At 42.8% G+C, this 106996-nt stretch overlaps 4 protein-coding genes and 1 long non-coding RNA gene across 17 annotated transcripts; 3 read left to right on the top strand and 2 right to left on the bottom strand.

Moving 5' to 3' along the window:
- The first annotated feature begins 2750 nt into the window (after positions 1 to 2750).
- Positions 2751 to 22196, top strand: C3H16orf46 (chromosome 3 C16orf46 homolog). Of its 8 annotated transcripts, none has more exons than XM_070612358.1 (4): positions 2751 to 2979; positions 14658 to 14727; positions 16090 to 16337; positions 19985 to 22196. In XM_070612358.1, the coding sequence occupies exons 3-4, from the start codon at positions 16128 to 16130 to the stop codon at positions 20990 to 20992; spliced, it is 1218 nt and encodes a 405-aa protein (XP_070468459.1). In that variant the 5' UTR covers positions 2751 to 2979; positions 14658 to 14727; positions 16090 to 16127; the 3' UTR covers positions 20993 to 22196. The 8 variants fall into 8 exon arrangements, with proteins under 8 accessions (XP_070468459.1, XP_070468464.1, XP_070468460.1 ...); XM_070612363.1 differs by having other exon boundaries at positions 2785 to 2979; positions 16066 to 16337; XM_070612359.1 differs by lacking the exon at positions 2751 to 2979 and adding an exon at positions 3049 to 3152.
- ATMIN (ATM interactor) lies at positions 12129 to 40798 on the bottom strand. Of its 3 annotated transcripts, XM_070612356.1 has the most exons (5): positions 40422 to 40798; positions 32440 to 32616; positions 31492 to 31617; positions 30522 to 30721; positions 26077 to 29866 (listed from the first exon to the last, which is right to left on the bottom strand). In XM_070612356.1, exons 1-2 carry the CDS (start codon positions 40746 to 40748, stop codon positions 32563 to 32565), a joined length of 381 nt encoding a protein of 126 aa, XP_070468457.1. In that variant the 5' UTR covers positions 40749 to 40798; the 3' UTR covers positions 26077 to 29866; positions 30522 to 30721; positions 31492 to 31617; positions 32440 to 32562. The 3 variants fall into 3 exon arrangements, with proteins under 3 accessions (XP_070468458.1, XP_070468457.1, XP_070468456.1); XM_070612355.1 differs by lacking the exon at positions 32440 to 32616 and having other exon boundaries at positions 40422 to 40779; XM_070612357.1 differs by lacking the exons at positions 26077 to 29866; positions 30522 to 30721; positions 31492 to 31617; positions 32440 to 32616 and adding exons at positions 12129 to 13052; positions 13473 to 13697.
- Positions 40729 to 58421, top strand: LOC139082224 (uncharacterized). Its single transcript, XR_011538020.1, has 3 exons — positions 40729 to 41041; positions 54409 to 54508; positions 57841 to 58421. It is a non-coding gene; the product is annotated as an uncharacterized lncRNA (long non-coding RNA).
- CENPN (centromere protein N) lies at positions 43431 to 68940 on the bottom strand. 4 transcript variants are annotated; one of them, XM_008525824.2, is made up of 11 exons: positions 68427 to 68940; positions 64810 to 64990; positions 62770 to 62815; positions 58156 to 58215; positions 57778 to 57854; positions 51500 to 51676; positions 49291 to 49392; positions 47939 to 48002; positions 46857 to 46969; positions 44350 to 44476; positions 43431 to 44099 (listed from the first exon to the last, which is right to left on the bottom strand). In XM_008525824.2, exons 2-11 carry the CDS (start codon positions 64978 to 64980, stop codon positions 44017 to 44019), a joined length of 1020 nt encoding a protein of 339 aa, XP_008524046.1. In that variant the 5' UTR covers positions 64981 to 64990; positions 68427 to 68940; the 3' UTR covers positions 43431 to 44016. The 4 variants fall into 4 exon arrangements, with proteins under 4 accessions (XP_008524046.1, XP_008524045.1, XP_070468468.1 ...); XM_008525823.2 differs by having other exon boundaries at positions 68315 to 68914; XM_070612367.1 differs by lacking the exon at positions 49291 to 49392 and having other exon boundaries at positions 68427 to 68796.
- CMC2 (C-X9-C motif containing 2) lies at positions 68813 to 85108 on the top strand. Its single transcript, XM_008525825.2, has 4 exons — positions 68813 to 68953; positions 75578 to 75690; positions 80103 to 80174; positions 84734 to 85108. The coding sequence occupies exons 2-4, from the start codon at positions 75610 to 75612 to the stop codon at positions 84818 to 84820; spliced, it is 240 nt and encodes a 79-aa protein (XP_008524047.1). The 5' UTR covers positions 68813 to 68953; positions 75578 to 75609; the 3' UTR covers positions 84821 to 85108.
- The last annotated feature ends 21888 nt before the right edge of the window (positions 85109 to 106996 follow it).

The following is a 106996-nucleotide window of genomic DNA, read 5'->3' as shown; positions in this document are numbered from 1 at the left end:
GTATGTGGGTTGCCGCCACAGCATGGCTGCTGATGAGTAGTGTAGGTGTGTATGCAGGAACTGAACCTGGGCTGCTGAAGTGGAGCGCCCCAAACTTAACCAGTAGGCCACGGGCCTGGACCCGGAAGTTATTTTTTAAAAGGAAATTTAAGCCACAACAATGAAAGGTTCCAAGAAAATGTTTCCTTGTGTCACGCATCTGGTTTTTCTTAAGATCTAATTACCTGATAGCATAAAGCACTGTCGTCTTTAATATAATATAAAAGAAATAACTGACTTGCTTTTTTATCATGCTAAGTTAGAGAGAAGGAAGAACAAGGAAAGGTGAAAGTTTGATCAGCGTATAGCACATGCATCCTTAAGAAAGTTGAAACACATTCAGACTTCCACTTGAGTAATGGGAATAGAAGTGAACACAGTGAAACTTTATGAGCTCAGACGCTGACTTAGTGAATATTCTTTGAAGCTTAAGCATATTCAGAGTGCCAAATGGTATTTTTAAGTGGCCAATATAGCATACTCTCTAATTAAGCCAACTGTAGTATGGTGATATTTTGAGGGGTGATATTATATATACATATATAAATAAGTATAAATATATATACACACACAGCAAAAACAGACAAGCTCCTCTATCATTTTCCCAGTTACTACAGGAAAAGGGAAGTATTCAGACACTACCAGCTTCTGATAGTGAAGAAACAGCAAATAAGAGAACCTATTTCTACTTTGGAAATAAAAAGGGATGAGTAATAATTACATAGATTTACTCTTGGTCTGAAAGTACTCTCATATGACCTTCTTTGATCTTCACAACAATAGCCAGAGCTAGGTACATATCTATAACTACCAGCATTTCAAAGATAGGAAAAGTAATGGAGAGAATAAGAAATTGTTAAAGAGCAAGACAGTCATGGTTAGAATTTTCACATTTCCTGGTCTACTCTTCGTCAGTTCCTTAGCAGATATTACTATAAAAAATATTAAAATATTTAGGGTCTGGCTCGGTGGTGTGGTGGTTAAGTTTGCACCGTCCACTTGGGCGGCCTGGGGTTCGTGGGTTTGGGTCCCAGGCACGGACCTCCACACTGCTCATCAGGCCATGCTGTGGCAACGTCCCACATATAAAATAGAGGCAGACTGGCAACAGATGTCAGCTCAGGGCAACCTTCTTCATACACTCACACAAACACCCTAAAATATTTAAGTGGGAATCTTGGAGGTGGAGAGGATGAATGTTCTAAAGGTGGGAAGCAGAAATGGCCATTCTAGAGTGAAAGTACATCGGTGACTAGTGTGAAAGAGACGGGCAGTTTTTTTATTCTCCCGTTTCCCAAAGACACGCGCACACACACTTGCTCTGTTATATCCACCGTTTTTTCAAAGAACAAAATATGGCAGTCATTTCAACCCTCATTTCTATTCTAGTGCTGCCAAAAACAATAGACATTGAATGGCCTTGGACTAAATAAACAGAATTTAATTTCTCAGACCTCATATTCCTTTTGAATGGTTTTGGTCTTAATAGAGCAGCTTAACAAGGGTTTTGAATGACACTTTCTAATAATTAAAACTCAAGAAATGGAACAGGTTACCCTGGAAGTGTTAAACATTTTTTTATATCACCTCCCAGGTAGCTTAAAGAAGTTGACCATTAAGTTTTCACAAACCACTAGAGGGCTCTGCATAGGCATGCTACTGTGAAAATGAGGCTGCTATTTCAGATCAACTCTTCAGCAGCAAAATTCCTAAATTTCTGCGGTTTTCTGAGGCTGCTGAAATGTCAGAGTACTATGCACCTTTAGTTTAAAAAATTCTGCTAATTATAATTGTACCCTCATTACTATCAACAATCACTGTTGTTTCAGACCTAATCACACACCTGCGTTCCTCAGAGAGGGCCCTCACTACACCGAGGTTAGAGAGATTTTTTTCCTTCCCTGCAGCTTGGCTTTACCACTGACCACCTACCTCCATCGGTCTTGGGGTATTTTCCCCCTTTTAAATAGAGTACTTTTTAGAGCAGAGCAGATTCAGGTTTAAAGTGAGCAGAAAGTACAGTTTCCATAGACGTCCTGCCCATCTTTCTGTTTCTGAAACACCCCTTTGCAAATTCGAAGATCCTACTCTTCCAGAGCTCCTGAGATCGTGACTCAGCCTCTCTACTGGCTTCTTGAGGTTCAGCGCATGCTCGTTGGTACCGCCAAGTGGATTCAAACTGCTATCTGCTCAAGTGAGCAGGTGCCGAAAATAAAAGACCAACAAATTCTACGGAGTTTTTGGCCTGCATCACCCTAACACACTCGCTCTCATGGGGAAGGGACGCTTAGGGCGACAGGTGGCAAAGTCGGGGACATTTCTGGTGGTCTGGCAGCTCGTGGGTGGAGGTCGGGGATGCGCAGTGCGCAGCTCTCCCCCCGCCCCCTAGAACCATCGGCCCACGGGCAACAGTGCGGAGGGTGAAGGCCCTGGGTCTGGCTTTCTAATCCCAGAGCCCGGCGGGGAGCCAGCGTCTCCGTCTACTTCCCCGGCCGGCGCGAACCGCTGCCTCTTCCTCGCAGTGCGGCCCGGACGCCCGCAGCGGGCGGCGGGCTCCTCGCTCCTCACGCGCGGCTGACAGGGCCGCGCGCAGCTTGCCGGGAGCACACACCCACCGACCGACGTCCGTCAGCGTCGCCTCCCGCGCTCAGCTTTGTTGCGCGGGGTGGGCCCTACGTCGCTTCCGCCGCGCACCGCCCCCTCGCCGGCCCGCCCCCAGCGCGTCCGTAACCAGGGGCAACTGTCGCCCTCGATCGCCGGCGGGGACTACGTTGTCCCGGGCCTTCCACCCCGCTGGCCCCACAGGGAGGGTGTGAGCGGCCGCGGCCGCTTCCCGGCCTCCGGGGCAAGGCCCCAGACCACAGCACGGGCGGCAGAGCCAGAGGCCCTGCCCAGTGCGAAAGGAAGCTGCCCTCCGAGGCGGGGAGGTCAGAGGAAGAGGTAGTGCGGGCCTGGGCGAGAATAAGAGAGGGCGGGACCCGGCTAGGAGCCGCGCGGAGTGGGTGGGGCAGTGGGAGGAGCCGAGGGAGGAAGGGCGGGGCCTGTGGGCAAGTGGGGACGTCTTGCTGGAGGGGACAGCTCTCGAAAGACGGGAAGGCGTCTTTTGTGGCGCGGTAGGAACTGCTGGAGGAAGGGGAGGAGCCAGATGAGGAAGAAAGAGGGATCACGGGAGAAGGGGCGGAGCCTGGGGTGAGGGGCGGGGCCATTAGGGGGAGGGAGGGGCCAAGTGTGAGTACCCGGGCGTCAGGAGCGACAGGTGGAGTGTGTTCGATGACTTGTACTTTTGCGTAGAGCGTAAGCTGTGTGAGCTGGGATGACGGGCGTTGCGTTACCATTTTATTCCCAGGGCTAGTCATCTAATACGCACTTAGTGAGTGAATGAGTGCGAGTGGAAAAAGCAGAAGAGTTGGAGTCTGGGATTGGAGTAGGAATGGCCTGATCGGGAGGGATGGTTCGTGTAGAAACCGGCTCCTAGGAATCAGTCTCTGAGTAATCAAAGCCGCTGTGCTCTTTGGGCGTTAATAAGCATGAGGCACAGATAACTAACATGGGGAGATAAGATTTATACTCTTGAATGTGTGAACAATTGTGCAAGTTGAGTGCTGCATATGCTTAACTTTGAGATAAAGGTTCAACTCTCTGCGGAGTTGTGTTCCAAACTGTAAATTAGATTGGAATCCCAATGTAATTTTCCTTTAGAAACTATATTATCGGTGATGAGCATGCCCAGGCCAATCTTCAAGACCTATTTAACCAGTTCATATGCGTGAAGCTTAGCTCTGTATTAAGAAACAATTTCCACCATGGCTAACGTTTCTATTCATTGATTTCTTTGCTCAACACATGTTGATAAGGATCTACAGAAACATCCATTCAGAATTCCAAGTGAGGCTGCCAAAAACTCATCTTTCCCTGGCTGAAATTCTGACGTAGATTCCAGATTCCTTTAAACCTGAGACTTCCAGGAAGGTGGGAGTAGGTGGAGGGGGATGCTGTAGAGCCAAGGAGGTGGTAAGGCGTTTTGAGGGAGTGTAGCCTGCTTTTGACTTAAACACTCTGTGTTTTTCACCTCTCCTGGTCCATCAGCATGGCCCCCACCATTAACTGATTAGGAATGTGCCAAGGAGGTGTAGGAATCTAGGGTAAGGCATTTGTAGTCTGACTATATAGACAGGCAATGGCCAACATGTGCTACCACTGTTCCTTCTTTATTCTCTGGCAGACATCCTTAATCAATCACAGAACTTTCTCCTGTGGTAGCCAAGTTTTAAGATCCTTCTCAACACAATGCTCTAGGTAACCACTACTTGTTTGGAACTGACAATTTGGAACCCATTCTTCCTCCCTAATATTGACAATGAATATTTTAAAAGTTAATAGACATCAGTGTAAATGTAAACTTCCATAACTTGTGGTAAGATTCCTTTTTGTTTTCATTACGATTACCTAAATTGACAGATCAGGAATCCCATAAGTGAGATTTAGAAATGTAGGCCAGATAATTGTATAGCGAGGTGAATTTGCAGCTGGTTAGATAATTAGTAAACACTCAAGTACAAGGGCTATCTGCAGGGCACTGTCCTTTACCCTCTTCTTGCCAACGTTTATATCAATGAGTTTAGATGTAGTTACAGAAGGTATGTCCATTGAATTAATAGATTCTTAAAGTGGGAAGAAATGGCCAAACCAAAGGATGTCAGATTCAGACTCATCTAAGCACTTTGGGATGTTGGTCCAAAACCCATAAGAGGAAATTTTAGAAGGATCTGATACATTTGGGTGTCTACATCTAGCTAAAAAGAAGAAGAAAAAAGAAAAAAAAATTAAGGAAATTAATACAATGGCTATGGAGTCAAGAAGACAAGGAATTATTAACAATTCATGTGAAAAAAATCTAGAAGTTGTAGTTGACATCAAGCTCAGTGTTAATCAAGATTGGGATATAGCTTTAATAGCAATGTTTGTTGACTTAATAGGTATACATTTCAGGTCAAAGGGAGTCAGATTTCAAAATAGACACTTCTAGCCAGACCACATTTGAAGTATTGCCCTCATTTCCAGGTACTACATTTTAAAGACAAGCAACTGTGTGTTCTCACGATGAGGGAATTTGAGATTCTTATCTGAAGAAATTATAGCCATTTTCAGGATTATTGTGTGTTGCTTTTGGGAGGAACACCAGGAACTGAAGAGTAAAATTTGCAGGTTTGCTGATGTCTTGATTTGAGAACATTCTAATCTTTAAAGGTGCCACTGGAATGAAAAAAGTAGCTTATGAAGTAATGAGCTCTCAGTTATTAAAAATACTTCAGAAATATTTAAGCCAAATTAATATTGTATTAGTTTTCTGTTTATGCTGTGTTCTTTCTTTAGGATCTCACAAGGCTGAAATTGAGGTGTCACCAGCCTGGACTCTTGTCTGGAGGGTCCAGGAAGAATCCTCTTCCAAGATCTTTCATATTGTTGGCTTGTTCAGTTTCCTGTGGTTGTAGGACTGAGGTCCCCATTTAATTCCTGTCAGCCAGGGGCTGCTCGCAGCCTCTAAATTCTACCCCATTCCTTGACATGTGACCGCCGCCTCCTTCAAAGCCAGTAACCTGCCTCAGATTCCTCTCCTGCCTTGAATCTGACTTCTGCTGCTGCGGCCAGCCAGAGAGCACTCTCTGCTTTAACGGGCTCTTACATCAGATTATGCCCACCCAGATAATCCAAAATAATCTCTCTGTCTTCAAGTCAGCTGAGTAGTACCATGGTTACATCTGCAAAGTCCCTTTTGCCATGTAATGTAACAGTCACGGACGTTATATCTCATCATGTTCATAGTCCCAGGGATCAGGGTGGGAAATCTTGTGGAGAGAGGATTTGTAGAATTCACTTTACCACATTATCTTTCAGGAGTATTGTAGAAGAATTATTGCAACAGGTATTTTTTTAACCCGTTTTTCTCTATAAACTTATATGCTATTAATTCTACCTCTAATTAGAGTTTTCTCTTTCAATGACTCAGGCATACTCTTCCATAGACATGGAGCTTGTACTCCTGATCCTTTCAGTCTTTTCATCTTTTACTCTGATTTTAGGATACACACCAACCTGGCTTTGCACAGTAGAACACTTATAGACATCTGTTCCTTTCTGTAGTGCTAATGTGCTTTATTTTTAATATTTTCCCACAGCAAAACTACACATTTATTTTCCTTCCTTACCTGAAGCTAGTTCTCTTTTGCTAGCATCGTGTTGTTTCATATACAATAGCTATAATTTAGAGGACTAAATAGCTCTCTAGTCCCTTTAATATGTAACTCTTCATCCAGTTACTTAAAAAATTATGTTGTAGCTAGTTTCTTCTTTTGCTTCAGGTGTGACGGTAAATGAATAAACTCTAGAGTCAGGAAGATCTGGCCTCGTCATCTCAGCTCCGACACTAACAACCTCAGTGACAGTGGTCATCAGGAAAGGACAGGCTCTGCTGCAGTAACACCAGACACTAAAATCTCAATGGCTTAACTCAGGAAGTTTTTTGTGCTTTGTGCACAGTCTGACAAGGACTGATGAGGGCTTGCCTCAAAGCTGTGTCTCAGGATCCAGGCTTCCTACGTTTTGTCATCCTACCAACTCAGCTTGTGACTTCCAAGGTCACAGTGGGAGGAGAAGAGAGAACTGGAGGGGCACATAACCTGTTAACTGCCTCATCCGGGGAGTGATTCTCATCAGTTCCGCTCGTTCTGCTGGCTAGACTGGTCACAAGGCTCTAACCCATCTGCAAGGGAGGCTGCAATGGAGGGAAGGACAGTGGCTTTTTGGGGAGCACTAGCTTTCTCTCTCACAGTGATGTTGAAAAGATTCCGAACCTTCCCGCGTATGTTTCCTCACTTATAAAATGGTACTGATACCAGTAGATATGAGTTATTCTCTTTCAGAGGTTCAGTGTAGGTACCAGTTGTACATATATATTGACTTTTATTTTCCCAACATTTATATATGAATTGAAACGAGTGTTTCTTGTATTTGTCTTTGTCTTGGAGATGTTCATTTCCAATATAATGACTTCTAGTCCCTTCCAGCTATTATATTCTCTTCCAACCTTGACCACAGACAGTTGGTGGCTCTTACTGATTAGTATAAACCTGCCACATTTGCCTGAGCCATTTTGAGCTGCCCCTTCCCACCCAGAGTGAAGCTTTCACACTGAATGAACTGTGATCTCTAATAAGGAATAGTCATGTCAGGGACCAGGTATAGATGTCCCTTTCTCCCTTCTCACTGGGGCTAGACGGAGTCTCACAAGGCCGGAATAAATATAACCCCCCATACAGCTGCTTTCTGACTTGTATTGGATTCCCAGGAACAAGTATTTCCACACGATATAGTGAAGAAAAGCATGCGTGGACTTTGGAGTCAGAAAAAATGGTGGTTTCAAAACATGTCTGCAGATTCATTGATTCTTCTCCCATAGAGAAGCAGGGCATGCGTCTCCTCCGCTGGAGTGTGGGCTGACCTTAGTGGCTGGTGAACCAACGGAATCCAGCAAAAGTGAAACTATGTGACTTCTAAGGCCAGGTTGTAAAAGGCAATTCAGGCTGTTCTAATATGGTAATGGTTCTGATATGGCTCTCATATGATAATGATATCAGGCATTTGGTAAGTGTTAGTTGTCCTTCTTTTCTTCAAGCTTATCTTTTTTTAACTCAGTTTCCTCAGAAATGAGACTGAACTCTGAGATGCTATGGCAGCCTAGCATCTCTGAATGCACTTACTGCATTTTGGTCATATATACCATATTATGAGTACCCTCCTTAAAGTAGAACAGAAAACTCATGGCCTCTGTACTACTTTGTGACAAGGATTCTGGCATGGGACCTAGGTTCCACCAATTACACATACCCTCCCAATACATGCATTGAGCAGTGAATAACAGGAAGAAATGGTCGTTTGCAATGGGGTGAAAGAAAATTCTGTCCTGATGGTGGCCCAGGCATTTGATGCTTTTGGGCTAGGGTGGCGGAGCACAGGAATCCAGTCCTAAGTGTCATATTGCTGAAAGCTGAGTCAATTACATGTTTAGAACAAGTAGTATGGGTTGGGCATTGTTCCTGACTTTATAGCTTCAAACTCTGCCTTTCTGACCCATTCCTCCTTTGAAAATTCTGTAGGCTACGTAATACGGTCATGTGCCACATGAAGACATTTCCATCAATGATGGACCGCATACATGACGGTGGGCCCATAAGATTAGTACTGTATGGCCTAGGTGTGTAGTAGGCTCTACCACCTAGGTGTGTGTAAGTGCACTCTAGGATGTTTGCACATGACAAAATCGCCTAATGATGCATTTCTCAGAACATGTCCCTGTCATTAAGTGACACATGACTGTAACTTCTGATAATTTTATCTTATTAAAAATCAATGAGGATTCTCTCATTTACAACAAAGGCCCCAACTAATAAAAATGTACTCATCAAATTTGAAGCCTCGGATCCAATGATTAATGTACCAGTTCTATAAAAGTAATGTCTCATAGTTATATGTGCTTTGTAGTTTATAAAGAGCTCTCATGAGTTATTTTTTAATGTAAATGTTCATCTTTAATGCCTAACTCTTTTTCCAAAGTGTACCCATTTATTCTCCTACCAGCAGCATTTTATAGGTATTAATAGGTTTTTTAACTTTACCAAAATGTTGGGTATATTGTGCTACCTTATTATGATTTTCGTTTTATTTTTTAAAAATTATCACACAGTAAACTTGACTTTTTGTTGGTGTAAAGTTCTATGAATTTTAACGTATGTATAGACATCACTCTGTTTACCATCACTATCGCTTTGTCTTTTCGAGAATGTCTTATAGAGTATGCGCTGCTGTGTACTGTACAGCACGCAGCATAATATTTTGAGACTGGCTTCCTTTACTCAGCGCAATGGCTTTGAGATTCATCATGTCGTTACATGTATAAAGAGTTTGCTCCTTCTTCTTGCTGAGTAGTGTTTCATTGTATGCGCACACCACTGTTTGTTTACCTGTTCACCTACTGAGGGGTATTTGGGATGTTTCCAGTTTGAGGCGATTATGAATAGAGTTGTTATAAATACTCGTACACAGGTTTTTGTGTGAATATAAGTTTTTATTTCTCTAGGATAGATCACGAATAGGATTGCTGGGTAGTATGGTGAGTGTATGTCTACCTTTATAAGAAATTCCTAGATTGTTTTCTAGAGGGGCTTTATCATTTTCCCAGCAATGTATGAGAATTCTAGTTGCTACTGTCCTTGCCAACAGTTGGTATTGTCATTTTTTTTTCGGTGAGGAAGATTCACCCTGAGCTAACATCTGTGCCAGTCGTCCTCTTTTTTGTATGTGGGATGCCTCCAGAGCATGGCTGATGAGTGGAGCAGGTCCCTGCCAGGGATCCAAACCCACGAACCCCGGCCGCTGAAGCGGAGCATGCAGAACTGTAACCACTCGGCCACCAGGCCAGCCTCCTCATGTTTGTTATTTTAGTAATTTTAATATGTGGTTTTAATTTGCATTTCCCTAATGGCTAATGGGCTGAATGTCTTTTCATGGGCTTGTTTGCCTTCCTTATTATATCTTCTTTGGTGTAATGTCTGTTCAAGTGTTTTGTCCATTTTTATCTGGCAAAATTAATTTTTCAATTTTTTATTTGCTGTTCTTTTCTCACTATTGAGTTTGCAGAGTTCTTCATATATTCTGGATAGAAGTCCTTTGTCAAATAAGTGATTTGCAGACATTTTCTCCCAGGCTGTAACTTGTCTCTTTTCATTCTCCAACACAGCGTTTGGCAGAGTAAAAGTTCTTAATTTTGATGAGGACCAATGTATCGATTTCTTTCTTTTATAGATCATGTTTTTGGTGTCATTCTGAGAACACTTTGCCCGACCCCAGGTCATGAAGATTTTCTATGTTTTTTTTTTTAAAGTTAGATAGTTTTATGATTTATATTTAGATCTAGTATCCATTTTGAGGTGTTTTTTTGCATATGGATGGCCAATTGTTGCAACAGTTATAGTGGAAAAGACTCTCCTTTCTGCATTTAATTATTTTTGCATCTTTGTCAAAATCAATCTTTGTCAAAAATCAATTGACCGTGTTTATGTGGGTATATTTCTGGACTCCCTATTCTGGCCAATTGATCTGTATGTCTCTCCATTCACCAATACCAAACTGATTCCTACAGCTTTATGGTAATTTTTAAAACTGGGTGTGGTGATTCCTCCAGTTTGTTCTTCATTTTCTTGTCAATATCTATAAGAAATCCTGTTCTAGATTCATATCTTGATATTCAGCAGTTATTCCTCCAACTTCTGCTTCTTTAACATTGTCTATCTATTCTTGGGCCTTTATATTTTCATTTGGATACATTTTAGAATCTAAAAAACTGAAAAAAGTTTTAAGAAAAGAATTATAATGTTATAGGCACATAGTCTTATGTTCCCAAGATTTAGGACTTCCCACTCCCAGGGCCCTGGACTCTATTTCAAGGACCATAAATGTCCACATTTTAGGTGATGACATTTATAGTACACAAAGGTCATTTGCTTTGTACGTCACCTCTGATGATACCAGACCAGTGTGGTACCAAGACATTACTACTGGTCACCAAAATCTGGTTTCCTTCTCCTTCTGGAAATACAGGAGGAAGTATCCCCACTTCTTGAAGTTAGGCCGTACCGTGTGACTTGTTCCAGCTACTGACAAGGGGTCTGAAGTCATATGAGTCACTTCCAGGCAGAAGCATGTAAGAGCCCGCGTGTGATTCCCCATGTTTGCCATCACATTCTGCCATCACAGTTGGCTGTGGTTTCCCATGATGGTGCCCCCATCACTTCAAGTTCCAGAGCGGGGATAATGTGGAGCAGAGTCCATGACATCACACAATGGAGTAGCATGAGTTAGAAATAAACTTTTGTTGTTTTTTACCACTGGGGGAAAACAAAAGTCAGGATTGCTTGTTATTGAAGCATAATCTTGCCTATCTTTACTACTGCTAGGTAGCTGAGGCTAACAGAGACTATGCCAAACTGAAGTGTACCCTGGTGACTTTTTCCAAAAAGAACCTGAGAGCTGAACCCTATCTGGGGCAAACAAACAAACAAAAAACAAAACAAACAAAATTTTAGAGTTTTATGGGGATTTTTTAATAGATCTATTTCTTACTTCACTTTCATTAAAATGATAAAATAACCATATTATCACCTTCTTGATCAAAGAAATACAAAGGCCCTTTCTGTACTAGTATGGCCTACTTCTGTCTGTCTCTTCCTGTCTTCTGCTGTCCTTTTTCTTAGCTTCTCTTCACTACTAACCTTTTGGAAATTTCTTCATGTTCTTGGTCAAGCAGTCTCTTTTTTTCACGTAAGTTTTTCTTTGGGCAGCATTACTTATTTGCAAATAGTAGATATTCTTCTCATTTTACATTGATTTCAACCTCTCCCAGCCCATTTTAACTTTTATACAACACATCCATTAAAATAGCAACAGAAAATGTGTCCTCTTGCTGGATTTGATTGTAATATTGGTGTGCCTCTGCCACTGACAGTTGGTAGCTTAATGGAAGTCTTTGTTCATTTCAGGAGCAGGGCACTTAGTATGCTAAGTTACAGACTGGTTAGGGTGTTAAAGCTACAGTGATTTTGCCAGATGTATAACAGAGGCATTTGGTAGTCTCTGTCCTTCTCCGTTTGTTAACAAACTGCGTGATCATAATACAGAGTCAGAGATCCAAAAGGTAATGTCTGTTTTTTCTGCATTTCCAACCCTATATTTTGCAGTTCAGTAAATTCAATGAGAAGGCTTTGAGTACTTTGACTTAAGAGTAATTGGACCATTATTTATGGAGTTTCTCTAAATCGCCTTCATAAGCTCTCTTCTCTGATTTTTTATACCTTTGTTGTACATCAGTTCTTTTTCAATAAGCCCTTGTTCAAGGTCTCTACTCTAACTTAAAATTATACAAACCACGTTATCTATTCTTTATACATTTATTTCATTTTCCTTAAGGTCAAAATTCATGGGATGCTCACCTCCACCGTTATTCCACATTCTATTTCTCGAACAACTCTGATAACATGATGGCTTAAAATAACATTTTATTATGAAAAATTTCACACTTACATAAAAGCAGAGAGAATAGCACAGTTAACCTCCCACCTACAACACTGCCCAGCTACAACGAACAGAACTTGTGGCCACTTTTATTTCATTACTCTCTCTCTCCCCACAACCACCCACCTCCCCTTGCAGGATTATTTTAAAGCAAATCATAATGGCTTATATTTAATTGGTAAAGTAAAATAAAACTATTTTACAGTTTTTTGGCTGATCATTTCCTTTCCATTTCTGTCTGTAAATGCTACTAGAAAAGATATTTTCTGGATCACAGTGAGTTTCCATAGGCTCTGTTTCTTAGATTCTCCATTCATCTTTATTTCATTTCCAGATATCTTAGTTCCTTGATCAGTTTTCCTTTGGTTTATTCTTGTTTATCCAAACATGTACTTTGGGGGCTGAGACCTCATTCACCTTCTTTGTACATTTCGGTTCTAGTTGGTTCAATAACATAAGTCATTGGGTTTAATACCTCCTGGCCTACATCTGCGTGCCTTCCTGCTTTGCACTCCGGATTCAGTTTTCTAGTTGCATCTGCAAATGCATTTTCCCATGGTAGCAGTTTCCTGTGATCTTTGTGATTTCTTGATGCGATTTTCTTGGAAAGCCTTACTGTAGACTTTGATCGTGCTTTATAGCAGTGGTGCTTAAACTGAGTCAGGCTGTAAAGCTCCAGGCAAGTCCAGTGGAATAGCATGAGCTAGATTAACTTCAAATCTGTAAACCGGGCATAATTTTACTATCAGAAATTATAAGTATTACATCAGTGCAGATTTCTGCATTCCAACTTAAAAGTAAAACTGCGTACAATTTGTAAGAAATCACATATCCACTCTTTTGGTTGAGTTTGCTTCTTGTGCATTTCGATTTGTCATCTCTTATATGATCTGGAAGACAAAAAGGGGCAGTAAAACTTGAAGGCACGTTTATAGGAGGAAAACTTAAAATTAAGACTATTCTTTCCACTAACTGATTTTTTCCTAATTAGGAAAAGACCACCAATATTCTGTTTTAGTAGGGAACATCTCGGTCCAGCCTGAAGAGCACCAGCGCTCGGGGAGCGCCCAGCAGTCTGGTACGCAGTCACCTGGCCGTTTGACTAAGAACATTGCACTCACTGACTCACAGATGATTCTTAGTTTTCGGCTGTAAAGAGTCAGTTGCATTCCCATGATCTCCCATTAAATGAGTAAAATACTTATAAAGATGTAGTATTTATAACAAATATGTAAAGTGCTTATACCCGTGCCTGGCACATGGTTAGAGCTATGTAGCAGTAAGTTCTATTATTAAATTATCATTGTTACCTGTGTTTCTTTTGCCACTTTGTAATACACTATGACTGGAACCTCTCCTGGTGCCCTTGGTGGGTCCAACTTCTACTGACTCCAAAATAGAGGCCCACCCAACATCGCATCTTTGGCCTCTGTTGTTCCTCTCTCGATGCAGAGATAGAGGTAGAGGTGTCTTCTTCCCCTCAGATTTCACATATTCTCGTGACACGTGAGAAATAGTTGAAGGAGCGGGTTAACCTGAAAGAGAGAGGAGGACAGGGAATTTTGCCGTGGCGCTGTAGGGAGGCTGAGGCAGTGGGCCATCTCTGGATCAACGATTCTTCAACCTTTTGTAGTGACAGCCTGCTTTGTAACTCCGATGCAAGCCCTGCCCTGAAAAACGGATGGAGCATTTTCAGAGGTGTCATAGACCTCCTGAAGTCCGCCCACGGACGGGGAGACTTCCCATCTCAGAGCCTTGCTCTGGAGGCAAAAACTAGAGCCAGGGAGTCGAGGATGGTGATGGGCAGGGAAAGCAGTGTTGGTTCAGTATCAGGGAGAACTTTCTAACAGAGCAGTAGTTCTCCAACTTTGCTGGATTTTAGTAGCACCTAGGGTGATTTTAAAAGTCCTGATGGCCAGGCTGTGCCCAGACCAAATCAGAATCTCTCTGGGTAGGGTCGGGGCATTTTAATTTTTTCTAAAGCTCCCCAGATGATTCCAAGGAGCAGCTGAGTTTGAGAACCAGTAAGCTGGAGTGCTTTGCCATGGAACAGGCCCTCTGAGTAGTGCGTGCCTTGTCGGTGGAGACACTTCAAGCGCAGAACGCTTTTCTTGCTGATTTGAATATCCTAACTATACTTAATCTCTCCTAAACAGTATCTATTTCTTTGCTATATTAACCTCACGTTTAAATTTATTTTATTATTTAGTAAGTCCTTTTGCTTTTGATTCTCTGCTCTTTTCCTTTCAAACTGTGTACTTGTTAAGTCTGTGGGGTGCCGTGGTACAAATGTATCTGTAATTCAGGAGAGAATGAGCTCTGAGTGTACATATAGGAACTTCTCTGGCCTGGGCAGTGACTGACGTGGAATTTCACAATATGAAAGCATCAGGCTGGTTTGCACAGTCTGTCTGGTCCTTAATCATGCTCCTGTTTGTAAACAGAATAGCACTTCTAGTTTTTAGTCACTTGTAATATCATTTTTTTCCTTTCAGATTTCATTCATTTCCCGTGATGTCATATTGGAGAAGATTAGGATGTCCACAGATATTTGACCTTCCATAGGTAAATGGAATTTTATTACCATAAAAATGCCACTTTAAGCCTGTGTGAAGAAGCTGAAATGGTAATTAAACAGATATTGTTCTAAGAAGTTATTGATCTCTACTTCAACAGAAAATGAAAAAAGTGGATTTCTGGCAGGGGTCATGTGTAGCGAGAGAAAGCAAGGTGTGTGGTCCCCAGTGGCCTTTGTCTCATTACAAGCAAGGAATTCCTCAGGAAGGCACTGGCTGTTCACCCTCCCTCAGTTGGACCATTGGTGGTCACTATGTAGGCCTTAGAGTTTATCTGTGCAGCTTGAGGGGTCCCCAGGAAGAGCCCCTGTCTGTAGGAAGGTATTATAATCATGCCCATGTTATAGACGAGCAAACAGACCCAGAAAAGTAACTTGCCCAAGGCCACACAGCTAGTAATAGGATTGGAATCCTGGTTATTTGGCACCTGAGCCTGTGCTCCTGATCAGGATTGTAACTTTCCTAACCCTGTGACTGGATTATAAATGCCAAGTCCCATTTTTCAACCTGGAAAAGCATCAGTTAAGGATAGATAGTATCATCATCATTACCATCACCACCACCACCTGCTGTACTGGTTTGCTAGGGCTGCCATAACAAAGTACCACAGAGTGGCGCTTAAACAACAGGAATTTATTGTCTTGCAGTTCTAGAGGCTGGAAGTCCAAAATCAAGGTGTGGGCAGGGTTGGTTCCTTCTCAGGGCTGTGAGGGAAGGATTCATTCCAGGCCTCTCTCCTTGGCTTGTAGATGACTATCGTTTCCCTGTGTCTCTTCACATGGTCTTCCCTCTAAGCATCTTTCTGTCCAAATTTCCCCTTTTTATAGGACACCAGTTATGTAGGGTGGATTAGGGTGAATCGACTGACTTAGCCTAGACCACGTGCTCCACCAGCTTCCTCAGAAGCCTAAGGATCCCCCAGCTGATATCCAGAGTTGCTGGGAAGAGAAAGAGTTGGAGGCTGGGGCGCCTCAGTCGCACATACCCATGACGGTTCTCTTGATATGAGCACAATACCATCTGGATGTTTTTGGAGTGGAGGGTAGGGATGCTTAAACCCACATTCCTTAAGGCACTCTGTACCCCATCACAAGGGACAGAGCCTGTGCTAACATCGTCCTGTCCTCTTTCCTTCACTCCCAACTTTGGTCTTTAATCAAATCCATTAGTCTTTAAAATCAGCCTTTTCCTTTATAATGTCAATAGTTGGCAATGGATGGTTTTGTAATACTTCTTCTCAGTCTATTCCTGAATGGGTCTTGAAGATATTTCACTTGAGTTATTGCATTGCTTTTTTTTTCTTTCTTTAAATCAATGTGAAAAACAGTTCAACGTGCATTTCAAACTACAGGAAGAAGATGTTAAAGACTCTAAGCAACCATCACAGACATGGATCTTGCTCAGAAGAATGAGACTGAGTTAGAAAACAGTGAAAGTAATGAAATTCAAAGCACAGAAGAAACGGAATTAACCTTTACTTGTCCAGATGAAAGAAGCGAAAAGAATGCTATTTGTTGTCTTCTCAATATCAGTGACATTACACTTGAACAAGATGAAAGAGCCCATGAGTTTGTCATCGGCACTGGGTGGGAGGAGGCGGTGAGTATCTTCCTGAGTTAGGTATCTTGCATGTCTGAGTTTTGATGCTAGCCTTAGCCTTTTCTTTGACTTTTTTCAAAAAAATACTTACTATTACCAAAAAAATGTGTTAATGAAATATAGAAACCTTTAGAACAGAGGTAAAATGTAAATGACGATAAGAGCAGTACCTTTTATGGAATATTTATGGCCACTTAGTCTTGGCAGGCAGTCAGTGCTTCACATGTCTCAGTTCGTTCAGCCTCGCAATAGCCCTATGAGGCAAGTCTGCTGAACAGCCTCACTTTTTGGACAAGGACACTAAGTCACCCAAAAAGTGAAATAATGTGCAAAGATCACCCAGCCAGTGGCCCACGCAGGGCTCGACTCTGGGTCTTCAGGACTCCAGACCCTGAGCTTCTTAACTGCTGTGCTAAACTCCCTGAGAGACCTGAGATTTCTGTCTTACTGGTTCCACTCAGAACCCTGCGGGTTTATTAAACTATTCTTAGAATCAATAATAGAATCCTAAATGTAGAATTATAAAGAAATTTGGTCTAATCCGGTAATTCTCAGGTGACAGTTGGTAATGTCACAACTCAGGGTGAGGGGAAGGGGATGTCACTGGCATCTGGTGGGTCAAGGCCAGGGTGCTGCTCTACACTGCCCAGGATGGTCCCCACCCTGTCTTAGTTCCAGCTGCTATAACATAGACAGGGGGGCTTAAACAACAGTCATTTACCGCTCACAGTTCTGGAGGCTGGAAGTCCAAGATCAGGGTGCAAACCTGGTGGGGTTCTTGGTGAGGACCCTCTTCCTGGTTGTGTTCTCCCATGGCCTTCCTTGGTGTGTGCAAGCAGAGAGGTCCCTTATCTCCTCCTCTTCTTATAAGGGCACTAGTCTCATCAATGAAGGCCCCACCCTCTTGACCTCATCTAACCATAATTACCTCCCAATGTACCACCTCCAAAAACCATCACATTAGGGGCTAGAGTTTCAACATAGGAATTTTGGGGGGACACAAATATATAGTCCATAACAAGCTCCAAATGTCAGTAGTGCCAAGGTTGAGAAACCCTGATCTAATTGGTTTATTTTATAAATATGGAAACTGAGGCTAAGACAAGGCAGAGTGACTCACCCAAGTCCACTTGAAAGAATCACATCTTCAAGAGCCCTTCTCTAGTCCTCTGTCTGCTGTGCTGCCTACACCGCTGCCTTAAGCGTTTGTGACCTTCCACACATGTGCACCCATGCCACATAAATCAGGCTTGTAGACAGTTCTATTTACAGATTTAAAATGTTCGAAGTTTAGAAGGTTCAGTTTACTAGTAAGGCAACTACTTTGAAATGTATATGTAAGGGCTGTTGGAAAAGAATTTGCTTTTACTTGGAAAAAGTGCTCCACATGTCCCTTGCGTGGAGTGTGTGTGCTGTTCACACTCTATCCAGGGTGGTCCTGCCATGTCACCTCCTGCCTGCCGCTCTTCGTTCTCTCTGTCCAGCCCCCGACCCGTGCCCACCAGGCCTGCCTCGCTTCCGCAGGGCGCCTTGCTTCAGGAGAGGTGATGGAGGCCTGTCCTGCCAGATGCCAGCTTCCTGCGCTGGCTTCTGGCCCTTTGACGCTTTCTGTGCTGGTGCCAGGGAGCCCTGGCCAGCATTTGAAGGCGAACAGAGAACACCTTGCTGGCAGCAATTTGTGCGAATTTCCTATGCTTTCAGAGCCAAGAGACAGGAGATAGACGATGCGCTGCCTCAGGGGCATACGTTCTTGACCCGGACTGACTGGACACAAGGAGCCTTTCCTGTCACTACCTTAGTTTCCACTGTAGCTGCTCAGGTGGCTCTTAGGGTCAGGCAAGTGGGGAGCATGTGCTGGCTCGTCAGGGGAGCCTGTTGAATAGATCCAGAAAGACGGAAGTGCAGGGGTTGCTCCAGAACTTAGGTTCCCCTCAATAAATACACAATTAAGTAGAAGTTGCCTTGCTACACAAACACAGCCTGAAGACGAATCCCCTGGCTGGAGGAGGGCCTGGGGGGCTGCCTCCTTCCAGCTGGAGCCATCATCTGTAGAGAGGACCTCATCTAAGGACCTGTCACCTAAGGACCTGTTAGCTAGCAGGCTGGGATTCTTGCCTTCCTGCAAAAGCTGGAGAGCCACCTGCGGAGCCAGGATAGGGAGGAGTGAGGTTTGAGGCCAGCAGCGTGGTCCCAGAAGAACCAGCGCCGCCTGGGCAGCACGTGAAGGGACAGGGTTCCTGGAAGAAATGCAGAGGGACGAAGAGGCCGGGCAATGTGTCCTTCAGTGGACTTGGTGTGCCCCATGGGGCAGCAACCCTGAAGCCCCTGTATATAATTGCCATCTGACAATTGGGACTTAACTATAGAAGGAAAACGGTCCTTTCGGTTGGAATGTATTCGAGGTTATCAGGGTGGCTTTGGGAAGAGCTGGGACCTTGGAATAAGAAAGAACTGGATTCAAATCTGCCACTTACTGGCAGCTAACCTTGGGGAAGATTCCTGTCCCTTAGCTCCAGGCTCTTCATCTGCAAATTTGGGCCGTAGGGGTGTAGTGAGGACACAAATGCCTAATTCGGTGCCAAGCACACGCTAGATTTTTTTTAAAGTGATGCTTAACACTTAGGAATTTTTAGCTGGAGGAATTTGGGGAGCTGAGCACATGAAGTGAGTGGGGGAGGGTGAGGAGGGAACGATGGTAAGGGGACGTTTTGTGTAGGATGACCAGAGGCTGACCGCATCTTCCAGGCCTGGAGACACTGCCGCCCCCCACAGCCTCTCTTTGTCCTCTGTGTGGGACTGCACAGACCCTCTGAATGTGCCAGAAATAGCCACTGGCTGTAACAATGTTTCAAGCCTCAGTTTCCCCCTCTGTAAGCTGGGTATCAGAATGTTTGAATTGTAGTGCTACAAGGAGGATTGAATGCAGGATGCTAACAGATCTTCAGCTCAGCCCCTGGAACATGGTAAACGTGTGGGAGCTATTTTTGCTTTTCTTACACGTAAGGTTGCCAGATTGAGGAAATGACAACAGAGGACACCCAGTTAAACCTGAATTTCGGTAAACAGCACCTAATTAGTTTAGTATGAGTGTGTCCCAAATGTGGCCTGTACTTTTATATGGCACTCTATTTAACAGGACCTCTGTGGCAAGGTCAGCCAGGGGCTCCAGGCATGGACAAGGGCGCAGGTGTGCCTGGGGTACGCCACCGACTCCAGCACCTGCCTCTGCTTGTCCGCTCTCCCTCCAGCCCCTCCACACAGCAGCAGTCTCCGGGGGATGGGAACAGCCTGGAGGTACAAGAAAGCCTGGTAGGGAGGACAAGGACGAACAGTTTTGATTTTATTTTAATAGTTCTGAATGTATTTTAATGTGCATTTGAAAAAATATCTAGTCAGCACATCAAGGTGGCCATTTACAGATACTACTGCTCAGTATTTTAGCATTAACAATTCCTTTCACTATTTCAGATTAACAAATGCTATTACAAATACTATTGCTTAGTATGAGGCTAAAATAGGTATTAAAATTAAAAAAAAAAGGTGAATGCATTTTAAAAAAAATCTGACTTCAAATAGGAGGGCCAAACTGGAGATGTGGCCAAAGTTGGGGCAGCTTGGCTGAGAGTAACGTGCTACTTTATTTGCAGGTCCAAGGCTGGGGAAGGACTTCTCCGACCGCCTGCATCTGGCCCAGAAAGAAGCTTAAAAAGGCGAGGGTGGGAGAAAGTGCCGGCAGCTGCTTACTCTGTGTCAGTTTGTCCCAAAGGAGCTCTGAGGCCAGGCCTCAGTTGGAGGCAGGGAAGTTGGAGTCGGGGGCACCGGCTGAGGTGGGCCCGGAGAAGGATCAAGGCAGCCTCTCCCAGACTCAGGGGCCCCCCCGAGACCCCCCCACTGCCTCCAGGGAGATTAGCAAGATCTGCTTTCCCACCTACAGTCAGGGAGAGAAAAAAAGTCTGCAAATAAAGGAGTTTATTTGGTGCATGGAAAACTGGGCCATCCCGGAGACTGGTAGGGGCAAGGACCCCAGAAGTCCCATCAGAGGCGCTAACAGAGGTCCCTTCACCTCAGACTCCTTGACTTCCAAGGCTCTGTTAGTTCTACCTCCCCTGAAGTCTTCATTCCCAAATGGCTTGGATGTTCTGGGTAAGAAGAGTAAGAACTTTTTCTGGCAGCCGGAAGAGAAGATTCTGTGTGTGGAAAAGGATGAGTGTGTGGCTTGTGAATATGGATTGAAAACAGTTGACGGGAAAGGAGAAAAGAGACCCACTGAGCTGGCCAGTCACCTTAAGGTCAACGACCTGCAGCCTTTCCCTCCCCCAGCTGCCCGGACATCCCTGCTGGCCAACCCCGAGCCGTGCTGCCTGCCCTGGTCCCTCCTGCCTGAGAAAAACCTGGTGTGCCCTCCCAACCCCAACAGTGTTCGATATCTCGCCACCTTGCAGCTTTTGCAGAAACAGGGAGTGCAAAACCACAAAGCCAGACTCAAAGCCAGGGAGCCAAGACCTCCCGGGAACACCCAAAAGCGCGTTCTCACCGAGGCCAAGCAGGAAACCAGGCCAGAAACGGTGGAGACCAAAGTGTTGTCAAGCTCTCTCCTGCCGTTCCTCACAGTGAGCAGAGTTTTTATCCCCGTCTCCGCTCACAGGCTGCTCTGAGTCGCTACAATATACCTCCCAGGGAATGAACGCTGCTGGAGATTCATTCACCCCTCTCCTGTCCCCACCCCGTGCCCCTTGGCGCTGGCTCTGTCACCCTCTCCTTTTCATGTGCTCTCCCATACTCGTCCCTCCCTCCCTCCTTCCCCTTGTCCTTTTTTTGGACTGGTCCAGAGGAGATTGAACCTCACTGTATGAGTTTCGATTGATTCTGAAACCCCTATATTTATGTTACCTGCTTCTGTTGCTTAGTCATTTGCAAAATGCAAACTGGTAATGCCAGTCTCCTCAGCCACTGCTGCCTTCTCTCTCCAGTCCCACAGGAACCCAAGCGGACGGTGGGCGATCCGAAGGGCCTCCCTCAGGGATGCCCCCATGGCGGCTCCAAGCCACGTGTCCTCCCCCAGTGCCTTCAGCTAAGTGGACTGGGCTTGTTGAGACCAAATTGTTTCCTGATCTTTTGAACCAGGCAGATCTGCTGCCTCATTTTCTCTTGCGACAAAGATCTGAAACATTGCTTTAATAGAAAACTCCGGCGAATATCCTTGTGTCCAAGGTGACATTTACTTACATTGTAGCATCATGCTCGTCTCTGTGTCTGGGAAGTTTTAGCCACAGCTCTACAAAATCCTTCTTCGGAAGAAGGTTAAGAATAATTAATTATTTGAAAAGAATTTCACTGTGATTATTGTCACCCCACATGCTTCCTCCAGCCTTACCTTGCGTCTAGTATTTGGGAACTCTACGACCCCGACAGACACTTATGAAATGGGGCTGTTACTTTCTCCCTTCTCCTGTCCCCCTACCCCCTCATTTTACCTCAATGTGTATTCCCTGAAGTTGTATATAAATTAAGCGTTTGTAAATGAGTTATACTTTAAATGCCAGGTGACAATGCTATGTAGAGTAATGCTCTGAAAAACCGTTTTGTGATGTGAATAACCATTTAGCGGCTCTGTAATTACATAGTTTGCATTTGCTTAAGATAGGTTGTACTTGAACTCTGAACTTTTCATCTCCTAAATGATGGGCAGACAGAATATATGACTGTATTTGTAAATATCTGCTCTCCATGATTGGTCTTTGTAATATCTTGTCTGTTAGTTTTTTTTGTTTTGTTTTGTTGGTTTGTTTTTATGAAACACTAGAAATACAGGAATGCTTATAGGACAACAGTCATTAAAAGGTATATTTTGCCCACTGAGGTTGAACACTTCTTTACAGCCTAGAAGCAATTCTTAGGTTCTGCCCCCTCTTTCCTCCCTGAATGAAGAAATCATCTGGATTCTGTCCCCAAGAGGAGGCCCAACTTCCCCCGGTGTCTGGACAGTGGGGGAGTAGGACCTGGTACTGTCTGAGGACCCTGCAGCTCTGGCAGCCTGCGCACCTAAGCCAGTGGTTTTTCAAGCCCTCTTTTATAAGCAGCAGAATAAGAAGCAGCTCGATATATAAAGCAGTCAAAGTGTTTAATTGGGAGGGAGGGCACTGAGCAGTGTGAGGGAGGGACCGAGCCCCACCCGCTCAGCCCAGATGTACTTACCTTGTGAGATCTTGAGGCAGTTTGAATACACTGATCTAAGATACAACAGAATAGAGGCCGGCCTCGTGGCCGAGTGGTTAAGTTCGCACACCCCACTGCAGGCGGCCCAGTGTTTCGCCGGTTTGAATCCTGGGTGCAGACATGGCACCACTCATCGAGCCATGCTGAGGCGGCATCCCACATGCCACAACTAAAAGGACCCACAACTAAGAATATACAACTATGTACCGGGGAGCTTTGGGGATAAAAAGGAAAAAAATAAAATCTTAAGATACAATAGAATATATTTTTCTTAAGAAAAACTCTTTTGTCGAGATAAGGGTTATAAATTCTATAGATTTGGAGGTAAACATATAATAATTTAGAATTAAGAGGAGAGTACAAAGTTTGAACAAAGGAAGGGTCCAAATTTAAAGTATCCTTCTTCTTGAGCAAATAATTAATTTGGCCAGCAAAATATTGACCAGAGGGTTCCTCTGTGAATAGGTAAGAATGTTTTGCGTTCGGCATCTCTTTGTCTAAATAATTAGTCAAGTGCCAACTAATAAATAAAGTTGCTCTGGGATCTTATTTGCATTAGCCCAGGTTTAGCTTGTTTCTTGGCGGATAAAGTCACTCTAGGCCTTGTTCCAATGTCCACTCAGATTAAATCAGGACATCCAAACTGGTCCTTGCGTTCAAGTCCAGACGAAGGCTGAACGTTACTAGAATACAGTCCTCATTAGGTTCTAGGTCCCTGACAAGACTTTCAGGGGAAATCCTGCCGTTGAAAGGAGCTAAGCATGTCGTAATGTAGGTGCCATCGGCCCTCTTCCTACCGCAAGATGATGCTCTCAATTCGGTTTGAGTTCCTCTAGTCCTCGTCAAACCAAGCATGGAGGACTCTGTGTTTCATCCCTCATTCTGCTATTTTTGGATGTCTCATTAGTAAAACTTTCCAAACTCCTATTGTTCTTGAAACCCTAAAAAATCACCAAGTGGAACTGTGGCAGCACCCGACACAGGGCTCGTGCTGGGCTGAGGCCAGGGGATGCTGCTGAGGGTCTGGGGGAGGCAAGGGAGACACTGGAGGGAGACCTCAGAGACAGGAGAGGTAGCACTCCTGAAGGGAAAGGGGAAGGCTCTGTCAGAATAGGGCCTGGCTACATTTGGACAAGTATGTAGGACTTCGGCTATTCAGGGAGACTTGCCCTAATTTTAGCTTTATTCTTTATATTCTGGACTTTGCCCCTCATTGTGAAATTTACCTGTACTTCAAAGACCATGCGATAAAATGATTTGAACCCAGAATCACATTTGCCTTCACTCTCCCTCCCTCTCAGTTCCGGAGCTTCAGGACCCAGAGGGCCCCCAGGAGCCCCAGCCCCTCTCTGTGGGAGCCCCTCGTTGACCAAGCAGGCAGAGCTGCATGACTGGAGGCCTCCTATCTAGGGCTTTTCGGGGTGTCTGGGCTTGGGTCCAGTGTAACCTTGACACTAGTAGGGGCTCCTGAGAAGCAAGGTGGGGAAGAAACACTGGGGCTCTTGTGTCTGACCAAGGGCACACAAGGGCAGCCCTGGGACCACAGGGAACACTCTCCCACCATCTGCCAGGCTACCTGGGACAGTGGAGCCAGGACGGATTCAACGCTGTGCTCCCGATGCCCAGGCTAAACCCCGAGTCCTAAGCAGCAGCATGTTTGAGATGCAATCACAAAACCAAATATTTCACCCAGGACATGGAAAAAGCATGGATCACCAGAAAGCAAAGAGTAAGCTACAAGCAGAAGCAGTGAGGAGACGCCAAGCTTGGAACAAGGTTTTACTGAAACATACCATGCCAATGTGCTCACTCCATTGGGCCCCCAGTTTTTTTTCCGTTCACATTGAGGTAACATAGGCACTTTTGAGAATAAGAACGTCACCACGGGGATACAAGTTTTCCAAAATGTTTTCATTTTCTGAAATATTTGACTGTTTCACTGATAAACTAAAAAAAGAGTATCACTTGTCTTAATTTTGTTGTATCTTTTTTGCAGCCTTATGTCCTGTAAGATTAACTTGCTTGAGAGTAAAGTACCAAAAGTTAATGGAGGGGCCTTACGCAGTAAGTTTCTCCTACGCCAACCTTCGCTATTTTTGAATTTGTGGATTTAGAACAAAGTTACAAATGTGTTTGTTATTTATTAGTAAGGCACTATAAAATTTAGTTTTTTCTGAAGTTTGTTGAAAGAACTGAATGGATATTGGTACTCTTTCAGTTCAAGCATTATAGACAATGCTTTTATTCATCTACAATTTGGGCAATTGCTTCTTTCAAACATGTCTATTTTTAAATGACTTAGTGCCCACATTTGTTAACGTTTAAAACACTGACAACGCGCGAATCCTCTCTATCTGCTCTTTAGCCCGCTCTCTCGATATGTAAACTAAGCGATCAGTGTATCTGCTAATCAATACGGTTCACACAACCGAGAGAACTCTTTGGATTTGAACACTGCAGAACAAGGGTATTGAGTCAACTCTTTTTGGCCATAAGAACATCATATTAGCCAGCATCTTGCTGAAGAAACTAGATTAAAATTCATGTCATTTAACAGTCTTTTAGATGTTGGGAGTGAGTATGAAGCCAAAAGATTAACTATCCTCTCCTAGTGTCAAATTTAATCAGTGGCACTTTAACACCCTTCAGATGAGAACACACACACGTTGTGAGATAGAAGGAAAATAAAAGTGCATGATTCGTGAGATTTCAAAGCCTTGATCCCTAAAGTTACATCCCCCAAAGTTACATGTTGCTCCTTCTCTTTAAGAGCCTTCCAAGGACGAGCTGGAGAAGCATTGCTTTAAACATACCAGATAGTAAGTGCTCTTCAGAGTCAATATTAGATAGCAGACTTTGATGAGCAGGTTTGGACTGGAATTGAGATAAATATTCTAAAATTGAGGCTGGAAAGGATTCCATGAAAACATCACCCTGTTATTTGCCACTATTACTAAAACAACGTCACAACTAGACTGACAATGATACATTTTCCCCTAATCAAAAGTAGCTTCAAACCTTACTCAGCATCTTTCAGGTAAGTCTACAAAATTTTTCTACTGTAATTTTCCCTTTTATGGCAAGGGAATCAGAAACACACAGATTTGGCTTTCCTGCAAGTTAGTGACTGAGCAAAGAATGACTCATACTCTAACACTCTTATTTTTGCTCTTAAACCAGAACCACATTATTTACAAAGATAAAAGGCCTATTATAAAATGGTAACATTTGGCAAATGCATGAATTAGAGTAATTTCCTTTAAATAAATTTTCCAAAAACTTAAATCCTAAGGTGTAGAGTTTTTATCAAAATAAAAACTTCACATCAAAATAGAAACTTTGGTAATGGAGTGTCTTTTCATTTTCTATTAGAAAAACTGTCAGCATATTTTATGAACAAAGATAAAACAATAATGAAAATAACCAGGCACTGTGCGACTTTCAGAAGATGACGCGTTTGTGAAAAGTTAAGGAAACAAAATAAGTCACATTATGAGTATGTTGAAGAATTCACACAAAAAAGTAGAATTCTCACTTCTCTTTAATCACTGAATTTCAGTTTTTACAAATATCTTAGAACAATTCAGATAACTAAGGTTTGGGGGGAACAGTTCTTTCTTGTAAATGAGGAACTATTACATGCTCCATTTTTCTGTAAATAACTCTATTGGCTGGATTAACAAACATGGCCACAGAAACAATTGTTTTTAAAGCCGCAGATCACTGCATTTATATTTACAAAAAACATAAACAGACATGCATTTCTCCTTTACTAGGAGGACTTGAATAGATGTTTGAACATTAAGGCAGTGACAATTCTAAAACAATGAAATGCTAAGTTAAGGCTTTATGTTTGTTTTGAAACCCATATTCATAGGCAACTGTGACCAAAGCAAACGTTCATCTACCAGGTTGAGTTCATCTGCCCAGGATATGTTATTTACCCATCTCAGCAATGCTCCTACGGGATAGGAATTAGTAGCAACACCATCAGCTTACTTTAATGAATTATTAGTCCTCTCCTTAGATTTTATTTTGAGGATTTAGTCTTCAGCAACACAAGCATGCGCCACAGAAGGAACAGAGCATTTTTTTCTTTTCGTAAACTTAGAAAACTTACAGGCTGTACTGATTTTTACTTGCCTGAAAGTTGGCCAACAATCAAGAATTCAGGATCTCCTAAATAAAGAAAACCCCAAAAGGACCCTGACCATACGCCCATCTCAAAACACAGATGTTCTTGATTATTGAAGCAACTGGTCTTCACCTCGTTTTCCTTGAAGAAGACTGTTTGGTATCAGCCTCTCTAAACAGACAAATAAATAAAGCAACAAAATGCAGAATAGCCTATTTTACATGAATCTATTCTATAATTGCTCTCAAGGCACAAATACCCTTGCTAGACCAATGTCCTTCCTTAAGAAAACGATGAGAGGTGGATGGAGGGAAGATTCACTTTAATTGTTGATTGCACTCTTGCCCTATCAAGCTTATGCACAGCAGTGAAATTTAGAGGGGAATGTCCTTTTCTCTTTGCATTATTTTTTCTAACATTGAGAGCGACAAAACTCAGATCCAGCCTGTCGGTGTCCTTTGAGAAGCAGCTCTGGAGCTGCACCCTGGCCTACTGCAGAGAGCATGAGGGACGTTTGGGGGCACGCTCCCTCCAGCAGGAGCTAACAGGCATGATTCCACAATCCAGCATTTCCATGGTTGGGAGGACTTACTCTTATTTAGACCAGAAGGATCGCTATTTACGCTAAGCGCTTGCCACTACTTCTTTAAGCAGTAATTTTACAGCAACATGTGCCTTGTGAGGAAGGTACTGTACACTTACATGGGTATCAATAATAGTTCATGTAAAGAAGGAATGGCAATGAGTACATGAAAGCTGTCTCAAAAGCTAAAGATGGCTGTAGTTTTCCTTTGTGTCTTCAAATCAGAAAAGAGTGAGATGTCAAAGCAGATGAAGCTGCAGGCAGCATGAGTCTCAAACCATCTAAGCACTGGTGTTTCAATCTGATGGTGCAGCAGCAGAAGTCTCTAGATACTACTATCAGAAAACAGGAATTTCTCACAAGCACTGTCAAAAATATTTTAGGTACAAATTTAAGTTAAGCAAGTCACACTTTGACTAAAATGTTTTGAAGATTTGAAAAGTTTGTACCCTAGTACCTGGTAAGCTTGGCTTCAGATAAATAGTTAGATGGGTTTTAAAGGTGAAATACATTTTTTTTTTAAGATGAGAAGACTAGCTGTGAAACGGCAAACGTCGGCAACACAAAAACAATCATTTTCAGGTCAACATCTTACATTTTATAATACACTCACATTTATACACAAATTTCATGTTTACACATACAAAAGGCAAAGAACCTCGAAGAATTGAAGTAACTGCGTCACAGACTACATTCAATAGAGTTAATACTGTTGTCCCCATTCTCCAGTTTCTAAATCCAGAAGGAAATCGTAAACGCCATCCCACACGTGGCCTCCGTTGTTAGAAGCTGGAGACTGTGTGTAGTTCTGCACACGTCTGGGTTTCCACAGAACTGAACTGAGATTCCATTGTGTTCCAGGCCAAATCGGCCAGAAGAAAGTCGTCCATTGCCGTTTGAGTTTCATTGCTGGTGCAGAACAAGCTCCCCAGGGCTTCAAAGCCAGAGCTCATGGTCTGTGTTTCTGTGCTGTTCAACTGAACTTTGCTCTCCAGAGCAGGCATGTTTTTAGCAGCGGAGATTCCTTCGGTTTGGGTCTCTGTGTCAGATGAATCAGTACTCATGGAAAAGCCGGAGTGTTTCAGAATACTTCCCAGAGGCAGATGAGGGCTACTGTCTAAAAAGAAGTTTAAGTCTGTCTGTGTCTGCGTGTCAAACATTTCAAGGCCTAGGAAGTTAGAAGTCCCCCTACAACCGTAGGACTGGGCAGAGGTGTCTGCAAGCAAGAAGTCAGTTTGGGTCTCTATGTCCAGCGATTCCAAGACTGGCTCAGTGGCCATGGTGCCAAGCTCACTCTCTTCAGTCTGAGTCTGGATATTTGAGGCCGAAAAGAACTCTTCAATATCAAAATCAATTGCAGGATTCTGTGTTGGGCCAGACGGGAGCTGGGTGTCAGGTCCAGTACTTGTGTCAGACAAAAGACTACGGTTGTCCAGTGTTTGACCAGGCAGATTACTTGACAAGATGTTTTCTAAATCACTTAATAAATCTATGGTTTGGGTCTGGTTATCTGTCATGTTCTGTGAAGGCAGCATACTATTCTGCACACCGAAGTTTACAATTGGTGTGGATTTCTCACTATCTTGATTTAGAGTCTTAGGCTGGCTCTGCGCTAACAAACCGTGAGTTACGGTCTCTGCTGCTAAGCCGCCGCTTACAACACTGTCTGTAGAAACACCGTATGAGGAATGCACGCTCTCAAAAATGTCTCCACACATTACAGCTTGGGCCATCTGTACTCGCTCATCTGCTGGACTTTGCATTCCACTGGTTTGAGTTTCTCTGGAGATCCCACCTGACTGGAAACAGGCATCTACAAATGCATCAGTCTGAGCCGCTATAGATGAGGTTACTTTAGAATTGGGCAAAAATGTTTGAGTATGAACACTAATGGGAAGGGAAACTTGAGAACCAAACGTCAAATCAGTTTGAGAACAAGACGATACGGAGGAATCAGGGCTGGCCCACTGTGCAGAAGGTATGAAGTGTTGTGTGGCATAAGATAGATCTGTCTGTACATTGATTGAAGAAATGCTGTTCTTTTGACATGTGTTCCCTGGTTCCTGTAAAGGATCAGACGGACTTTTACCCAAGTTCACTTGAACACCTATACTAATTGGCTCAACACCAACAGGATTCACAATTTTTGAAAGAGGGAGGCTCTCCTTAAGAGAGCAAGCCTCTGAATCTAGGCCAAGGATCAGGGTTCCTATTGACAAGGGCAGTAAGTGCACGGCACCCGGGGCAGAGCCCTGATGATCGACACCGAACACCACAGGCTGGCCCGAGGAGTCGGCTGTAGGCACAAAGACAGGCAGAGGAGAAAACTGCATAATGGGGAGTTTAATCAAAGCCACTTTGGGCTTTGGTAAAAGCAACTTCTGAGGATATCTCGGAGGTGTTGTAAGAGGCTGCTTTCTGGCATTAGAGCTGCAAGAGTCTTCAAAGGAAGCGACTAGCTTTATTTCTGAAGTTTCTAGTTCTTGAGCGTCTGGTCTCGGGGCTGGTTGGTTGTTCAAGGACTCAAGGGTCTTACTGGACAACTTCTGGTTGTGCAGACAGTTTTCCATTTTCCTTTTCTTACTAGGTGGATCCCTGAGAACAATGACAGAGTAAAAAGAGAAAAGCAATTTTAAACTGCAGCTTTCTTCAACCCTGGCACTGTATCTTCACTTACAAATGCTATTTTCCACATCTACAGTAGCGGTCAGATTCAACCCAGGGAAGAGAAATCCATTCTTCCTAACTCTTCGAGAACTGGGCCTACTATACGGAGGTAGAAGTTCAGAAACATGCAAACAGGGAAGGAGGAAGCATACCTTCTTTTGGGTAAAGCTCTAAGTACTAGAACTCAACTTAGATCTGTAAGCATAAGGAAGCTAACAGATTATACAATGCAACTGTTATCATTTCTAAATGGAAGTTATTACTCCAAATATAAATTTCATCTTTAAAATGAAGTAGAGTTGCACTGATAAAACTTATCTCTTCAACAATCTAATATCTCTCTAGTAGAAAATGCTGGAAGTTGAGATTTTCAGTTGGGAACAATAAGAGACCCTCAAAAGGAGTTAGGAGCAAGAATAGGGAAGAACAATTGGGTCAAGAGATGCCGAGCCCTTGCTAGTGCTGCTGCCATTTCTGCAAGCTCCCTTCTTCCATATCACCTTTGCTCCATTACTCCAGGCAGGTCCACTTGAAACTCTCCCCACAGCTGTTGACCTTTCGGCCACCGTTTCTTCCCCTTTACCTGTGTTCTGCGGGGATCTCATGGCCAGTTCGGTAGACGTGGGACTGTAAGGCAGTTCTGCTGGCATAGGGACAGCCACACGTGCACTGGAAGGTCTTGCCGCAATCCTCGGCGTGCCTTTTCAAGTCCCATTCAGTGCCATAAGAATTGCTGCACTTACTACATTTATGCTTCTTTTCAGCATGCATTTTCATAAAGTGCTAGGAAGAACACAGAAGAGACTAAAACGAAAAACTGCAAATGCTCAAAACATTTAAAAAACCATGAATATAACCAAATTAACAATGATTTTACATGATAAAATATAGCAGTCCAAATCAAAAGAATGTAAAAGCAGGCAAATTGCAGTTGATCACAGGCCTCTCCTCCCTATCACTCTCACTCTGTGAAAGTGAAGAGACTGTTCTGGAAACAATCCCTCGCGCCCACCATTCAGGTTTCCATCTGCTGCAGGCAGAAAACAGTTTGCCATGCTCTGTCCAGGACCCTCCAGCAAACCCTCAGGGAAGATTCAAGCTGCCAATTTCTTCCAGTCCTGAGCCGCCTCTGTCCCTAGTCCCTCCCCTTAAGCAGCTGCTTCTGAAATTCTTCTTGCCCAAATTCAGGCAGTTTCCCCGCTCCCCTGGGAGAACAATTCCTTTGTGCCTTTGCTCTCTGACCTTGGAGGCATACAGATTCGCCCTGAGATCTGGAAGTACACATGTTCTCATTCTTTGATGAACGGGTCTCCTTTTCTTTGTCTCTGAATCCACTTCTGGACATCTTCCCCTCCAGAACAAGCCCTGCGGCTCCTTCCATTGTATGACACCCTACTCACTTTTGCCCAACTGAGGGACTCTTGGCTGGCTGTCCTCACAAGCAGCTTTCTGTTCAATTCTCTAGTTACGTTTGTTAAGTAATTAGAATGCACATTAAGTTATAACTTCCTCATTTCATCCTCAGAGAAGTATACTTAAGACAAGTAAAATACCTGTTTTACGAGAGAAAATTGAGAAAATGGTCTGTCAGGGCCTCTAGGGCATCCTTCAATTGGACAACAGTAGAATTTCGGTACAGTTTTCAAATCTTTTCTTATTGTTGGATTTACTATGCCATCCTGCAAAAGAAAAATTACTTTAAATAATTATTTTCAAAAACCCAATAGAACAGGCTGGGAGAAGAAACAAGGAGTGACTAAGACAGGCACAGGAGATCTGTTTAGGGTGATGAAAATATGCGAAAGTTGGATTGTGGTGATGGCTGCACAACTATGTAAATCTACTAAAAAGTAATTGAATCATTCACTTAAAACAGGTAAATTTTATGGTGTGTAAACCTTAGCTCAATAAATCTGTTAAAATTTTTCAAAAAAACAAAAAAGCAAACGACGTTATTTAAAAAATCTTCTATGTATTCCTTTAAAAGTTCTCCTTCTAAACTTAAAATCTCTGCCCTTCAAGCCAGCTTCTCTATTTGTAAGCGGTATATTTACAGTTTCTCAGGCTCAAGATTTTGGTATCATCCTTAGGTCTTCCCTTCCCTTTGAGCCCACCCCCAGTGAATTAGTGTGAGCCCTGGAAAAACCTCCTTTGACTATGGTCTAGGCCTTCCTGATAAACAGCATTGTGACTTTCTCTCATCATCAATCACATTACCCCCTAAAGTAGCTAAAACTTGTCAACACAACTTTTATATAGCAGCTTGAATACAGGCACCATGCTATGTCTGAAATTTAATAATCCTTATAGTGGCCTGCACTGACAGCTTTCACGACTGTGTCAGGCACTGTTCTAAGCACTTTATATATATTAACTCATGTAACTAACAATCCTTTGTTATTAGGCATGTGATTGACTTTTTGGCCAGGAGTTTTAAAATAATTAGTGAGTTAATTTAGCTTGATGTGCTCTGTCTTGTTACCCTTGATGAGCCCACATACCTTAGGTGTGAGACACCTATGACCTCCAGTTTAATTCTTGTCTGGCTACGCCCAGCTGGCCCTAACGCAAGGTAGGGGGTGACGGACCTCTCTACAGGTGACTGGAAACAATTGGACATGCGCTCAGGCCTCAGCTGTTGCCACAGCAGCACGCAGATATTCTGGTCCTCTGGTGTTCTGATGAGAAAGGATTCATTACTTTTGGAACACGCCCACCTCCTTCTCTACCATCAGTGTGTACCCAGAGAAGTGAGAAATTCATAACCATGTAGCTAACACTATCTCCCTTTGCTTTTCCACTGAATCTCAAGAGGAACCTGTTGATCTTGTTGAGTCTGTGCCCACTCATTTAGAGGGGAAAATAAATTATTCTTGTTTTATTTTTAAAGAACAGAATTTATCATTCAATGATATCATATTCAGTCAGCTATTCCTCCATGTATTCCACACTGGTCCCTCCTTTTACAATCCTTCCTCTTCTAATGTTATAACAAATTCAACAATCCAAAAAATTATTTGTATGTACGACCTAATGGTATTTTTTAAAAAAGGTATGTATACTAAAATCCCAACTCCTCATTATGCCTCCAATCTACAATTATAACCACATCTTTTTCTGTTCCCTTTTCATACCCTACCCTACTCAGCCTAACACTCTTCCCACCTCCAATTCCATCCTCCACATCCATTCTTGGATGACCGTCCTTCTTGAAGGCCCAGTTTGTCCCACATCCTCTCATCTCCTCCCTTCAGGCAGAATGCAATGGTGGAAACAGCATGTATGAAAGACCTGTAAGCCATTTCTACCACTGACTAGGGGTGTGGCCAGGGACAAGGTATTTAACCTCTCTGAGCCAGCTTACTCATTTCTTTGTTTTTTTAGCTAAGGAAGATTTGCCCTGAGCTAACATCCCTTGCCAATCTTCCTCTTTTTTTTGGGTTGCTGCCACAACATGGCTGATGAGTGGTATAGGTCCGTGCCTGGGTTCCGAACCCAGGAACCCATGCCGCCAAAGCAGAGCATGCTGAACTTAACCACTATGCCACGGGTCCAGTCCCTACTCATTTCTAAAACAGAGAGAACAGTTAACTCTCAGGATTATCTTGTATTGTATTAGCATAGAGCCTAGACCAGATCACATTCTCAATAAACCACAGTCCCTTGTTCAGGCTCACTACCCACATCTATAGATCTATTCCTTGTCTAAATTCCAAGACGGTACCTAACTTAAGCTATCTTAAATACTATCATTTTCTTCCAGAGTTCTTATTTCCCTAAATTTTTTTTTCCCATAAGAAAAGCAAATAACTCTGTTAATCAAAGACGGTACCTAACTTAAGCTATCTTAAATACTATCATTTTCTTCCAGAGTTCTTATTTCCCTAAATTGTTTTTTCCCATAAGAAAAGCAAATAACTCTGTTAATCAGTATTTATTTACTCTCCTCCCCAAAGCCCCAGTACATAGTTGTATATCCTAGTTGTAAGTCCTTTTAGTTCTTCTATGTGAGCAGTGCAAGAGCACGGCTACTGACAGACGAGTGGTGTGGTTCTCTGCTTGAGAACTGAACCCGGGCCGCCAAAGTGGAGTGTGCTGAACTTTAACTACTAGGCCGTTGGGGCTGGCTTCCTAACTAAATTTCTTAAGGGTAAAGACTGCTTTATACACCTCTTGGTATTGTCTTCACGCTTAAAGAGAACAATTGCACACTAAACGCGGAGCATTTTTACAAAGGCAGTCCAGTGTAGGGCAGTGGTTCTCAACCCTGGCAGCCTATGAAAATCACTTGAGGCACTTAAAAAAAAATACCTATGCCTGGGCCCATCCTCAGGTATTCTGATATAATTAGTTTTGAGTAGGGATTAGGGATCCACGTGTTTGGTTTTAAAATCTCCCTGGATGAACCCAATGTGTAACTTAGCTTAAGAACGGTGGTCTAGTGGTTAAACCATGGGTTCTGGAATATGGACTGCCAGTTTGAACTCTCCACCTTGCCACTTTCCCGTGACCTTGGGAAAATGAACTGTCTTGGTTTCCTTATCCGTAAAGTAGGCATCGTAATAGGATCTACGTCAGGGTTCTTGTGAGGACCTGGTAAATAACGTCCGGGGTTTAGAACAGTGCTTATCGCATAGCTACTCAGTTATTACAGCTATTAGTTATCTGCTATGGAGATTTTTGTTTCTTCTTTTGCTTTTTGCCAACCAACTTAATGCCAATAAGCTAAGCTAAACTAGTACTTTACATTAAATATTGTCTTTGTGAATGTCTGATTGAAATCTGCTTTTGAATCTTCTAGCTTTAATGACAATTGACACTGCCTCTCATCACCAAACTCATCTCATTCACCAATTCATCTAGTGTTTTTTAAATTTTTTAAATTTTATTATTTTTTTTAAGGAAGATTTGCCCTGAGCTAACATCTGCCGCCAATCCTCCTCTTTTTGCTGAGGAAGAGTGGCCCTGGGCTAACATCTGTGCCCACCTTCCTCTACTTTATATATGGGATGCTGCCACAGCATGGCCTGACAAGTGGTGCGTAGGGCCACGCCTGGGATCTGAACTTGTGAACCCCCAGCTGCTGAAGCAGAGCACATAAACTTAACTACTATACAACTGGGCCGGCCCCCTAGTGTTTTTTGTAATGAAATACTTTTAAGTAACTTATATTTTTTCCACCTAGTGTTATTAGCAAGAGAAAATGAAATGTGGGGAGAATATTAAGGAAGATTGTAAAATCCTTCATTGACTTAACCATTATCAAACGCCTCTTTAGTTATATGCCAGAAATGGCCCCCTTTTATGTTCTAGGCTATCCAATGTTACATAAACTCTGCCTGCAGGGTCACAACAAAATTCACGCTCGCTTCTGATACATCCTCAGTTCTGCTTAGCAATCCTTTTTATTATCCCTTTTCAAACTCCCTATCACGATGCTGGCCCCATGGCCGAGTGGTTAAGATCACATGCTCTGCTTCAGCAGCCCAGGGTTTCTCAGGTTCGGATCCTGGGCGAGGACATGGCACCGCTCGTCAGGCCACGATGAGGTAGCGTCCCACATAGCACAGCCAGGAAGACCCACAGCTAGAATACACAACTACGGACTGGGGGCTTTGGGGAGAAGAAGGAAAAAGAAGATCGGCCACAGATGTTAGCTGAGGTGCCAATCTTAGAAAAACCCAACAAAACAACTCCCTATCAAGTTCTCATATACCTGTTCACTTTTTACAAAATTAAGAAACCGTATGTTTTAAGAGAAGTTTTAGGTTCACAGCAAAACTGAGTGAAAAGTACAGAGAGTTCCCATATACCCCATCTCCAAACATGTACAGCCTGTTCCACTTCTAACATCCCCCACCAAAGTGGTACATCTGTTACAACTGATAAAACCTACACTGACACATCATTACCACCCAAAGTCCACAGCTGATATTCGAGTTCACTCTTGCTGTTGTACATTCTATGGGTTTCGACAGATGGAGAATGACATGTATCCAACGTTCGAGTATCATACAGAGTATTTTCACTGCCCTAAAAATCCTCTGGGCTCCACCTACTCAGAACATCCTTCCCCTTAAGCCCTGGCAACCACCAATCTTTCTACTGTCTCCACAGTTTTGCCTCTTCCAGGATGTCATACAGTTGGAATCATACAGTGTGTAGCCTTTTCAGATTGGCTTCTTTCACTTAAATTGCATCTAAATTTCCTCCAAGTCTCTTCATGGCTTGATAGCTCATTTCTTTTTAGTGCTCAATAATACTTCATGGTCTGGATGTGCCACAGTTTATTCATCCATTCACCTCCTGAAGGACATCTTGGCTGCGTCTGAGTTTTCGCAATTAGAACGGTGACTTCTCTTTTTAAGTGTCTTCTACCACTTGCTCGCCTTTCCTTTCTCACTGCTGGCATCATTAGTTCAAGTCCTCCTGACTCTCCGGACTCTGTCATTAACCTCTTAACTAATTCCTAGACTTTCAATCTCTTTTTCATTCACCCTTTGCCAGATTCGTCTTTCTAAAGTATAGCTCTGATCATGTCGTTACTCACTCGAACGCTTTCAGTGGCACCCCAATACTACTCCAGTCCAAATTTCCCTAGCCTGGGACATTCAAAGTCCCCTGCCATATACAAGGGTTCAAACTACCTTTCTCTTCTGTTGTTTCTCTGTTATATCTAATGGAACTACTTAAAATTCCCCAGACCTTTTCAAGGGGAGGAATATATTTGTATCTTCTATTGCATTTCTGAATATTGTGAATGGAGTAAATGGTCAATAAAAATTGTGGCATTATACTGAACATGTTCAAGCAGCAGTCTAAGCCAAAACTATATCATGCACCCGGACGAGACACTAAAGACAGCCACCCTGGACAACAACAATCTCCTTGTTGCTGTTGTTACAGGCATGGCAACAATCTGACACTGTGCACTTTCCTGCTTTCCGAGGGCCAACTCCTCAGCCCTCCCCATCCCCACCACCCCACGCCAGTTCCTGGGCCTTCTTCCCATTCTTGTCCTGAGACAATAAGGCTCAAAGGGTAGGCTGGCTGAGAAGAGAACAGGGCAGATAAGAAATGGTGATGGCACAAAAAACAGGAACTGCAGTGGGAAAGTGATGTTTTGTTCGGAAGTTCTATGTACATCCAAGAATAAAATTTGACAGACTGTTTGTACTTTATCTTTTGTGTGCATAATCACAAAAAATATACACGAAAAATACTTCGTGTTCGTTCTACTTTTTTGGGGTAGCTGTTTACAAAACATTTTAAAATAAAAAAAAAACTTCATAAAATGTTTATGAAACATTTTAAGTAAAAGAGTGAAAAAGAACCTATGAGAGGAAACAATCGAAAACAAGATGGAAAAAAGCAAAGATACAGAAGAAGAGAAAAGTAAGAGGAAGGACAAAATTGAAGAAGAGAGAGGAAAAGGAAAGGATTGTAAGAATCATGGCAAAAATGGGAAAAAAGGCATTACAGCTCCTCTAGCGCCTGACTGTGTTCACCGAAAGCACCCAAGAAGAAAACTACTTCGCTTTGTTGACTACTGACTCTAAATTTAAAATTAGAAGCTCTTGTACAATATGGTCTAAAGCAACTTGGAACATTTCTTTTCCTTTGCTTTTTAAACAAACTTCCCGGCAAATCATTAAAAGCAATCCCCTGGACTAAAAATAATACAAAATCTTCTAAGCTATGTTTCAAAAACATAAATGTTGCTGGATAAGAGGTTACTTAAGGGCCCACGTGTCCCCTTCACTGCTTTCAAACATGAGGAATAAAAGAATCTCTAACAATCAAGAAATGTCCATTTACTCCTATTCTTCCTCTCCCTGAATCACCAGCTTTCATTTTTCATGGATTTCTCTGTGGGCAAGGCCAGCCTAGGATACAGTATTTCCAGACTTCCTTACAGGATATGGAATACAGACATCTACCTTAAGAACCTACACAAAGCCAAAAAGCAGTATGTACCCAAACCCTTACAGTTTAATCCCCACTCTTACCCATTATCCTTTGGAAGAGTTTTTTAATCATTTACGTTAAGAAGGGAATATTTGGTTGGAAACGGGGTATCTTGTTCAGAAAGATTAGAATAAAATAAGAACCATACAGCAACAAATGGGGAAGGGAATAAAGATGATCATCATCTAGAAAAAATAAAAACCAGGAAAGAAACTAGAATTATGCAAGTATCTGTAACCAAGAGAACGAAATATTCCACTGAGTATTATGCAAATCTGCCGAGCAGAGAGACTCAGACTAGCTCACGGGCAGAAAGTAGGCGTGCGCTCCACTGGTAGTGGAGTCTCTGGTCTAAACACAGACGGCTTTCAAAACCACAGGGAGCTCCTAGTCTGCTCGTGTCCCCAGGCCTCTTCCTCCTCCCTCCGTCTTTCCAATACTTGGAGAACATCAAGTGTCAAGAGTAATGTTTGAAGTCAAGAGCCTTCTACTCGGGATCCAGATGGAGAGTACAGATTCACCATACTGCCCCCCCACCATAGAGACACACTACTTTGTCACATATGCCACCTTCACTAAAGAAAATGAACTCCCTTTCCACCAAGACAGCAGATGCTCAGGGAGTACAGGCCACCAGGTTAGAACGGCAGAACAAAGCAGGAAAGTGAGCCTGTCTGACAAGAAAAGAATAACGACGGTTCTGGGTGAGGTTTCTTTAATTCCTGCTGAAACAGGGCTCCCCAGTGACCTAGGAAGGAAACTCAAGAGAGTCCATTTCTTCATGGTTAACGTTTTCAGTTCAGAAAGGGATCTTGACCACATCATGCTGTCTTCAGGCAAGAGAAATCCGAAAAATGACTAGAACTGGAAGCATGCCTTCACACCATTAACTCGAGGGAAGGGAGGACACTGATACCCTGAAACGCTGAGGTCCAACACAAGATCTGTCTGCCAACATTTGTGTCTGCTTTAAACATATTCCTCCTTCTCAGGCTTATTATATTTTATCAGGATCTTCGGAATTCCCGAACTTCACATATTTTAAAAACCTAATTCGAAATAAACCTACTGTCTACTATCAAACTAGTCCTGTCGAGTAAATGGTATCTTTATGCTTACAGATGCTTCACAAAGTCCTGAGACAGAGAGCTCCAGACAGCAACTCCAGGGAAAAGAACAGTATAAACTGTTCAGGCCAACACAAGGAGGGGCCCGGGCAGACTGACAGCTTCATCTGTGCTCAGAGCTGTCTGTGGCTCAGGGGAGGACAGAGAAGGGAGTGATGGCTGTCCTACACCCGCTAGAGAGAACCAAGGGATCAGGGGGTGGAATTCCTACAGATAGACAGTTCACCCACTCAAGATAAAATACGGATAAGAAAAGGAAGGATTCAGTTAAAATTCAGTATGAAAGAGGAAACAGGAGATTGAAGACTATTCCCAGAGTTACTGCACTCGGGTCCTGGAAGAAAATCAGAACTATTCGGAGGAAGACGGCAGACGCCCGCAGGGTCCTGCTCAGCCCACCTCCGCGGACATCTCCGGATCGGGCTGGGGAATCCTCAGCGGAACGCTGCCGCGTCTCGTCCAGGCGGGGCTGGAAGGGGACTGCCCTTCCCGGGCGACCCGTCTGCCCTCCTAGCCACCCTCAGCTCAAACTTTCTGCTGTGAAACCCTTGTGAGAGCCTGACTCTAAGCAAGTCTCCCAGGAGGATGCACCCGGAGGATGCACCCACCCGGAGGATGCGCGGGACACGCGCCGCGCCGGGCGACTTCAACTCGCTCCTGAAGCAGCTCACACCGTCGAAGCTAGTGTCCACCAAAGTGCTTTCGCGACACGCTTTGGAATTACGTCACCGTTGGCACAGAAAGACTCAGAAGTGGTGGAAGGAAACTTCCTATTGTAAGGACTGGGAGACGAGGCCTGAATAGGTCTTGGCGGGGGTGTGCTGGACGTCTGGCTTTTCTTAAGCTGTCCAGGGATGGGCACTTCACACAAGCTGCACGGGATGTTCGGACCAGTGTCATGTTAGCACACCGTGTCCCCTCGGAGACAAGACCCACGGCAGAAACGTCCCCTCGGCTGCCCGCCCGAGCGCCGCTGGCTTCCCGGCACGGTGACACCTGCGCGGACGGCGCCTGGCCGGCCCTGCGGCGCCCTTTCACCCAGCGGGCTGGACCGCAAGGCCTCGAGGCGGGACCGCGGCGGGGAGGCCGGGCTGCAGGCGCAGAGCCCGGGTCTGCCTCCCGGCGCGATCGGGGGCGAACTGGGCCCATCGACCGGAGCCGAGGCTCCTACGACGCCGCTGCAGGACGAGGGACGCGCGTGTGCGACGCCGGCGGGCTTCGGCCGGTCCCGCCTGACAGCCGCGCCGCGGACCCCGTGCTCTCGGCGACTGCGCCTGGACACGCGCCGGCCCCGCAGTCCCCGGCCGGCGACCCCCTGCGGCCCGGCCCGTGTCCTCGGAAGCCGCGCCGAGGCGGCCGGGGCTGGACGCGGCGCCGCGCGGGCTCACCTGCAGGCGGTGGCTCTTGACCAGGTGCATGTTGAGCGCGGGGCTGTTGGGCAGGATCTTGCCGCAGCCGCGCACGGTGCACAGGATGTTGGTGCGCACGGCCCGCGACAGCTCGCTCACCGACGGCTGGATCAGCTCCCGGGCCGGCGCCGCCGCCCCCGCCGCCGGCTGCCCGGCCGCTGCGGGCCGCGGCCGGCTGCCCCTCAGCCGGCCCGGGGGCCCCCACGGGCCCGAGGCGGCGGCGGCTCCCCTCGCGGCCGCCGGGACGGCCGGGACACCCGAGGCCAGAGCCGCGGGCCCCGCCGCCGCCGCCTCAGAGGCCGCCATGGCTCCCGCACGGCAGCCGGGCCGAGCTCGCAGGTCCCGCCTCCCGCCGCAGCCACTTCCGGCAGGGGGCGGGGCCGCCCGGCTCATTAGCATCCGGCGGCGCCCGGACGGCCGCGGCGCCCCCTGGCGGCCGTGGAGGGCGCGACTGCGGGAGCCGCCGCCAGTGAGGCAGCCGGGTTGCAAAACTTCATGTGGCTTCCTGCCAACAGGCAGAAGGCGCTGGTCCAGCCATCCGATCCATTCTTCGCCTTCCTAGGAACTTGACCTCGGACAATTATTGGATAGAAAAAAAGGTAATGCGTTTAGGAACTTTACTTCCCAAAGGTTAGAAACAACCCAGATGTTCGGCAGCAGGAGAGGCGATGGTATGTTAATACGGTTATGGTTTGTTGAGGGCTTACCATGTGCTAGACACCAGGGAACATGCTTTTCATTGACTATCTCATTTTGTCCTCGAAACACCTGTAGCGGGCATGTACTATAAGTTTCCCCCCATTTCGTGGAGAAGTACGTAACTAGTCCGAGGTCACATTGTACAAATGATTGTTACAATCGACGGTTAATCATTTTAGGGAGGCTGGATTACTCGCCTGTATTTTAACGCTGAAATTCAATTACTATATGGGAGACAGTATATCTCAGGGCAGGGTTCCAAAACCTAAGAACCCAGAGGAACTAGGTAGGTGATGTAAATAGAGGAGGGGGACCAGGAGTAGACAAATGGGTGAGGACTGCAGCAAAATGGGAGCTACAGCCTTTGTTTAAAGGGGGCGGCTGCCGCTCATCTTTAGTATCACTAGATTTACTTCCTAAGATTTTTATGAAAACTTCCAAATTTTATATATTTGCAGCTGTATTAGTTTTCCATCGCTGCGATAACAAATTACCACAAACTTCAGTGACTTAAAACAACACAGGCTTGTTATCTTACAGTTCTAGAGGCCAGAAGTCTGAAATGAGTCTACTGGGCTAAGATCGAGGGGTCGGTGGGGCTGCATTTCTCCTGGAGGCTCCATGGAAGAATATGTGTACTTGCCTTTTCCAGCTTTTAGAGGCCGCCTGCATTTCTTGGCTCATGGCCCCTTCCTCCATCTTCAAAGTCAGTAACAGTGAGCTGAGTCTTTGTTGCTTCACTCTGATTTCTTCAGTAGTCACATGTTCCTCTGCTCTCTTCTATTCCTCTTCTACTTTTGAGGACCCTTGTGATTACACTGGGTCCATTCAGGAAATCTAGGATAATCTTCCCATCTTCAAAGTCCCTGTGCCTTGTCAGGTCACATATTTACAGATCCCAGCGTTTCCGATGTGGACATCTTTGAAGAGGGGGGCCATTATTATGCCCACCACAGGAACGAATTCTGATTTAAAAAGTGCTGTTGGCCAAAAAACCCCCCAACACCCACATCTCTGTGTGGGATAGATAGCATCCTCAGGCTATTGTTTCTTTCCGCATGGTGTCTAAGAGTGCAGGCTCTGGAGTTCAACTGCCTGGGGTTAATGTGGGCTCAGCCACTTACTAGCCTCCGCTTTGTTATTTACTTCAGTAGAATAAGACTAGGAATGCTGCCTGCCTTATAGGATTGTTATGAAAATAAGATAATGCATTTAAAATACTTAGCACATAGTGCCTGTCACATAGTAAGTGCTCAGTAAATGTTGGCCATTATTCATTTTTGGAGACCCTACCTAATGTGCAGTAAATTCCTTTGGCTGTAGAGGTCCCTGGATCTGCATTTACTGCTCCATCTGTTCCCAAGGCTGCATTTGAATGCAGTCTGTGTCTCTGAACCATCAAGCACATAACAGATGAGAATTCCATGTATTCTGATTTCCTTAAGCAGGAGCCTGTCTGGGAGGGCCGCAGAATGCAGCCTCAAGTGACGCCTCTATAGCCTGGATTATACGATTAGTGTCTTTCTCCTTCAGGGTCCAGTTGCACATCCCTGCCTAGCACCAGGGAGGGCTGTGAGCCTGTGAGGAACCATCCTGGGGATCTGCAGGGCCTCTGCGCAGACCTAACACAGGCATTCAGGCACCAGGCAGAAACCCCTACCGTGTGTGTGCGCACACAGGGACAGACGTTCTAAGCCACGACTATGGTCTACAAGGAAATCAGCACTATTCAGCCCGTGCAGACCCAGTGACTTGCTCTGAGATCACTGAAGTGTCTATACCATTTGCTAAGTAAATCTGAAAACATATTTTTCACATAAGATACCTTCAATCTGTAGACAATACCATTACATTGTAAAGCACTGTTTAGTCCTTTTTTTTTCTGATTCCTTATATATCTGTATATTAAGCCTCTTTTTGATTTTCATCAAAAGTACCTGATGTACCACTTTTTAAATATCTTCATTCACAATTGCTGTTTTCTTCTCTGCTTTGGCCACTGGCTAACTCCACTCCAAATTTTCAATCTTCCTCTAGCAGCTGGAGAGGCACTCGTACGTGCTTACATGGTGATCTTATCCCTAGCTTTATTCTGTCCTCATATTCTTTTTTGTTCTCTCATTTTCCCAGACTTCCTCACCTTTTAATTTTATCATAATTGTGACATACGGTTTTATAATTCCAAATTCTTTGTGGAATGAGATAAGGACTAGATTTTTAAATGTTATTATAAAAGGATATGCTATTTAGTGATGATCATTGAAGGATTTTCATCAAGAGTAACTGATGTACCAGTTTTTAAATATCTTTATTCACAAATTAGTATAATATTGGTCAGTTTGAATGCTATACATATGATAAAACAGACTATGAAAAATATCATATTTATAACAAAGCCATTATTTTATAAAACTGAATCATCTGATATGCTACTTCCTGCAATAATAACTTAATGGACCCAGCTGTACCCTCTGGATGGACCAATTTTATGATTCTCCTAGAAAGTTTTGAGTTGGGTGTAGTTTCTTGGTGCTTCTTTCCGTGATCCAAGGCTTAAGAGAAAATCCCTGGGGACCAGCAATTGGAACCAGACCTCTCCAGGATCAAGGAGAGACAGGAATGAGAAAAAGGACATCCTGTCACATCTTACAGACCCACAACTGCTATGCTTTGCAGGATATGGGGGAGAGGGGACACACTGTGGACGAGGAAAGAATCAGTCCCAAAAAATTACATTGAACATTTCTAAAATGTCAATATTAAGGATTAATTTCTAAAACACAAGTTTATAGACAGAAGCTATTCAGCTAGCCATTAACTGAATGTGTATGCAATATAGTGAAGGAGCTGCTATGCTTACAAAACCACATACATCTTATTTATCTCTAATTTTAAAATAATTCATTCCCTTGTTGGGTATGCAAGTGAGCAGCGGAGAAAGTGGTGCATCTGCAATACCTGAAATTAAAAAGAGAGAAAAGAAAATGAAAATAATCACAGGGGCAAAGACGTGAGTCAGTTTAAAAACGGCCAACCTTAGAGGGTAGATCATGGACCCCCATTACGTGCGGAAGCAGAATATGCAAAACAGGGCAAGATGACATAGCAGACGGAGCCCCGAGAAAGCTCAGAGGTAATTAGTCAGCAAGGAGAGGATCGAATATAGTATGTTCATTCTTATAGCTTGGAAAGTAAGCTGACTACTCACCAGCTGGTGCTAAGGCTTTCAATGCTTCCAGAAGATGCGGGCTAGAGAACTTTATTAGGCACCGGAGGGGTTCTTCTCTCTCAGCCAAGATGCCCCCATTTAAGTCACTTTTGAATTTTGTTTCAAGCTGTCAACAAATATATTTATAAATGGCTTTTATATATAACAGTTGGAATGGCAAAATATAATGAAATCAGATTACTCATTTCATTAATTCTTGTTATCAAGAAATATAGGGAATAATGGGGCGGGACCCATTAATTTGCTAACTGTAAACATAGACGGCAATCAGTAGATTAAACGGTATCACACAAAAAATGCCTAGTGTACACAGTGCCTGACACAGAGGAGACCTCGCATGTCAGTTCCACCCTCAGGTGCCCTTCACAGTTTGCATTCTTGACAGAAAATTAGCGCTATTTTCTGTAATTCGTCATTTCAATGTAAAAATGTTGTGTCTTTTGAGTCACTATCATGATTTCTTTTTAACTTCTTATGGAAGATTTCAAAAATATACAAAAGAGTGCACCTACGATATGACTGACAAATAATAATGTACAACTGAAATTTCACAAGGTTATAAACTATCATAATGTCAATAAAAAATAAAATAGAAAAACAAATATACAAAGAAAGGAGCACAGTGTAATGAGTCCCCATGTGCACATCACCCAGCAGAAACAATTACCAACTCGCGGCCAGTCTTCTTTCCTGTTACCCCACCTCTCATTACCTACTGCCCACCCCCACTGGATTATTTTGAAACAAATCCAAGACACCATAGTATTCCATCTGTGAATATTTCAATAAGTATCTAAAACAGACCTAAAAAGGACTCTTTTTAAAAACTTCACCTCCTTACCACTACCAAACCTAAAAAAATAACAATTCCTTAATATCACCAAAGATCCAAGTGCTACTACTGCAGTAGGTACCTAATTTCAAATTTTTTTACTTAAAGTGATCCTTAAAATTTAGAGGCAGAATGCTGAAATATTTAGAGGGTGATTATTGTCTACAACTAACTCAAATGGTTCAGAATAAACAGAGAAAGAAAGAAAGCAAATGTGGCAAAATGTTAACAACTGGTGAACTGAAGTGAAGGGGAAATGGATGTTCATTGTAATATTCTTGTAAGCTTTCTGAAGGTTTGACATTTTTCAAAATAGGTAAGGTAGGGAAAAATTTGTAGCAGGTATGAGTCAACATGCACCGTGACTTACAGAAAAGAGCTATTCTAAGATGTGTGTAAAGGGAAGGCTTGTGGATTAACCTCACGTGTGCTCGATCAGTGGTTCTCTAACTTCAGTGTGCAGAATTAGGGAGAGGGCTTGTTAAAACAGAGGGCCCAGTCCCACCTCCTGAGTTCCTGATCCAGGAGGACTAGGGTGGGGCCAACAATCTGGATTTCTTACCCATTCCCTGCTTGTGATGACACTCCAGGGACTAGAGAACCAGTATCCTAGAGTATGAGCTGTTTAAAGGAACTCGAACTCGCAAAACCTGCCATTCAGGGGACCCAACTGGAAAGGTGTCAGTCAGCTATTCTCACTAAAACCAATCAAACCAAACAGGGTGGGGCGTGGGCAGCAGATCAATGGCAGATTTAAGGTGTGGCCCATAGCTGTAGGGCGACAAAGCAGAATTTTACTGGAGGGTGTGGGGAAGGAGGGTGTTATGAGTGTAAGCATGAGTATTAGATTAGAGTGATCATGATATACACCTTAAATTCTTTTAGTGGTGGCAGTGGGCTTGCCGCTGACCTGGCCTTCCTGGTGGGCAGTGGCAAACTCCTGGAATGAGCTAGGTTAGCAGTTCTGACTAGGCTACTAGTTTTCTCCATATGATGCCAACTGGGCTATGTAATGATTTATTTATTCATTCTTTTATTCAACAAGTATTTATGAGCACCAGCTACATGAAAGTATTGTTCCAGGTGTGGATGGGTTAGAAAGATATAACCTACATTTTTTTTTCCTCAAAAGTACAGATCACAGCCAGTTATACATAACTGCAGTAATATGTATGATGAAATGAAAAGGCAAATTCAGGGGCTGGCCCAGTGGCGCAGCGGTTAAGTTTGCACGTTCCACTTCTCGGCGGCCCGGGGTTAGCTGGTTCGGATCCCGGGTGCGGACATGGCACCGCTTGGCACGATATGCTGTGGTAGGCGTCCCACGTATAAAGTACAGGAAGATGGGCACAATGTTAGCTCAGGGCCAGGCTTCCTCAGCAAAAAGAGGAGGACTGGCAGTAGTTAGCTCAGGGCTAATCTTCCTCAAAAAAAAAAAAGAAAAAGAAAAGGCAAATTCAAAATTTCCAGAAGTCTCCTTCACTAACAGAGGAACTTACTAAATACGATAAAAAAGTCTATTTTAACTCATAAATTATACAAAATTAAGGTGATAAATGAAAAAGAAACAGTTATAACTGTTTTCCACTTAAGGTTTTTGTTTTTTTAAAAAAATACTGATAACCTGTAGTTCATGTTTATAGCAACATCCCACCTTATATTGTGCAAATTCTAGTCTTGGTTGAGGATAGTATCCAAAAGTTTCTTGAGTCACTCTTTGGACTCTCTCTTTTTCTATTCTGTTTTCATGGATGATCCTTGAATCCACTATAGATGGAAGATTTCAAAAGAAACAGCTGTTAGGAATATATTTCATCCATAAAGTATCCTCCTTTCATTCTTAACCTTTCAACTTGCTTGTATAATTTATGTTTACTGTTTCTTCTCTTGATTGTAATAATTTCTTATTGTAGAGAGTTGGAAAGTACAGGCTGATAAAAAAGGAAATAAAAATCACCCATAATTCTACCACACTAGGATGAGCACTATTAACATTTTAATATGTTTCTGTCTAGTCCTTTTTTTAGTTAATAAGAAGATATGTATTTTTAAAACTAGGATTATAAAATACACACAATTTTGTATGCTGCTTTCTTTATTTAACATGAAATCAACAGCAGTTCCTATGCCATTGGAAAGTCACAAAAATGTTTAGTTCCTAAGGGCTGCACCATTTCATTTTAGTGCCAAATCACTGCTAAGAGACAGGAAAATTTTCATTTTTATAAATTTATATTGTGCTCCACCACCTTTCTGAACTTTCTGATCCACTTTAGTACTTTCATACTCTACTCTCTTGGGTTTTCTAGGGAGAGAATGGTGTCATCTGTGAGTAGTAACACAGTTGCAATTCCCAGCTGTGTGACTTTGCCTTGCAAGTTACTAAATCTCTCTGAAACCCAGCTTCCTGATGAATACAGCTTATTAATGGGATACTGGGAAGATTAAGAAAATAATACATATAAACACTCTAGTATGGTGCTTGGCACAAAAGAAATGCTCAATGACTATTAGCTAATTTTTGTTTTTGTTGTTATTGTTACATGGCGTGCTAGCAAATTCTAAAAGAGACCTATGGTAGCTTAGCTTCTCCAACAGAAATTTAATTTTCAGTTTTTCTGAAAGCAATAAATAGTTTTAAATCAGGATCTTAGTACATAAATGTTTTACTAAGTGACAGAACTCTAAAAAGGAATGTACTTCCAAATTTCAGTTTTTACGTTGAAACATACGTACTATTTATGTCTAGCCCAAGGCTTCTTTCATGTAGAGGTGTAGTGGAGTTGTGAGTTTCAAAGGTCTAGAGAAAAAAAAAAAGAAAAAAATGAGTATTTTCCTAATTTTAACATCTTGAAGTATAGATATTGTTTTGAGTACATAAAGGTATGTCAAATCTTATCTTTATTTTTTCCAACAAAAAGAGATTTGAGGCCATATCCAGGCTGAGTTGAGCATTTCTCCTAGAGCAGGATATGGGCATAGCAGGCTGGGGCCAACAACACGGCTGTTTTGTTTGAGGAGCTCTGTACTTTGTTAACATAAAAACCGGATCTGGAAGGAGTACAGGTGGTGAGTGCAAAAGCTAGAGGAGGCAAAGGCAGCATTCGCAACGTGATCGTTTCAGCTTTATAGCTCTGTCTTCATAACCGTAAAAACTCACTGAGACTCCTTTTGGAAGAATAACTTTCCTACTGTAAGTCTCAATCTCTCAAACCACTTCTCTCGCTTTCCCCCACTAAAGCCATTGTTTTACAATTAAATGTCTGACAACGTGAATTCTCCTAGGAAGGCAACTGTCATTAGCACACAGTGGCACCAATTTGGTGGGAGGGTGGTGGGAAAGAGGGAGGGGCTGCTAGGGAAGAAAATCATTATCTCACTTCTTAATGTTAGATTTTTCTTCCTTAAAGAGTGGCTTGCAGAGAGCCATCACTGCTTTCTACTTAGAACAGTAAGTAGAAAAAAATCTGTAAGTATAACATATCTAAGGGCTCAAAGATGTACACACAGCATTAACAATCCACCTACAGGCGTCTGAGCATATACGCATACAGATGCCATGCAGAGGGAAAAAACCGCGAACCTGAGTGAGGCCAGATCCCTTCTTATCGTTAAAGGGAAACAATGCATTCAAATGATTTTAACCAATGAACAAACGGTGGGACTTAAACCAGCGCTTTCTTCTTTACTTCTGACCCCTGTATCACCTGCTTGACTGATAGGACAAAAAGTTAATACTACTTTTCTCTTGCACAATAGAATAATATAATGAGCTTCAAAAGACAGTGTTGAGTTACTCTAAAGAGAAAAGAAATTCTAATTAGAATGGCTGATTCGGAAATGGGGATCTATAACATAGAATCCAGTGACTAATGAGCAGTATAAAACAATACAATTATAAAAAGATGACAGTGAGAACTTATTGTTTCCTTTCACCTTAACTAATCGAAAGCTCTCTCCACTTCAGTCATATCTGAAGTGCTCTCCTTTTGCTGGAGGCGGACTTTCCCACCTGCTCAGCAGCTTCTAACTCATGTGTGAAAGAGAAAATGGAAACTTAAGTTAAAGAGAGTCACTGACCGGCTCACCTGATTATACTGTTTAAAAACAATAGCCTTAAGAGAGTCCAGATATCGGCTTCTGAGGTCCATTTTCATAATCTGATGGTGTTTGCTAGCAATTGTCAGTGCCTTGAAATGAAAATTAGAGTGACTATTAGGGTTAGCGTCCCTGTGTTTATAATATTTGTCAAAGTAATATGCAGGAGCTGCAGTGAACAGTTTCCACTCAAGAGTGAAAAGAAGCCAAAAAATTTCAATCTCATGACCTGTTATTAACCTTAGAAAACAAAAAAGTGGCTAATGGCATTAAGATTCTCATAAATGCAGAGGCAGGCCCCGTGGCCGAGTGGTTAAGTTCGCGCACTCCACTTTGGCGGCCCAGGGTTTCATAAGTTTGGATCCTGGGCACGGACATGGCACCGCTCATCAGGCCATGCTGAGGCGGCGTCCCACATAGCACAACCAGAGACACTCACAGCTAGAATATACAACTATGTACTGGGGGGCTTTAGGGAGAAGAAAAAAAAAGAAGATTGGCAACAGTTGTTAGCTCAGGTGCCAATCTAAAAAGAAAGAAAAGATTCTCATAAATGTAAAGTCTTTTGTACCATGTTTACAAAAGTGATCCTGTTTAAAGTTAGGAATTATAATAAATTAAGTTCAGACTTAGGAATAAACAATGAATATTCAAAATGTTACTGTTTTAGAGTATCAGTCAGCTATTACTACAGTGACACTGCCACACAAAAATGCAAATATGTATGCTTTAGGACAGATACTGAAGAGAAAACTGCATATTAAATGCAATTTATAAAAGCTTTCCATCATCTGAGGGAACACATTAGGAAACTGAAACAGAATTAATAAAATAAGATATATACCTGGAGCTAGAGGGTAGAAGTAAGTTTCCCGTAAGACACACAACGGAAAAGAACATTAGCTTTTGGGGTGACATTTAAACTAGTTGTGGCAGGGTGGACTCACCTAGCTGTAAGTGGATGAACGACTGCTATGTATTATGAAGGAAGAGACCCCAAGGGTAAAGAAGTTGAATTAAGTGTTAAAGGGAAATAGAATCCAGCAGCAGTAGAAATCTTTCTGCCATTTCAGTAAACAGTCAAGGAATTTAAATGACAAGCAAGTCTGCCCACTGGGATCCTATGGCTCGTTGCATCCACAACCCTGGAGTGCGTGGTGCCTCACTTAGCAACAGAGATGCTGGAGCCAGGACGGCGGAGACGCTCACCTACAACCAGCTGAAGTGCTAGCTCTGGAACCAACATGAGGTGCCACTGTAGTTGTGAATGTTAACTGATGGTAGAAGCAGCAGTAGTCGCCAGGCCAGTTTAGGGATGGCTTATTGTGGGGGAAAGATGCCAGGAAGCCTTTGATACCAAAGGCAGAACCATAAAGAGAAGCAGACTCTGAAGAGAGGCTCCTTCTTATGTTAGAGCAGTTTTCTTATGTACAGAATGTGGGGAAAATGGTTACAAACAAAAACAACGTTCATTGATAGGCAAACTGTGCAGTCATGAAAAAGCAGTGAGGTATATTCATATGTAACCACAGGGAAATGTTCTGTTAAATTAGAAAAGCAAATTGTAGACATTATGTACCACTCTGGTTTTATAATAAAACATCTTCTGAAAAGAAATAGCAAAACTGTCCACAGTAGCTATTTTGGGGGAATGAGACTGGAAAAAGGGGTAATGAAGTTTTAAAAGATTGTTTCTCGGGGCCAGCCCTGTGGCCAAGTGGTTAAGTTCGCGCGCTCCGCTGCAGGCAGCCCAGTGTTTCGTTGGTTCGAAACCTGGGTGCGGACATGGCACCACTCATCCAGCCACGCTGAGGCGGCATCCCACATGCCACAACTAGAAGGACCCACAACTAAGAACATACAACTATGTACTGGGGGGCTTTGGGGAGAAAAAGGAAAAAAAATTAAAAAATAAAAATCTCTAAAAAAAAAGATTGTTTCTCTTTAAAGCCTTCTGTGTTGAATTTACATTAAGCATGCAATGTTTCTAGAGTAAAAGACATTAGCAAAGAGCTCCAAACCAGTGCTTATGTCACGTGCCCACCTGCAATACAGTAATACTTCTTGCTTCTTATTTTAGGAGATCAAGAGTTACATGTGGTATTTTATGTCAGATGCTTACTGAGCAGTTTAAACCTACACACATCTTTTGAGATAAGGATAATAAAATACTATAGCTTATAGTAATTGATTCCATACCTGACCCAGAAGGGGTATATTGCTCCTCAGCTGGGAGGAAGAAGTGAAGGCATATGGAGTCTGGGAATAATATACCACGTAAACAGGTCTGTACTGGTTTGGCTTTCTATACTGTGATCCCCAGGCAATTCGAATCCATACGGCATTCTCCTCAGCGTCTCTGAAGCTGATTGTCACCTTATTAAAAGAAGATTTAAGTTTCCTAATTAAAATTTCATTGTGGTCCCAATGATAGGTGCTTTTTAGGAGTGATGGATGTCACTATCATCTTGCACACAGGCTAAGATCTGGCAGCAGTCTTTTCTCCTACTTTTCATTACAGTGTTTTGGGAATCTTCGGTGAAATATTTTTGTGGTGGTTTTGTAGAGACACATATATGCCTTGCAAAGTCTTCTAGAAGAAAAAACATTTAAAAACCTACAGTCAGGGTTTTTCCAATAATTTCTTAGGCTTGTCCTGAAAAACTATATTCTTCCGTCTATAAGAGTTTATGAAGTAAGGCAGCCTTGCAAATGATACCTGTTTTATAATGAAGCCTTTTCATTATAAAAAGAATTTCACTATTCAATGAGTTAGCATGTACTATAAAGTTTATTAGTAAGATTTCTATGTAGTAATGGGCTTAAAATACCCTAATCCTAATGCTTTTATACATTTAGCTTAGATGCTAAAAACTACTCTAAAGGAAAGTTATATGGCAAGAATATAGGAAATGCTCCTTGGTTTCCATTTCACGGATAAAAGATAGACCTTTCTAAGCCTTTAAATATAAATGCCAGTTGGTCTGGAATTTTATAGCCCCCTCCTGGATTGTTAGCTCCCCCGTGCTTCAGCCTCCCCTTGGAGCTGAGACCTGGGAAGGAGGCACCAGAGACGGGTACACTTGGCTGGTCCATGTCTCTTTATTTCCTCCCTCTTGTATCTGACTCCAGGAAAAGCAGGCTGTTACGTGGCTGCTGGCATTAGCAACCAAGGCAGTTACTTTGACTCTGCCACTCTTTATCTGGCTGATTTCCAAACTCCCTCAGTGCATCAGACAAGGAACTCTCCCCAGGCTGGGGCGTGGAGGGCGCAGAGCTGTCTGACCTCCCCCTGAGTGAGCAGCATAGTGTTTGGCCCCGACAGGCACGCAGTGGACCTCTGCTGACTTGAATGGAAGAGGACAGGGTCTTATCCTGAATAGCCTCTGCATCACGTTACAAAAGGAAAAATGCCTGTATAAATCAAGATTGAATGCAGTATACAGAGGGCTCATTTTTACTAGAGGGAGCAAACTGGTAGCACTCAAGACATTTGGGTAGTCTCTCTAGTCTAGAATGACGACAATTTAGGTGAGGCCTCCTGCAGAGTTGAAAGACCTCTGTGGCCTCCTGAACTGAATGCGCAGTCAAGTGTACATGTCTAAGCGTACACTTGTCTGGAGAGATGTGCTGTATCACTTATCAAAATTGTCACACAGATCTACAATCCAAAAAGGTGAAAAATCAGTGGGCATAGGGCCAGCCCGGTGGCACAGCAGTTAAGTCCGCACATTCAGCTTTGGTGGCCCGGGGTTCGCCGGTTGGGATTCTGGGTGTGGACCTACGCACCGCTTGTCAAGCCATGCTGTGGTAGGCGTCACACATATAAAGTAGAGGAAGATGGGCACGGATCTTAGCTCAGGGCCAGTCTTCCTCAGCAAAAAGACGAGGATTGGTAGCAGATATTAGCTCAGGGCTAATCTTCCTCAAAAAACAAAATAAAACAAATCAGTGGGCAAAGAAAAGGATGTCCACAGAGTCAGTGTAATCCTGGCCCAGATGGCTTTCAGATGTTCCATTTCACATTCTTGGAGTAAAGAAGGTACACAGATACCTGAAGAGGTAGGGCCCAAATATAGACCTTCATTATTTTCCAAAGAAACAATCTCAGTAGATATCACCCTGCAATAGCAGGGATAAAGCATTTGTCACAGAGGATAGCTCAGATTAATATTGCTCAAGTTTAACCAGGTGACCAAGGGTCCTAAGTGGTTTGGCTAAGCTGGGACCATACTGCTGGCCAGGGTACCCTCTAATGGCTATAAACTGTCAATAACTGGCCACAACCCATAAGCCACTGAACATGTTAGAAAAAAGTTTAGTATTAAGAATCAAATGAAACTTACAACACATAGAATTGCCACATATTTAACTACATTAATATTTTTAGCACAGACCATCATTATACCACATGATATACAAGCATGAAAAAGGAGAGTAAATGTACTCCCTTTTTACAATTGAAACATAATTTCAGTTTGTCTCCTCTTTCTTTGTAAATTTTCCAAGAATATTGTATCTTGAATAGTTTTACCTGGTAAGATATGCAGTTAATCCCCCCCCCACACACACACACAGGCACGCACACGCACACACACACTCAAAGGCTCTGGATGGGCTCTTCTGAACCACTGGCTCCACTCATCACTCTCCAGGTGTCTTCCCTGTGCCCCCTCACACAACCTTCTCTACTCAGTTGGTTCAAGGGCAGGAGTTCTTAACCTGAAAACCTTGGTGAGAATTCAGGGCATCTATGTACTTGGTGGGGGAAAAATTACATCTTTATTTGTACTAATTTCTGATTTAAATTTAGCATCTCCTTCAGTTGCGAAGGTAGGGAACAAAATAGTATAATTTTAGGACCTGCTACTCTGTTGTCCCTAGAAATCCCAACTATCTTATCACATTACAATTGTTGCACATGCCTCAAAAATATTATTTATACCCATCACTACTTTGAAACTGGCTATTTTTAGACCCATTAAGATTATTTGTGTTAATAAAGAAGCATATGTATCAGTATATCACAATTTAATATTTTAATACCTTAATAGCTGTATTTTAATAAAACTGGCTTCCCTTGTAATTCTATATATTCTCTTTTATAGCATTTGAAAACATTCTTCTGAGAAGTGGTCCCTAAGCTTCACTAATGGTCAAAGAGTCCTTGGCACAAAAAAGGTTAAGACATCTGTCCTAGAGGAACAGGTGAGTTACTCTTCACTCCTGGGCACCAGGAGACTCCACTTGGCAGGACAGCACCATCGTCAGCCTTTTGGAAAGCGGGGTTATCCAGTCGCTAGTTAAGTTATGAGGAGGAAAGTGAAGACAAGGAAAGTCCTCAGTCAGTTGAGAACAGGTGTCAGGACGTGTGGGTCAGCTGGGAGCTGGGGACAAGGGACAGAGAAGACACAGGAGCTCCACCTGTTCATCCTCCTCATTTAAAACCTACAGCGGACACGGCACGTCTCTCTAGCTGGCCTTTCAAACAGGACGGATGTGGCCAATAAAAAAGCTCCTTTGTTCCTCTAGCCTCCCCTGCTAGACTGCCTGAAGTTCCTTCAGGAGGCAAAAGCTTTTGGAACATGGCAATAATAACATGGGAAGAAATCTAACAGCCGAAATACACGGGCATTAAAAGAGAAGGAAATAGGAGTGTTTCAGACTCTTCTCCTTCAACGGTGGGGGAAGGGGGCGTGGGGTTCAGAGAACAGAAGTTCCTGGTGCCTAAAAGAGGGACAGGAAAGACCATCAAGCGGGAAGAGGGCACTGAGAGGGAAGGACACGGACAAACTCTGAACTGGAGGCGAGAGAGCAGCTCTCTAGGTTTCTCGTTTTGGGTGCAGTTGGGTGGGACCATTGCCACAAGTGTTGCTCGAGATGAGTTAGGCAGTCATGTTCAGCTTCATAAAAAGGCTGGTTCTAGAAGAGTCCAGACCATATATCCACAACACTTATGGAGAGCCAGCCAGGGATTCTGTGCCAATGAGGCTGTTTGTTTTAAAAAAAAGCAGCTGCATGTGCCATACTCACAGTCCAGACAGACTCTCTTTTAATCTCTACAAAGTTCATAATTTCATGGTAAGAATATTTTTGAAATAATATAATCAAAAATAATTACTTAGGAACAAGGTAGAAAAAAGTGCATATTCATGAAAGAGAAAAAAAAGTAGAGACATGCCTTCTCTTGGCTAGAATTCTGTGAATTAATTTATAAATTAAATGGACCCCCAATCAAAATGCTGATTTTGTTTTGTTTTATAAACCTGACAAATTGATTCTAAGGTTCATCTGGAAGAACAGTCAGGACATTTTTGATAAAGAAGAGTAACTGGGGGAGGGGCAGGGTATTAAAACATTGTAAAAACGACAGCGATTAAAGGAACGGGGAGTTTGCAAAGGATGCGCCCGATTCACTTACTCCCCACCATTTTTTGAGCGCTCGCCTGTGTCAGTGGGGAGTAGGATGGTCAGAGCACTGCTCTCAAGGAGCCTGGCAGTTAAACTAGAAAATGAGACGAGTATGTTGACAGGAACACAGGACAGGGGGACAACCACTCCAGGGGGTCAGGGAAGCACCCTCCGAGGGAGCACTCTTTAAGTGGAGGTCAGGAGGATGGGGAGGAATGAGCTGTGCAAAGGCCAGGTGGTGGAGGTTGTTCCCAGGGGACGGAACAGCCTATGGCAAGTTTAAGAACTCACAGAAGTTTAATTCAGTTTGGCTGGAGTGTAGAGTGCAGGTGAAGACACGCAGGAGGCAGGCAGTGGATCCAGGAGGGCATGAGAAGAAACAGATCACTGAGTAGAATATAGACTCTTAAATGTATGAATGAATGGGAAGAATCCAATGATGTTAATTAAACCAGTGGAAAAAGATGAATTAATCAACCAATGGTGTTGGGACAACTCATTAGCTTCTGAAAGAGGAATGATACTCTATCCTCCCTCCTTTAAGGTACTCCTACTTCCCTCCCTTGTCCCACCAAAGTCAAGTCCCGTGGCCTAAGCTCATTGGAGGAGGGCTGAGTGCAGAACCTTGTGGGCTGCTCCAGTAAAGGGCAGAAGCAAAGGAAAAGAATTAGTCGGAGACAATAGGATGGGCAGAAGACAACGAGAAGAGAGAGATTCAGGAACAAGCGGGTTCGACTGGCAATTGTCTGAGTATGACCTTCCTGAGCACAAGAAATGGACGGTCAACATATATAACCTACAGTACCAAGAAACTGTGACTGGCTCCTGTCTGCAGGCCAGCCGTCCTCCCGATGCCAAAACTCAGTCAGGCAGTTACCTCATTACCTCAGTGGTTGCTGGCAGAACTACTCTGGGGACCTCCCTTGGCCCTGGAGGAACAGACTAGAATAGGTGTCCTCTGCAGGCCACTGCTCTCACTCAGGCTAAGTCAGTGCCCCTGCCAGAGAAAGGTGAAGCAGGGTGGTGAAGAGGGGCCAGCACCACTGTGCCAGCGGGACTCTCTCCACACAAGGGACATGTCAGGAGCAAGAAACACATATCTTCCTCTAACAGTCTTGTGGTAGAAAGAACAGAGCTTGAGGATGAGCATGGGGGAATGGATGTACTTTTACTGGGACTTCAGCATGTTTACAAGCAGTAGAGTAGGATCAGTAGAGGAAGGGATTAAGAATGTGAAAGAGAATAGAGAAAAAGAAAGCAGGTAGGCCCTCAGAGGATGTAGGAGATGGATTCAAAGCACACGTGGAAGGGTGATTATACAGGAGATGAGAGAAATGCTCAGTGACAAGTGGATAAACACTATGACAGAAGTTATGGACAAAGGATGACATAGGGAGATGGAAAGACAGTTCGAGGGGTTTTTGTATGAAGAAAGAGGGAACACCACTGTTTTAGAGAGGGCGGCTATAGCATGGTGACTGTGACAGATTTTGGGGCATGTCTCTGTATGCAAGGAGGACTGAAGCAGATAAGGTGGGACGAGACTGAAGTAGGGGAGGCTGTTAAAAAAATGATCTCCTCAGCCTACAATAAGATATTGAGGTGGTGCTTTTGGAAATGGAATGGCAGTAGAAGATTCTGTGGGTGTTCTCGAGCTGCACTGACCAACGCCGTAGCCACTAGCCACCTGTGGCTATTTAACTAAAATTTATCACAGTTAAGTAAGATTAACATTTTAGTTCCTCAGTCATGCTAGCCACAATTCAAGTGCTCGGTGGCCACACGTGGCTACCAGCTAGTGTAGTGGACCACACAAAAATAGAACATTTCCATCATTAGAGTTCTGTTGGCTGGTGCTTCTTAAGCATTTGGTCCCAAACTGAGAAGTGAGGGGAGATGAAAGTTTTTACCATAAGTAGAGTTTGTCTTTGATATCGAATAGAGTAGTATGGAATATTACTAATTGAAATCCTTACAGATAAAGAAAACAAGGTAGTAGCAAATTTTAAGTGCATACATACCATGAAATAGAATTTCATGGAAATTCAGATAAACTGTATTCTTACATTTTTTAATGCTCTCTGAAGAATTTTCTTAAATGATCTTTTGAATTGTTCCATATCAAAAAGGTCAATGTCTTCACCTGTCAAAGTGAAAAGAAAAATCAAGAAAAATCAAGGGAGCTACAACGTCTTCAATAAATACATCTGCAAAGACCCTGAAGGCCAGCATTTTGGGTAACCTCAAAGAGCAAAAATGATCAAATCACGCAAATGCTGCTGGTACCTCCGACACAGCATCACCAAATATATTTCTCATTTTCCCATATATGAGTAATAATCACCTCATATTGAAAGAGAAGAGATTTAAGAGGAACATACTATTAATTTTGAAATTGCCAAAATATCAAATACAAATGTTCAGTTTAAAATGGAAAACATTACCTGGTTCTCTGCTCATCCGAAAAACATCCCAAACCTTCTGGTGCCGATGAAATTGAGTATCTGAGAGAGGGAGGAAGAGCTTATTACTATTATACCACAGAACTCTCAAGTAACATGCTTACAAATACATATTTTTAATAATATGAAAGTGGAGAAAATAACAATAATTTACAGATCAGGTTATACAGATTTTTATTCAAAATATAAATTTTATGTGTATTAAATTTACTCTAGACAAATAAAACAAGTCATAAAGAATTACTCCATCTACGTAGTAGGGATGTAGCATTTATTCTTAGTCAGCCCAGTTACTCTCCTTCCGTACCGTCTACTCCACAGGATGCCGCATTTCCCAGCGTGCCAGGGGGCGTGTGCTCTGTGTAACCGGCATTTGCACTGGCTGTTTCTTTGTCTGGAGCATTCTTCTCCTGGCCTGTTGCACACCTCATTCCCATCTCGACTAAAATGCCACCTACGCAGAGTGGCCTACCCTGATGACCTGATGCAAATCGATCCCCCATCCCGCCCTGCTTTAGTTTCCTTCACAGCACTTATCACTACCTGACATGACATCGTACATTCAGATGTTCATTTGTGTGCTGCTTGTCTCCCCAGGTAGAATCCCACAGAATGCAGGACTTAGTCTTGTTCACTGTTGTATTCCCAGCACCTAGCCAAGGCTGGCATTAAACAAGCACTCTGTATACATTTGATGAATGAATGAATGAATGATACAGAAGACATCCTTCAGGAGTTACAAATGTAAGAGTATCTTGGAGTAAAAATGGGCTTAGGAAGTTATCCAGTTCAATCCCACCACGTTATCATCCTGGCTTTACTCTGACCTCTGTCTGTCTGCACTGACTTCCACCTGCATGTCTGTGGCTTTGGACCTAGGACCAAGGTGTTCTGCACCCCATAAAGAGGGGCTGGTGGCCCCAACACTCAAGGCCACCTATTGGCTGTGCTTTTTGTACTTATTACTTTTCTTGTCCTTTCTTCAGTTTATTGTCGGTTTTTTTTTTTTTTGGTGCCTTGGTGTCCCTGTCTCTCCCCACCCCACTTATGGCAATGACCTGACAATTCTTTTTTTTTTAATTTTTATTGCAGTAACATTGGTTTATAACATTATATAAATTTCAAGTGTAATGTCATATTTCAGTTTCTGTGTAGATTACATCATGTTCACCACCCAAGTCTAATTGCCATCCATCACCATACACAAGTGCCCTTCTACCCCTTTTGCACTTCCCCCCTGCACCCTGGTAACCACCAATCTATTCTGTGTCTATGTGGTTTTCTTTTTTTAATCCTCGACATATGAGTAAAATCATATGATATTTGGCTTTCTCCATTTAACTTATTTTGCTTAACATAATGCCCTCAAGGTCCATCACTGTTGTCACAAATGGCAAGATTTCAACTTTTTATGGTTGAGTAGTATTCCATTGTAGCATTCCATTCCATATATATAGTATTCCATATATATATATTCCATATATATAGCATTCCATATATATAGTATATATACATATATATATATATGCCACATCTTTATCCATTCATCTGTTGATGGGCACTTATGTTGTTTCCAAGTCTTGGCTATTGTAAATAATGCTACAGTGAACATAGGGGTGGATATATCTTTTCGAATTAGTGTTTTCTTGTTCTTTGGATAAATACCCAGAAGTGGCATAGCTGGATAATATGGCAGTTCTCTTCTTAATTTTTTGAGAAATCTCCATACTCTTTTCTGTAGTGGCTGCACTAGTTTACATTCCCACTAGCAGTGTAGAGGGTTCCCTTTTCTCCACATCCTCTCCTACACTTGTTATTTCTTGTCTTTTTAATAATAGGCATTCTGATGGGCACAAGGTGTTATCTCATTATAGTTTTGATTTGCATTTCCCTAATAATTAATCATGTTGAACATCTTTTCATGTTCCTGTATATCTTCTTTGGAAAAATGTCTGTGCAGATCCTCTGCCCACTTTTTAACTGAGTTTTTTGTTGTTGTTGAGTTGTATGAGTTCTTTATATATTTTGGATATTAACCCCTTATTGGATATATGGTTTGCATATATCTTCTCCCAGTTGTTAGGTTGTCTTTTCGTTTTGTTGATGGCTTCCTTTGCTGTGTAGAAGCTTTTTATTTTGATAATTCCATTTGTTTATTTTTTCTTTTGTTTCCCTTGCCTGGTCAGACATGGTATTCAAAAATATACTGCTAAGACCAATGTCAAAGAGCACACTGCCTGTGTTTTCTTCTAGGACTTTTATGGTTTCAGGTCTTACATTCAAGTCTTTAATCCATTTTGAGTTAATTTTTGTGTATGGTGAAAGATAACAGTCTACTTTCATTCTCTTGCATGTGGCTGTCAAGTTTTCCCAGCACCATCTATTGAAGAGACTTATCTTCTCCATTGTATGCTCTTAGCTTCCTTGTCAAAAATTAGCTGTCCATAGGTGTGTGGGTTTATTTCTGGGCTGTTGATTCTGTTCCATTGATCTGTGTGTCTTTTTTTTTGTGGCAGTTCAATGCCATTTTGATTACTATAGTTTTGCTGTATATTTTGAAATCAGGGAGTGTGATACCTTCAGCTTTGGTCTTTCTTCTCAGGATTGTTTTGGCCATTCAGGGTCTTTTGTTTTTCCATAAAAATTTTAGGATTCTTCATTCTATTTCTGTGAAAAATGTGATTGGGACTTTGATAAGGATTGCACTGAATCTGTAGATTGCTTTATGAAGTATGGACATTTTAACTATGTTAATTCTTCCAATCCATCAGCACAGGATATCTTTCCATTTCTTTTTGTCTTCTTCAATTTCTTTCGACAACGTTTTATAGTTTTCAGTGTATAGATCTTTTACCTCTTTGGTTAAATTTACTCCTAGGTATTTTATCTGTTTTGTTGTGATTGTAAATGGGATTGTACTCTTGATTTCTTTTTCTGCTACTTAATTGTTAAGTGTATAGAAATGCAAGTGATTTTTGTATGTTGGTTTTGTATCCTACAACTTTACTGTATTAGTTTATTATCTCTAACAGTGTTTTGTGGATTCTTTAGGGTTTTCTATATATAGAATCATGTCATCTGCAAATAGTGACAGTTTTACTTCTTCCTTTCCAATTTGGATCCCTTTTATTTCCTTCTCTTGACTGATTGCTCTGGCTAGGACTTCCAATACTATGTTAAATAACAGTGGTAAAAGTGGGTATCCTGTCTTCTTCTTAGAGGGATGGCTTTCAGTTTTTCACCTTTGAATGATGCTGGCTGTGGGTTTGTCATATGTGGCCTTTATTATGTTGAGGTATATTCTATACCCATTTTGTTCAGAATTTTTATCATAAATGAATGCTCTATCTTGTCAAATGCCATCTCTGCATCTATTGAGAGGATCACGTGATTTTTATTCTTCATTTTGTTAATGTGGTATATCATGTTGATTGATTTGTGTATGTTGAATCATCCTTGCACCCCTTGAATAAATCCCACTTGATCATGGTGTATGATCTTTTTACTCTATTATTGTATTTGATTTGCTAATATTTTGTTGAGGATTTTTGCATCTATGTTCATTAGTGATATTGGCCTGTAAGTCTTTGTATTATTAGTAAAGTAAAATTTGTAAGTGGTATCCATTGTAATTTCTCCTCTTTCATTTCTGATTTTATTTGAGGCTTCTCTCTTTTTTTCTTGGTGAGTCTAGCTAAAGGTTTGTCAACTTTGTTTATCTTTTCAAAGAACCAATGGCCTGACAATTCTTGATTATCTAGTTTTGTCTAAAATAGGTATAATCAGGTACAATGTGATGCCTGCCCAAGAGACAGCATCCAGAGGATTTTTGTTTCTTTCTGGTATTTTCTTCCTTGGTTCTGTGTTTCAGAGTTGAGATGGCCTGCTAGTTGATCTCTGAATAAGGTTGTTATAATAATAATGGAAATTAAAATTTTTTGTTGTTAATGGTTCTATTAAACATCATGTAAAAGTTCATGGTAAATGACAAGGACTTAAATACAAATGAAGACATTTCCTCAAATAGAACCCATCCTAGACTAATTCATTATCTTTGAGATAAACTTGTCCACCTCTAGTGTTCTCTATCTTAGCAAGGGGCTCTACTTTCCTTCTAGTTGCACATGCAGACCCCGGAGCAATGCGTGTCCCTCCCAGCGAGTCCCCTCTTGATCACACCATATGTAAGTCCAGTCAGTTTTAATCCTTACATTCCTTACAGGCTGCACTGTAATAAGAACAAATTCTCAGAAATATATTTTCAAATTCTTTACTAATAATACAAAGCCTAACAAATATTTCCTATGTGCTTATTATATGCCAGTTACTGTGCTAAGAGCCCTTCAAGCATTATCTTAGTTAACCCTCACAATGATCCTGTGCAGTAGGTGCTGTTATTATCTCCATTTCACTTAGGAAGAGTCTGAGGCTTAGAAAAGGAGACGCGACTTGGGAAAGGACACAAGACTGGTAAGTGACAGAGCTGGGATTTGAAACCAGGTCAACTTGACTCTAGAATCTGAGTCCTTACATGCAAAATTGCCTCTCTGATGAAACTGGATTGGTTAAGTGTAAATACAAATCACCGAAACTTACAAACGATGTCTAAAATGGCTGCGTCATTGAGACTGGCTCGCTTCTTCTGAAAGAGAAGATAAAAGATTTAATAAACATGGCGATAAGCTTGGTTCTACCCCATTTACAGCACATTTTAGGATTGTTTAGAACAGACTATGAGCACCCTCTCAGTTACTGACCACCTGTCTCCAATCTGCGCTCTCCTGTTAGGTAACAAATAGATCGTCTGACTCACGTCTCCGCACGGACACTCACACCTGTTCTTCCACAGTCTACTCCTCAATGATTACTTTTAACGTTTTTTGTTGTTGAAGTAACATTGCTATATAACATTATATATTTTCAGGTGTACGTCATATTTCGACTTCTGTATAGACTACACTGTGTTCACCACCAAAAGTCTAGTTGCCGCTCATCACCATATACATGTGCCCCTTTATCTCTTTCGCCCTCCCCCAACCCCCGTCCCCTCTGGTAACCACCAATCTGTTCTCTATAACTTGTTTTGTTTTGTTTTCTGCTTTTTCTCCCCAAATCCCCCCAGTCCATAGTTGTATATTTTAGTTGTGGGTCCTTCTAGTTGTGGTATGTGGGACACTGCCTCAGTGTGGCCTGATGAGTGGTGCCATGTCTGCATCCAGGATCCGAACCAGTAAAACCCTGGGCTGCCAAGGCGGAGCGTGCAAACTTAACCACTCAGCCACAGGGCCAGCCCCTTGTTTTGTTTTTTAATCAACTGTATGCTTCTAGACTTCCTCGACACCAGGGTTTTGCAACCAGGCACTACTGACATTTTGAGTCAGATAATTCTATGTTGTGGAGGGCTGTCCTAGGATGTTTAGGAGCATTCCCGGCCTCTACAGTGGAAGTCAGTAGCACCCTACTCCCACAGTTTTAACAACTGAAAATGTCTCCAGATGTTGTGTCCTCTGGGACACCAAATTATCCTAGCTGACAGCCACTGCTCTATACATGTACACTTACGTATGCATATTGTATAGTTTGTTTCAAAGTTGTACACAAAGGTCTAGTTTGTTCTTTTTAATGGCTAAAGAATATTTTGTTGTTTGGTGGATATATCATTATTTATCTAATCTCCTATATATAATTGTTTCCAATTTTTTTTTGGTGAGGAAGATTGGCCCTGAGCTAACATCTGTTGCCAGTCTTCCTCTATTTTATATGTGAGCCACCACAGTGTGGTTTTGTTAAGTGGTGCGTAGGTCCATGCTTGGGATCTGAACTTGGGAACCCTGGGCCACTGAAGCAGAGCATGTGAGCTTAACTACTATGCCACCAGGCTGGCCCCAGATTTTTTGTTTTTTAAACAATGCTAGTTAATAGCTTTATTTATATATGTTTACATATTTAGTTATAAATGTGTAAATATCTCTCAATTATAACATTTATATATACCTCCTTATTTTTCATTATTTTCTCCATATAAATTTCCAGAAGTGGAATTGCTGGGTCATAAAGTATATTTATTTAAGAGTGAATGAGGGAATATGGGAATTCTTTGTACTACACTTGCAACTTTTCTGAAAGCCTGAAATCATTTTAAAACAAAAAGCCAATAAGGAAATACATGTGAAAGAGTTATCTCTTTCCGCACAACTTGACCAACACATTTGAGTATTACTATCTTTTCACCTTTGACAATCTGATAGGTAAAAAAAGAATACTGCTTATTATTACTTAACTTGTATCAATTGTTTTTTCTCCCATGGTGTTCATTTTTTTTCTTATTGATCTGTAAGCATTCTTTGTAAGTTGAAAAAGCCAATTAAAAATTAGTTTCTTGGTGCTGGCCCATGGCCAAGTGGTTAAGTTTGCGAGCTCTGCTTCTGTGGCCCAAGGTTTCGCCAGTTCGGATCCTGGGCACGGACATGGCACTGCTCATAAAAAAATTAGTTTCTTCTCCACTATAGTAGCACATAGCCCTCATCACTTTACAGCTTAGCAGCTGCCTTAAATCTCTGTTGGACTAAGGAAAGAAACAAAAAAATCCAAAGGGGTAGCATGATGTTCAAGGTCAATCATTTTGGACACTGTTACCTCACAAAGCAGAACCAAGTCCTGAACAAGAGATTCCTTTCTCTGCCGGAAGTTTACAGTCTGCAGTTGATTTTCAGACAGAAAATCCCAGGCTTTGAGGATTGTCATCATTTCAGCCATGGGGATTTTCAAGATGGTCCTCTTGAAAAACTCGGCAACAGTTTCATCCATCTCTTTGGCACTTTAATAAAAATGAAAATAAAAACAGCACAACAAAGTATTAAAAAAATACAAAAGTTTAACGTAATGGTGAATTTTTCAGCACTATATTTTTAGCCAGGATTTTGATCTGTGGCTCAAAAACCCAAATGTTTACCTTTTTTCAAGCACTCTGCAAAGAGTGTTTCAAGTGGAGGACTTTATTTTCTGCTTAAGTTGTATATTTAAATATGTTTTAGTTTTTAAAAATTAGTGCTCTCTCCCCTTTCTTGGCTGGAGTATTTTGATCTTTTGACGGGAATGATATGTAAATCATTCATTCATGCACTGATTGTGTAACAAATTACTGAGCACCTGTGTGTGCCAAGCACTCTTCTAGGCACTGGGGATAGATACATCTTTAACCAAAAAGATAAAAATCCCTGCCAGTATGGAGCGTCCATTCTAGCTGGGAGAGAGAGGCAAGAGGAAAATCACAAAATGTGTTAAAAGTGATAAGTGCTAAGAAAAAAATGGAATAGTGTTAAGAAAAAACTAGAAGTGAAAATGGAGCAGGCTGGGAGGGAGGTGGGCGCGGTGGGGGTGGAGAGATTAGGCTTCAGAGAGAGGGTGGCATTTGAGCCAATCCTTGCAGGAGAGAGTGAGCCACATGGCTAGCTGGTGGAAGAGCTTTCCGGGCAGAGGGAACAGCAAGTGCAAAAGCCTTGGGGCCTTCAAGGAACAGGGAGAAGGAGGCCTTCAGGGAGGCCGGAGTGAGGGGGCGCAGAGAAGGAAGTGAGGCCAGAGATGGTGGAGGGACCTGGGGGCCGCTGCAGGGATCATGGCTTTTATTCTGACAGAAACCAGCTGTGGGAAGGTCTTGAGAAAAGGTGGGCTAAGCTGTCACTTAGGTTTACTACCAGCATGGGTCTGGCTCCTGCTCTGGGCATGCAGTCTAGGACGGAGGGTGGAAGCGGGAGGCCAGCTAGGAGCTACATTATTACTGCAAAACTCTAGGTAAGAGATGATGGTGGACCCAAATGGAGGCGGTGGGAAGAGGTCAGATTCTGGATATATTTTTAAGAGAGCCCACAGGATTTCCTGATGGATTAGATGTGGGATGTGAGAGCAAGACAGGAATCAAAGATGATACCAAGGTTTTACCAGGTAACTGAAAGAACGGAGTGGCTCTAGGGGGCAGGGGCAGAGGAAAGCTCAAGAATTCCGTTTTGAACATGTAAATTTTAAGGTTAATTATTAGACTCAAGTGGAGATACTGAATAAACAGCTGCATTTATGAGCCTCTGGGACACAATAAGAACTGCAGGAGGAGGGGACTGTAGTCTCTTTCTCCTTTAAGGCCTTGCCAATTAACGTAGAGCTGTTACCTCACTTTTCCTGCCCCAGGGCTGAAGGTGAGATCCTTCAACTGTCCAAAAGGTCTTGAGCCCCAAATCTAGTGTGACTCCCTCAGCAACAGACAAGGGCAAAGATCTTCAGGAGCGTAACTTAGTGCTGTCTTAAAGCTGTGGCATGGGGAGGGAGGATCCTGAGCCCTTTTATTATTTTCCGTAGGGCAGAAGCTGTGGGCCAAGGGTGACAGCTGATCTTAGCTCTGCTACCTCATCTGGGGACACTGATGGACATCCCCCTCACCCCTTATAAAAGACAGAACATAAAAAAGCAAGCAAGCATGATTTCTAAACTAAGATTAAGCAGGATATTGGCAGACTTTAAATTCCCCAACAAGACCTTGGTGTCCCTGTTTAAGACAAGAGGCAGCAGTCTGTCAGTCTCATCTGCTCACACCACAACTTCGGGATTTCCAAGGACAAAAAGAGGAATATCCTCCTACAAGAATTCCGGCTGTGCCTTATTTCTACCATTTAATTGTCTGTTGAACACTGCATATAATTTATTACCATTGACCACTTCCAAAAAGATAAAGAGTAGTTGACTGTATTTTAAAAAGATACTGAAAATAGCTGAAACAAAATAAAGAGGAACTATTATTTGTTTAGCAAGAGAAAAATAACAGAATTAAGAACAAGAGAACAGAATGAGGATCATGAAAATTGAGCCCGAATTGCCTCCTTGCCCAGATACAGGACCAACATACCTTAATGTCAGGACTAAAATCCTCCCCGTGGTCTACAAAGCCCTGCGTGGTTGGGTTCCTGTCTCCCTCCCTGTCATCTACCACTCTTTCCTTGCCTTTCTGAGCTCCAGCTCCATTGGCCTTTTAATTCCTCTAATACAAAATGATCCTTCCAGGAAAGGGCCATTGTACCTGCAGCCACCCCTGCCTAGAAGGTTCTTCCTGCACATACTCACATGAGTGGCGCTTTCTGTAATTCAGGTCTCAGCTTAGATGACTTCTACTCAGAGAGACCTATTCTGACCACCCATTCTAAAGTTATTCCCCACCTTTCAATGCTTATTGTCTTCACAGAATTATCTGAAATTATCTTGCTTATTGATGACTTTATTGCTTTACACTATTTTGTTGAGCTCCACTAGGGTAGCAGCTATGTTTGTCTCATTCATAGCCATATCCCTACATGATAAATACTTGTGGAATGAAGTATTAGATATTCTCCCTAAGAAGTGTGTCCAAGGAGATAAAACACCTGCGAAGGATGAGTGTCCAAGAGTCAGGGAAATAGCGAACCAACTTCTCTCATCAAAACACAGGAGCTTGGGGTGGGCTTGCTAAAATGCAGATTCCTGGGCCCCAGTGCTTTAAACTGGAAGGTAGGGGGGCATCGATTAGGGCTTGAGAGTTTGCATTTTCAGAGTGCCTCAGAAGATTCTCAATTCTGGGTAGAGTTTGCAGAATGCTCTTCTAAAGAATTCTGGTACAAAGACGGCACTCAATCTCACCAATAAAGTTGGAAAACCCTTTAGTACACCCTTCTGATTCCCTGTGATCTAATTTCTTTTCGCTTCCTGGCATTTAGCAGCACAGTGCCTACATACAGCAGGTGCTCGAGATATATTTGTTGAATGAACGCACGACAAAAAAAGAGCCCTTTTAAGTAACTGTCCTGTAAACCTACACCGCTGAAGAGCTGCCATAGGGAGTAATGCGAGAGGCGCACGGACGGAAAAAGACGGAAGCCAAGGTTAAGCAAATATCAAAACGCCCAACGCCCGGCAAAGCAGCAACCCAACGCGGGGAAAGGCGTGTAGTCCGTCACGTGACCACTCGGGGCGGCTCCGGCACTGACGCACGCCCTACGAAAGGCCCCGCCCCACCACGGGCGGATGTGACGTCAGACGAAGCATCGCTGCCCTCTCTCGCCTCAGCCTCAACCGTAGTCCCAGTCCCCGGCCTCCAGCCCGAGACCGAGCGCCCATCCCGCACCTTGGGACGGGCGGCAGTCGCAAAGATGTCACCCCCGAGGCCTGGGATGGGCTTCCTCAAGGCTCCTGCCACCCTCCGGGGCCTGATCCCAGGCCGCCAGGGGCTCTCTCACCGTCCCACATCGCCAGCCGTGCCTCTCCTCAGCAGCCGTTCCCGCCCGCTGCTCCTTCAAAGCCACCAATTGCAGTTCCCGCCGCCCTCGAGCCCCGCCCACTGGAGGGGGCTCGTACTTTGGACTGTCCCTCAGCTCAGGGGGCCACTTGAGGGGAGCGGCACAAGTGGAACTCGGCAAGCCCCCACGTCACCCCTCATAGCAAAGAAGGTTGCTTAAATGAAGTTAATATGAGCCACAAAATCTGGCTTGTCGGCTTGGCTTGTCGTTTAGGCTCCGCCGTGCCTCCGTGGACTCACTCTCTCTCCCCCTCCCAGCGCCCGAAAGTGGGCCCGTCCAGCCAGGTGGCGCATGCGCCCCAGAGGACGCGAGCGGCTGGGGCTGGCCGAGCGGGGTCAGCCGCCGAGGGCGCTGGACATTTCGTGGCCCGGAGCCCTCCGGCTCTGGCGCCTAGGCTGCCGGCCTTAGGGTGGGGCGTTCTCGCCGGTGAATTCCGCTTCAGCCCGCCCGGTGTGGCCGCGAGTCGGGTGAGTCTCGGGGTCGGGCGGTTCGGAGGGGCGCTCTTTTCCTGGCCGCGGTGTCCGGGGAGGCCGCGAGACCCCCCCGGCCGTGCCCGCATCCCCTGCTCGCGCGCGCCCCCCCGTGCTTTCCGAGGTCGGGGCCTGGGGGCCCTCCGGGCGGCCGTTCTGCCCCAGCCCTGCGGCCGCGCGCGGCGCCAGGGATTTTGCCGGGGCGTCCTGAGCCCGGGCGTGCGCTGAGGACGCGCTGGGAGCAGGCCTGGGCCCGGAGCTTTCTCCCCGTGCGGGGATCGACCCCGCCGCTCTCCAGGGGGTGACCTCGGGTGGGCTCCTCCCCTCCCTGAGCCGCGGCTTTCTCGCTTGCAAAATGGGGGTCACCCATCGCCGCGATCGTGAGCAGGGAAGCGCTTCACGCGGTGTGTGACACGGGAGCGCTCAGTCCGTGGCGTGGTGGTTACTGTTCCTGATGATCCGGGGGGTTAGAACTAGCCTGTGGAAGGTGGGGGGCGCATCTCAGCTGCAGCGAGAGTTGCCCCCAGTCTGTCTTGCGGTGTGACCATCCGCCAACCCCCATCAGTACCCTTTTCAAGGAAAGTGGACGTTCACATACCTTTTCCTGGGTTGAGACACGACCGTGCTTGTAGTCTCACAGTAGGTGCTTTAAGAAGAGTCTTAAGTAAATCCGAGTTCTGGAAACTTTCGTTTAAAAGGTTCAATGCATAAAAGACGTTCGCGCTGGCAAAGGAGTTCTGTGGTGACCCCCCTTGTGTCTCCTGTCCTGTACACATGGGCTTCTGCGCTTAAAATAAGCCTCAGATCCATCCTTTTAAAAAAGCGTGTTGAAGTTTGAGCCAATTCTCAAATCTGTGGTCATCCTAAATTCAGCATTCGCACATTTATTGGGCGTTTAGTAGATGCATTTACAAGGGTATTCCCTGGCTAGCCTGTGATTCTTTGAGATGCGTGGACGAAGATTTTCCTCGGAAATTCATGTAATCTGGCAGAGTGCTTAGCACCTAGGAAGTGCCCGTAACTGTTCAAGGAAAGATACGACTTGGCCCATTCCTTATGAGACTGTGCGGCGGAAGGGAGTCCTCCAGTCTGTCTCCCAGGTTGCTCTGGGTAGCAGGGGGCATGGTCTGTCCTCTGGGAGCGCCAGCCACTTAGAGCATCTATTTCGATTTGGGCCCTTGGCAGCTGTGATAAGTAGAGGTGGGTGGGGTAGCTGGTGTCGTCTGTTGGCTGCTTCTGCTGAATATGGTGCATCGTTTGAAGTGGTTGGAGAAAAACTAATTTAACTAATTCCAGAGCTTTCAAAAATGTAGGCTTTTAAAAAAATACATTTTAGAAAGCAATAAGTATTAGTTTACCGTTTTTCCTGGTGAACAGATTCTTCAAATTCTGAACAGGAGACTTTGGCCTCCTTTTTTGCTTGCTTTAAAATGACATTAGAAATTGCAACTGTAGCGTAAATTTCTTTCTGGTGAAGCCAAACAGTAACAGAATCTTTCTAAAGAAAACCCAAGTGGCATTCAAATATAGGGTTTCCCCACTGTGATTATAGATCTGCTGAACTGTGTTATTAGAATGTTTACTCCCTTTTGTTTACTAGAGTTATTGTATTGCTTTCTCTTCGGTTTATTGATTTTCTAAAATTGTGCCACCTGGTGGTTGAAATCTTCTCTCTCTCATAGAATACTCATTAGGAAGATTTTTACGTCAGAGTCTTGGTAGAATAAGGTGAAGGACTGAATAAAATAAGACTATAATTTCTAAATCTTTAGTGAGAATAACCTACTGCCTCTACCCTCCAGCTTACCCCCAAGTAAAAGTTAAAATTGCTTTGCAGGGTCATATTATCCAGTTATCAAAACATCAGATTGTCACAGCTAAACATTTTTAAGAGTTTCAGCGAACTGCTTGGCGTCAGTGTGTGCATACTTGAGGAAGTGGGTGGGGTTGGCAGGGGTGGGAAGTATTGTAATTGTGACAAGTTAACCCTAAATGGCAGTGTAAAGGTGGGACTGAAGTTTTGTGTTTAACTAAATAACAACAGTTTGAATGGAATTTATCCCTCTTTCTCATGCCAACACCCATGGGCAAAGCATTATCACAAATAATGTTTCCTTCACTTTTGTTTCAGTCGTGTGGCTGAAGTTCATAATTACCTTGGCAGTATCGTTTTGAAATTGTTTTCTGCCTTCTTTATAGTAACAACTGTTTATCCTTTGAGTGTGAATTTTATTTTTGGAAACGGTGTAACATCATTTAATTGTGAACCTAGATTTGAGAAGAAACTTAAGAACACAATTCAAGAAGTATTATACTCTTGACATCCTTAATTGATGTGGCCAGTCTCTTTTGGGCACGTCAGGACAGATATCAAGGGCTTCCCGCAGCATCCTGTTTCGTTGTTGGACAGCTCCATGAAGATGACTTCTGCCTCTGTGACTTCCACCCTTTGATTTCCAGTCCTGTCCTCAGAAACACCTCAGAGTAAATTCAGGTCACCCTTTCCCATCATGTGACAGAGCATCTCAGATACACAAATAATGCTTTACATATGTCCCACTCACTGTTCACGATTTCAGATACTCTCACAGAGGTTATTGTAAACCTCATGGTCACACAGAGATTATAGGTCAAGAACTAATTCCATTTTGTGGAAGAAGAGTCTTAGGTCTCAGAATAAGTAACCAAAGTGACATAACTTGTGAAGAGCTGAGTCTACCACTTTCGCCTCCAAACCCAGCATCTTTTCCCTTCAAATCCGTTGCTTGTCCTGCTTAACCGGGTTGTTCTTTTATCTGTCCCCTCTGATGGGGGCTTCCCTAAATTGGTAAATATCCCCAATTTCATTAATGGTTCCCTGTTTAAACCTAGTTTCAGAGCCATCTCCATCCTGAGCATCCCTCAGGAATATTCAAATTGTCAATATTCTGGACATGGCAGATAGGACGAACACAGTACTGTTCTTTTCTTGATGTAGACAGCTCCTCTGTTTCTAATAATACAGGAGAATATTAAATTGACTTCTGTGGAACCTAGGCCTAGAATTAGGGCCTGTTGCACTTTAGCCAACCACAGGATCTTTGGGAAATAGTTCCTTCTATCTGAATTTATTTCATTCATGAAGTGCTACGAAGGCATGTCTTTCCTATTTTGAATGTGGGAAAAATCAGTCATGGTGAGAGATTACGTTGAGTAGTAACTCTCACTGTGTGACCTGGGGCTTAGTTTTGCTATGAAAATTTGAGTAATGCATATTTTGACCTACAAAAAGGCAATTTCTTCTGGTTCAACTGAATTTAAAAAGGTACCTACTTCCTAAGGTTATTGGGAGGATTATAACACTTGTGCCTAGCACATGGTAAGTGTTCTACAAATTATTTTCTACACTAATAATGTAGATATATTCTTATAGCTTTGAAGAAATTTTAAAAATAAGAATATGGAATATATAGCTTTTCTTCGGTTCATAAAAAATTACTTTGAGTTATAGTGTTATTAGAATAGGCTTTTAAAGATGACTGCTGGGAGGTATCAGCACTCATTTAAATGTGTTCTAAGAAGAATGCCATTGTTTTATAGTTATGGTTTGTACATTACACCCAAGAGTACAGCAGTACATCTCTGTAAGCACCAAAGGGCAAAGCCAGATCACACAGAGTGCACGGAAGGGAGCAGAGGGAAAGGGTGAAGAGAGGGAAAGGGGAAGAAGAGAATCTCTAAGTGAAAAGATAGGGGGAGGAGAGGGGAGTGAGCGGTAAAGCAAGGAGTTTGTTAGATAAGGGATAAGGTAAGTGTTTAGTGCTTTAGGGTAAGTGGTAGCTTTTTATCAAGAAAAGGGAAAGGAAATTATAGGAAACCATTTTCTTCTTTGATATAGTCATCTAGAATAAATAAATAAATAGGAGGAAAGATGTCTTATTGGTACCCTGGCTGGGTCTACAGCAGCATACATATTTGAAGTAAACTTTTCTTATGGAGGGAGGAAAAATATCTAACATGATATGCATTTATGCTTATATGCAATGTGCACATATCCCTTTACATCAGCAGCCAAGTGTCTTCCCAAGTGTTTACTTTGCTAATTAAAGAGGTCATTTCGGTACATCATAAGGTTGTTTCTGAACTATAAAAGCATAAATTTGAGGGCTGGTTGATAGAAATATAAAAAAATATTTTGTCAAATGTATTTACAAAATAAAATATTAAAGACATTTTCTAGGTGACTAAACCAATGTTTATCTTCCTTCAGAAAAAATAAGTCAGACAGGAACTAGATAAGTAATACTATATATAAGTGTAGGTGCATAATATTGTATAATATTAGGTGACTTGAATTGCTGAACTGTGTGAGACCTAATTTTTCTGAGGCAAAAATTTATATTAATTGAAAAGACTTTGCAGTCAGTGGCAGGCAAGTAAGACTTGAACTTGGCCGTATTTCCAGTTTCCATTTCAAATACTCATCTCTCAGCTGGGCGCAACTCTTACGTACGTACTGTATGTAGTCTTTTGAATCTCGCTGCTTTCGTTTAGCTTAGTGCTTTTGAGGTTCATCCATGTTGGCGCATGTATCAAGTTCATTCCTTGTAATTGCTAAATAGTGTTTTATTGTATAGATATACCACATTTGTTTATCCAATTACCTAGTTATTGGACATTTGGATTGTTTCCAACATTGGCTGTTAGGAATGATACTATGAACATTCACATACATCTCTTTGTGTGGATATGTTTTCATTTGTCTTTAGGAATGCAATTTCCAGGTCATATGATAAGTTTGCATTAACTTCTTAAGCAACTGCAACTGCCAAATTGTTTTCCAAAGTGTCTGTACTATTTCACATTCCCAATAGCAATGCATGAGGTCCATTTTCTCCACATCCTAACCAATGCTTGGTATTGTCTGACTTTGATTATAGCTATTCTGGTGGCTGTGTAGTGCTATCTCGTTGTGGTTTTAATTTGCATTTCCGTAACGGCTAATGGTGTTCAGCATCTTTTCATGTGCTTAATTAACCAGACCTGTATCTTCTTCAGTGAAATATCTGTTCAAATTTTTTGCCCATTTTGGGGGTCCATTTTAAACATTGGATTGTTTGTAGGCATTCTTTATATATTCTAGATAGAAGTCCTTTATCATATATGATTTGCAAATAGTTTCTCCTAGTCTGTAGCTTGTAGTAGATTTTACTTTTTAGAGCAGTTTTAGGTACACAGCAAAACTGAGCAGAAAGTACAGAGAGATCCCATATGCCCTCTGCCCCTTCCCCCCATCCTTGCCTGCTGTCCACATCCCCCACCAGAGTGGTATGTTTATTGCAATTGATGAACCTACATTGACACATCATTATCACCCAAAGTGTCGCTTGTCTTTCTTCATTTTCTTAATGATGTTTGTTTTTTTTTTTTTTTTAAAGATTTTAGTCTTCCTTTTTCTCCCACAGTCCCCCGTACATAGTTGTGTGTGGGTCCTTCTAGTTGTGGTGTGTGGGATGCCGCCTCAGCATGGCTTGATGAACGGTGCCATGTCCGCGCCCAGGATTCGAACTGACAAAACCCTGGGCCTCCGAAGCAGAGCTCAGGAGCTTAACCACTTGGCTACGGGGCCAGCCCCTTAATGATGTTTTTTGAAGTGGGAATGTTTTTAATTTTGATGAGTTTTTACCAATTTTTTCTTTTAAGGATTGTGGTTTTGATATATCTAAGAACCCTGCCCAACCTAAGGTCATGACTTTCTTCTGTGTTTCCTTTCTCGAAACTTTTAAGAGATTAAAGCAATTAATTGAATCTTTCTTTTGTTAATCTTTTCTGAGTTAAAAAGAATAAGTTAAAACAAGAATAGGTGAATAGTACTACATAACTATAGCAGACACCTCAAAATAATACTTTTGCTTTGACCTTGGCTGCTAATTTTCTGCTTTGTGAATGAACCAATTAAACTTAATTTCAGGTTCTGATAATTGCATTCTATAATTCTAATAATAATATTAGAATTCTAGGATTATTAGAATTATTATTCTAATATCTATTATTATTCTAATAATTCTGTAATTCTAATAATTGCATTTTATAGATATATCTGCTAAATTTGGAAAAAAATTTCACACCTGCTTCTTGTTTTTCTTCATTGTTTAGTTAGATTTTTCTTAGCCAGATTCTAGGAAGAAAATCTGTATTCACCCTAATGTGAGACTGACTAATGGCCCTTTGATCCTCTCAGAGGAATATACACTTTAAAAGGGTTAATAAGCCAGTTCTCTTAATTGGTAGAATTTCATCTGAACAAATGAGTTGTAATCAATTTCAGGAATGTGGGAAAATGACTGAAGTTGGACTTATTAATATAGGCAAGCTGTTTTTGTTTGAGCACTTGTTTCCAGGATTGGGGCTCTTGAGGAGTCCTGCTTTTTTCTGAACCTGCGAGTTTTCTAAACACTCCTGATAACTTGCTGAATCTGTTAAGTGATTGGCTGAGGAAGCAAACTGAGGCTCAAGTTTAATAATTTGCCTAAGGTCAACATTCTTTTCTGATAAAAATCACTGCAGGTTCTTACTGAAAATAGTTTTAGGTCGCACTAACGAATATAGTCACACATACTCAAGACACTCTTGTATCCACAGGTTGCTCTGCCGTGCTCCATCATCTTCTAAAGATGCATCCTGACTTATCTCCACACTTGCACACTGAAGAATGCAACGTCTTGATTAACTTGCTTAAGGAATGTCACAAAAATGTAAGACTTCAGAAAAATGACCATAAAGCAAAAATGAAACTTAGGTGCAACACACTGATGTAAAATGTTATCTCCATTAATGGAAGGGAATGATAATGTCTTAGTAATGCATCTTAGCTTAGTACAGATAAGCAACTGATGCTTGTGCTTTTTTTTATTTTGAGCCCTGAGCTAACGTCTGCCACCAATCCCCCTCTTTTTGTTGAGGAAGATTCACCCTGAGCTAACATCCGTGCCCATCTCCCTCTACTTTACATATATGGGCTGCCTGCCACAGCATGGCTTGATAAACGATATGTGGGTCCACGCCTGGGTCTGAGCCAGTGAACCCCAGGCTGCAGACATGGAGCACACGAACTTAACCCCTTTGTCCCAGGGCCAGCCCCAAGCTTGTGATTTTTCAGAAACCGCTACCTTTTATGATTAGTAAAAATCAAGCATGATAGTTTGTTAGGGAACTCTTGAAATGCCATGTAATACCTTAGAATCCATGTTCTTATAATAAAATACTTTCCTTTTCCTAATTTCAGGGCACTAGAACAATTATGTTCAGCTCTGACTCTTCTGGTCATAATGAAATTCTAACATTTTCTGTTCCTTGATGTCTACCATTCTATGTTTAAAGGAAAGTGAAACTTTCTTTGTAAGTAGGTATTAGCTAGATTTAAATTATGATTGGCCTAATTTGACAGATTTACTTAATTGTTAGTGGAATGAAAGTAAAATTCCATGGTAAAAACCAAAATAGAAAAGAAGCCCATTTTTGGAATGCTTTAAATTAAGCTGGTATCTTTACAGATGTCAAATATTTAGCTTTTTTCCCATGTGTTTGACACATGAGACATTTATAAAGAGCGTTTATGTTTTTCTTTAACTTTGGATGATGCATTATTTTCCTCATGATATTTATACAGTGTAGATATATCAAATTATATAATAACTATCATTTAAATGAGTAGAATTTTAAGACTAAAAATAAGGCAGTAAGTGATACCCATGACCTGTGAAGTCAGATATTTTTACTGGTTCAAAGAATGTTGTTGATGACAATATACTTTAGGCAAACTATGTTTATCATACAGCTAGATCAAGAATTGATATTGTAAGTCTTTAACTTTAGCCGCTCTATGGGTATGTAGTAATATCTCATTTGGTTTTCAATCGTATTTCCCGGATGGCTGATGATTTTGAGTATCTCTGTGTGCATATTGGCCATTCATGACATCTTGCCCATATTTAAAAATTGAGTTGTTTGCCTTATTATTGAGTTGTAAGGATTCTTTTTATCATTCGATATATAAGTCCTTTGTCTGGTAAGTGTATTGTAAATATCTTCTCCCAGTCTATGACATCCTTTTTCGTTTTCTTAAGGGTGTGTTTCAAAGAACAGTTTGTAAGTATGAAGAAGTCTAATTGACCAGTTTTTTTCTTTTATTGTTTCTGTTTTTTGTGTTTTAAGGATCTTTGTGTATTTCCTGGTCACAAAGATTTTCTTCTAGTTTTTCTTCTGGACGTTTTATAGTTTTAGCCTTTTCATTTTAGTGTGATTCATTTCAAGTTAGTTTTTGTGTGTGGTGTGAGGTTTGAGTTAAGATTTCTTTCTTTCCCTATGGATACCCAGTTATTCTAACACCTTTTATTGGCAAGTGTCGCCTTTCCCCACTAAATTGCCTTGGTGCCTTTGTCAAAAATCAATTGACCATATGTGAGTGGGTCTATTTCTGGGCTCTCTAGTCTCTTCCACTGATTTATATGTCTATTCTTAACACTACTTAATTACAACGGTATCTTACTGGGGCCACCTGGTCCTCTGACTGTTTTGTCCTCTTTGTCCTAATTCACTTTCCACACTGCATCTAGAGCAGTCTCTCAAACATGAATTTAATTGTTGTTCTCCTTTACTGGCTCCCTTTGCCTATAGAATAAAATGTAAATTTCTTACTTTGTGTATCAAGACCTTCATGAAACTGGCCTCTGATTATCTCTTGAGCTTCCCCACTCTCCTACGCCTGCCTTCTCCTCCCCTCCTTCCTGTGTGCTTTTTTCTGCAGTTGTGGAGCACGTTTCTCTCTTCCACGCTTTGTGTTTGCTTTTTCCTTTCCTTAACTTAGAGCCTCCTCACAATCAGCACTTCCCATTTGGTAGACCAGGCTTTAGCACCCTCCAGGTTTTAGTCAGCTTAATTTGTTATTTCCTCTTCCTTTTCTCCTTTCCTGGCCTAGATTCACTTGGTATAGTCACTCTATACACCAGTAACATCATACATAGTGCATTTCCTACTTTATAGCAATTGTTCTCACATTTTTTGGTCTCAAGACTCCTTTACATTCTTAAAAATTATTCAGGACCCGAAAGAACTTTTGTTTATGTAGGCTGTGTCTGCCAATATTTACTGAAATAGAAATTAAAACTGAGAAATTTAAAAATATTAATTTAAAAATTAGAATAATAAGCCTGTTACATAGTTATTTTTCACAAAAAAGATCTTAGTTTCCAAAACAAAAAAAAAGTGAAAAGAGTGACATTGCTTTTGCATTTGTGCAATTCTCTTAAATGTTGGGCCTAATAGAATATAGCTAGATTCTCATATCTGCCTCTACATTCAATCTGTGTTGATATTATACTTCATGTAGCTTCTGGAAAATTCTACGGTACCCTTGAGAGAGAATGAAAATGAACAAAACAAATAAGATCTTTGATTAATAGGAAAATAGTTTTTACCTTATGTGTCCCCTGGAAAACTCTTGGGAACTCCTCTGCATCCCTGGACTATACTTTGAGAACCACTGCTTTATAGCAGTCACTTCATTATTCGTCTTTTCCTTCTGACTGTGCGCTGTGAGAGTAGGCCCAGGGCCGCCTTGCTCAGTGCTGTATCCTTAGTGCCCGGGACACTGTCTTCCAGACGTCAGTCGATTGAGTCACTTACTCAGCCAGCCAGCCAGTGTGGTTCTCTAGAAATAGCCGTCAGGCACTAGTGGCTTATGCTGTGTGTATCTGAGAGAATTGCAGCCCGTGGACATTTCTTTTACCAGCTCCACTAGGGCATTTTGGGCTTGTTTTTCATGTAATGTCAAATAGTATAATTCTTATTTGGGTTTAATGTTGAGGTGAAAGCAAAAGTATAAATTAGTTTTGTCTTAGAGTTTTAAAATAAGATGTATGTATATGGAATGATATAAATAAATGTAAACTAAGCTATGAAATATTGTCTTAAAAGTCTAACCCTTTCTGTTATTTCTGCTTGTCCTGAAGGTGTGTGAAAATACATTGTCCCTGTTTATTTGTTGTCAAGGAAGTAGTTTAGGAAAAATACACGAGAAATAATTATTCTGAAAAGGCCATTAGGTGAACTGGTGGGAGATCTAAGTCTCTCTTAAATGCTCGCCAGAAAAACTCTGACCGTTTATTCAGAGTGGACCAGAAAAGTACATTTAAAGTGGCAATGAAGCAGGGAAAAAAAGAAACAGCATGAGGCATAGCTTCCTAATTATGTGTTGCCTGGTTTCTATGAAAGCCTTAATTAGAAAGAAAAGGAAAAGATGTGCCTGTTATTACCACTACAAGTTCAGCATTTATGGCATGTCATTATAGGAGATCACCATGCTCTCTGACCCACCCTTAAAAATTGTGACGTGCAAATGCACTAATTATGGCCCTTCTAAAAGTTAGGATCTTAACTTCAGTCATCATCTTAATCTGCTTTGCAGCATTCATACTTTTTGCCATGATAATAGTCATAGGAGTTGAAACCACTAGGAGATTATTTTTGCTTGTCATACAAAGCAGACTTTGAACTTCAGACATAGATTTCTTTATATTGTGAGTTGGTGGCTTATTTATGTGGCCCATATAGGCCATCTAATAATAGTGTTAGGTGTTTCTGATGTATTTTGATGACGTTTTGAACAGGGGCAAATGAGAAAGTGGCTTTGGCACCAAGCATTTATTAAGTAACCCTTCTGTGGGACAGTTGTTGCTAGTGAAGAAAGTTGCTTGTTGTGTTACTATGGCCACACTGCGCTTTGACATTACTTCCTGTAATAGAGGATGGATTGTGCTGTGATTTTTAATATGCGCTTAAAGAAAGGGGTATTAGGAAATAAAATTGTTTACACTCTTGTCGTTGTGAGGATTTGGCAGGTTAATAGGCTTCCCTTTTATCAAAGAAAAGTTTATTTTTCATTTCCACTATAGAGCATCTATCTACTCTAGAGCATTTATCCCTCCTTTGTAGGAACGGCAGTGTAAGCCTGTTTACTTGTATATTTTATACTTGTGATTTAACTGTTTGCTTAGTAATAAGGTGACACATTAAACACATTTCTATAGTAATAAATATTTAAACTCTATGTGCCAGAGACCTTAGCATATTATGGGATGAAATATTTTATGCCTTTTCTTCCTTTTAGCACAGCATTCTGAAATTTTTTGGTCATTGCAATGATCTTGATCGGGAGATGAGAAAATGCTTGAAGAATGAGGTAAGAAAAGTGTTAATATTTTTTTTTTTTAAGATTGGCACCTGAGCTAAAACTGTTGTCAATCTTCTTTTTTTTTGCCCCTCCCAAATCCTCCCAGTGCATAGTTGTATATTTTTTAGTTGTGGGTCCTCCTAGTTGTGGCATGTGGGACTCTGCCTCAGCATGGCCTGATGAGCGGTGCCATGTCTGCGCCCAGGATCCGAACCGGCGAAACCCTGGGCTGACAAAGTGGAGCGTGTGAATTCAACCATTCAGCCATGGGGCCAGCCCTAGAAAAGTGTTAAAAGATGGAAATGGTTAAACAATAGAACAGAACATTTTGAATAATATTATATGTTACTGCCATTATTAAATTTTTTTTCCAAATTTTAGGGTAACAGAGAAAATTGACTTTATATGTATGTCCTCCCCTAAAACCAAGAAGAGAAGTGAAACGTCTTCCAGGGACAGTTTTAGAACATTGCTATTCTTTTGCATGCATGTAAATAAAAACAACTTCCTTATCATAATCACTGGAAGTCCTCTGGGTGAGTTTTAAGGTTTGGGAAATTGACTCTCTGTTCAGCAGAAAGACTTATGTCAATCAGCTCTAACAGGTAACTAAAACTCTCGGCCTCAGTTTCCTTATATAACTTGTGAAAGATCTCTTTCCAGCTTTAAAATGTTTAATTTCTTTCTAGTTATGGTATGTACAAGCCATAGGGATCAAATTTGACTTGTTTGCAAAGAATCATTTCCTGCATCCAATTTTAGGTTATGACTTGGACTTGGCAAATAGCCAAAGTACCTAGTTCATTGTCTTTTTAAGGTACTGCTTTAAGGTACTGCTAACCAAGCATTTTTATTTTATTGTATTTTATTTTTTTGAGGAAGATTAGCCCTGAACTAACATCTGCCAATCCTCCTCTTTTTGCTAAGGAAGCCTGGCCCTGATCTAACATCCGTGCCCATCTTCCTCTACTTTATCTATGGGGCGCCTACCACAGCATGGCTTGACAAGCGGTGCCATGTTCGCACCCGGGATCTGAACCGGCGAACCCCGGGCCGCCAAAGTGGAACATGCAAACTTAACCACTGCGCCACCGGGTGGGCCCCTAACCAAGCATTTTAAATCTTTGAAAAGAAATTTAATTCTCTTTCTGTTTTGTACATCAGATGTTTTATGTCCAGAACCTTTACAATCTATAACTACTAAAAATCTGCCTTTCAGTTTTCTTTCATTTTCTGTAGTTTTGAAATTTTTTTCCTATTTAGCCTCATATTGAAAGTTATTAGATATGATCTATGAAGCTGTCTAGCATCTGTCTGTCTTCATTTTTTGTATTTTCCACTTTAGGGCCTTTTTTTCTTTGAGGAAGATTAGCCCTGAGCTAACATATGCTTACAATCCTCCTCTTTTTGCTGAGGAAGACTGGCCCTGAGCTAACATCCATGCCCATCCTCCTCTGTTTTATATGTGGGACGCCTACCACAGCATGTCTTGCCAAGCGGTGCCATGTCTGCACCCAGGATCCGAACCAGCAAACCCTGGGCCGCCGAAGTGGAACGTGTGAACTTAACTGCTGCGACAGTGGGCTGGCCTCTAGGGCCTTTTTTTTCCCCCCTCGTGGAATCCCTTTCCAGTGTCTTTACTGTTAGAACTGTCTGAAGTTCTGAGTTGGGGGTAATAGTTTTGTGTGCACAAACATGTACCTGTAGAAGTGTTTTAAACTGATTTTTGAGAAGAGTTTTTCCTTCATATGTGAAGGCTAGTTTATATGGAAACTACACCTAGGGCTGTGTGCCTGTTTTAATAAGATTATGGAAAAATAAAGCCCATGCTATTTTATTCGGTATAGCTGTTTATTTCTCACATTCTTTCAGTTGTGTAAGATGGCTTTTTCCCTAAGTTTAGAATTTTTTCTCCTTATAGTTCAATAATTGTGCCATTGGTTTGGTGATTAGATCTTCATGTGAAATCTTCTTCCCAGGTGGTCCTGAGCTGTTAGTGACTGTTTGGTAGAATGTTGTAGATACTTTTCTTATTTTATCTGAGTTCGTTTTCATATAAATTTCAGATTTTCTCCTTGACTTATTTTCTCAGTTCTCTATGTGGTTTTTATGTTATTTCGTTACCTGATTTATAGATGTTTTTCTGTCTCTTCTTTCATTCTTCAGTCTTCTCAACTTGTTCTCATTTACTTCCTCTCTGCTTTTACTGCTTTCTAGTTTACCATTTATTGCTTCTAACGCTCTCCTTCTGCCGTTTCCTTCATGTGTCATTTGAGTGCTTCGTTCCTGGGAGCTTTTAACTGGGAAGGCTCTGGCCCTTTCTCTTGAGCTTGTCTTTTAACTGGGAAGGCTCTGGCCCGTTCTCTTGAGCTTGTCTTTTAACTGGGAAGGCTCTGGCCCGTTGTCTTGAGCTTGTCTTTTAACTGGGAAGGCTCTGGCCCATTGTCTTGAGCTTGTCTTTTAACTGGGAAGGCTCTGGCCCGTTGTCTTGAGCTTGTCTTTTAACTGGGAAGGCTCTGGCCCATCTCTTGAGCTTGTCTGTGCTCCTGTGTTGCTGCTTTTGTTCTTTCGTTTGAAATAATCACTAATATTGCTTTTGCAGCATCCTCTTTCGTTCTTCCTAATTGTTTGGTTTGGTTTGGTTTTTGGTTAATTGACCTTCCATTCCATCAGTATTGTTTGGTGGAGTTTTGTGAATAACATCATATTTATCCTTTTTTTTCCTTCTTTTATTCAAGGGCCATCTTGGCTCTCTTTGAAGATGTCTTAACATATATTTTAATACAGACTGTATTTTAATTTGCTCCATGACTTATTTTATTGGCCTGCTACAACGTATCGTCTTCTGAAGACTTACCCTTAAGACCCTCCTCCCACCCTGATTGCTGGGTGCAGCCCAGCATATGTGATTAAAGATAGATATCAAGTACTTTTCTCGGAGCAGGTATCTCTCCGTGTTCTAGCATAGTGGCTTTTTTTAAAAAAACTTCTTAACGTAATGAAACACCCTTTCCCCCCAACAATCTTAGTAGGAAAATTAATGTATGAGAGATCAAAGGAGTGATTTTGGTTAAAGGGACCTGGTACTTTATCTGTAATTTGCAGTGGCCCTTTGATGAGGAAGAAAAAGTTTGAAAACTACCATTCCAGAAGATGTGTTAGAACACTTCAACCAAAACTTTAGACCTAGAAAACTTCTGAAAGATTATCTAGCCCAGCTCCTTATATTTGAGGTTACTGGACCAGAAGATGAAGTAACTCAAAGGCACGAATCTCCACACCGTTGTCTTAGGGGTACTGGGAGAGGGGATCCGCTCAAGTCCCTGCGTAGCTCTCTCCCACTAGTTTTTCATTTCTGGCCTCTTTCTCTGTCTCTGGCTCCTAAAATATTGTGATGTCCAGCGGTTCGTATATACTCAGTTCTATCAAGTTGAATTAACTTTTTCCACCTCTGCCTGGGGACCCTTTATTTGCCTTTAAAATATGTCTGTTTTGGTGTATATATTATAAGCCTGTAAATATATTCATATACAAACACTTATATTCAGTTTTCTTTGCTTTAAACAAGTGCTTTTTCCAAGTGCCAGGCTCTGTATTTGCTGTTATTTATAACCTACTGGCCAGAACAGAATATTAGGCAGAAACCCTCCAAGGTGAAAAGTGCATTTAGATCCAGTTGATTACAGAAACCTAGTTGTTGAGGAGAATCAGGTTCGATGACTATTCATGACGAAAAAATCCTAGGAAGGTCTGCTGACTGTAAATTTCCATATGAACCAACAGGATAATATGGTGGCTAAGAGCCAGTTACTCTTCTGATAATATTTATGGAAATGTAAGATGTCGAGGTCACGAGAACTAGTAGGCCCACTGTAATCCACATCTGTCAGACTGTGTCGAGAGCGCTGTGTTTCATTCTGGTTGTAGTTTTTTTTATAAGAAGTATTGATATTTAAGTGCTCTATAAAAGGTGCTTTATAGATATTAGAAGGCAGAAGCCATGTTCTGTGAACAGTTGTAGAAAGCAGCAGTTCAGCCTGAAAAAGAGGTAGTGAGTGAGGTATCTGTACTCAGATGTTTGGAAGATTATAGCAGACAAGAAGAAATAGAGGGCAGGAGGAGGATTTACAGGGAAACACTTACTGCATAAAAAACTTGGGAACAAGTAGAAGTGTCCAGTAATTAAAGAGGCTGCGTCTCAAGGTAGTGAGCTCTCAGAACTACAAGCGCTCGAGCAGAGGTTAGAGGACATTACTGTGAGCTCCTGCAGAACAGGGACAGGAGTCATCCGTCTTCAACATTTGCTGAATTCATATTTTGGAAGGAAGTTAATTCAGTAAATATTTGTGCACCTATTAGAATGTGGGTGCTTTACTGTATCAAATGAAATTGTACTAGATAGCCCTCTAAGGTCACTGTTTCCTGTCTCAGATTTAGTGAAATAAGAGACAAATAAGAATTTTGTCAGCAAAACCATTATTTGTATTTTGCAAATATTTAATTTAACTGATATAAATGGTGATGTAATCTGCTGTCTCTTTTCTCCCCCTCTTCCTTTTATTTTCCAGTACATGGAGAAGAGGTCCAAGAGCAGGGAGCACGGCAATGTGATGCGAAAGAGACTTTTTAATCCTCCAGAGGAATCTGAAAAATAAATTATATTTTTACTGGATGGCTTGGTTGAGAGAAGACCTAAAGACTTGGTTGATAACCAAAAGAATCCTGTCTCGTTTGGTCTCCAGAATCCTTTGAATGGAAAATGACTCGTGAGAAATGGAGCCATGGAGAAATATGGAAACCCTGGCTTCTGACTGTCTGTTGGGCAGGGCCTTTAGTACTCTCTCTCCTCTCCCAGCACACCTGACTTCTCACACGTTTCTTCCCTGGCTTAAGCCAGTTAACATTTGAGTAACTTATCTCCTTCAATAAAATAATTGACTTTAGTCATTCTTTTTCTGTTTTCTTAGACTCTCCTGGAACTAGGGCAAAATGGTCCCATTAGACTTTCCTTTTTGACAACGTGGCAATCTGGAGCTTAAACACTGAAGACACAAGCTAGGGCAAAGAGTTTGGGGAAGGCCCAGCCCAGTGGCGTAGCAGTTAAGTTTGCATGCTCTGCTTCAGGGCCCTGGGATTTGCCAGTTTTGATCCTGAGCTTGGCCCTACACAGTGCTTATCAAGCCATGCTGTGGAGGTATCCCACATATAAAATGGAGGGAGATGGGCACAGATGTTAGCTTAGGGCCAATGTTCCTCAGCAGGAAAGAGGAGGATTGGTGGTGGACGTTAGCTCAGGGTCAATCTTCCTCAAAAAAAAAAAGTTTAGGGAAATCCCAGCTGTGTTAACTATATAAAAATGTTCCAACTTTATTGTTTTTATTTATTTATTCTAAGGAACATTCTCCCTGAGCTAACATCCATGCCAATCTTCCTCTTTTTTTTAAATTTAAAGACTGGCACCTGGGCTAACATTTGTTGCCAATCTTCTTTTTTCTTCTTCTCCCCAAAGCCCTCCAGTACATAGTTGTGTATTCTAGTTGTGAGTGCCTCTGGTTGTGCTATGTGGGACGCTGCCTCAGCATGGCCTGATAAGTGGTGCCATGTCCACGCCCAGGATCCGAACTGGCGAAACCCTGAGCTGCCAAAGTGGAGTGCACGAACTTAACCGCTCGGCCGTGGAGCCAGCCCCAATCTTCCTCTGTTTTGTATGTGGGTCACTGCTACAGCCTGGCCACTGACGAGTGGTGTAGGTCCATGCCAGAGAACTGAACCTGGGCTGCCAAAGCGGAGCATAATGAACTTAACCCCTAGGCCATGGGGGCCAGCCCTATTCTTTTTAAAGAGCTGTTTTCTGAAAGGTTAAATGTTTGACACTGATGGAATTACATCTGGTTAGGATTTAAGTCTTTGGCAGACCTTGCTTCCCCATTTGGTTGAATGTGCCCATCCTGGGTGCCAGCTAACTCCTGGGCATTAACCTTAGGCCAGGATGTCTCTGCTGGGTACAGGGCTCTTCTTTCCAGACTAATTTCTAGCAGTTATCCTGCCAGTGTTATTTCTGCCAGGTGTTTCTGAGACCTGTGACAATCTGGAAGTCAGCAACTTGCAGCCATGGCCACAGCAGGGGCTCGATCTTGCCAGCTAAGGTGTCAACAGACTGACCTGTGAGCTCCTTCTAGTGGATTCTATGTATATGTCCAGGATGAGGCCTTGTTGGTGTTAGTGTTTGATAAGTGATGTCTCCATCACAAGAGGTGTTCAAGAGGCTGGACACTCACTGGCCAAGGTGGTTACGCAGGATAACAGACATTCGATGAAGGGAGGAGGAAGCATCAAAATTAATTCTGAGGTCCCGTTCAAGACTGAGATTTATGGATATTTATTCAGCTCCCCCACCCCCACCAGTGTCAGGCAGTACAGGTCCAGAAATGAGACTTTTTGCCTTTTGAAGCTTGTAGTTAACTGACAGGTCGACTATTACGGTAGTGTAGTAAGTGCTATGATTAGGTAGGTGTTGTAGAAAACATCGAAAGGGCATCACTGCCCAGCTTTCAGGAAGAAGGAGCCATTCCAAGAAAGCTACTTAGCAAGGTGACCTTTGACAAACGGAGTGAAAATGGAATACATTCTGGGGCACTTCAAGTCGTTTAGCATGACTGGAATACGAGAGCTGTTGGTGGAGGAAGATCAGAAACAGCTTTGAATTCTGCTGGCATTTCATCTCCAGTGCTGCGGTGGTCAGTTGCCAATTTTAGTATGTGATTAGGGACTTGTGGAGGGGAGTTAGTTGGGAGCGTGGTATGTTTCAATGTGTATTTTAGTAAGATTTTTCTGGTTATACTTTGGGGGATAAATTGGAGGAGAAGGGAGATTACAGCCAGAGAAACCAATTTGACTTCTGCCCCCATTTAGGTGATAAACGGGGGCCTACATTAAAGAAGTGGCTTGAGGGTCGAGAGGAGTGAGTGGATTTGAGGGGAATTTGAACACAGAATCAGCTGACTGACTGAGTGGAGGGTTTAAGAAGAATCTGGGAAATCTGCGGCATTTGATTTGTGCTGCATGCTGATGTGCCCTGCCCTGAGCGGGGCAGGACAGGACAGGCGCAGTGTGAAGTGCAGAGCTTGTATGTGGGGAAGATCTGGGTGGAGATGGCTTTTAGGCTTCTGAGTCTTCAGATATGGAGTTTCTTAGGGTTGCCTGGACTAGAACAGAATTGGGAGACAGCAGCGGGCAGATGGTAGCTAATGCCCCGTGGGCCAGTGTCTATAGTGGACCACGTAAGTTGTTTACTTGTAGAGCAGAGTAAAACTTCGGGAGTTGCTTAGCTTTTTAAATTATATCAGTACTACATTTTTTTTTTTTTTGGCAAGGAACATTGGCCCTGAGCTAACATCTGTGCCAATCTTCCTCTATCTTATGTGGGATGCCACCACAGTGTGGCTTGACAAGCAGTGCTAGGTCCCCACCCAGGATCTGAAACTGCAAAACCCGGGCCACCGAAGCAGAGCACGTGACCCTAACCACTACACCACCAGGCTCGCCCCTAAGTACTACATTTTTATGGAACATTCAAATAACTTGTAAGTTTTACAGAGTAAAAGGTCTCCTTCTTTACACCTGCTTGTCTTCTGAGAAGTACTTATAATCGACAGTTGGGTGGGTCTTCTGTGCACTTACATTAATATTTTGGGACAGGAGAGGGAGCCCTACAAATGGAGAAGGAGTAGGCATAGAGGTAGATGGTAAACTGTGGAGAATGCTGCTACAGCTGGCCAAGGGGGTTATGCAGGAGGGAGTGCCACTGGATCAGAGTAAGGGCTGAGGTGCCAGTTGATTTGGTTCCTCCATCATCTGGGACCTTAGAGCCGTTTGGCATGGTGTGAGGAGCGGGTGGAAGCAGAGGATGTGAGCGCTTCTGAAAAGCCTTGGCTCTGAAGGGAACGACCGTATACGGTCGAGAGAGGGTTTTCTTACAAAACTGAAAGAAAGTGGCGAGTAACACTTGGGGATGGGTATATGTTGAAAAGAATGCCACAAAAGAGGGAGGGATTAATTTATGGAGTGAAATCTTGGAGGAAGAAGAAAGGGATGAGATTCAGGGCTAATGTCATGGGGATAATGTTTATTCCAGAAAACTGATTAGAAACTGGAAACTTGAAACACTACAGGAAATGTGAAGTGTTCCTTTCAGAAAGCAATAAATACCTGTTTGTGCGGGATGCAATGCTGCTGCTTCTACAGAGAATTTGAGTACAGGCTCTGTTTCTGCTCTCTGAGGACCAAAATCTCAGACCCTAACGTGGTCACCAATAACTAGAGATATACTGGTAAATGTTTAATAATTGGCTCTTAAAAAAAAAGGCACTAATTTGTAGCATTTGCTACTTTCTGTGGTGTAAATACTCCTGCTATGGCAGGCTTCAAGCTACCAGGCTGACATCGCTGAAGGTGGAGTTGGGAAGACGTGTGCACAGTAGGCTCTCCTGAGCTGGTCCGGCCGACACCAGCTCCCCACGGCACACCTCTGCTGTGCAGAGGGAACTGCAAAGAATCCTCAAGCCAGTTGAATGCCCACTGATTGTCACCTTACGCACGTCTAGCGTTTTGTCAGTTGAAAGTACCTGTAGCTTACGATGTACCCTAAAGCAAGACTGTTGTGACTCGTGTGACGGAACAGCTGTCGTCCAGGACTGCTGGAGTTCAGTGAGTCACCAGTGGCATATCATTTTGTAGAAGAATGAATAACCGTATGCCAGGGGGAGGAGGAAGGACGTGAAACCTGCTTCTGCCGTGATGGTTGGATCTGTGCCCCAGGAGCAGAGTTCAGGACCTCAGATGCCTCTTGCCCTCATCCCTCTTCTCCACAAACATTGCCATGATAGCCACATCTCAAGGACTGTTAGGACCTTCAGAAATGGGCACGGTCTGTCCATAAGTTGTCACCTTGCTGTGCGACTTCTCACTGGGTGCTCAGTCTGGATTTCACCTCTTATTTCTAAAATCTGGTTGCTTGACTAGTTTACTGTGTTGTTTACCACTGACTCCTTAGTCCCTCCGGCCTGAGCACTGAGTACTCAGGAGGAAATAACTTTGTTTTGCAATAAAAAATGCTGGGACTATGAGGGCAGTTTGGCCTGGTTTTTTTTTTTTTTTTTTCTGTTTTGAGTCGTCTTTCCTTTAAAGTTCCATCCCATCTAGGTCTCGGCTTCCTCTCCTTGCATCTCTGGCTCACTGCTGTAGGGTGCCACCTTTACTAACAGGAGTGTATCGTATCTTTCAAGTGTTGAGGTTAAGTGGAGGGTCACAGAGTCCTGCTCAGAACTTCTCTCCCTTCTCCGGTCGGGCCTCCCTCAGGATAACCCTCACAGTGCTGCCAGGGAAACCCCACACACTGCTTTTAAGGTCTTACTCCGAACATCCCGGCTGTTCCTAATCCCTGTAGAATAATGCCTTGGCACTACGAACCCTTCTCCCTTTCTCACTCGCTCAGGGAAGGGGGTGTGAGGAAGAAAATGCTGTGGGGCTGGAGCATAGTGAGCAAGGGAGAGAGTGGGAGGAGACGAGGAGAGAAATGTGGGTGGGGGGCCTCGGGAGCCGCAGCCAGGAATTCAGATTGTATAAAGATCTCTCTGGCTGCTGGGTGAAGAGTGGTTCTGGTTAAACCCAAGGGGAGTTACTTAAAATTTTTTAGGCGTCAGCTTCCAAATCTAAACGAGGGATAATATCAGTGCCTATCACATAGGGTTACTGTAGTTGAGATAACGTATGTAAACTCTAGCAAGTTAACTGGCACAAAGTAAGGGCCCAGTCAATATTGTGATTCTTTGTAAGTGCATCCAAACTGGACTGTTGGAAACACTTCCCCTGCACTTTGGTGGAATGCACGAAATCACTTGGGGTGGTCCCACTTGGGTCGGGGATTGGAGGGTGAGGGGCGTGGTAAGAGGCAGAATGAGGGGGCCAGGCTGCTACTGGCTCCTAGAAACTCATGCCTCCCTGGTTCCCTGTACATCTTGCCTTTTCGTAGAGTAAGGGAGTCCCCGTGCTCGGCTGCCTGTATCTCTCCGTTGTCACACCATGACCTGGTTTGGGTCACGTCTCCAGTCTCACCTGCTTTCCCCAGCCCTCTGTGGATCAGAGTGAAATCTCACAGTTTTCTCCTCTCTAGAGCAAGCACACTTTTCATTTTGTATTTTTTTTATTGCCACTTGTAGTAGAAGCCTATGGGGCTGGAGGGAGACAGGTGAGGAGGAGCAGAGGTCCTATGTCCTCTTGCCTTTATCAAGCACCTGGCACTGTGCTGGGTTCTGGTGATGCAGTGATGGGCAAGCTGGACATCGTCTAGGTGAGGGCTCGTCCTGAAGGACCACCTAAGTCCTGGTAAGCAGCCTGGCTTTCCTCTCCAGGGCACCGGGAAGACACTGTAGGGTCTCTATAGGAGCCAGAGGGAAGTGGAGGATTTACTTAGTGTCGATTTCCAGTGCCTTTGGGTCATCAAGGACCGTCTCTTGAAGGTGAAGAGCTCAGGCCAAGGTTTTCCTGGGAAATCTAATTTTGCAGAATGCTGTGAGCCTTGATGCTGTGGTTACAACAAATTTATTAATGCTTTATTGCAAGAAGCACCACCCAATTTTACTTAAGTGTAAGGATAGAAAGTTGTTTTTCTGACCCTTCATAAATGGTGTTTAAAATCAGGTTAATCTCCATGGAGTTTTTAGCCCGAAGCACAGAGTTCGTTTCCCAAGAAAGAGTTTGGGCTAAGCCAAGTAAGAAGTAATGTCATTGGCCTGCCACGTGGATATACCAGAGATCATTCTGTGCTTAGCAGAAGAACAAGTCCCCAAGTCCCAAGTAAGCTGCCTTTCCCACTGCAGTCTGAGATGGAAATTGGTGCCCTTTAAATGATATTCTATCTGGGGGTTCAGATGGGCCAAGTCCTGCCTTACTCCATCGTCATGCCTGCCTCGCCCAGTGAGGTCACTGAAAATGTGTCCATACAGTGGAGAATGCAATGGAGAGTCAACGGATGCTTTATTGTTACCAGTGTCCTGCCTTGGTGGCACTAGAGATGGAGCAGGTGGCCAGGGCTGGAGGCCTGTAGGGCAGTTTCCTCCCTCTAGGCTCAAGTCTGATCTCACTGGCAGCTGGTCACGTGGGAAGACAGGAGGCTGGAAATGAGACTGATGGTAGAGAGAGGGACAGCGAGAGAGAGAGCGGGCTGAGCCGCTCTCACTAATAGGAGAAACTGGCTCCGTGTACCGCCTCTGACGCAACAGGGAGAGGAGAGGGCCACATCCACAAGGATGACCTTTGTTAACACTGCCATTCTTGTTGCAAAGGAAATATTTCAGTTTACAGAAAAGTTGGCAGACTATATGAACACCCCAGGTACCCACTATCTAGCTTTATTAATTTTAATATTTGTCCATAAGTTTTTGTTTTTTAAGAAGTAATACATCACAAATGTGGGCAAAGCTTCCTCTATCGCCTCCAATCCCGTTGCTGTTCTTCCATTCTCAGAGGTAACTCCTAACTACCACTCTGACTTAGATAAGTTTCATTCCCAGGTCTGCTTTCATCCTTCTAACATATATGTAAGTATCCATAAGCCATATTATCTTACATGTCTAAACATTTTACTTAAAAGTCTTCTGATGTGTGTAGCCTTCTGTAGCTTACTTTTTTCATGAAATATTGTTGATAAATGAAGTTCTTTATTCGTTGTAAGTGCTATGAAATATTCCATTGTATGACTGTACCACAGTTTATGCATTTTCCTCTTGGTGGCCATTTAGATATTGCATTTTTCCTACTCTAAACAATGCTTTAATTAGCATTATTACATGTCTTGTGTAATCTGTGAGAGTGTCTCTTGGGTACAAACCTGGGATTTTAATTGTTGAGCTGTAAGATATGCATCTTCAGCTTTACTGGAACATGCTGAATTACACTTCAAATGGTTTATCTACATATAATTAGTACATCTCAATGATAGTAAGTTTTTATATAAATGTAGTATATCTGTCAATTTATTCAGTCTTTTACTTTTTAAATATGTTTTTATGATTTCTAAATAACAATCTTTTGCATCTTTTTCTGGATTTGTTCCTAAGTGGTACTTTACAATTACACATTCCATTTTATTATCACTAGTATATAGGAATGCAGTTGCTTTCTTTATATTGGTCTTATATGCAGAAAGCTTACTGAATTTTCTTATTGATTCTAACAGTTTATAGATCACCTTAGATATTTCTACGTAGACCATCATGTCACCTGTAAATGTCAACAGTATTGCTGCTTCCTTTCCAAAGCTTATACTTCCCTTTTTTTTAAAAATTGCACTTCGCTTTTCTCCACATCCTTGCCAACACTTACTATCTCTTGTCTTTTTGATGATAGCCATTCTAACAGGTGTGAGGTAACATCTCGTGGTTTTGATTTGCGTTTCCCTGATGGTTAGTGATGTTGAGCATCTTTTCATGCGCTTGTTGGCCATTTGTATATCCTCTTCGGAGAAATGTCTTTTCAGTTCCTCTGCCCAGTTTTTAATTGGGTTGCTTGTTTTTCTTCTCTTGAGTTGTATGAGTTCCTTATATATTTTCGAAATTAACCCTTTATCAGATAGATGGTTTGCAAATATTTTTTCCCATTCCATAGATTGCCTTTTCATTTTGTTGATTGTTTCTTTTGCTGTGCAGAAGCTTTTTAGTTTGATGTTGTCCTACTTGTTTTTTGCTTTTGTTGCTTGTGCTTTTGGTGTCATATGCAAAAAATGTTGCCAAGATCAACGTCAACGAGCTTTTTCTTTATGTTTTTTTCCAGTTTTATGGCGTCAGGTCTTTAAGTTTTTAATCCACTTTGAGTTCATTTTTGAGGGTAGTGTAAGATTAAGAGACTTAAGACACATAAGAACCAAATGCAACATGAATCTTGTTTGGATTCTGATGAGAACGAACCACTGAAAAAAGACATTTTTTGGGACAGTTGGAGAAATTCAAATATGATTGGAGTTCAGATGATAAGATATCACTGTAATTTTGTTAAGTGTGATAATGGCATTGCCATTATGTTTAAAAAGGTGTCCTTATCAGTTAAAGATGCGTTACTGAAGTATTCACAGGGGAAGTGATACATGTGGGATTTGCTTTAAAATACCAGCAAACTAAGTGAGTGTAGGAGGATCAGATGCCACAGGTTTGGCTATGAGTCAATAACTGTTGAAACTGGATGGTAGACTCATAAGGATTATTATACTTTTCTCTCCTCTTTAATGAATGCTTGAAAACTTCTGTAACAAAAATAATTTTTTTAAAAGAGTCCTAGATTCTTGGAATCAAGAAGCAATTTCAGAGGCTGGCCCTGTGGCCTGGTGGTTAAGTTCGGTGCACTCCACCTTGGCAGCCCGGGTTCACGGGTTCAGATCCTGGGCATGGACCTATGCCACTCTTCACCCATCCTGTGGCAGCAGCCCACATGCAAAATGAAAGAAGATTGGCACAGATGTTAGCTCAGGGTTAATCTTCCTCAAGCAAAAAAAGAGGAAGATTGGCAACAGATGTTAGTTCTGGGTGAATCTTCCTCAGCAGAAAAAAAAAGCAGCAATTTCATTATCTGGAAATATAACTTTCCATGAATATGTACTTTTCTGAGAAAATGACTCAGAACTGTTGGCTCTTTTGAATTATTTTGATCTTTTGACTTTTAAGGTTCTGAGTTTTTCTGCTATAGACAAAAGGCAGCCTTTCAAAAAAAACCAATGTTGACAATCGAAATGCTAGGAGTGGAATAGGAATATGTTTGAAATATGATATATATGCCCACATAGAAACCTACTTATAACTATTATGAAGGTCTCTTTTCTCCCCAGGGCCTTATTTCCATAAATCCAAAATGTCTATTTCAAACTTTGTTGAGAATCAGGATAATGCTGTGGTCAGGAGTTTGGAGTCAGACAGACCTATATTGAAATCCCAACTCTGTCACCTATGAGCTGTGGTGATGGACGGCAGATGTACTTAAACTCCCTGAACCTTGGCTTCTTCAACTGTGAAATGGGACTAATTATAAAATAGGACTAATTATAGTACCCACTTCATAGGGTTGTGGTGAGGATTAAATTATTGCATTTCACATTTGGTAAGGTTTACATTGCCCCGTTCTTGGAATACTGTGAGTGTCCACAGAATCCTAGCGTGTGTGCGTTAGAAAACTGGAAACTCAAGAACACGGCTGCATGAGCATAAATGCCTCTTGTCTGCCTTTAAAACTCTATCTCAATTGCGATACGTAACTTCCTGCGTCAGCATAAGGAATTCACTCCTCTGCAGTGAATTTGTACAAAATTCCTATATTTCTGGAGTCGACTACTCAGAAGTGCAGTTCCAAATATTCGTCTCATTTCCCTTTGGACTTGAATTGTCTTCTCAACCTCCCCCGTAGAGAAGAGGGAGATGTGAGAACCAGGCTTAAGGACCACTTGAGTGAGGAAGGTGCTGCTAGAGGTCACCTGGGCTGCACAGATGAGCAAGACCCCGCCTGGGCCCTCAAGAGAGCCTGGGACATCTCTGTATGTCTCCAGGGAAGGAGGAAGGAGAGGTGGGTGTGCGAAAGGCAAGTTTTAGAATCAGAATGTTTCATTGGAATCTTGGCTTTCCTGCATATCTTTGACAAGTCACCTCGCCTTCTTTGAATCCCAGTTTTCTCAGTTGCGAAATGGGGATCTCTGCTTCACCAGTTATGTGATCAAAGGAGACCATGGCATTGCTTTTGAACTGTAAAGGGCCATACAAACATTAGTTGATATTTTCTGGAAAGGGTCTGTCAGACTTCCCTTGGCATCCCAAGAAGCATCAGAACAAGCTGGGAGTGGCCTCTGAATGCCCTGTCGACTCTCCTGGGGCGTGAGCTTGGTCTGGGGAGGGTCCGAAGGAGAGTGCTAGTCTCCTTTGTCTTGTTCTTGGCCTTCCCATGCTGCTCTTGGGCCCAGACAGGATATCTTTCCAGGATGTGGTCCTTAGCCCGTGTTGAAGCATCCCTCAGAGCACGCAGGAAAGCCCCACTCAGCAAAGAGAAGGTGTGAGGCCTCACAGCCTCTGGTGTCATTCTGCACCTTCATGCAAGTCCTTGTGGGATTCCCGGGCCATGCTGGCCAGTGTACCAGGCGTTGGGAATATAGTATGAACAAACATGGAGTTTGTAAGTCCGGTGAGAAGCCTGCTGGGCCTTCCATGGGTCTGGTCCACACCGTCCAGTACAACCTCCCAAAATGATGGGGACGTTTATGTATCTGTGCTGTGTAATCAGTAGCCACTAGCCACATGTGAGTGTTGGGCTCTGGAAATGTGGCTTGTGTGACTGAGGAACTGAATTTTACATTTTACTTGATTTTAGTTAAATTTAGATAGCCACATGTGGCTAGTGGCTACCCTAGTGGACAGTACTGGACAGCACTGGAAACATTCTGAGAAAGTTAGAAAGGCACCCAAGCAGGACAAGGGCTTGACTTCCCTTCTTCGGAAAGAGCTGTGAACTCAGAACCTGGTCCTAGCTCGCTTCCCACTGTGTGTGTGGATTTATCATGGCGCTTGGCCTCCCCTCTGTTTAGCTTCCTGATCTGTAAGGTGGGAACGGGAAGAGGATTGGATTAAATTCTTTCCGGTGCTAAACTCTTGACTTTGCTTTATTTGCCTTTTATTTGTGCAGTATATTAGTTTCCTATGGCCACTATAACAAAATACCACAAACTTTGTGCCTTAAAACAACAGAAATTTATCTTCTTTCAGTTCTGGAGGCTAGAATTCCAAAATCAGTTTCACTGGGCAGGACCGTGTTCCCACTGGAGATTCTACAGGAAAATCTCTTCCTTGCCTCTTCCAGTTTCTGGTGGCTGCTGACATTCTTTGGGTGGTGGCTGCCTCACTCCAGTCTTTGCCTCTGTGGCCAGATGGCCTTCTGCTCTTCTGTGTTTGATCCTGTTCTGCTTCTTTCTTATAAGGACACTTGTGTTGGCATTTAGGGCCCACCCAGATAATCCAGGATAGTGCCCCCATCTCAAGATCCTTAATTTAACTGCATCTACAAAGACTCTTTTTCCATGTCAGGTAACATTTATAGGTTCCAGGTATTAGAACTTGATATATCTTTGGGGGCCATTGTTCATCCTACTACCCCTAATAATATTAAGAATAGTGGGTTTGCTTTTTTTTTTTTTTAAAGATTTTATTTTTCCCTTTTTCTCCCCAAAGCCCCCCTTACATAGTTGTATATTCTTCGTTGTGGGTCCTTCTAGTTGTGGCATGTGGGACGCTGCCTTAGCGTGGTCCGATGAGCAGTGCCATGTCCGCGCCCAGGATTCGAACCAACGAAACACTGGGCCGCCTGCAGCGGAGCGCGCGAACTTAACCACTCGGCCACGGGGCCAGCCCAGTGGGTTTGCTTTAAATTAAATACAGTGGCTGTGTAACTGGATGTGTGAGTGTTGCTGCCTGCCTACATGCTCTCCCCAGGAGAATTTTCTGAGCCTCCTGAATGGGGACTTGATTCTGATAAAAAAATATTCTTTCATGCTCCTACCTTGATTTGTTTGTCAGACCATCTTTACTAAATGATTGATTAACTGATGAATGTGCCCCAATTCATAAACTACCAATATTGAAATATTCCCCACATCGCCCCTTGTCTCCAAAACATGTGGAAGGAGGCTTTGACTGGGATTGGAGTCAGGAAAACCCAAATTGCGCTGCATCTCACTGAAAAGAGAGAGCATTTGTTGGATCAGCTGGGTAAGTGATGTTTCTCTAGTAGCGTACTCATAAATTTGAAAATATAAAGGATTGGCCCTGACACAGCTCAAGAACAGCTTGTAACTCTGATTTGGAATATCATGTTTTACTGTTACTTAATCAAATCTGAGAGCAGTGGTTGGGGAAGTGGATTTTGTAAATATTGCTCTGAAGCTTTCACATTTCAACAGAAAACAGATGCGAAGTGTTTTCGTTTTTATCGATGTTCTAAGTTATTGGAATAAAACACAAAACTCCTTGGTACAGCAAAATGCCAACAATGGCCCAGGGTGAATGGAAGGTGGGGAAAGAAAAATGAATTTGTAAAATTTGAATGAGGAATATGTTGGTTGGAAGACCTTCATTTTTTGCAAAAGGGGCCTAAAAATGAAATATTTATCACCAGAGGGATATAGAATATGAGCACCATTGTAATTTAATGCGAGTCACAACACTGTGTTTGTTCAACCAGGGAACAAATTGACTTAGAGGCAGAATAAAATGACTTCATTTGTGTCTCTTAAGAACACGACATTCTGTTGGTCATGTCCTTAGGTTAAATGGCCAAGTGTCTGTTCTGTTCCCCAAGGCAGTCAATGGCTTTATTACAGGCCATTCATTTGGGGTTGATTTTCAAAGGATTACTAATAATAATAATAAGTGTTTATTAAGTGCTAGGCACCATGCTTTGTGCTTTACTTGCATTGTATCGTTTAATCTTCACATTACTCTGTAGGGTAAGCATCATTATCCCCATTTTGTAGATGAGGAAACTGAGGCTTGGAGAAATCTGGCAATTTACCCAAAGTCTCCCAGCTACTAGGTGCCCCAGCTGAGGTTTGAACCAGTGCCCTCTGATCTAGAGCCCAGCTCTTGGTCACTTGCCCTCTCCTCCAGTGAGATGGGCTTGGGAACTCCCCTCACTTTCTCTGCAAAGCCCAAGTAACTGCCGTGGCCAGTTTTGCCCTGTGACGTTCATTCGTGATCACTGGCGTTAGAGGAGAATCAATGTGCATAAGGTTCTAGCTGATCTGTAATGTCTGAGCATTTGTGCATTTTTTTTTTACTGTGACTCTATCTCTTCAATGCCCCTCATATTTGTAAATCAGAGAGGAGACAAGGTTCCATAGCTTCCCAGGGATAGGGAACAAACTCTTTTCCCCACATCTAAAGAAAATTTCCCTTACTTCCAGACATGGGGAATATTTATCGTTCGGATTCCTAGTTTGTGTCTAACTGATGAGTTAACACCCTGTTTTCAAAGTGTGCTTGTAGGGGGCACTTGAGTTCTGTGAGCTGGTGCCATAGATTACCGCGTTCACGCATGTATTCTTTCACCCAACAAGCATTTATGGAGCTCCCACTCAGTGCCTGGCCCTGGGTTAGGTGTTGGGGACACACTCGTGAACATGACAGGCCTCGCCCCTGGCCTCCTAGAGCCCACAGTGTTCCCAATGAGGGCATTGTTGGCATTTTAGACCAGACAGTTCCTCACTGTGCGGGTCTGTCCTGCTCATTGCAGGCTGCTCAACATCCCTGGCCATGACCCACTAAATTTCCAAGCAGACAGCTAAAAATGACACCACACATTCCCATGTGCCTCCAGAGGGCGCTACTGCCGCGGCTGAGAACGACTACAGGGAAGATGGACTCGGAACAAACAGAAATGTTTGGAAGCAGTCCCCACCGTCTTGGGTGTGGTGCACACTTGTCTTTTTTCTAGGAATTTGGCCCATAGTACGTTAGGACAATAGAAGGAGGCATTTGAAAAAGCAGAGGGAAAACCAAGTCCTTTCATCAGCCTCCTGCTCTGGGAAGTTGGTGTGTTTAGATGCTCCCTGCTGAGGCTGGACCAGGAAGGCTGCTTTCCTCTTCCCATGCTTTCATCCCCTCCTCCCTGCTCACCCGCCCTCTTCCCTACCCCTCAGCTCCGTCAAGGGGTAACCAGATGGACCTGAACAACTGAGCCTGAGCCAGAAGCTGAGGAAGACCCTGGCCAGGAGGCATAGCGAGGGGTTAAGTGATCCAGAGCACCGTGGGGGAAGGAGGGCAGAGAGGAGGTCTCCTTGATAGGACTGATGGGCAATTTGAGGACAAAGGTAAAGACATCTTCTCCCCATCCTCTAGATCTTGTGGATGTGTTGATTCAGCTAATAGGAAGATTTTCCCAGTAACCAGACTGTACCCTCCCTCCCTTCTTACTGTTAACAACATAGCAAAGGGTTTAGGCAGAGAAGAAGAATGAGGCTGGGACGCTGCCCTCGAAAAACTCAGCATCTGACCCATCTCTCCCTCATGAAGCCTACCCAGTGCTAAGCATTGTCCAAGACCTGGGAGTAAATGAAGTAAACACAAGCTTTGCCTAGATGGCGTTTAGAGGCTAGCAAGAGCAACAGACCATTTAAAGAAGATTTATAAGACTAATAGATTTTAAAGTCGGACTCAGCATGTGTTGGAAAGAGTGTGGAGGGACAGAACCCTCGTACACGGCTAGTGGAGATACAACTCGGGTACAGCCTCTACTGAGAACAACAGAAGTTAAAGACGTACGTAGTGTATGGCCCAATCATGCCGCTTCTGTTTATAAACCCAAGAGAAAGTCTGCTCGGAAGACACAGAGTCATGTACTGAGTATGTTCACAGCAGCTTTCTTTGTAGTAGTTAAAGAAAAAGAAAAAGCATCAACCTAAATGTTCATGAACAGGAGAACGAAGGAATACATCCAAACATTGGAATGCATCCGTGGAAATGTGTGAACTGGAGCTCCACAGATCCCTGTGAGTATGTCTCACAAAGCTAATGCGGAACAATAAAAGCCAGTTGCAGAATAGTATGTACACTATGATCGCACTTATGTTAAGTTTAAAAACATAGAAAAGAATGCAATATATTGCTTACGCATGCAAACGTATATAGTAAAAGTGGAGTGAAATACATGGGGGTGGTAAACCCTAAGCTTTAATTAGGAGGTGACTCTAAGGAGGACGAAGAGAATGTAGTTGTGCAGGGAAACGCAAGGATCTTCACCCATGGCCATGTGGATGGGATGATGGGCACGTTACGTTATCGTTTATATATGATACCTACACATCATCCGTTCTCCTGCTTGGCCTTCCTGACAGAATCTCCATGTTGTTTGGGTGTCTACCCCTCCCTTTCTGCATCCTATGGGGGCCTCGGGCAAGCTGACTCATCCTCAGGTTCAGGGTGCATGGCTTCATTAGTTCAAGGATGACCCATCGTTCTTACCAGTGACTGGTTCAAAAATGAGCATATGGTCCAATTCTGGCCAGTTAAACTTGGAAAGGTTTGCTGAAGTCTGGGAAGCACCTTCTCTAAGGAGAGAGCTACAGGAAGCCTCTCTCTGTCTCTGTCTCTGATTCTCTGACTCTCTTCCTGGACCTCTAAGAGGGAGCATGTAGCCCTGCTTGCCCTTGCAGCCTTTCTCCAGCAGTGAGGGGGACAGCCCTAAAAAGCAAACAACAGTGTGAAGGGCAGAGTGGAGAGGTGAGGAAATCTGTCGATTGTATCACCCCGGCTCTGAAGCCCAGCCCACCGTCACTCTTCCAGGATGGGAACCGGTGAATGTTCTTGAGGTTTAAGCTACTTTGGTCCGAGTTTTCATTGTCTTGCAGCTGAAAGCATGCTAATTGTACCACCAAGATTGCTATGGAAGCACACAGTAATCATTTCCTAATCAGCAGGAAAATTAAGTATTCCTTAATTTAGTCAATTTTAAGTTTTTCTCATATTTTTACTTAAACATTTGTAGTCTGCTCTGATGGCTGACTATCCATACTAGCAAGGGTTGGCCACTGAGGAAACCCATGAACAAGAAAGTAGCCGAAGATTAATGGAAAAGATCTTGAAGAGTCCACTGTGGTTAGTGTGCCAGCTTGTCTTTTTCTTAGAATGTGTATATTAGTTTTCCATGTCTGCTGTAACAAATTACTAAAAACTAGATGTCTTAAAACAAAAAAAATTTATCCTCTCACAGTTCTGGAGTTCAAGGTATTGGCTGGGCCGCGCTGCCTCCAAGGGCTCTAGGGGGAGATTCTGTTCCTTGGCTCTTCCAGCTTCTGGTGGCTGTTGGCAGCACGCCAATCTCTGCCTCCATCATCACGTGGTGTCCTTGTGTCTCTCTGTCTCTCCTCTTCTGTCTCTTATAAGGTCACTTGTCATTGGATTTAGGACCACCTGGATATCCGGGATGATCTCATCTCAATATCCTTAACTTAATTACATCTGCAAAGACTGATTTCCAAAATAAGGTCACATTCACAGGTTCTGGGGGATGGACATAGACATGTCTTTTTTGTGTGCCACCATTCACCCCACTACAACATAATTGGTCTTTGTTGTGATTTTATAGTGCAAACAGATAACATGGTTCTATTTTTCAACCTAAAAAGTGGTTCCTGATTCATACAAAATAGGAATAAATAGATGAGTATTCACTGGTGCTCCACAGAAAGCGTTGTCTTCTCTTATCCAAGTTGGATAATTGCTTAGTTAACACTTACAGATTTTTAAAAAAATGATTTTAACAGATGAAATAAAGTTGTGTGATGTAAATATTAGACAGCATGTTCTTGACAGTGTAAGTCCCTGGCTCCCTGGGAGAGAGGCGATGTTCAGCCTCACATATGTCCCAAGACGAATGTGGACAAAGAGGCCCAGCATCAGATACGGGTTTGCTAGAAAATAAAAGCAGGAATAAAATCAGCAGAGAGCAGATGGGTATGAGAAGGGAAAACTAGTCACGTTCTGAGGCCATTTAATCTCCTCTGAGAGGTGGTAGATAGATCCCAGAAAGACAGCTGTGGACGTTGGAAAGGAAAGAAAGGATATTAGACTTGGAATCAGATAGACCTGATTCATGTTTCTGACATATTTCCATATGATCTTGGGGAATTAACGTGCTACCCCTGGATCTGTTTTATCTCCTCTAGATTCTAGGAAAATTGCACTTCCTGACACAAGTTTATTTCATCAAAAATGGGGATGATGATGCGTACTTCTCAGGGTCGTTTCAAGGATAAACTGTTTGGTCCTCTATTAGAGAACCTTGCCTGTGATGGTGGCTCAGGACGTCTCTGTTGAATGAGAATCTGGACTAGAAATGTCTTCATTGAGTGACAGGTTGGGAACACCTACAGTGTGGATGGGCTATCACACTTCTTCAGATTAACTAATTTCTACAAGGTGTTAACTAGAAATAGAAAGGCCAAGATAAACACACTGGACTTCAGTTTCTAGTCATGATGGAGTGGACACGGTGGATAACAAGTATAGCAAGACTGATCCGAGGGATGGGAGACTCAAGAGTTGAGTCCTATAATCATCCAGCTCCCTCCCTGGGGACAATATTCCAACTGAGGCATAAAGAACTGGAATTTGAGCAGAGTACAATGGTCCCACTGACTGAAGGAGGCAGAGATCAGCGTTCAGGGCAACTGAAGAAGCTGGAATCCGTGGGGCAGGGTATTGGAGCGGAGGGAGCTGTACAGAGAGAGCTGTGTGGGAGGCCCCCTTTGAGTCTGTGGCTGGGAGACACATATGCAAACAAGACCACCTGAGGCTCACCAGAGAGTGACTGCTACAGGGTTGAGAGCAGAATAAAGGTACTAGAGGACGAGCAGAGCTGGGCCTCATTGGATTTTCAGCTCTTCCACAGTAGAGTGGCCTCATGAATGGCTTGTTAATATCCCTGGCATCCAGCTGAGATGCTAGAAGAGCCACACCTTAGGAGTAAGGACTTTGTCCTGGAACAGAGTCTCCCAACCTTGAAACTACTGACGTTTTGAACAAGAGAGTTCTTCGTGGTGGGGGCTGTCCTGTGCATTGTGGGATGGTTAGCAGCGTCCCTGGCCTCCACCCACTAGATGCCAGTAGCACCCCACCATCAACTTGTGACAACTAAAAATGTCTCCCGACATTGCCTAGTGCCCCTGAGGGGCAGAATTGCCTCCGTTGAGAACCACTGCCCTAGGGTAAGGCCTTTTGTGCCTTCCCTAACAAAACCTAAATTAGAGTCATGACAAGATTAGCGGTAGAGGCAGAGTTTGGAAGTTGAGTTCAACCAAGCTGGAGGACTTGGGAAACGCTGTGGGCTTTCCACAGATCTGGACTAACCAATCATGAAACTAAACTTTCACTAGTTCGCAATGATTAGTAGTAACTGAACTGTGGAATCAAGGCCTTTCAGGAGAAGATAACAAAACCCAGATATGCATACAGTAATACATACCCTACTGTGTATTAATCACAATGTCCACTTTTCAATCAACAAACACTAGACATAGAAGGAAACAGGAAAATGTGATCTTTAGTCAAGAAAAAAGCAGGCAACAAAAACTAAACCCAAGATGGCCCAGATCTTGGACTTGGAAAAGGAAAGGTTTAAAGCAGGTATTATAAATTTGTTCAGAGAATTAAAGGAGTAAATGGAGAAGTAATCTTGGCAAAGAAATGGAAACCACAAAAAGAATAAATGGAGATTCTATGAGTGAAAGTAAAAACTGAAATGAATAATACCCGAATGTATTTAGCAGCAGCTTTGAGAAAGCAGAAGACAGTGTCGGGGAACTTGAAAGCAGATGAATAAAAATGATCCAATCTGAAGAACAGAAAGAGAAAAGATTTTATTTTATTTCTTATTTTATTTTTTTATATGTATGTATTTTTTTTGGTGAGGAAGATTGGCCCTGAGCTCACATCTGTTGCTAATCTTCCTCTTTTTTTTTCTCCCCAAAGCCCCAGTACATAGCTGTATGTACTAGTTGTAAGACCTTCTAGTTCTTCTATATGGGATGCCACCACGGCATGGCTTGAGGAACAGTGGTGAGTCTGCCCAGGATCTGAACTGACAGACCCTGGGCCGCCAAGACGGAGCACGTGAACTTAACCACTCAACTATGGGGCCAGTCCCTGAGAAAAGATTTTAAAAATGAACTGAGCCTCAGGGACTTGTGGGACAACATCAAATAGTCTTATCTATGTGTAATTAGAAGGAGAAGGATGCTGAGAGAATTCATCTCTAGCAGACCTGTGTTACAAGAAATGCTAAAGGATCTCATTCAGGCATAAGGGAAATGATACTGAAATACACAGACCAATCTAGGGACCATGGCATATTAGAGCAACAATAAAGCAAGGTAACAAAAATTGTGAGGTCAAAGCAAAAATAATCCCAAGCCTTACATGCAGTCCCCCAATAATATTCAAGGGAATCAAATTCACAATCCACAGCAACACTCTTTTAAATTCTTTCAGTAGTTTTAAAATATGTCCGTAAATTCTTTGACACTCTCCCTTCAAAAGGTGGAGGCCAGTTTCCTTCCCCTTGAGTCTGGGCTGGACTCCCTTCTAATGAATGGAATGTGGTGGGAGTGACCGGAAGTGATTTCCGAGGCTGGGTCATAAAAGGCCTTTGCAGCTTCCTCTTTGTTCTTGCTCCTGGATCACCCGCTCTGGGAAGCCAGCCGCCATCTTGTGGAGACACTTGGGCAGCCCACTGGGGAACTGAGGCCTCCTGCCCACAGCCCCATGTGAGTGAGCCATCTGGAAAGGGGGTCTTCCAGTCTACCAAGCCTTCAGATGGCTTCAGCCCTGGCTGACATCTTAACTGCACCCTCACGAGAGACCTTGAGCCAGAATAACCCAGCTGAGCCTCTCCCAAGTTCCTAAGCCACAGAAACGGTGAGATAATAAATGTTTATTATCTTGAGCTGCAGCAAGAGGTAGCTAGTTCGGTCCCTTTCCTCAGTGCCTCTCGGTCACCACCTCCTTCCCTCCCACTATGCAGCAGCTCCACAATCTCTCATCCTGTGTCTTAGTTTCCACTCGTCAGGACTTTCACAAATACGCCCACTGTTCAGGCCCGCTTCTCCCCTTTCCTTCTGCTTCTCTCTTGCGCGTTTATTGTTTGTCTGCTTGTTTTTGTTCTGTTTAGCCTTTTCCATTGCATGCAAATCCCTATCCTTGTTTCTTTGCTTCTTCTCCCATTGATTCTCCGGATTTCCTCAATAAGACTCAAAGTGGAGGAAAGTGCGGGAGAAGCGGCAGAAGGAGGAAATGTTGAGCAAGTGACCAGCTTTCCTTCAACAGGAGAGGAAGGGGAAAAGACACACATGCATCAATCATTTTTGTCCCTATTACACGAGCATTTATATCCCAAATTTGTTATTTGCTTACTATATGTCAGGCACTGTGCTAGGAGCTTTAGATGTGTGTATTTAATCCTAAAAACATATCCCAATGCGGTAGATGCTATTATCCCATTTTTCAAGGAGAAAATTGAGGCATAAGAGAAATTAAATTACTTGCCCACAGTCACAGAGCTGTGAAGTGACAGGACCAAGGTTTAAAGGTCTGTTTCACTCCAAAGCCCATGGCTCAAGTCCCTATGCATATTTCATCAAATTGGGCTCAAATCGACTCAAACTCATTTTTAACGTTTTTAAAAACACAGGGCTGACTTCTCACAGACTGCGTGCCAGCTAGTGTATTTTTAAGCCCATCTTGCCTTGTTGGGCCAGAAGGAAATCCAACTCATATCGAACTCATGGTGGCCTTTCTCTTTCTTCAACCTCAGATGAAAACTGTGCGTGGAAAATTCCTGGAACATCTAGGTTTTGGAAGTGAAGTCTAATTTGTACACACACATGCACACACACACACACACACACAACCATAGGAAAAAGATTATCCTGACCACCACCTTTCCATTTGTCAGGCATTACAGTAGGCAGCAGAACCATTTGCCCCACAGGATTGAAATTACACACCCTTGGTGCGTCATCCACCATAGAAACTTTCTTTAATATCGTGAGGTTTGGCGTTGAAAAGCAATTGCCTCTGCTGTTTTAGGCTTCAGGAAGGGCAAATGTCTTTTTAAAAAATAACTATTTTTATAATTAAGAAAGTAGTATAATAACACAATAGAAAACAGAAGGGGAAATTACTCAGAAGCCAATGCCCTGAAACAATGATTATTCTCATGACACACGCAGTAGGCATCCCCTTGGGCCACTGCGTTCTGGCCTTTTGTGAGGTCCTTATTTGGGCTCCAGGGGTTGAACGCTTTAGCTCTCAGGACTTTCTGTTTTTGCCTCTGAAACCTGCCTGTGTGTAGCTGAGACTTTGTCTTTGCTCCACTAAAAGTCTGGGAGCTTTATGTTCTCCTCCCTTCAGCCCTGTTGGAGGCTCCCTGCCATGAAAGGTAGATTTGTCATATGTTCTGTTGTTCCAGCACTTGCTTGTTTCTTGGTGTGATTGATTGTGTTATTGTTTGCAACCATCTTCTTCCTCCCTGTAAGGGTATGACACACCCGTACGCTTTGCCACCTGACTTCCAGGAGTGATTCCAGTGAGTGGAATATATTTCTTCCAGGAGTTATTCCAGTAGGTGGAATATATTGTCAGGCTTGGTCATGGGACTTGCTTTGGCCAATGGAATGTGAGTGGACATGATTTACGCCGTGTCTGAGCAGAAGCTTTCAATGATACTGCATCATGTGGCGGCACCTCTTGCCTTCCTGCCTTCTGCCAGAAGATCGGCGCGGCCCAGATGCTGGCTGCTCCTTCGCCCTGAGTCCTGGAGTGAGAAGACATGGAGCAGAGCTGAGCAGAGATGCAGCTGAGCTGCACGCCTGAGTGCAAGGAATAAACCTACTTGCTGTCAGCCACTGAGATTTTGGAGGTGTTCGTTACAGCAAAATGCTGACTAATACATTGGTTCTCTAGGTAAGCTGGGAGGAGTCCATCTTCTCGGGCAAACTCTCTTCATTTGAACTACTTCCAGCTCCCTCCCAGACTGAGGCACAACATCACTCCGCTTTCACCAGTAGGGTTCAAATATTGGCATGCACTTTCATCCTGTTGGTGGAAAGCAATATAACATGATGACCAAGTTGGAGCCCTGCCTCCTAAGTTCTGTGCTGCCACTCACCTCTGTGTGAGCTTGGGCAATTTGCTTAACCACTCTGTTCCTTATTTCTCTCATTTGGTAAAAAGAATAGAACCTACCTTAGAGTATTGATG

The sequence above is a fragment of the Equus przewalskii genome, chromosome 3 (assembly GCF_037783145.1).
Source record: "Equus przewalskii isolate Varuska chromosome 3, EquPr2, whole genome shotgun sequence".
In the NCBI taxonomy this organism is placed as follows: domain Eukaryota; kingdom Metazoa; phylum Chordata; class Mammalia; order Perissodactyla; family Equidae; genus Equus; species Equus przewalskii.
This window is presented reverse-complemented; position numbering and strand designations above follow the sequence as displayed.

What these genes read in the sequence shown, in the direction of transcription:
- CENPN (XM_008525824.2), bottom strand. Translation starts at nt 64,980, where the DNA reads ATGGATGAAACTGTTGCCGAGTTTTTCAAGAGGACCATCTTGAAAATC. An exon ending in TTCAGAGAGCATTAAAAAAT is followed by an intron (nt 51,677 to 57,777) that starts GTAAGAATACAG and finishes TCTTTTAATAAG; the next exon opens with GTGACAATCAGCTTCAGAGA. An exon ending in ATATACCCCTTCTGGGTCAG is followed by an intron (nt 49,393 to 51,499) that starts GTATGGAATCAA and finishes TTTCATTTCAAG; the next exon opens with GCACTGACAATTGCTAGCAA.
- CMC2 (XM_008525825.2), top strand. Translation starts at nt 75,610, where the DNA reads ATGCATCCTGACTTATCTCCACACTTGCACACTGAAGAATGCAACGTC. An exon ending in TTAAGGAATGTCACAAAAAT is followed by an intron (nt 75,691 to 80,102) that starts GTAAGACTTCAG and finishes TCTTCCTTTTAG; the next exon opens with CACAGCATTCTGAAATTTTT. An exon ending in GAAAATGCTTGAAGAATGAG is followed by an intron (nt 80,175 to 84,733) that starts GTAAGAAAAGTG and finishes TTTATTTTCCAG; the next exon opens with TACATGGAGAAGAGGTCCAA.
- C3H16orf46 (XM_070612358.1), top strand. Translation starts at nt 16,128, where the DNA reads ATGGATCTTGCTCAGAAGAATGAGACTGAGTTAGAAAACAGTGAAAGT. An exon ending in GCACTGGGTGGGAGGAGGCG is followed by an intron (nt 16,338 to 19,984) that starts GTGAGTATCTTC and finishes CTTTATTTGCAG; the next exon opens with GTCCAAGGCTGGGGAAGGAC.
- ATMIN (XM_070612355.1), bottom strand. Translation starts at nt 40,748, where the DNA reads ATGGCGGCCTCTGAGGCGGCGGCGGCGGGGCCCGCGGCTCTGGCCTCG. An exon ending in AATTTTCTCTCGTAAAACAG is followed by an intron (nt 30,722 to 31,491) that starts GTATTTTACTTG and finishes TGTTCTTCCTAG; the next exon opens with CACTTTATGAAAATGCATGC. An exon ending in GAGATCCCCGCAGAACACAG is followed by an intron (nt 29,867 to 30,521) that starts GTAAAGGGGAAG and finishes CATTGTTCTCAG; the next exon opens with GGATCCACCTAGTAAGAAAA.